General features: G+C 43.0%; 31 protein-coding genes across 31 annotated transcripts; 14 read left to right on the forward strand and 17 right to left on the reverse strand.

The window, feature by feature from the left end:
- Positions 1 to 3,335: 3,335 nt before the first annotated feature.
- On the forward strand, positions 3,336 to 4,936 carry EAF02_001276 (uncharacterized protein; the record flags this gene model as incomplete). The annotated part of the gene is made up of 3 exons (XM_038897324.1): positions 3,336 to 3,606; positions 3,656 to 3,874; positions 4,020 to 4,936. 3 exons carry the CDS (start codon positions 3,336 to 3,338, stop codon positions 4,934 to 4,936), a joined length of 1,407 nt encoding a protein of 468 aa, XP_038762299.1.
- Positions 4,937 to 6,912: 1,976 nt separating this feature from the next.
- Positions 6,913 to 9,039, forward strand: EAF02_001277 (uncharacterized protein). Its single transcript, XM_038897325.1, has 2 exons — positions 6,913 to 7,565; positions 7,640 to 9,039. Exons 1-2 carry the CDS (start codon positions 7,213 to 7,215, stop codon positions 8,841 to 8,843), a joined length of 1,557 nt encoding a protein of 518 aa, XP_038762300.1. The 5' UTR covers positions 6,913 to 7,212; the 3' UTR covers positions 8,844 to 9,039.
- A 252-nt stretch (positions 9,040 to 9,291) lies between these two features.
- On the reverse strand, positions 9,292 to 11,648 carry EAF02_001278 (uncharacterized protein; the record flags this gene model as incomplete). The annotated part of the gene is made up of 2 exons (XM_038897326.1): positions 9,292 to 10,958; positions 11,033 to 11,648. The coding sequence occupies 2 exons, from the start codon at positions 11,646 to 11,648 to the stop codon at positions 9,292 to 9,294; spliced, it is 2,283 nt and encodes a 760-aa protein (XP_038762301.1).
- Positions 11,649 to 12,488: 840 nt separating this feature from the next.
- EAF02_001279 (uncharacterized protein) lies at positions 12,489 to 13,446 on the reverse strand (the record flags this gene model as incomplete). Its single annotated transcript, XM_038897327.1, has 3 exons — positions 12,489 to 12,655; positions 12,738 to 12,895; positions 13,001 to 13,446. 3 exons carry the CDS (start codon positions 13,444 to 13,446, stop codon positions 12,489 to 12,491), a joined length of 771 nt encoding a protein of 256 aa, XP_038762302.1.
- A 1,699-nt stretch (positions 13,447 to 15,145) lies between these two features.
- Positions 15,146 to 17,990, reverse strand: EAF02_001280 (uncharacterized protein; the record flags this gene model as incomplete). Its single annotated transcript, XM_038897328.1, has 3 exons — positions 15,146 to 17,343; positions 17,390 to 17,799; positions 17,848 to 17,990. 3 exons carry the CDS (start codon positions 17,988 to 17,990, stop codon positions 15,146 to 15,148), a joined length of 2,751 nt encoding a protein of 916 aa, XP_038762303.1.
- A 779-nt stretch (positions 17,991 to 18,769) lies between these two features.
- On the reverse strand, positions 18,770 to 19,789 carry EAF02_001281 (uncharacterized protein; the record flags this gene model as incomplete). Its single annotated transcript, XM_038897329.1, has 1 exon — positions 18,770 to 19,789. The coding sequence occupies one exon, from the start codon at positions 19,787 to 19,789 to the stop codon at positions 18,770 to 18,772; it is 1,020 nt and encodes a 339-aa protein (XP_038762304.1).
- A 1,063-nt stretch (positions 19,790 to 20,852) lies between these two features.
- EAF02_001282 (uncharacterized protein) lies at positions 20,853 to 22,268 on the reverse strand (the record flags this gene model as incomplete). The annotated part of the gene is made up of 3 exons (XM_038897330.1): positions 20,853 to 21,057; positions 21,159 to 21,570; positions 21,650 to 22,268. 3 exons carry the CDS (start codon positions 22,266 to 22,268, stop codon positions 20,853 to 20,855), a joined length of 1,236 nt encoding a protein of 411 aa, XP_038762305.1.
- Positions 22,269 to 23,738: 1,470 nt separating this feature from the next.
- EAF02_001283 (uncharacterized protein) lies at positions 23,739 to 25,632 on the reverse strand (the record flags this gene model as incomplete). The annotated part of the gene is made up of 7 exons (XM_038897331.1): positions 23,739 to 24,319; positions 24,377 to 24,474; positions 24,530 to 24,640; positions 24,708 to 24,800; positions 24,860 to 25,233; positions 25,288 to 25,528; positions 25,589 to 25,632. 7 exons carry the CDS (start codon positions 25,630 to 25,632, stop codon positions 23,739 to 23,741), a joined length of 1,542 nt encoding a protein of 513 aa, XP_038762306.1.
- Positions 25,633 to 27,473: 1,841 nt separating this feature from the next.
- Positions 27,474 to 29,651, forward strand: EAF02_001284 (uncharacterized protein; the record flags this gene model as incomplete). Its single annotated transcript, XM_038897332.1, has 1 exon — positions 27,474 to 29,651. The coding sequence occupies one exon, from the start codon at positions 27,474 to 27,476 to the stop codon at positions 29,649 to 29,651; it is 2,178 nt and encodes a 725-aa protein (XP_038762307.1).
- A 1,756-nt stretch (positions 29,652 to 31,407) lies between these two features.
- Positions 31,408 to 31,905, forward strand: EAF02_001285 (uncharacterized protein; the record flags this gene model as incomplete). The annotated part of the gene is made up of 1 exon (XM_038897333.1): positions 31,408 to 31,905. The coding sequence occupies one exon, from the start codon at positions 31,408 to 31,410 to the stop codon at positions 31,903 to 31,905; it is 498 nt and encodes a 165-aa protein (XP_038762308.1).
- Positions 31,906 to 32,769: 864 nt separating this feature from the next.
- Positions 32,770 to 33,300, forward strand: EAF02_001286 (uncharacterized protein; the record flags this gene model as incomplete). Its single annotated transcript, XM_038897334.1, has 1 exon — positions 32,770 to 33,300. The coding sequence occupies one exon, from the start codon at positions 32,770 to 32,772 to the stop codon at positions 33,298 to 33,300; it is 531 nt and encodes a 176-aa protein (XP_038762309.1).
- Positions 33,301 to 34,017: 717 nt separating this feature from the next.
- EAF02_001287 (uncharacterized protein) lies at positions 34,018 to 34,485 on the forward strand (the record flags this gene model as incomplete). Its single annotated transcript, XM_038897335.1, has 1 exon — positions 34,018 to 34,485. The coding sequence occupies one exon, from the start codon at positions 34,018 to 34,020 to the stop codon at positions 34,483 to 34,485; it is 468 nt and encodes a 155-aa protein (XP_038762310.1).
- Positions 34,486 to 38,376: 3,891 nt separating this feature from the next.
- On the forward strand, positions 38,377 to 40,113 carry EAF02_001288 (uncharacterized protein; the record flags this gene model as incomplete). The annotated part of the gene is made up of 4 exons (XM_038897336.1): positions 38,377 to 38,728; positions 38,788 to 38,913; positions 38,978 to 39,036; positions 39,190 to 40,113. The coding sequence occupies 4 exons, from the start codon at positions 38,377 to 38,379 to the stop codon at positions 40,111 to 40,113; spliced, it is 1,461 nt and encodes a 486-aa protein (XP_038762311.1).
- A 492-nt stretch (positions 40,114 to 40,605) lies between these two features.
- EAF02_001289 (uncharacterized protein) lies at positions 40,606 to 42,507 on the reverse strand (the record flags this gene model as incomplete). The annotated part of the gene is made up of 2 exons (XM_038897337.1): positions 40,606 to 41,866; positions 42,068 to 42,507. The coding sequence occupies 2 exons, from the start codon at positions 42,505 to 42,507 to the stop codon at positions 40,606 to 40,608; spliced, it is 1,701 nt and encodes a 566-aa protein (XP_038762312.1).
- A 1,464-nt stretch (positions 42,508 to 43,971) lies between these two features.
- Positions 43,972 to 44,825, forward strand: EAF02_001290 (uncharacterized protein; the record flags this gene model as incomplete). The annotated part of the gene is made up of 3 exons (XM_038897338.1): positions 43,972 to 43,987; positions 44,064 to 44,218; positions 44,289 to 44,825. 3 exons carry the CDS (start codon positions 43,972 to 43,974, stop codon positions 44,823 to 44,825), a joined length of 708 nt encoding a protein of 235 aa, XP_038762313.1.
- Positions 44,826 to 45,747: 922 nt separating this feature from the next.
- On the reverse strand, positions 45,748 to 46,692 carry EAF02_001291 (uncharacterized protein; the record flags this gene model as incomplete). The annotated part of the gene is made up of 3 exons (XM_038897339.1): positions 45,748 to 45,921; positions 46,104 to 46,230; positions 46,574 to 46,692. 3 exons carry the CDS (start codon positions 46,690 to 46,692, stop codon positions 45,748 to 45,750), a joined length of 420 nt encoding a protein of 139 aa, XP_038762314.1.
- Positions 46,693 to 47,683: 991 nt separating this feature from the next.
- EAF02_001292 (uncharacterized protein) lies at positions 47,684 to 48,851 on the reverse strand (the record flags this gene model as incomplete). Its single annotated transcript, XM_038897340.1, has 7 exons — positions 47,684 to 48,029; positions 48,085 to 48,222; positions 48,269 to 48,321; positions 48,378 to 48,467; positions 48,531 to 48,646; positions 48,719 to 48,737; positions 48,795 to 48,851. The coding sequence occupies 7 exons, from the start codon at positions 48,849 to 48,851 to the stop codon at positions 47,684 to 47,686; spliced, it is 819 nt and encodes a 272-aa protein (XP_038762315.1).
- A 2,143-nt stretch (positions 48,852 to 50,994) lies between these two features.
- Positions 50,995 to 51,612, forward strand: EAF02_001293 (uncharacterized protein; the record flags this gene model as incomplete). The annotated part of the gene is made up of 1 exon (XM_038897341.1): positions 50,995 to 51,612. The coding sequence occupies one exon, from the start codon at positions 50,995 to 50,997 to the stop codon at positions 51,610 to 51,612; it is 618 nt and encodes a 205-aa protein (XP_038762316.1).
- An 850-nt stretch (positions 51,613 to 52,462) lies between these two features.
- Positions 52,463 to 53,677, reverse strand: EAF02_001294 (uncharacterized protein; the record flags this gene model as incomplete). The annotated part of the gene is made up of 1 exon (XM_038897342.1): positions 52,463 to 53,677. One exon carries the CDS (start codon positions 53,675 to 53,677, stop codon positions 52,463 to 52,465), a length of 1,215 nt encoding a protein of 404 aa, XP_038762317.1.
- Positions 53,678 to 55,014: 1,337 nt separating this feature from the next.
- On the reverse strand, positions 55,015 to 56,407 carry EAF02_001295 (uncharacterized protein; the record flags this gene model as incomplete). Its single annotated transcript, XM_038897343.1, has 2 exons — positions 55,015 to 55,289; positions 55,384 to 56,407. The coding sequence occupies 2 exons, from the start codon at positions 56,405 to 56,407 to the stop codon at positions 55,015 to 55,017; spliced, it is 1,299 nt and encodes a 432-aa protein (XP_038762318.1).
- Positions 56,408 to 57,153: 746 nt separating this feature from the next.
- On the reverse strand, positions 57,154 to 57,563 carry EAF02_001296 (uncharacterized protein; the record flags this gene model as incomplete). The annotated part of the gene is made up of 4 exons (XM_038897344.1): positions 57,154 to 57,235; positions 57,284 to 57,302; positions 57,364 to 57,475; positions 57,525 to 57,563. The coding sequence occupies 4 exons, from the start codon at positions 57,561 to 57,563 to the stop codon at positions 57,154 to 57,156; spliced, it is 252 nt and encodes an 83-aa protein (XP_038762319.1).
- A 5,454-nt stretch (positions 57,564 to 63,017) lies between these two features.
- On the forward strand, positions 63,018 to 64,235 carry EAF02_001297 (uncharacterized protein; the record flags this gene model as incomplete). The annotated part of the gene is made up of 3 exons (XM_038897345.1): positions 63,018 to 63,072; positions 63,162 to 63,385; positions 63,459 to 64,235. The coding sequence occupies 3 exons, from the start codon at positions 63,018 to 63,020 to the stop codon at positions 64,233 to 64,235; spliced, it is 1,056 nt and encodes a 351-aa protein (XP_038762320.1).
- A 2,581-nt stretch (positions 64,236 to 66,816) lies between these two features.
- EAF02_001298 (uncharacterized protein) lies at positions 66,817 to 69,630 on the forward strand (the record flags this gene model as incomplete). Its single annotated transcript, XM_038897346.1, has 1 exon — positions 66,817 to 69,630. The coding sequence occupies one exon, from the start codon at positions 66,817 to 66,819 to the stop codon at positions 69,628 to 69,630; it is 2,814 nt and encodes a 937-aa protein (XP_038762321.1).
- Positions 69,631 to 71,100: 1,470 nt separating this feature from the next.
- Positions 71,101 to 73,355, reverse strand: EAF02_001299 (uncharacterized protein; the record flags this gene model as incomplete). The annotated part of the gene is made up of 2 exons (XM_038897347.1): positions 71,101 to 72,465; positions 72,567 to 73,355. The coding sequence occupies 2 exons, from the start codon at positions 73,353 to 73,355 to the stop codon at positions 71,101 to 71,103; spliced, it is 2,154 nt and encodes a 717-aa protein (XP_038762322.1).
- A 460-nt stretch (positions 73,356 to 73,815) lies between these two features.
- Positions 73,816 to 75,010, forward strand: EAF02_001300 (uncharacterized protein; the record flags this gene model as incomplete). Its single annotated transcript, XM_038897348.1, has 3 exons — positions 73,816 to 73,861; positions 73,915 to 74,763; positions 74,835 to 75,010. 3 exons carry the CDS (start codon positions 73,816 to 73,818, stop codon positions 75,008 to 75,010), a joined length of 1,071 nt encoding a protein of 356 aa, XP_038762323.1.
- Positions 75,011 to 75,955: 945 nt separating this feature from the next.
- Positions 75,956 to 78,075, reverse strand: EAF02_001301 (uncharacterized protein; the record flags this gene model as incomplete). The annotated part of the gene is made up of 3 exons (XM_038897349.1): positions 75,956 to 77,331; positions 77,387 to 77,586; positions 77,663 to 78,075. 3 exons carry the CDS (start codon positions 78,073 to 78,075, stop codon positions 75,956 to 75,958), a joined length of 1,989 nt encoding a protein of 662 aa, XP_038762324.1.
- A 1,231-nt stretch (positions 78,076 to 79,306) lies between these two features.
- On the forward strand, positions 79,307 to 80,995 carry EAF02_001302 (uncharacterized protein; the record flags this gene model as incomplete). Its single annotated transcript, XM_038897350.1, has 7 exons — positions 79,307 to 79,341; positions 79,436 to 79,458; positions 79,515 to 79,742; positions 79,796 to 79,842; positions 79,897 to 79,983; positions 80,039 to 80,870; positions 80,928 to 80,995. The coding sequence occupies 7 exons, from the start codon at positions 79,307 to 79,309 to the stop codon at positions 80,993 to 80,995; spliced, it is 1,320 nt and encodes a 439-aa protein (XP_038762325.1).
- Positions 80,996 to 81,566: 571 nt separating this feature from the next.
- Positions 81,567 to 81,990, forward strand: EAF02_001303 (uncharacterized protein; the record flags this gene model as incomplete). The annotated part of the gene is made up of 2 exons (XM_038897351.1): positions 81,567 to 81,674; positions 81,790 to 81,990. 2 exons carry the CDS (start codon positions 81,567 to 81,569, stop codon positions 81,988 to 81,990), a joined length of 309 nt encoding a protein of 102 aa, XP_038762326.1.
- A 664-nt stretch (positions 81,991 to 82,654) lies between these two features.
- On the reverse strand, positions 82,655 to 83,979 carry EAF02_001304 (uncharacterized protein; the record flags this gene model as incomplete). Its single annotated transcript, XM_038897352.1, has 2 exons — positions 82,655 to 82,872; positions 82,962 to 83,979. The coding sequence occupies 2 exons, from the start codon at positions 83,977 to 83,979 to the stop codon at positions 82,655 to 82,657; spliced, it is 1,236 nt and encodes a 411-aa protein (XP_038762327.1).
- Positions 83,980 to 85,672: 1,693 nt separating this feature from the next.
- Positions 85,673 to 91,248, reverse strand: EAF02_001305 (uncharacterized protein; the record flags this gene model as incomplete). The annotated part of the gene is made up of 4 exons (XM_038897353.1): positions 85,673 to 90,191; positions 90,290 to 90,601; positions 90,657 to 90,783; positions 90,840 to 91,248. 4 exons carry the CDS (start codon positions 91,246 to 91,248, stop codon positions 85,673 to 85,675), a joined length of 5,367 nt encoding a protein of 1,788 aa, XP_038762328.1.
- Positions 91,249 to 98,781: 7,533 nt separating this feature from the next.
- Positions 98,782 to 99,285, reverse strand: EAF02_001306 (uncharacterized protein; the record flags this gene model as incomplete). Its single annotated transcript, XM_038897354.1, has 1 exon — positions 98,782 to 99,285. The coding sequence occupies one exon, from the start codon at positions 99,283 to 99,285 to the stop codon at positions 98,782 to 98,784; it is 504 nt and encodes a 167-aa protein (XP_038762329.1).
- Between the last annotated feature and the right edge of the window lie 7,743 nt (positions 99,286 to 107,028).

Below are 107,028 nucleotides of genomic sequence, written 5' to 3' on the forward strand. Positions count from 1 at the left end.
GCTCATCATGACGTCTCCGTCCACTTTGTTCCAAGAAAAAGCATCAGCTTCACACATTCGTTGAAAGCCCACTCTTGCTCGAGACTACGCTTGGTCTTGTGTTTTATTGGATCCCATACTATTTCGTCTAATAGACACCTTTAGTCTGATTCATTTCTAGACCATCTGCAACTATAAAAAACGAAGAAATACTTACTCCCTAGAGAAAATTCATGTTTAACATAAGCATATTGCTTTGGCCACCTGTGTTGTATGAATGACAATTCCATGCTTGATTCCATTGTATGGCAATTAAATATCTCATCAGAGTTACCTGTGACTCTATTAATTAGCAAACAGTTTTGTTTGAGCGATTTTCACTTCTTTGCCAATCCACGCAAGACATACTTTTAAGGGGGGACTTAACTCCGGAAACACTCGTTTCTGGTCGCTATATCTAAGACGTACATCAAGAGAAACATATCAACCAAGCTACCGGCAAAGACTATCTCAGAGACGCCGGCGCAGAAATAGGCATTTTATCAACGTTTGCGACCAAAATATGAAAACGAAATATTTGCGAGATTGTGCAGAAACCCTAACTTCAGGAAATCACTCATTATGGCTTTTGTTCAATTCGCTGTCCAGAGGAGGAAACTCTTCTGCATCTTGAATCGATTTCACCGGTGATATGCAACTCAACCTCATGACTGTCGAAGCAATTCTCAAGCAAACTGGATAAATACATGCAATAATATTTTCCTTCCCAGCAGACATACTTACTACGTGTTCGGATATAGGTATTAAATTTTCCAGAGAGCTGTAAATATTAAGATCATTGAGTAAACGAATGCTGCATTGATGTCCCGACGTCTCATCCTTCTGTCCGTTATCTGCAATATCGCCTTTCAAAGAAGGCGGCGATGGAAGCGCAGTTCAAGCATACTTGTAAGCCGCCTTGGACAACAGCATTCGCCCTTAAGAAACAGGAGTCAACATCTTACCCATCAACGTAATCTTCTGTAAGTATTACACTTTGTTCAGCGTTCGAGTAACTCGACGTACCAGTATATTCTCATCATCGTGGGCTCTCATCAAGCAAGTAGATGTCGCTAGTTGCTTATACACTACTGAGATGGCTACATCTTCTGGCGGATTTGGGTAATAGCGACTTTGGCGTACGATCCCATCGTCGTTGAGTCGCTGATGTTTTTGGGAATTATGCTCGCCTTGAACCTATTCTTGGTCAATTTGGAGGAACAGTTTCAAATTATTCTGAGTTTTAGTCCAAACTCTCTCAGATCTTTCAATGCAGTCATTACTTAGACTAGATCCAAGAACATTTGAGCAACCGCAAGTTGGGTCTTAAGTTTTGTATTCATTCGCGACAACTTGGAGAACGACGACAAAAAAGCATGTTATGGCAGATAAATACATCATTTGTCACAGATTTTTACTCATACGATTGAACGAATCTTACCGCAGAATAATCTAATACCCCATCGATTATCCTCAATAAATGATGAAAATGTTCAATTGAGATGATGAATTTGTCTTTCAACACTGTTTTCTCCTCTCCTTTCCTCTCCTGACCACTGCCACGAATATCTGTCATGAACTTGAGCTTAATCTTTTTCTTAAATAAGTCTTGTTCTTATGTCTCATCAGTGCAATTCAAGATTCTCTTCTCTTATTTTTGATCGGCTACTTCGACACAAAGCCGAATATCCTTGCTTCATGATTTTTTGTAGTTATGATACCAAAAGAAGTTCAACCACAAAAATTCCTCTTGGGTTTGACAGTCTTTTGCAACCCGATGTGTATGATCATTGAGTTTCTTCGCTCTGCCAAGAATGTTGTAGGATGGCATTAGAACGAAAGCTAGACCCTCTAGCACCACTAATAGGTTAACTAATGACACCAGGAAGCCACACTTTTAAATTTTCGTCAATTATATATAGAAACCATCATCACACTGAGAACCTCGTTCATTTCAAAAGTAACATATTATCATATAGCCAGAAACCAAGTTCATCATCTTTCATACAAAACTTCAAGACCAAATATCAGCTTCATCACCATTATCCACACAAACTTTCAACGATGATTTCCACAATTCTTTCCAAAGATGAGACACTATGGATCTCTATAGTATTGTACATTTTCGTATCGATGGTAATTGGATTGTTATCTGGTGGGGTGCGTGCTCTCGACGTTCAAGACGTAATGAAATCATTGATGAAGAACAAGCCGTCGTTTCCGAAGGTACTGTCGACAGTTCTGGGGTCATGACTGAGAGGTGATTAAGGGAATGACTGTGGTACATCAAAGAATGAAGCCCAAATCAAATGACGATGCTAAGGTCATATATCGGGGAGTTACCTATGTCCTTGAAATCTCATACTCGGGTTCTAGAAGCGGAGTGTCAAAGTCCAAGTGCCGACACTAAAAAGAGGCTCTGCGAGTGAGGGAACGCAGATCAGTGACCGCGTCATCGATAGTATCTGGGAACAATTTCTGTTACCTATTGGAAAGTCTATTTCTCAAGAGCTCTGAGCCTTTGCTACAGCAAAGTGTATATATAACGACCAATTATCTTACGAGAATCATCGACAGATAGGTTATATAATCAATTTTCATGAAAAGTTCATATCACGCAATTCAATTAGGTATGTAAAAATCTTCAATTACGGTTCTCTCCAGCGGCACTATTGTTTACCCCTGAGTGATTTTCTTTATCGCTTTCGTTTCTGACATTTTCATTCACAGACATACATTCATTAAATGCAACTTATTATATGCAATGCGTATAATAAGCGGGCACTGGTCCCCAACATTTGTTTTCACTTCCCTAAATCGAATATATCCATCTTTGTAGAATAAAAAGTTACCTGCTAGAGCCTCTAGAGGCCTAGCCGTCCTATATAGTCTTAGACTGAACGTGGACGTAAATGAAATCAATCAATCAATCAATCAATCATTAAATGCAATACTCCGGCTTTGAGAGACTACATTTAAATGAATCATGATTCCGAACTTCTACTACAGCACCTGCTGGCAAATCTACATTGAGCTTATATCTTGTTAGATCGCCAGAGCGGCCCTGCTGTACAATTCAATAGATAATCATCAATTCACAACAGGCAATCCAACATGGAGAGATCAATCCTTAACCGAAGAACTGAAATTGCTTGTGCAAAAGTATTCTTAAGGTGCGTCTTCTCGTGCTTTGTTTTATGATACACAACACTTAATTTCAAAAAAGCATCGATAACCTCCTTCTCAACCAAAATTTACAACTATCCTCCACGTTGTCTTACTTCATCAGACATCTTCTCGGTAAAATCAAAGAGATCATGGCACCTTCACAGCAACCAAGATCTGTTTCCAGCATGGGGAACTGGGAGTCATCTCACCTCGACAGGATGTGGGTTAACGATCTTATGGAACTTCATCGACAGGACCTAAAACAACGAGAAGTGATGTCAATGATCCGGCGACAGGCATTCAGCATGGAGAATTACCCTGACATTGATAAAGAGAAGCTTCTCGCAGAACATGTCACCGAACGCTGGATTAAGAATGTCATCTTCGTTAGGGATGGACAGAAGTGTATCATCGCGAAAGGTAAACAACAAAACATTTTTACATTTTAATAATCTCTAACATCATGCAGACATTGGTCAGCGCAAAGACTTTTGGTTCCCATGGTTTGAGGAGCACTTCGACAATAAACACCGAAAGTATTGCGTCGATCAGCGTGGCCGAACACTCAGCGAAGTTGACCATACAAGCAAGAACCGCAGAGCTTTCATGGAGGACACCCAACACAAGAGCGAGAAAGGATGGCACTTACCTCAAAGCCATGATCGCCATATCTTCAAATTTCCTCGTGGTAAGTCGGAGTTTGACGTGATTTCTTTCTTGACTTTTCAAGCCAGACTCAGTGCAATGAATCGGGAAATATTTCTGGCATTTTTCGCTTCCAACACCCCATAGAAATATATCGATCACTAAAGCTAATTTTCCACGTGCTGCAGAGATCTTCGACAATGTAATGGGTCATCTAGTGCAAGTTATGGATGCCGCACTTGTGCCTCAAATCGCGACGACGAATTGGAAAAGAGAGTTTTCTGGCTCACCCCACTACATGCCTGGTCAAGACTGTAATCCATATACAACGACTGAGGTCGGTGTACTCACCACAACTGTACATGGCAGACTATTGGTATTGCGCAGACTTCACCAAAGTCAAATAGACGCTACTTGTCTACGAGTGTGTAAAGCCTGGAACCAGACGGGAGGTAGATTATTATACCATTTCAACTGCTACGATTTCAAGACCAACAATCCGAGTAGCGAATCAAGTCCTGGAAGTTGGATTGACGGCGATTTTTGGCGACCATCTCCGCGCAAACCCTTTGTCACAGCTAGCGACGATTCATCTAGAATCTTTAATGCCAAAATCCAGAAGGGCATTAGAGACATTCAGAGGCGAGTGACGATCAAGAAATTAGTAGGATGGGTATACCACGATCCATTTCTACGCTTCTTGTATATGATTGGCGTCAAGAATGCAGCCCTTCTTCGCACCCTGTCATTTTCTGGTGAGGTTCGCTGTCACCAATGCGAGCAGGGTCACTTTTGCGATGACTGTCTTTTGGATAGCTTTCGGGTTTACATTCCCGTTATGAATGCGCTTTGTCCCAATGTACAGAAATTGATTTTGAATATCAAAACAGACAGCCAAGCACAGCTGGAGGCTGCAAACATATTCGAAAGGAAGGTCCGTGAGTTTTTCGAGGGCGAACTTCGAAATTTGAGATTTCTTACGGAACTGGTGGTAGTCGATTTGATAGTAGATGGCTACGAACTACCAGATGGTGATATTGGAAGTATTTCAACCGCTCAGCTCGCAAAGCCAACGGTCAGTTATTTCCGAAAAAGAGCTTCTTAATCGGTCAATGGTTAGAGGTCATACATCTACCAGAGATTGATTTAGAGGTATGGTTTTTGGAGCCTGATCTTGGGGTCTTTAGAAGATACGTGTAGCTTTTGAGTCGGGTTTAAAATGTCAATTTGGAGGGTGGACTCATAGGGATGTCAATGGCCAACTTTTGGGGTGTATGTTCGGAATCATAGTTGAGGGTTGAGATGAGGGGTAATAACTACGTAGATAGTGGTATAATAAGTACCTAGTTATTTATGAATTTGATTACACACACATGAATCATGACATCCTTATATGATCCGAAATTTCAAAGACATTGACATCGACTTTAAAGTGATAGATAATGATTATTGATACTTGAGAATCATCTGACGATTGGTATTATTTGAATTGTATTCTTGTTGAAGATTGTATTATGTGGTCCCATCAAAACCAGACTTAATACTCGAAGAGGCAGCAGAATGCCTGGGAACCTCTTTTTCGTGTTCACATCGCAATTCAACAATCCATTGTTCTCTAATGGCAAAACTGATACGGGCTGGTCAAATTCACGGACGAAACAAGTTGACTAACTACTGCCAGTGCTTTTGAGGGAGATGAAAAGACGTAATTGAAGTTGGTACGGCTAGAATATGGCAATCGAATTGCAGCAAAGCAAATGAATTCAAAGGGTTATGGAAATTCGTCTATTTATTGATCACTTGACGACCGGCAGATTTTGTCTCATCAACTAGATGGATGTGTGTATTAGGCTCATGGGAATAAAGCTTTCACGACAGCATGGCCGTTGTATATGAATAAAACATAGGTTGGAGATTTGGAAGCTTTCAAGTCGATAAGCCCACGGACTGCCGGAGACCCCGATGTTACCAATAATTCTCAAAATATACTTTTTTAAGAATCAATTTCGAACATTTGAGGTAAGATACGTAAGTAAATATTTACTAATGGATTTTAAGCACACACATTTGGTGGTGGATTGGAATCGACATGCTCACCACGGCTGTATGTTGGTTGATCAATTTGTACCTGCATTGCCAAGACAATTGATCAATTGATCAATCAATCAATCAATCTTCATTAGATTGATGAGATGTCTGTCAAATTGTCAATCAGGGGTCTCTATTTGAGAACCTAGTATTGACCGCTGTCTGTTGAACTGTCTGTTGAACTGTCTGTTGAACTGTCTGTTGGAACTCGAATGCTCCACAAGCTTGAAGGAACTGAGATAGAGGTAGTTGGTAGTTGCAGGCCCTTGAACCCGATCCTTGCTGTTTGATCTTACTGCTGAATTTCCACTTCATCGCCGTTCCTTCATCGCCGTTCCTTCATCGCCGTTCCTTCATCGCCGTTCCTTCATCGCCGTTCCTTCATCGCCGTTCCTTCATCGCCGTTCCTTCATCGCATATGCAAGCACCACTCACTGTCTTAACGGTCTACCACAGTCTTTTGTATGAGGCTTCGATGGGATATGTATTCGCTACCTCAATCTTATTCCCTTTACACTTCTTCCCATCTTTCCTTTCCTTTTCTGCCCTCTTCACTTCTTCCCTTTCATTCAAATTCCGTCTCAATCAATGACAAACCAACACATGGGAGACATAAAACCTTGGAATACTTACGTAGATGAAGCACGGCTGCATGGGGTGGCTGGTGCTTATCGAGGTACTTTATTTTGTGGGTAAATTTATTCATGTGCCGCATTTCTTGCCATCCACAACCAATTGGAATTCTGGATAACTTCATGTTTCAAATTTCAATCTCGTATATCCAAGTCATTGATGTATAATGACGTCCATGTTGAAAATATCAAAGATCGATCTATCTGATTCTAGCCAAACACATTCAGATTCATGCCGCCTCTTTTCTCCTTCAATGCCTTGGAACCCCCCCTCCCCTAAAAGCCATGACCTTTTCACGACCTTTTCGACCAATGATGGTTCGGAAGAATGATGAGGTTCAGATCCTTCCACCTTTAAATCCTGCAGCCGCGACCGATTTATAAATTGTTTTTTTGTTGTTGCTGTTGTCGTTGCTGTTCCTACTGTTATTTGAAGATCTTTCCTTCTTCATCTTCATCTTCATCTTCTTGTCGTCGTTTGATCCGATCTATACGCATTTTCGAATTGTGTATATATCTCTTCTCTCTTAGGATCTCATTCGATTGAAGTGGTTGGTGAGGCGAATTATCCATAACATCACCCGCCATTGAAAATCTATCAAATATTTACACCTCCAGACCAGCAGTTCACACTCAAATAACACACATTTGTACAACAACCATGGTTACAACTCTCCCTCAAGTGCTTCTTGCACTTATCCCAGTGGCTTTGGCATTTCCAGCGCCACATCCAGTAGCTCAACCCGTTCCTCATCCTATGATAACTCCACGAGCCTCTTTGACGGATAGAACACCATCGCTAGTGGAAGAAAGAGGAGTGATTAGCTCCGTCGAATCATCCATCAAAGGTCTAGAAAGTTATATTACCAGCGTTCTCGGCACTTATCCTTCATACATTGCTAGCGGGGTACCCAATTTCTTCCAGGATTTTCCAACCGGAAGTGCGGTCCAAAGTAGTTTGGGAATTGGTGATAGTGACTTGGCAGCAACTCCTACACAAGTCTTGAATATCCCGTAAGTTCAACCTTCTCCCTCGTTGTAATTTTATTTCAAGAAGAATAAAAGACAACTAATTAATCATCAAACAGAGGATATGCGAACTGGACTGATCAAGGCTGGAACCTTCGTGTCCATGGAAATGTCTTCAAACAACCAAACATTTCCGAATCCAAGCTGGACGATTTAGCAAACATCTTCCTGGTTGGTACCTCAATCGAAGATCTTCCCGCGGCCCAACAAAGTCAAGCCCGAAATCTTACTGCCGAAATTTTCGTCGTACAACAAGCACATGTTAATGTTTCATTCAGCTTGGAGCCTGCTGCGTCTCAAGGTGGAGATGGAGAGAGTGGCGGTGGTGGAGCGGTAACCGCAGGTGGAGGAGCCCAAAATATTACACTTGTGGGACAAACAACCGTGGAGGGTGATTATGATCAATTTATCCAAATCGCCAACGTTTCTGGACCTGGTGGATATCTTGCTCCTGGTAACGACACAACCGACATTCAAAGAATAAATGTTTACACCGATGGCACACTGACCGGAAATGCAACATCCTACCTCGTCCCTGAGTCTGGTATTACCATTATCTCCGATATTGATGACATTCTTCGTGTTACAAAAATTTACGAACCAAAAGAAGGTCTTCTTAACTCTTTTGCCAGACCATTCACTCAATGGATGAACATGCCCGATATTTACGCCAATTGGTCTCGCACCATCCCTAACTTCCACTTCCATTACTTAACCACTACCCCGGAGCAAGTTACAAGGAACTACATGCAATTCATCTACGACACCTATCCAGGAGGATCTTTTGATACTCGTCCCCTCAACTTCTCCGATGTATCTGCAACACTCTCTATCCGAAAGTATCTTCTCACCAAGATCTTTGAGACCTATCCCAACCGCAAATTTATTTTAATGGCCGATACTTCTAACTCTGATGTTATGAAGGATTATCCTGAGATGGCTACCGATTTCCCTGGACAAGTCCAATGTATCTTCCTCCGCAACACATCTGCGACGGACAGTGGAGACAAATTCCCATACGAGACATCCGGTTTCCAAAATTTGAATCAGTCACAATACATGTTCTTTAAAGTGCCAGATGATCTCACGAACCTCGATATTGTCAATGGACAATGTTACAACAGCACTATTCCACAAAACCTCACATTCAGCCTGCAAGGACTACCTTTCGGATTGAGCAAGAGTGGTGCTGGAAAGAGCATGGCTATTGGACGGAGTTTGGTTTGGGCAGCCATGGTTGGAGCTTTTATGCTTGCCTTGTAAGAATGACATGAGTTAGATGAGATAATGCATTGGATACGATTCGGCGTTCAGAGTGTCGGACTTTTATTGGGGATTTCAAGACTCACAAAATACCTTTATAATGTGTAGATGATTCATTCTTGCTCCATTGTGCTTTCAGTGCTGCGAATTCGTGAATTTTAATGTCCATGTTTGATATGATGCATATCGAAATATATGCACGAGAGCGAAACGTTTTTCTTTTGCATTTTTATATATTCTGCTTTCACAATGCCATCGAGCGGCATGGGCCGTCATCGCATGTAATCTTTCAGGTCCCTATACAAAGATCCAGCCAAGTGTTATCAACTCAGCTGTGTGCCATTCTATGCACATTTAGATCCCTGTGTTCAACGATAGAACAAACCCCTAACTCCCGACTAACCATACCCGGCCATTCGTTCATTTCATCCATCAAATATAAATCCCATTATGGATTCCAATTACTTCCCAGCCCTTTACCTCCTAATTCCAAAGCGAGTAAAGCAAAATGACCACCAACAGTGGGTCTAGCCCTCAACGCTTCTTCAATCCCTTCCTCTGTATTTCCATCCACTCTAACCGTCCATCTATCACTAAAGGGCCAACTATTCTTCCCGTTGCTAATGAATACCCAAAGATCATCAACGAACGATTGTCTCACATCCCCTGTCGTTGTACCTGCAGTCCAAATATTCCAGTCGGATTTCGCCCATGCCTGACGAGAGTCAAGAGCTACTCCGCCATCTGAGCGAATGGTTGGATAATAAATCTCTTGCATGGCATATGCTGCGTCTGGGAAGGTTGATAAATCGAGTAAAACGTCTGGGTAGAGATTGAAGGGGATTTTCCAGGAATCGTCATTATTTGGGTAATTGAGTACGAAATGTGTTTGATCCGCATCAGTTCCTAGTTTATTCGTGTAAATTTGAGTAGCATGCGCATCTCCAATGGTTGAATAATTCGAATAGGTTTCACCGGCTAGAGAAGCAAAAGCTTTCAAACCAACTGCTGCTTTGATTGCGAGGTTGGTTTCATTCGCGAGAAGACCGGCAGCATCGTTGGTAGAGAGTTGGAGAGTTATAATGAGGGAAGTTGATGGGAGATATGACGCGTACTTGTTGAGAAGTGTGTAGTATTTCTCTGCCCAAGCTGTATTATTAGTCGCTTTTTGGTAAGCGAGAGCGAGTATGAGTAAATTGCCGGTTTCTTCTATTGGCATTACCTCTGCGACGCCATCATCATGGCCGGTGGCATTGGGATAGGCGGAACCTATATCATGAATTACGTAAGGTAGAGTCCAACGACCGGAAGCGAGATATTGGAGTATTGGTTCCAGGAGGAGACGTAAATATTCTGGGTTTGTAACATACAGAACCGGAAACAGGGGCATGATGACATCTACGGTATTAACGTTCCCATCACTTGAAACTTCCTTGACGAATGCGAGGACATCGCTGGTATTCAGTGTAGCATTTGGAATTACCAAATCGATTCCTCCGTATACTTGTCGTAATGACAAGGTCGTGATATCTGAGTAATTTGTACCAGCGACCTGAGTTGCGGCTGCAGACAATTCAGAATCGATGGTTTGAGACTCGGCCAATGCATCGTCATAATCTTCAAAGAAATGTTCCAAGGCATCGATAGTTTTTGGATATGTCGCACGATAATACCCAGTGTATGGTATTCCTAGATAATTGACTGCAGCTTCTCTCACATATCCAACGGCATAAGTAACAGAGGATGTTTCTGTTACACTTCCGAGATCGTGGGAAATTCCCGTGACTCCATCTGCTGACCAGGTACCCAGAATTCCGGAGAGGGCACCTGTGTCTGAAAAGACTTTGCGGACAGCAGTCCTATCACCTGATTCAGTAGTGAGAGTAGAAGTGGATGAAGGTTGAGATGAATAGATGGCTTCACCCCATAGTGCTTGATCTGAAGCCTCTGAGTATGTGGCTCGATTGTTGGCTCTGATTGAAAATGCTGAGGTGGTGTTTTGTTTCGTGAATGTCCAGGATGAGGATTCAGTCTGACCAGTCCAAGTGCCACTGATGTCTGAATATATCTGAACATCGGTCGCAGCAGTAGTCCCAGCAGATATAGTCAAGTAACCTGCCTGAACATCAATGAAATTTTCTAGGTTAACGTTTTTGGAGAATGTGAAGGTCATGTTTAATAGAACTTACTAAAGGGGAGGGATTGTCTCAGATAATTCCCAGTGCTAACGGGAGAAAAGAAGTCCAAGCTGAAGGTCACATTTCCAGCCGTAACATTAAAAATCGAATGTGTAGAGGTATATTTCGCCGATGTTGTAGTCCCATATCTTGTTCCAGTTCCTGGGGAAGCTACCCCGAAAATATTCCATGTAACATTATCCACGCGTGCAATTACGCTCCATATCAAATTTTGGCCTGTCCAGAATTGTGCATTTCCAGAACTAACGTTCTTGGCGAGGGAACTCGGGATCCAGGCGGAAAGATAAGGATTCCTCACTGCAAGAGGATATGAAGGAGGTTGAATAGGTTCATAGATAACAGTTGCGGATGTATCTCGGTGGTGATGTTGTTGTTGAGCCTTAGTGACCGGGATGAAAACAGCCAGGAAAATGAACAAAGCACCTATCACAACTAGAACTCCCCTCCGACAATACATAGATAACATGGCTTTCCGATTCGAATCCAGTAACTCCTTCTTTTGAGATTCTGACAAAGTATCAGAGGAAGTGATTGAATCGTCAGATATAGCACGTCCAAGAGGAGGAGGTCGACTCCCGGCGAAGGTTTTGTAGTTTATTCTGCCCATGATGAACGTCTGGGATGATGTTGTATCACGCTGGTATTGCGAATGTGATTATCTGCAGAAGAGTGACTTGCTAATCTGCAGGAGTACGTCGCCTACCAGATATAGGTATGTGCAGATGAATCAATGAATCAGAAATGCAGAAGATCTGAAATTGGATTGCAAACACACTCCTGTGACATATTTTAGAAGAATGTTGTGGCACAGTGCTAGTGCATCCCGCTCAGGGATCTGTGGGGTTCATCGACACCAAAAACAGGAGGCAATGTTCTTAAGACCCCAGTCATTCAAGATCTACTCACTTTATTTTGATTGTAAAATGCTAAATTTATCATCAACCCAGAAATTGTGCAATGAAAGGTCTTCGAGAAGCCTATAGTGATTCATGAAGATCTGATTGTGGGTATGTTTTATGCATAAGCGTGGTTAGTTAAGTGAGCTTACTACATAAATACAGGGGCTTCAAATCCGCTTGCTAGATGCGCAGCGGCCTAGAGAAGCTTTCACGAGATCAGATGCTGGGTATGCTGGGTAATCTAGGTTAAAACCAACAGTTGGTCTGCAGGTGTAAATTCATTCATTATTATGCGCGACTATACCAATAAACGCACCGTGTCCAAGCTTTTTAGGCTATCAAACGCCATGAACACCAAAAGGGTTACCAAAATGCATCGCTGACACCAGGAGCATTTCCAACCCAAATTCAAACATTTGGTAGGACTTCAGATCATATTGAGCTAAAATCATATCGCAAATCCTGGTACTCGGGGTATCTTTTAATCACCGTCATCACTCTCATCATATGTCGTCAAAATTGCGTGATGTGATTTAACACTCCACAGTTCATGCAGAAGCGTGGGCAACAACAAATGCCGCAGCAGCTGCTGCATTTTCCCCATAAGTTAAGTGAGCTGGAAGAATTATATCCCCAGCTTCACAGATGTTATCACCAGTGTGGCAGATCGTGTTCACTTTCGATGCGTCCATGTTTGGAATGGCTTGACCATTATCTATTCGTCGATCTATTAGCATCCTCTCCACATTATATATTAAGGAAGAAGGATCTCTAAAGAATCTAAAGAATTCACATACCTGGATCGCCGAAGATCACGACAGAGCTAATCCATTTCACGGTTGCTGCAGGAAGTAACGCAAGTGCGTTGTGTACAACTTGACCTCCTTGAGAATAGCCAGATGCCACAAGATTTGTGTTTGGGCATGCTGCGTACGCGGCCTCAATTTCTGATGCCCTATATAAAAGTCAGATACCCGATGACGAAATTTCTTCACATATTACAAAATATTGGATTGTTCATATCATGTTTGTTCATATAGGTAGCCAAAGGGAGACATACATCGAAGCACTTCCAACAGGATCACCGCCAGCGAGGAATGTTGCTACGCTTGCTGCATAATTATTCACACCTTGAACGGTGACCTTAGAAGACCCTACAAGAGCTTCCAATGCCATGAAGAATGGCGGACCGGTGATGACTCCTGTATTTCCTGGATCATCTGTTCCTCGGGCGTAAATGACAGTGTAGTCAGTGCAAGCACCGCCTAATTCATTATAAGTATCACTAATGCCAGTGAGCTCCGAGATGAGGTTCTGGAAGTCAGTGATGACACTTTCAACCACTTCGATTGCGCCATTGACTGCTGGAAGATGGTTTAGGATTATGGTGAGTATAGTGTTGAGAGGGGTGTTTCTCTTCTCGTTGTGAGCGACAGGTCGAGGGGAAATGGGCGCAGCCGCAGCCAGACTGGCAGACAGAACGGTGAGGAGAAGATTAAGCTTCATGGTGAAATCGAAACACCTCAAAGGGGATGATGAGCCTGTCGAAGGGCTGGAGACAAAGGGACCACGAACGAAGGGGAAGGAGAATGAGAATGAGAGAAACACGAGCTGGGCTGGGGAAGGAAGACATGATGGAGATACAATTCACCCTTTATAATGGCTTGAAATGAGGATAAATCGACGATTCACTGAATCTTTTTCTTCTCTCCCATTTCTACTACGGAGTAATCTAATCATGGGTCTGTAAACGCGGGGAAACGGCGAGGATACCACTGCGAAGATTTACTCCATCATTCTACTCGTGTACAGGCACAGATGAGTTTGGATTGGTGCGGTACGAACGGGACAATGTCAATCAGGAACCATCTCCGACGATGATCGGCAGTAAGCAAGCTGTCACACCAAGGAAGTACTTACGAAGAACAGCACTCGGGGTAACGCAAGGTGTAGGATTTCATGGCACATACCAATTAGGCTTCGATGCAACCAAAGGGTAAGGGATCGACGTAGATTCGTTGAGGAAAACTGTTCTCATGACCATGTTTGGCGCAAATGGATCTTTTTTGAAGGATGGGGTTAAATTGATTCGGTGTAACTCTATGGATACCTTATGGAGTCGATCAATTAAGAAATTAAAAAGCGGTGTTGATTGGCAGCTGTGACCAATTGAAGTTACGAAATCAATTATTGTGCCTTGTGGCTGATATCTTTATTTGGCTCAGGTACCGGATCGTGCCGTTCATCTATCTGTCCTACATTGGCAATCGAGCACACTTTCAGAACTTTTTCTAGGACCAAATACCAGGTATTTTAACACGAACTGAACAACTGCCGTATGTCCCACAGCAACGGTGTTGTGGAGAAATCTGGGGAAGACTTCGGGGATAGAATCTGCAGCTGCAAGAAAAAAACAACACAACCAACACCACGCGACCTAATTCGCGGGGCGTAATATTTCCGAACCTTCCATAGGAATGAGATTTATCGGAGCAAGATAACAAGCCGAGAGTAGCATGTGAATCCACTTACTTCTTTCGCTTCTACAGAACACGGTAATGGCAGCTTGGGGACCGCGTGGGGCTACATTCTAACAGCCACTATTGCGAATTAGGTTATGTGTCCGCGCCCGGCGGCCAACCAATGATATGAAAACTAATTTCTTGGCAAGGCTGGATTGTAGATTTGGTCAGGATAGCATCAAAGAGATGCAAGTGAACGAGAATGGAACTCGTTTGATCATAAAGAACAGCATTTATCCAGAAATCAGTTAATCAGGTAGAGGAAAAATCCGGAAAGCCCACATTTAAGCAGCTTACAAATGTACCGCGGAGTGACTCTCACATGTAATACCGGTAGTTGTTTAGCAAGTCGAAGGGCAGCAACGAACTGTATGTACGCTTCTACTGACAATGAATTCATCGAATGGCTCCCAGGGAAATTGGCACCCGGGAAGTTCTTCTCTATCCCTTTCTCATTTCTATGTGATAAGAATCAAATCCATCAAATCCACTTTATCGCTTGAAGAACAAAGGCCTGTGGGGCGTGGAAATTCTGCTGGGCGTGAGGACCACAGGATGGCCCTCCCATTATCTCAACAACGGAATTTTGCGAGATTGAAAGTATCCTGTCGTCCCAACAAGTAAATTACAATAATGCAATTTCTCTGTGCGCCGTAGAATACCGATATCATATCGGTCCCGGCCTACTCAATTTCCTCAATTCTCGGTTTCGTAACATTTGCATTCCTACTGACTGGGGTAATATTCAAACCAGCCAAGTTCTCGATCCCGCGGGCACTCAAATTCTCGATACCACCACCACCTGCTAAATTTCCAACCGGGATTAGTGAGTTCATCTGCCATGACTCGATCCCCTTGACGACATCCTTTGCATGCTGCCTAACCAGGCCATCATTATCCGTACCCTGAACATATCTCAATATTCTTGTCATGTCATCCAGACTCTGGCCTACGAATCCAAATCCTAACTGTCTACCTTCAGATCTTGCCTTGTCCAATGCGCGTACAAAACTCATAACGAGAAGAATGGCAGATCTACGAAGAATACCCTTCTCAACCTCCGGCTCCAATGTGAGTATATGAATGCTGAGATCAACAGACATAGAGATTGGATTATGTCCGATTCCTGATACATTGCATTCTATGGCCTCACCGAGAATCGCCAAAGCAGACGAGCGTATCCGTATATCTTCCGTTCCGCGCTTGCTTTCCCAGCCTGAAACTATTTGAGAAAGTAATTCGTATTCGGGATGGTTGGCATCCGGTTCGAGAATTTCGTCCAATTGTGGCACTGGGCCATCCCATGCCTCTTCTGCTTCAGCTGTCTTCTGTTTCTTAAGTTTATCGCGTTTGATTTGTTCAGCCTCGCTTTTAGGTCGATGGCCTCTCCGGCCAGCAATTGAAAGCAGGCCTTCACTGACGGTTTGTGCAATACCACCTGTAAAGTTTGTCGGCGAGGATTGAATGACTTGGAGTAAGGCTTCCCCAAGTCTCAAACGGGCGTCGAGATCATAATCCTCATTGCCATCTGCATAACGTTCGATAAGATCTTTTAATACAGCCCTAGGGTGAATCTTGGAAAGGTCGATGAAGCACCTGATGGCACGAAGATAAACGTATTCTTCAGAATCTTGAAGTAGTGATGCGAAGAGAATGAGAAGCGCAGGTATGTCCAAGATTGAACTACGGGCGCTAATAAGACTCTGGATCAACTCAATTCCCTGAACTCTTACTGGAGGAGGAGATTCAACAGAGGTTAGATATGACATAGCAAGATTATAGATCTTTCGGTCTTCTACTGCCCGACTAGGAATATTTTCGGATAGTGACTCGCTTGGCTCATTAAGTGCATGGCGAAACTGTAGAATGACGAGAAGATTTTGTGCGGTTTGGGTTACTTCTGTAACTGTTCGGCGCCCATAAATTCGGAGAGAAGATTCGATTCTTTCTAGGAAAGGCTCTATTATAGGGGTTGGCCTAAAGTTTGGCGATGTAAGAATAATGTTTAATAAACTTAAAGCAATAGAGACAATTCCCTCCTGATCTTCGGAATCTAAATCTTCGCCGCCAATTGCGTCGGTCAGCACCCCATCAATCAATTCCACTATCTGCTTAGAATCTCGAACGAGCTTCTCTGGCATCACGTTAATCATTTCTTGTAACAACTTTGCTTCGATGAGCTTTAGCTTTGCATCTTCTCCGCCACTGATCAATGAAGATTGAATTAAAATAGACGGAGTTGTGGAAGTCCTTGCTTGTGAGAGCCATTTCTGACATAGCATTAAGAACATTTGAGGCACCTGTGAGTCAGAGTCGGGAAACTCATTCAACAGGACAATAAACTTTTCTACTGCTGTATTGATTTGGCCGATATCAAGTTGTTGTTGATTCATCTTGTTAGTTTCTGAAATTTTCTCAATCTGAATGTCCTTACCGTCCTTTGATGAACGGTATATCCAACTCGTCTTACCAGGCTCTGATCTTCCTTGAAACAGGATATCATTAGAGATCTTGGAAAGTGCGCCTTCACTAGGTTTAGACGTCGTTGACGCTAAAAGCTGTAGCAGAATCTTCAACAGCTTTCCTGCACAAGCACTAGATTCCGTACCATTGTCTTTGTTTTCGACGCAAAATAAAGCCCACAGTGGCAAGAGAATTGGATTAAGAAGTCGTTTCGTCAGTGATGGGTGGGGATGTGATGTTACTATAGTAAGCAATCTTCGTAGACTTTTCCTGAGATCCTCCGCTGTGACAAGAACTTCTGGCATTCCAAGTACTACTATCTCTTCAACTTGTGATTTTTCTTTTGTGGGTGGAGGAATAAGGGCTGGGTCAATTGATCCAATAATTGGCTCGACCAGAGATTTCCATCCCGGTGCACCTGAACCATTTAGCATACGTTGAGACAAACAAGTCATTCACCTTACCTGGGGCCCCATAAAGCTTTCGACCTAATATACCAAATCCAATTATGTAGGAAGCAGCTTTATCCATTTCTCTCTCTCCTTTCCCATCGAGAAGATCAAATAATTGAGGAGCAATACCACTGAACCATTCCTCTGCTGACATTCCCTGTGGGGGTGAAGATAAGAGTCTTGATGCCGAGCTCATGGCTTCATGAGAAATATTCACGGAACGACTACCAACAGAATCCGATGCCTTCATACTAGCATTGCTCGGATGAATTGAGAAGACAAATTCAATGGTGTCTTGTACGCCGCGTGGTCTCAGGGGAAGACGGGCTAAAGTTTGAATTAAAGGCACTCGTAACCAAGTTTGTACTCGTTCTGGTTGAACAAGAAGATTTAAAACGGGCATAAGTTTCAAAGTAGAATTACTATTGAATAATTAGAACTTCCGTTGAGAAAGATTGAAGACCTTCTACCTTTCAATCAAGTTGTTAAATTCATGTTGCGACTGAATTCTTGTGGTTTCCGGAACCTCTGGATCAAAAGCTGCCTTTCCGATCTGTAGAAATTGATCAACCAAAGGTGGTTGTGCAGTCCTATTGTTATATTTCTCTGACATGATTATAGCACAATGGGCAGTTGATTACTCGCAAGTAAATGTACCAGAATTCATTTGGTGGATGCCGTTGATGAAAAGAAGAATCTCAGATCCAGTGATTTCGATTTTTGGCGATGCAGTTGTGGCTGATGTAACCTTATTGTGGCAAAAGTGGCGTAATCCTATATTGACCGTCCCCGCCACTGGTTCACCTGATCTTATCCTCCGACAAAGATTCTGTGTGTCTTTTCAATGTCTCGAGACAAGTTTTACAATCAAAATACTTTTCAAACTCCGAGCGTACTTTTGGTTATCAAACGCCCTCTTTTGCATTGTTTGGTGGTGCTCAAAGTATCGTGAGTAGTATGAGAGTTGTGAGTAGCATTCACAGAAGATGGGACATCTCTGTATTGATATCTGACATCCGAGGGCAATAAAGTAATAAAATGTCTGTAGACTTTCCAATCTGCCCCTCATCAAATCTCTGCAAGTTACTGATTACTTACATCTCTTTCATCGTTCAATTCCATTAAAGCGTAGAGTTCTCCTTTGTTTACCATCTAATTGTTGCATTGAAGTACACATATTTTTCATTTTTCAACGGTAGCAACCAATTGTTAAATTAACTATCTTTTTTCATTCATTGATACGCTTTGATATAATAACAATCGCTACCTAGCTGTGGCTACACCGTTTCTCTAGGATGTCAACACATTATCTCGTGATGTTTTGAGCCGTCTTTCCAGCCCTTTTCAACGCATCTGTCGGATGACTGTTCATCATGCCATCTTTCTCGGTCTCTATTCTCCAGTGATCGCTGCCTGCTGGTGTTTCCTGACCAAGTCAACCTTAACATTTCCGTATCTCAGCATTTCATATTTCGCCAAATGCTCTATGACCAAGGCCATATCTTTTGACAATGTCTTATGGGTGGTGGTGGGATCATCCTTAGTAACTATTTGTTCTTCCTCCTCAATCTGAGACATAATGCTCTGAGTTTCCGAAAACGATTTGCTTTGTGGTGGAATATCTCCCACAACTATCGTCAGCTCCTCTATTCCAGCAAGCAATGGCTTCTCCTGCACATGTTCTATTTCGACACAATCATTCTTCTCATACCAGCCCTCAAAGAGTTGTTTGCTCAACAAATAATGCCCAATACAAAATATGTCGATGGCGACTTTCCTCACTCTTTCAAGGCTAACCATACTGGACCTCATATTCTGCAAAGCTCTCATGGTTCCATAGTCCGTCTTAAAGTATATTTTGTCTTGATCTCTCAAGAACTTAATTCCTCTTCTGAAATTGGCACCCAACCTTTCCTCAACAACTTTCCTGTCCACGTATATTGGATCCTCCATCCCATCGTCTCCTATGTACTCTTCGATGAAGTTAAGATCCTTCGGGTGCTTGTCGTGAAGACAGTAATCCCAGACGCTTTCCACGACGTCTCTGCTTTCACGGGATACCATTTCGATCGTGCATTGACTTCGCGGATTAACTTCGGTCCATCTCAGAACAGAGGATCCTGTTGGCTCAGGGAAGATCGTTTTTTCGCAGTCTAAGTTCCAGTGCAGACTTTCTACGATTTCGGCACGAACTTCGATTACGCGAGGGGTTTGAGTTTCGAGGAAAGCGTGACGCCAGATTATGCTGCGAATATGGTCAGGAAGATGGGAAAATTTGAGGAAAGTGTTTTGACTTTCAGGCAGAAGAGATCGTTCTGGAGTTCGTGTGGCATGTAAAGATGAAAAGGGTGGGATGAGTGAGAGAATAGAATGTTCATCTGACTCGGACAAGGTTTGGGTTAAGGATGCCATCTTTGTTGTATGGATAAACGTAATGGATTATGATGGGATTTTAATGATTTGTTGTTTAAGTGAATGTAATAAAACAACAAGACAGGTTGTCTTGCAAAGAAAAGAAACAATAAATTTGACTTGTGTAGTTCCTGCCCTGACACACTCTAGAAAAGAAAGCGGCACACACAATTATTCAAATCGTATGTATAGATAGATACTCGAAACCACCTTTTCGACATATAATTTGATTGACAATAATGGCTTGAATGTGATGAATAAAGCAAATTTCGACCTTTGACTCTTTATTTTCAAGGTAAGTAAACGAAGGAAAGTAGAGAATGATCGAACAAGCCATGAACAACTGAAGGGAAGCAAAGATGTAAACTTCATTCATCACAATTTAAGTCTCTAGGGCTGTTGGATGACAGGGAGGTAAATGCCAGCACTGTAGTGGGATTCTGCTGGTCAAATTAGGCTATGCCACACGCTACAGGGTATTGAATCACCCTCTAACCCTCCAACCCCTCTACCCCCTCCAAAATCCAACAAGTTGAGCGTTTAACCTTCAAAGTTTTGATTACACCTTGTAATCCCAAGTTAGGATTATACCAAGATCAGAGATGCCACATAGATTCTTACCGAGGTCAAACACCATCGAAATGCTGAGCCTCCAAAAGCGGATGTTCTAGGCGGTCCGATGATTTTGCCGGGCGGCTGCCCATCTGGATAGGATGCAAACCCCGGATCAGAACCACTTCACCAACAACATCCCAGATCAAACATTGAATGATTGTGGTACAAAATATGAAAAAATTGTTTCAAAAATCCTGTTATTGCGTAAGTAAAATAAGATAACCTTATCCGCTCGTAAAACCTTCATGTACAACATATATTCCTGCTAATCATTTGCCGCGATTCCTTCGGTCCTAATTCAAGGCATATCCGCCCACCAGGCTTTGTGTGTTCCCATGCTGATAACCAAATTTCCCGAGACTCAAGTATTGCAAACCTTTTTCATAACCAATTGATAATGCCGAAAACTTAGGTTCCAGTAAGGATAAATTTAGACATCCGCAGACTATCAGGTAGGTGTAGCTTTTATCAGTTCATCCACTATTTTATAGCACTCCTCTGGACTCTCGAACACTCTCCAGACATCCTTTGATACACCGTCAAACGCTTTCTCAAATCGTTCGGGCTCGTTTTTCTGGACAATACCGATGGAGGCTATGTCCGTTACTTTGCGTATGAGTACTAATTTGACCCAGCCTGGGTTTTTGCGACATCTTAGTGGTTCGTTAGCAAGGTGAAAGACCAATTTGCGAGGAAACTAAATTTCATGATTGGACGAGAAGGGACATCGAAAGTTAGTCAAACGAGAACTCACATCTCCCCATAAGCCTCTGGGTCACTCTGCGTGCTATCGCCCACAAAAATCATCTTCCTCTTCGGCAACCATTTATGAATCTTTTCCATCTCATTGATCTTGTACTCTTGTGTGCCCTCTGTCAATGTCTCTAACAATCCAGATAAACTCAAGAAGTTGGCATCCCTCAGTATCATAGTTCCTTGAGGATAATATGCCCGACGGAATTCGCTGAGAAATGAGTAGAGAGTGTAGGGCGAGGCAGATAGATAGAACCAAGGAGCTACAGATGCGTGTTTAGGTGTAATGATGGACTGTATGTGTTTGTATAGTTCTGGCATTCCTTCCACGGGCATCGGTTCAGATAAGAAGGTAGAGCGTAAAATGTCAATTGGAGAACTTGTTTGGGTTATTTTTATTGAGTCGTCAATATCTGTACAAAGTTATTAGAGGCCCTTTGGGATCCCCTCATCGTCCAGGATATTGAGTTGATCTGGAATTCTCAAACTCACCAGAAATGACTGCCCATCCTTCAGGTTCGGCATAGACTGTTTTCATTTGCAATATTCCTTCAACTTCTAGAGGCACTTTTGCATTCCATTTCACGATTTCGCCGTCTTTGCCATCCCGCAATGTCCGGATATCACTGCTAATACCATTTCGACCACACGGTCCAAGTTTTAAATTTGCGACCCCTTGATGACCTGAAGACGCAATATTGACAACCCTTCCAGCTCGTACATCCATCAAGAATGGTCTCAATCTTTCTTCCACAATTTCATCTTCCCCTCTATCCCCGTCACCCCCAATTCTTCCCACGATATCCCCAATGATTTCTGGTACATGTCTTGCACTTTCCGTCTCCCATACTGCAGCTACAAATTCTGCTTCCCATTTCCCGGTTACGTGGTTTCTATATGCCGTATTATCCAATAACCAAACTGTATCGTCCTTGGTTACTGCTTTGGGAAATGGATTACGTGGCCCAAGATACGAGAGAAGGTTGTCGATGAGTGAGTTCGTGGATGCGCGAGGGAGATTTGGAAGGCTTGATTCGGTTTCGGGGAAGTGGTTGCTGTTGCGAGCTTGGACTTGGAGGGACGTTGTGCTTCGACGGGAGATCGTCATCATGGCGTTAGTGGGTTTAGCTCTAGTTTGATTCTCTTTGTCGTTATCAATGTGATGCTACGCGCTTGGTTGTTGCTATCGCTTGAATTTTTAATGAGCAAAATATCATCGAAATGACAGATAGCAGAAACGTTCGAATCCACAAGGAAAATGCGAGTGAATATGAGAAAAATAGATCAAAAAATAAAGGAACCCATGAAAGCAGTATAGGGCTGGTATTTAACCCACAGCTCTGCCTTATTGTGCCCCGTCATTCTTATTTACGCCTTGAGGCTGATGATCACCCGCTTCCTACTTGACGAAATTGTCTTTAGTTTCTGGGGCATAACGTTAAAATTAGCGCTGCGCCCAGCACCCTGAATCTGTGCAGCCATGAAACTATGAGGGAGGCTGATGTAATATGAGGTGTGATGAGGTCAGGGGACATTGATGAAATGTCAGGCACGCGATGAATTGATTCGACCATTTGGTGATACGGATATATCTTGGCTGATGGTGGCGTTCGGTATGACTGTACCAGTTCTTAGGTGACAGTGGTAGCAGGTAGGGCTATGAGTAAGGGGATTTCTTGTACTCTGGGCACTTCGTATTTCACCGAATGTGTGGTTGATGATGGTTGATGATCGACGTTATTCACAATAGTTTGTGTTCAGCTTATTACTCTAAGCCCGGAAGTGGTGGGGCATTTTTGCGCAATGGTGCTGGTGATGAAGGGGTTGCCTATAATTACCGAATTTATCAATGTCTAACGACAATATAAATCCATCTGCACACTTTCTTCGAGACAGCATTTTATTTCAAGATGGGAATGTGATTGTTATATTAACCTTGAGATCGAAGCAAAAATTTAGTTACATTTGTTATTGCTACTGGAGTTTTGCGGCGCAACCATCATCTAGAGGTGACCTGATGTCGTTCATACTGAAGCACGGAATCATAGTCTTGCGGAGTACATTTACCTAATATCAGTTACTGCTATACTGAGCACATGATATTGCATATCAAAATTCAAAGAATGAATCGCAATATTTACGTCATCGCTACAAACATTGGCAGCTGTCCACGATGAAATGCAACCACTCACATTTTAATAAGTGATAATCCCGTGGTTTCGTGAATTTTTGTTGCACGTCTGGCACCAATCCTTGCAGCGTTTTGATCAGCTGGGCAGCTTGGACAATCAACCCCGGGGTCACTTCCAAGCTCAACGCACACTTGCCATATAATAATTAGTAAAAGGTAAAGATGTTACAAAATTCATGTAGGTAAAATTTAATGTTTAAATCTTATTGATCGACTACCCAAAATAAATCACATTCCAAACGAAAGACATATTAATATGTTGAATTAAGACTTGACGACAAATTGCTCATATTTCCTTCAATTTACCAAAAGACGCCATGCCGTGTAAACACATTATCTAGAAATGCAAATCGCTCAGAATTACACCATGGAAACCCCATCCGGATTCATTCATGGAGCCATAAGTGCAGGCGGATAATCAGAAGGATCCGTCAAATATCCCTCGAGTGCTTGAATTCCCGGCGAAAAGAAATATTCACCGCCCCTTTGAACCACCCATCTATCTAGTTGAACACGTGCTTCTGTAGGATCTTTACCATCTGGAAGACCGATGGAGCGAGGTGGATGGTGATCGAGTCGCTGGCCTACAATAGCATCGATTCCTGGACCATGCTCACCAACGAATTTGTCCTTGCGGTCTGGGAAGTGGTGATTGCTTGCCCAGCGAGTAGTCAAGAAATTGAAACCATTTCGAATGTCGCTTTGGTAACACACAAAAAGAAGCCCACGTTCTTTCTCATCATCGGATTTCTGTGCAGCTTTCTCTTCGGGTGTGACTTCGCCTCCATAAGAAATGCCCCGGCGTATGATGACGGCGTGGTCGTGATCCAAGTCTCCACGAGGTCGCATTTTCCGGATGTGCGCTGCAAAAGGACATTTGGCGTGTTCTTGAACGGGATGGAAGTCAAAATTGTTCGATTTGAAAAGTTTTTCATCTTTGGCATCGTGAGGACTCTCATCCACAGGTGTTCCTAATGAACGAGTCAGCATTGAGTTACATTTTGGTATGTTAAGACTCAAAAACATACCATTTTTCCATCGACCCATCAGGTATGCAGCAAGCTTCTCCTTGGGATCTTCAGAGTTTGCGGCATCCGGTGCATTGTGTTTGTTATCTTCTAACCATCTGATGATGTATGAGATTAGTTCACGAGAATATAAAACGAAGCACAGTAACCCACTTATCAAATTCAGGGACAAGCTGTTGGAGATCCCGAAAAACGAGGAAGCTCCCATCTTCCGCCCAATCTGGCTGCTTCATATCATCACCCTCGTGCCTTGCAAAAATCAATCTAAGAAATGAAACAATCTTGAGTCAGTTGAGATGATCGAGATCAATTGATAACAAGAGAATCTTACCCTGATTTTACGGACTTGGGCTCTTTATCCTTGGGTGTCACCTCATCTAAGCCTTCTATCAAGGGCTGACTGATTCCATCCTCGAAGCCGAAACTAATGATTAGATACGTTAGAACTTCCAAGCGTCTGTTGTAGGTGTACAGAATACTCACTGCTCTTTGCCTTTTTCTGGGCGGGTTCGTCCTTGCCTGGTAAAGCTGAACTCGAGTGCTGGGTCTTGACTAATCAAGTATGTATCGCCATCACCGCTTCCATGTTCCTTGAGGAAATGCTCTTTGATCCTGTTTACCTGGGAAGTCAAAGTATCCTCCTCACTGGCTGTGACTAGAAAAACTCCATCAATCAAGCGATTTGGAGATGGCTTGTACTGCTGTCGAATCTCTTGAGGATCATCCCAGCCCTCGTTTACAAGGTCATCGTACATGCCTTTTCCAAACAAGCCACCTCTGAGTTGGTTCTTTTTAAAGATCTTGGACAATTCTCTATCCTTCTTCACAGCACCCTCATTAAAAGTGAATTTCCCAAGCTAGAGATTCGTTAGACACCATTTCACGTTCTTGAGGGCATGCTTGAGACTCACAGCGGCTAAACCTGTTGAGGCAAAAGCAATATTAACACCGGGTAGTGGCTGAATCTTGGCTGGTCGACCTGACTGTTGTGCTTGAAACTTTGCTGCAAGAATTTTGTTCTTCATATCACATGCATCCTTGGCGCTAGTAATTCCGCCATCTTTGACGAAAGTTCTAAGCCGCTTTTTGAAGTCATCTGCTTTCTTGATCTTAAAGAACATGAATGTTTGAAATCTTTTTGGCAAGCCGGGCCTAAACGAAAATGGAGGTGGTAAGTAAATATCTTGAAAGCATGTGGATACAAAAGCTTACCAGATATCACCCTGGATATTAGACTTCCTAGCTATCCAACTCATGGTTGATAGTAGCAAAAAAGCTCAAGTTGGAGCGTCTGGATTAAAAATGCTTCAAATATTACAGATGTAAAGGAAGTATGGCATGCTGCGATGGATGAAGCTCTTGTTCGAGGATATCAACAGAGTTAAATAGAAAATTAGAGCACAAGATGTACTATTCTTAGATCCGCATTCGCTTGGGATATAACCATTGGGATATAACCACTGCCCATGAGCTCAGTAATGGATGATTGTGGTGTGTGGATCACTTTGGAAGAGCTGCTTGATGATCTTGTAGCAATTTTCTTCAACAGAATTTTATGATTGGCATAGATCGATTCATCCAACGTTACATCAAATAGACAACTACGAAAGGATACGCGTGAGATCACTATAAACCGGACTACTCATGAAGATCCAATCTCGAACCAAGCTATTCATCCTTTTTTGAAGCTGAAATATGGATATATGTGATGGGCGAGGTATAATGTGATAGTTCTCCCGGGACGATAGTCGATCTTTGGAGTGCATATTCTTGTAATTCCATAAATCTTCACCAAACATCATCGGATTACTCGATACGGACAAAGAAGTTCCGTCGGTATCGAGCATCACATCATCAAATGTCTGTGCGTTGGTGACAATGACAAGCGCGCCATCCCCACGAAAAATATGATTCTTGTGTCCTTACGTGATACTGCGGCTGAAAGATCAGCAATTTCAATTTCCAATCTTGAAGTGGGGTAGCGATAATGGCCAAAAGAATGTCAACCCGTATTGATACAGCGTATCTGTCTTTGATCCCCTCAACCCGTGTGAAGTCTGCTGAATAAACTCAATTGACTCAGCTGAAACCTAGCCCCTTCTGAGAAATGGGTCTCTCGTTCAAACGAAGGTAAGATAATTGAGAGTGTATCATTGGATGATTTGTGAATGTAAATAGTTTTTCTCCTCAATCTGTGCTTCTGTTCCTAATTCCCCCTATTAAGTCAGGTGAATTTGTACGGCATCATAATATCGTGAGGTGTGAACAATGGCTCTAAGATTGAATCGAATGCATTGCAAATATGAAATTGGTAAATACTCGATTGCTAAAGAATTACTACAGCGTGAGAAATTAGCACGCATCTTTCGAGTGCTCTTTGATAAAACTTCAGACGATGAATACCGGTAGTTACGGAACGGTCAACGCGAAGCTCCACCACACTAACTTCATTCATCTGAAAAGACGGCATACGATACAGCTGAGTTGTGGGGAACAGGCTAGTCGGAATCCAAATTTACCTTGCCGGACCCACAGATCTTCGACGTGATCTGTTCATCCTTAAAAGATTCCTTGCTATGGTCATCATAAAGCCGTTAAATTACAGAGAATCTGCCAATGAATATTTCGGCATAACTCATCTCTGAAGCAGAAGAAGAAAATCAACTAAGCCTGGTAATCTGCAAGCTGAAATTATCCTGGTATGAACCGATCAACTTCCCGAATAAGTCGGAGCGTTGTGTTGACCAACAGAGGTTGAATTGACTGTACATCTTGTCAACACAGGTCAGTAAAAGCTATTAAACTTTGTATTCGCATGCGAGGGACCCACTTCGATGACATGTTGATTGCATCATAACACTGGAAGTTTGAAGCTCAGTTAGACCATTGACCTCCTCTTCACCCACGTAGCGAAGATCACTCGGAACATTAATCGTGAGCCTTGAGAGTCCAAATCCTAAACGAGAAGTCACAATGGAAGCTAAGCAAATCACTATCTGACTACTTATATACACATTCTCTACCTCATGTATGCTCAACAACTACGAACTGTTCGCAGTATTATACCCCTTTTCTTGACATTATTTCAGTACCGAAAATGAAGCTACAGTGGAGTGAACTGCTCCTTGGAGCTTCCTTGGGCGGAGTTCATGCTGTCAGTAACTTCATGACAGAGGCGATAAATTCAGAGCGTATCTCTGGCTATGGACCAGTCGACGAGCCCTCATGGGAACCGACATTCACGGATGAATCACGTCCCTATCAAGGGATCCGAATTTCTCGCGAAGGGTGGAAGTTGGAATGCAGCAGTTCTGATACAAAATATCCGTGTCAAAATGCGATTGATGGAAGTAACAAAACTTCCTGGCGTAGTGACTTGAGCTCCAACGGACACAGCATCATAATAGACTTGGAGAAGGACTACTCTGTCAGTGGGCTTGTCGTCCTTCCTCCTATTGATACTGGAGATGACGGCCTCATTACTCAACATGAAATATACGTCAGTAACGACAAGGAAAACTGGGAAGAGCCCATTGCGTATGGAATGTGGCCAAACACAAACAGGCAGCGACTATCCGCATTCGAGCCTACATCCGCTCGGTACGTGAAGCTCAATGTAAGCGCCGAGGCAGATATCTCATCCTGGATAGGTATTTCCGAGCTCAATATCTATGCGACACAATACCTCCTTCCTCGAGATCCCAAACTAGGTCTCTGGGGTCCGACCCTTGATTTTCCAGTCGTTCCAGTTGCCGGGGCTCAAGAGGCGTCTGGCAATATTGTTTTGTGGTCATCATGGGCTTCGGATACGTTTCATTCTACACCTGGTGGTCAGACGGCAATGACTCGTTGGAGCCCGTCAACAAATGTAGTCTCAAAGCGAATCGTTACCAATACTGCGCATGATATGTTCTGCCCCGGAATTTCAATCGATGGTACCGGCATGATGGTTGTCACTGGCGGCAATGATGCCTCGGAGACTAGTCTATATGATTCCTCCTCCGATCAATGGGTCAAGGCACCTCCAATGAGATTACGTCGTGGGTATCAAGCATCCACGACTCTCTCTGATGGACGTGTCTTTGTTATTGGTGGCTCTTGGGCTGGAGGCTCGAATATTGCAAAAAACGGAGAAGTTTACGACCCCATCGTCGGAAACTGGTCTATGCTTCCTAATGCCACTGTTAAAGAAATGTTGACTGATGATATGGAAGGTCCATGGAGAGCGGACAACCACGGCTGGCTCTTTGGATGGCAGAATGGAAGTGTTTTTCAAGCCGGTCCTAGCCGAGCTATGAATTGGTACTTTACAGACGGAAATGGCAGTGTTGAAGCAGCTGGGAATCGTTTAGATGATGAAGATTCAATGTCTGGTAATGCAGTAATGTTTGATGCAGTGGCAGGAAAGATTCTTACCATCGGGGGGTCTCCTGACTATGACAAATCTTGGGCCACCAGTAATGCTCATGTCATTACTCTGAATGGACCAGGAGAATATCCAGATGTTAAACCGGCTGGAACTAATGGTATGATGCATTCAGAGCGAGTTTTCCACACATCCGTCGTTCTGCCCGATGGAACAGTTTTCATTGCTGGTGGTCAGACATTTGGCGTTGCTTTCAATGAAGAAAACGTACAGTTTGTACCTGAGCTGTATGACCCGGTAACCAACACTTTTACCGAACTATCGGGAAATAATGTCGTTCGTGTTTACCACACACTATCAATTTTGTTACCTGATGGAAGGGTTTTGAATGCAGGTGGTGGCCTGTGCGGTAACTGCTCTGCCAATCACTATGACGGCCAGATATTTACACCGCCTTATCTCTTGACAGACGATGGGAAACTGCGCTCTCGTCCAAAGATCACCACACGAGTCCCAGATCAAATGAACATAGGCGATACGCTGGAATTGACCACAAGTGTTGCAATCCGTTCGGCCTCCTTGATTCGCATCGGTAGTGCAACTCACACAGTCAACACTGACCAGCGCCGCGTACCACTGCCTTTGGAAAAGGCTTCTTTCCACGGAAACCAATATTTGGCAAAAGCTCCAGCCGATCCTGGTATTCTCATTCCCGGGTTCTGGATGTTGTTCGTCATAGATGAGCATGGAACGCCTAGTATTGCGCAGACTATCTTTATTACCACAGAGAAAACAACCAGTTCAAGAAAAGAAACGCAGAGCCAATGGGGATTTCTTGAATCCTACTGGCGAGGTTGGAAACCAGCACTGATCGCCCAATTTTCTCGTCCTGGTCGAGAATTGGTCTAAAATGCCATTGGGAATTTGAATGGTTATATCAAATTGAAAAATGAAAGCTGTAACAATATAATACAATGGTTAGCATGAATAAAATTGTTACTTTACCGGTGTATATAGTCAATTTATTAATCGAGAGTTCTGAAGACAAAATGTAACCGTTCACGTAGAGAGTGAATTAAAGATGTAACAAAGTCTTTTCAAGGGCGTGTGTCGACATTTTTTGATTCAAATTTGGCTTGAGAGGAAGGGTTTGGTATAGACTTGTGATATTGTACCATGCAAGTAAACAAACAAATCTATATTTGCACTACTGGAATTGAAGAAGTCTATTCACTTCAACGATCGATGTGGTTGGTTCCAATTTATCACCGGTGTGGTGAAAATGAAAAAATGAGGAAGGCGAATCTCCACAATTACCAACTGAATTACCGCGTCAAAGGCGCGTGCGGCTAATCTCACCGGGTAATGTTAGGCCTTGCAGGTGCAAATTACCTCTGGCTTTGAGCCCAGGATACCAAAACCAAACTTATGAACCAGCCAAATCGCAAAATTCATGGGTCAAGATGATCTTACCATAGATGAGAGCTGAGAGAGGGGAAAAAAGATTACAATCATGTAGGAGTTACTAGTGGTCAAGACACATCATTGAAACTATCAATGTTTGCCACCAATGACGATCGCAATATGTTTACTATTGGTGTAGCATATTCAACATTAGCAGATTTTCTATGGGAGATTTCCGTCGCTCGTTATATCAAAGGGGTTGTTCGATGGCGTCGGCTGGGTTCATTTTACGTGTAGGTTAGTTGAATTCTTCTTACCAAGCTTCTCGAGGACTGTTGCCGCCGGAGAACCCAGCGTTCGCCATTCAAGGATCCGTACATGGCTCAAAGGCTTGCTGTACCCACCAACCGCAGACTCAAAAATTACAATGGTTAAAGGAAAATGATTTAGCAATGGTGGGGAGGACGACTTCAAGTACAGGCATATCCGTCGTTGATATGATTGTTGTGAGAAGTCATTTTCAGGATTTACATGTCTGCTTCAAAGATGAAGTAGCTCGGAAGTAGTGACGTGTTGTTGTTGTATGGTTAGCAAGGGCATCAGATAAAAATTCTCCAAGTTTTGCTACGACACGCTTACCCCGAGTACTACGGTTCTTTAGCATTTTCCAGCGCAAGCTACTCAATTTGATGACATTCCCTCTCAAGCGGGGGATTGTATCATTTTCAGACAAAGCCTTCAAACATCTAGTGACCGGAGTATCTTCCTTTCAGTATTTTCTAATTCCTTTCCATCAATATTTATGCCTTTTTCCCACGTGCCATTCTCGTTGCGTCTATTCATCGTTCACAACAAATGTAGTTCACACTCAATTCTGAGTCAGGCCTAGCAGGCATGATGACTGGAAGCAAGGTTCTTCATCGTGTCATTATCTGCCTTTCATGCTCAAGATGCAATTATTTTATCTTTCAAATACAAAGATCAACAACTTCAAAAACACAAATCAGCTATCGACCAACACTAACATTCAACTCACATTTACAAACTTCCTATCCACTCAAGAAAGTCTCACCCAGAAACCATTTACTCGTCCTATCTCACTTACATCTCATCGCACTTCACAGAGTTATCTTCAACTTCATACATCACCTTAGCTTACAAAGCTCGCCTTAAGTGTTCCAAACAAGACCACGTGGGTACTTCTTCCTTCCTGAATTTTCGCCTCTGCTCACACTTGAGAATACCTATCAGTTCCATCGCTATGCAGCTGAACTATCACGCCACTCTTCGGGTTTTCGCAGCAGTCATTTTGGTTGTTCCAACCGCCTTGTCCCTTCCTGGCTTATCAGATAAACCTCAGCAGCTAACATCCAAGTTTAGTTGCGATCAACTCTCTGAAAATTCATGCCTCTACACCTTCTATGCCGATCATAAATCTGCTATCACTACAATGGCAGATAGCAATTGTACCGACTATGGTCAAGACCATGTTGTTTTCAACAGGACTAAAGTGATTTTCGGCTTGGATGGTGGACCAAAGCCTCTGAAAGATCGTGTCTGGGTGTTGTCAAATTTCACTCGGTTGAATGCACCCAAAGCAGTGATTAGCTTTACATCACCGATATCACCAGAACTTCAGTGGTTGGACAAAAGTTACAGTGTCTTAAAACTCTTGGACGCAAACTTCAAGCCTCCAACTGTTCCTTTGGGTATAGATCCGAGGACTCCAGATGTTTATGCGCTGGAGATCCCATGTTAAACAACAGAAGACTTGTTCATTTTTGGTGGTAAATACGTACCAAGTTGTATGAAGTTTAACCAGATTTGTATCCTCGTTCTCGTTTTCGCTTTAAAGAGTGGTAATGTAATTCGGGGGTAGAGAGTAGGGTGAATACAATTTGTATGTAAATAGAGGTCTGCCGTCGCCCTGCGGCACATTCGTAATAGGCAAAACGTGTTTTTTTACAAGACTTTCCTGTAAACTGCGTTGCATATTTCTGTGAATGCATTTCAAAAGTTCGTGAATATGGTCTCATTCAGTCTATCACCGGGGCCAAGACAGCCATAATAAATAGAATCGAGTAGCCAATGTTCTTTGTTACACGCACAAAATCGGCATGCGAACTGTAAAATGAAAATTCACATTACACATGGAAACCTTAGTCGATGTGTAACAATACGGAGCACTATAGTCATACAATATCTACAAGTAAACATTTAACTCACAGAAATCCTTCGGACCCCGTTAAGTACTCCGATCTTATGATACCACCAACATTCACCACTCAGCTTGATATAAACATTCTAAATGACAGTTATGCTGCAGAATTCTCCGTACTCTGGGTTGCCAATACTCAGTATTGTTTCGCAGACTATCAATGACTCATCTGCCTTTTATTAATGATTCATTGTCACTACTCCATACGTCAATAATTTTGATTGAGTACCTATGCTTTGATTCCTTCATTGATGGAAGTTCATACTATCTTTGTCTTTCCCGACGTAATTACCACAACTCAATTTTCTCAAAGTCACTTCGGCATTCAACAACACTTTCTTATGAGTATTTCTCATCAGATCTCAGACCTCTGTCATAGTCAAAATCTGCTGCAAACCCGTCAACATGCATCTACATCTTTTTGTTCTTCTGTGGTCATTATTGTTTCAAGGAGCCATCTCTATTCCTGTCATTGTCTCCTTGACGTCCAGAGCAAACAAGTGCTACGAAGACTCTTCAAAGGTTCTCAAACCCGATATGACCTGCGATCAGCTGCCTGAAAATACCTGTTTCTACACCGTCACCACCTTCTTAAAGCCCGAGTCAGCAACCACCTCGATCACGGATTGGAATTGTATTTCATATGGCGAGGATCATTTTGTCTTCAACAGGAAAAAAGCTTTGTTCGGTATGGACGCTGGTCCCATAGAAGTCAAGGGTCGTATTTGGGTTGTCTCAAATCTCACTCGTTTGAATGCACCAGAGTCGAATATCGGTATTAGTAGTTGGTACACTGGGACTTGTAGCTTCCCGCAACTGAAGTGGCAGGGAAAGAAATATCTAGTGTACTTGTCAGAGAGTGTTGAAGATGCCTTGTTGAGTCTCATACCTCTCGCAGTCAAAAGCCATGTTTATCGGATCCAAATACCATGCTGATACCAAGCATGCCTCGATATATTGGTATTAGCTGTTTTCACCTAGTCACCGAGGGGTTGCATTTAGGCATTATCTGGGCACTCATGTACAGTCTTTTACAGAAATTTATTCGTTGATATTTAATTCCTTCCAATGTAATCTGCAGCTTGCTTGTGCACGGTGATCTTTAATATATAAAAAAGGGTTTCAGCCGGCTTGAGTTCGTAATAGTTATCGAGAAAGTCTTGTGAGCTCCGACTATCAGATCTTAAATACCTCCACGTGTTTTTTCTCATATTCACTACATACCTTGTCATATCACAATTCAACGATGACTCTTTCTCGACAACACGCGATATTGAACGCTATGACTCCGTCAGCTGGAACAGTCATCCACATCGTTGTTCTCGAGCAGCTTATAACCTCTCTACTCCTGTTAATGTGCTACATGCAATCTGAACTACAATCACAACTAAAAATCAAACCGAGTCTACTGCATCTCGCAGTTTACCACACCCAACTGCAACTGCAGCCACAAGCTAAAACAAAGAACCACTTCGCCTCTCCATAGTCCATCGTCAATAGAACGTTAACGTCGAAGTCATAAATACAAGCTATCAGTATTGAAAAACGCCATTCGTAGGGCCAAGCCAAGGAATCTATCACATCATGTAAGTTTAAAGGCACTTTGATCTTATCGGAGGCTTCATGGCTAATGTTTTGTGTGAAAAGATCAACATGAAACACATCATCTTTTCCCAAGTCTTTCTAGGCATAATTTCCCTTATCCTTGGATCTCCCCTGTCTACACCATGGGTTCGCTCGCCATCAAAATGTGGCAATTCTGATCTCAACACCTGCACTGTCGAAGTTTACGTCCCCGTCAACAAACCCAACCAAAACAAATTTGATTTTATAGTCAAGCTTTTCGATTCAAATTGCGATACAATGTGCGGTGATAGGTTTGTCCATCGTAACACCAGGATCACATGGGTACCACCCTGTCTCAAAGGCGGAAACATGACAGTTCAAGTCCAGGGGGACGGAGAGCTGCAGCCAATTTATCATAACGGCTCTCCTATATATATCGGAATTGTGCCCGATGGAAACCCTACAATAGTAACACACCGCGATACATTCCAGTGTCCAAAAGCGAACGCTGCTCTTGCAGTAAGATCGGTTTCTGATTCTGGAGAAAATTTGTGAAGAGGCTGAACACCCCCCACCCCTCTACGACTCATTTTTTCAAGCGTGGAGACTTTCACATACTCCCGTAGTCGTAACCGGTCATACGGATGATTAGTGAACGGCAATTCGTAGCCAGCTAGAGATGACGGTTGAGAATGGATTTTGGCCTTCAAAGGAATGGGTTGACTATTTACCCGACAGTAATTGACATCACTGGATTTCAGATACTTAATGATACTTTGATTTTCACACGCTCCTATTCTTACTTACATGAGTGATATTGACGGAACGTTGTGAAAACTCATGAATTTAATCGACTGTATCAGAGTGTCCCAGTCATATCTTATTGCCTTGCTCTTTTTAATTCACTCCATGTTTGAGTCATCGATGACTGGTTTGTACCCTTCATTGTTGTCAATTATGTATATGAGTCTTCAAATATCTTCTGACTCGATAACAAAATCAATTATATGGATAATAATACCCACGAAAGCACTTGCTCCCTCTCACATCACTGCAACACAGCTTCAATTACAACCACAAAGAACACAAGAAACTCCAAACAAGTACCCTTTATTCGCAATAGATTTCAATCAACTTCTCTAACTTGATCCTCCTGAAAGAACTCCTTTAAACATCGCAAAGTACCCGAACAAACGGAACAACAAACGTACGCCGGTCAATTCAAATTCCAAGCGAGTTGAGGTCCTCCCATAGACAGGTCATCGATATTTCCTGTGTACTTCCAATTCTAGACCTTCAATTTTCTTCACTCATTGTTCAAAGTATGTATCAAAATGAAGCTTTCTTTGTTTGTGATAACTAATTGCAGATATCTCTAGCCGATATCCTCCTATTCCAAACCGGCGTCATCATCAATATGAACTTTCTTCCGCTCTTCGCAACCACGATTCTGGCCTCATGCGTTATTCTGGTTGTATCTGCAATTCCTCAGCATGCCTTCTTCCCTCGAAGCTTTTCTCATGAGTTTTGCCCCACCAACCCAGATGATGCTTCAAAGTGCAACATGCGCCTCACCGTAACGGTCTACGATACTAATAAAGGTATGGTGGATCTCAAAATCACGGGTCCTGAAGGTTGTCCTGATTGCGGCGTCTACACCAGTAGCAACGGTATTCCATGGGCAGCTATGGGTAACAAGCCTCGATGCTTTTACGACAAGGGAACTTGGGACCTTACCGTAAGTAGAGACGGTCAAGTCCCAGATGTTGTCACTTGGGGTGGTGTGAAATATACTGTCAACAAGGTTGATGGAGGAAATAAGAATAGCGGGGCAACTCGAATTACAACTTACAATATGCCGTTCAAGTGCACATTGTGATCGGAGAGAGATGGAAAGCTTAGAGACTGGATAATGCATTGAGACACAGATACCATGTCTCCCACTTTCTAAACAGATAATATTACGTTGATATTCAAACAATATCGAAGTTTCGTGTATGATTACCGTGAAAACAGCGTAGAAACCTTTGAAGAGGATGGATTTTAGATGATTAAGAAAGGGTAGTTGTCAAAATTCTGGGTTGCTTGAGATAAGTGGTTTCTGGGAGTAGATCTAAATGCACTAAGTGATCAGATCTTGAATAAAGAAATACCGACTGTGAAAATCTAACTCACACCATCCCAAAAGGAATGAACCTCGCTTTATAATACAGACATATAAGTAGAAAAGACAAGTAACCTTGGATACTGGATAGAAGTGCCCTTGGAAACTGTCAAAATCTCAACTTTGAGATTGGTCCCCAGTTTGATATAAAAAAAGAACGTCACTGTGCACAGCAATAATGTCTTTACTGGGACATTGTTGGAACAGTGCCACAACAACAAGCCCAGAATAGTTGAACAGCCAGAACTGTATTTAACTGACGGAAGAAACGAAGGATTTATCTTCTTTTTGATAGAATAATGATGTTGTTACTTAGGACAAAGGGTACGGTCACCATAGCTTGTCTTTCACAATTGTTCTTGCTTTGTTCGTAAATCATTTGTCTTTAAATACAGACTAAGAACATATACATTGACTTTAGTATATATAGTTTCTCCACATTCTTATGTCCAAAAAATTGTAAAGCACCATTCAAACAATCTACTTCGTCTAACACACAACACAACACTTCAACATAGAGATTTATCATTCATAGCAAAAATCATGAACACTATGGATCCCAACTGTTGTGTCGTTACAGAAACTCTTTCCAGTATCTGTGGACATGTGACAACGGTAATTAAACATCACCAAAGTTGTGAACTCATTGAGTTTGATCCGTATCGTGCAGGAGGATACGACCTTAAGTTTCTGTTAGATTGTCATCCTTGGACAAAAACTCGAATGGCTAGTGCTAGCATCACGGAATGCAAGTGCATTTCTTGTGACGCAATCGAGAAAGGAGCTTCATTTCAATCTTTTCGCCCACCTCCAAACACTTGGATTTCTGACGGTATTTACAGACAGATCTCCTTCGCACTTTCTTCAAATTTGATAGCAGATAGAAGAAAATTATGGGAATCCTATATTTCTGACCAAAATATCCTGTTTGAAAGACAGAAACGTTTTGACGATGACCTTGAAACTGTACAGCAAGATCTAATAGCCTATAATGAAATCTCTGTGGATGCAGGAGATGAAGTATTTTTTCATTTATATTCAAACATAGAAAAAGCAGAGATAATCAGGAACTTCTATGATCATCACCAAAATGAATATTTATTACAATTCAGAGGGCTTAAAAACATGTCGATGAGATTTCTTTTTGATCCTGTGAATCCAACACATCTCACTTTTGGTCTTCTCCGTCTTGTCAAACCCGAAGAAATCCCAGCCAGAGAGGTCTGCGGGATATGTAGAGAGGTTATGGATGGTGAGAACCATAAAGTTGTCATGCGACTGTTTTGCGATCGGCATCTATTTCATGAAAGCTGTATAATTCCATGGTTCGAGACGACTAATAACAACACGGTAACATGCCTCATGTGCCGAACTACTCGAGAGATGTACAAACTTCCGACTTTACCTCATCGGGAGTTTTTTTAGATTGTGTTCTCAAATTCCCCTTTCATTCACACTTTCTTGTCTGGTAATCTTCCATTTTAATCCGTTTCTTTTCTCGGTAAGTATGAATCTATGGATCTCAATTTCATTTCTTTTCAATATTTTATTTCGCTCTCTATGTGACCTATATAATCCCATTTTCCTCGTGCTCGTATCCCTCGTGTTCTTTCTGTGTCTGAGCGAGAATGATTCCTCTGTTTTAGACTTGGCCCTACAGTTTTCGGAGATAGAACTTTACAATTCTCTCGTCAAGTTTGTAATTGAGGTCAAGCATACCTCCTAAAGTCCTTCATCCACCAATTTAGTAGTGAGTTCGACCATCTCTATCGTCACCCCTCAGAAATCCAGCTTTTCAACCATTGTTGATAGGGCTGATTTCCTGGACTCATGCCAACCTCTGAGGACAATGACAGTGCCATGCTTCAAACTCTGTTGTAATATTGTTCCACTAACATTTTAAAAATTGTGATTAAGGATAGTATTGAAAATTTGCGGTCACATTGTTGAAGTAATTAGGTATTGTAGTGTTACTTTGAAGTCTCCGAGGATTTGTCGGTAACACTTACCTCCAATCTAGGGGTATCAATAGCTCTACGATTTCGCCCTGTCATGACGATGAAAATAACCCACCTGGTACAGAATCAGACTCATCAGATCTACTCCGCTTTGTTTTTAGCGAGTATTTTGAGTCTAATTACCTACCTAGGCCTGGCTACGTTGAGGATATACAATTCTCACTCATTGCAACAAATCTTGGTATAAGTGGAAAGCTATCTGTTCATATGCCAATCTCTTCCCTTGTTAGCCTATACGGTACATAACTTGGACTTACAGTTGCCATGGCGAATTCTATCGAGAGATCGAAATCAAGACGGGATCATCAAGAAGCACCTATACATAGCGCCGGACCATTGGAAGAAGACGGCGGTTCTATCCATACAGATAAGTTCACATCAGAAGGTGGACTTATTCGATCCTGGCCAAGCGGCAGGGACCCATATTACCCAAACCCATCATCAGTATTCCACGGTTGTCTGCGTCATGAATATGTGATACACACTTGGAACAAGCAAGCTGTGGATCTAAGTCGTGATGACACTTATGAGATAGCTGTACAGAAACACGTCTACAACAAGTGGTTCGAGGGTATAGAATTTATCAAAGATGGAAAGGTCTACATAATTGGCGCTGGTAAGTGACTCATCAAAGAGGTAGCAGAAGAGTAACATCGGCTTATGTGCCGAGTACAGACATTCCACTTTCTAGCGATAAATATGGTCGTGGTACCACAGAATATACATATATTGTTAAAATTGATGGGTATACATTCATTGTAGGGCAGCCTTTGAAAGATTCAGAACGTCGCCTTCAAATGGGTAATGCAAATCAGATGTGTCTCGGCATAAAATGTAATCGACAAAAATTAGAAATTCATCCCAGCGAAAACTTCTGGAACCTACCGAAATCGCACCGTCGTCACATTCTCAGGTTTCCACAAGGTATGATTCAGCCCGTTTTGAAATTTGGAACTTTATTTAAACGTTATAGAAATTCTTGATATAATATTCAACTACTTGTTATGGATCCCAAAGGCATCTTTGGATCCAGATGTTATCATCACTAACGTGGGACGTTCAATTATGAATAACTAGAAACCCAGCTACAACGCTACTCTTTTGGATGAGACTCATCCAATGTACGACTGTGATGCAAAATATGAGCCCTGGAGAGGACCCGCAATGATCAAAGAAAAGAAGATATGTCATGGAGGAAGGGAGATCATACAATTAAATAGGATTTTGCGCCGAGTGATTGATATTACTTGTCTCCGAACTTGCAAGAAATTCTTCAAATTCGGATCTGAAATTCTTTACCGGAAAAACATCTTCAAGTTTCCTGTAGAGACTATCGGGCCCTACAGACATGAAACATGTTGGATCGAAGGAGAGTTTTACAAACCTGATCGTGAAAAGCCGGAACTTGGTCAACTGTATGATTGGCCACAAGCAATTCCCTATGTCATGGAGCAGATTCGGCAAGACGTTCCACTAAGAGAATTAGCTGGCTGGGCGTATCACGATTTATTCCTCCGCTTTCTCTACGTCATTCATCCAAGAAATGTAGACCTGATAAAGCATTTATACTTCTGGGGAACAGCACCACTGCACAGCTGCAATTCAAAGTTTCGCGATGGCAGATGTCCCAATTGCCCCGACAATTTATTTCCCGAGATGTGCATATATATCCAATTCATCAACGAACTGTGTCCAAGTGTGGAGAGTGTAACATTGGAAATTGATGCACCGGCGTGTTCCGATGCATACGATAGTGATTTCTCTCTATCAAAGGAGAGAGACTATGAGCATTCGATTACACCATTCTTGATGAATCAGATTCGGGAGCTCAAATATGTTAAGTCGTTGACTCTTCGTTCTTGGGACACGGGTGGGTTAAAATATGCCTATGATAATCCTGATCGGGTTCATGGCGCTCAAGATTTGGACTTTCCAATTGCAAAGGAAACAATTAAATGGTTCAAAGACAGGGCGATAAGCTGGGCGAAGGAAGAGCAGTAGAACACATTGAGATAAATAACTGTTAATCGATGATTTACACATCTATATCTCCATCCTTGCATTTCAAATCGATCAGTCCGTGAACTAGAGCTTGCAATTCTTCCCGCACGGGGTTTGTTTGTTCTAATAGTACCCATCAAGCGAAAACTCAATTCCTTACCTTCGTGATTGAACTAATCATCCGCGAGTTTGGGGCGCTGAATTGTCACTAGTCTGGAAATTCGATCTCGTAAAAGTCAGGTAACATAGCAACGAATGCATCATCGACCATATATATCAAAGAGTAGGTAGTCGTAGATTGTGGTATTCGTTATCTATATCATTATCTCATGTCTGAATTAGTCTAGTCTAGTCTCGTGTGTCTATGTTCTAATCGTCAAAGAGTCGCCTTTTCCACTTTCCAATGCCTAATCGGGGTATACAACTCCTTTATTTTGACCAACCCAAAAAAGCATGCAAATAATTTTTTTCTTCCACAACTGCAGGCTCGTCTCAATGTTTCTCCGGCCCCACGACCTTCTCGCCCTCCCCACTCTCCAAATCCCTCTCCCTACCAGCCTCGCGCTGCACGACAATCTCACTCCCGGTCACACTCCCACTCTCCTCCTCCTCCTGCTGTTCTTCTCTAACAATCGGTTTCTCGTCCGGTCTCTGCAATCCCTTATCTTTAATCAACACACAAAGACACAGACAAACCCCAATAATTGGTACCCAAAGTAAGAACACACTTCTACTCGCTCCCATGTACGCATCTAACACTTCGTTTTTCTGTCCCGTTGTCAATTCATTCAAATTCGGAACGCTCAATATCGATGCTAAGATTGTGTCTTTGAATCCTGCCGGTAAAGGAGTTGCTAGCGTATTTAAACGAGACTTTATGGAATTCGAGAAAATAGCCGAGGAAATCGCTAGACCAATTGCACCACCCAGAGCACGTAGAAAATTCCTAGTAGAGATAACGACTGCTCGATCGCGCTTGGTACAATGGGCTTGTGCTGCTACAAGGGTAGGTTGAAAGACGAATCCTACTCCTGCACCTTCGGTTAAAAGAATCAAGACTATCTTCCACTTCGGTATCTCCCGAGAGAACAATAGAACGAGGCCTGATCCCAGAGTCCAAAGCATGAACCCAATCCAGATGATCTCGCCATAGCGTTTAGTCCTGGAGATGTATTGCCCGGATACGATACTGAAGCTGGATTGAGCGGCGACAAATGGAATGGTGAGTGCGGCGGACATGAGAGGTGAGTATTGGCGTGCATTCTGATAATAGATTGGTAGGTAGTAGAGGTGCGAGTAATAGACTATGCCAAAGAGGAAGCTTTGGGTGAGAATGGCGAAGACAGCAGGGTTCTTGAAAAGGTTCAAAGGCATCATCGGCATAACGGCAAACTTCCATTCCACAATGAGAAAAGCAACTAAACAGATGCCACCCAGTGTGAGCATGGAAATTACCATGGGACTGGACCATTCAAAATAAGTACCGCCGCCCGAGACAGGAATCAGAATGAGCATAATGGCTGCGGTCACGAGAACGATTCCTGGGTAATCGATGACTCGAATTTTGGTCGCTGTAGAGCCATGAACTTTACTTGGAGGAAGTGTGAATGCTACCATAATACCTGATAGCACTGCTAGCGGACATATACACCAAAATAGGCCTCTCCACGTCGAATTCTGAACAAAAGCGGCTGCCAAGAATGGTCCAATGGTATTACCCAAACCGATACATGATCCTAAGATCCCTTGATACCTAAAGTTCGTTAGTTCATGACCTACGGAATTAAAATTTCCAGCAATCTGAATCACGATCCGACAATCATGGACTTTGAATTTTGAAATGCACCAAAACATTTATAGTCTGAAATACTAATTTCAATCATTATAAGCGTCTCGTTGTCGGGCTGCAGTCCAGTGTTGGATAATCTGAATGTAACAGCTAGGATAAACTTACTTTCCACGATTCTCCAGAGTAACCACATCTGATACGATCATCGTAGCCAATGCCATGATCCCACCGCTCCCCACACCAGAAATGCCCCTAAAAACATAAAGTTGAGGACCCGTCTGAGCGAACCCACAAAGTAAATCTCCTAGCGCCAATAATCCCACAGCAGTGAGGAATACCACTTTTCTTCCTAAAATGTCTGATATTCTTCCATAAAGAACCTGGAAAACTGTATTGGCAATCAAACTTGAAGTGCCTGCCCAAGAAATTGTAGTTGCAGCATTAAGATCAGCTCCGATTGTTGGTAATGCTATACCAATGGAGTTTTGATCTATAAAAGTGATGAGGAGAGCAAATGCTAATCCACAGAAAACTACTATTAGTTTTCTTTGGGGAAGAATATTTGTTTCAATGCGGACCAATTCATGGCCATTAGCTCCTGCCATCGCAACCAATGAAATATGATAGTTTCAAAGTAATATTATGATGATTATTGGTGAAAGAAAAATGTAGGGGAAAGAGAAACGACGCAAAAAAAAAATCGAGATATTAGACCTCGACTTAAAGAACCATTGAGTTCGCTATCAAGAAAACTTACAGGGGAAGAATTCTAACGGATAATCGGCACTTATCCGCGTTTGTTGTAGATCTGAATCAAGCTTTTCACAAGCGCCCCTTCATCTTGCTGGTCTTTTTTCGTTTAGATACATCCTTTTTGATGTTTGACAGGCGTCAACGATTTGACATTCTTGATACGAGGGGCGGTGACATACATCTCGGAGGCAAAATCCACGTCTGCTTGCATAATCAAGCTGTATCAAATCCCGAGAGTGACCATATCGCACGCTTGCTAGGCCAATTTTCAAGATTTTGCGAAAAGCGGTGTTGCGAATCCGATTATCGGATGAAGGATTACCCCCATAGCCTTCATGGTCTGGATTTGTTGATAGGAAAAGACTTGTCGTTGATTTGTGGGGAGTGAAATTCTCCTAGCCACAATATAGACAGATATGTGGGGATGTCTTTGCGGGACCGAAACTTTGACTTCGATCCTATTCAAGAGGAATGCCATATGTGATATAAGGTCCAAGAAATTCTTTTGGAGATGGTGTGATAGGACCAATGACATGGAAATACTAACAGGCTAAGAAGATATGAAATAGGACCCTTCGCTCTGCTTTACTTGCCATCACTCCCACAACAATTCAGTGATATAATGGAGATTTGCTGAACTTCATGGACAACGTACCGCTCAACAATGTACCCTTGAAACCACAACCTTGAAGTTGCATGCTCAACAGCCGTACAAACAATCCAAGGCCGAATCTGGCAGAATTTAATTTCCATGGTACGGAAGCAAGACCGCGCCTGGTAACATCAACTTTGGAGGGAATAGAAGTGATGGGATCCAACTAGAAGTGACAGTGCGAGATTTAATTCAAAGAGGGGCTCGAAAGGTAGCCCTGATCGTCGAGCTCCAAATGGCACCATTGCATGTTATTTCCCGGACTGGGACTTGGAACGCGATTTGCTTTGAGCAGAAATGGAGTTGCTCGATGGTTGGTTGGAAGCACATAACATGAATTGCAACCGAAAGAGTATTGTTTAACACAATCAGAGATCTTGATCCATCTGAGGATGCCTGACGTCGTCTGGATAAAAATCGGAACACGAAAATGTCTTGTCCTCGTACAGGGATCTCATGATACCAAGATTCACACCACAGCCTTGCATGCCAGCCTCGGCTTTAAGCGAAAAGGCTTGCGTCTCGTCCTCTGCCTACCTTTCCTCGTAACATATCTACTTTCTTGTCTACCCTCATCCTTATATAAATATATTGTCTTATTTCCATCTCAAAATATATTCAAAACATTTGCATTATACGGTGAAGTTTGAAACCCAACTCCAAGATGAATCCCTATGAAGGTAAGCTTCCCAACCCTCTTTGCCCCGCCATTCAGTTCCTTCGCTATATTGATGAGCTGCTGTTAACATATAATAGTCGAACATAACATAAAAGCGTCTCCGCAGTCGTCTCGACCTCGTCGCCGTCCTTCTATGTCCTCCTTCTTCAACCAATTATCACAGTGTGAAACCTCGACTTCTACTACTGATCCAAACTGGCATCACAATAATCCGCATGCTGTCCCTACTCCCGTGTGTTCTGGTCTTCCTCAAATCAAGATCATGTCCTTCAGTCAATTTGAAAGCTAATCTATATGAACAGGTTGACGTAGCAGCCTCCTACCGCCTTCTCCAAGACCAATTTCTAACCCTCCGCACCAATGACCCCTCCTCGACCACAGCCCCTCTTCTCGACCTTCTTATCTCCTCCATCACATCTCAAATAGACTCTCCGCCCACCACCATCTCCGGATGTTCTCAAGCCTACCTCGATACCATCGATCGCATTCCTCGTTCCTCCCTAAAGGCGGACGAAACATGCCCGATCTGCGGCGAGAAGTTTCTGGACGACCAATATTGCTTAGTCGTTGTGTTACCATGTCATGAAACTCATAAATTTGATTTGGATTGTGTGGGCCCGTGGTTGAGATTGAATGGGACATGTCCTTTGGATAGGAAGAAGGTTGGAGACGGGGAGGAGAGGGGAAAGGAGGCGGAGAGGGAGAGAGAGAGGATGAGGAGGGGCGTGGAAAGCTTGGGATTTGGGGCTGATGGAGAGGAAAAGAGGAAGGAGGAGGAGGAAAGAAGAAAGAGGGACGAGGACGAAGAAAGCGATGGCGATGATGGGATGTACGCTTAAGGTCCTGTGAAGGCACAGATGGCGAAAGGGAAATGTACGGGTTCATTGCAGGCAAGAATGGATGATAGCACGAGCCGAGGCCGAGAAAAGTGCGGAATCTGGAATCAATGCAGATGCGCACTTGGCCCATAGAAGAGCGGCAGCGAGAATCAAGGACTTGTAGGGAGACGTCATCTTCTGTCACGAAGTGGCGAGAGACGGACATCAGAGATCTGGGATACCCCCTTGCAAATAGTAAACAAGCGACGATATAATATTCAATCATATACCATTGTATACTTGAAGCTCATACATGTCCAAATTTACATACAATGGGATACTTTGTATATCATTCCGGTTCGAAGTCTCTTTCTCCTCATATGCATGTACCACCATGTGTTGGGCTTAACCGACTAATGAGTGGTCTGATTCAATGAGATAGAGAAGGGGAACCTTAGTTCAATAGCACAACCTATAGTTGAATTCACGGAATGTATATGTCCATACACATCTTCTCAGTATCACGTACAATAGTCTACATTGAACATCATGTCAAACAAAAACATCAATATCAGTCTTCGTATCTCACTCCAATCTCCCCCTCGTTGCCAGACTTAAAAGTGAAAGAGCATCTCAGATGAAGGTAAAATAAACGATCTATTATGAACTATCCATTCCTATGAATCTCATGCTGAATCAAACGCAAGAGAACAATACGGTCTGTCTTGAATCTTCGCAATCCCCATCTCTACATCCGAAGAACGAAGAATAAATTTCAATATGTTGAATACGCCACGCCAAAGACTCTGTATGCATGCACGTTCTTCATATCAAATTACACATCCCCGCCCATCACTCTAGTATTCTCAAAACTTCACATTTGTGTATATCCACTCTATGCTCCTTGCACCCAACTCCCAATCTTCGAGCTTACAAAGGGTATCTAAGCTTGAACTGGAACGGCACTTTGTTGGGCCAACATGTACTTGTAAGCACCGAAAGCTGCAAGTCCACCAATGAGAATGATAGCGTAAAGACCGACACCCATACCGGCTTCGCCTTGGGGGGAAGATGTATAAGCGGTTGCTGCTTGGGCTTTTGGGACTGGGTCGCCTGGCTAGAGGGATGTCAGTTTCTGTGATATACCAAGCCGAGGGTTCATGTGATTGAGGGGACTCGGAATTGAAAATCGGGGGGTTATCTGAGAAAGTGAGGGGATATGAGGGGAAGATAGTGGCGGAGGTGGAGAAAGGTGGAAGAAATGGGTGATGGAAATGGCGGAAAACAGGGAAAACATACCATGCGCTTCAAGGTACCAACAAGTAAACCATCAAGGATTTCTCTTGCCTCGTCACTGTGTCCAACATCCTCGAATGCTTCAGTTGCATCCTGTCCGCCAACATCAAGGAGGACTTCTTCTCCACCACTATAGGAACATGCGAATTAGCAATCTGGCCTGACGTAATATAGAACTGAGTTTTGCAAAGACAATGGGATAACCAAAGACAGGAAGACCGCAGGCGGATGCGGAGCCAGAGGTTGATGAACTGATTTCGAAAACATAAAATGAGATAACGAGACGTAAACCATAATACCCAACAATATAGCATTCGGTTTCCGATACAGTTCTCCAGTCTCAATTCATCTGCCATGAAGCATAGCATCCCACTGAAATTCCCTCTCCATCCTCTCATATCCGAATCCTCCTGCACCTCTTCATCCCACCTTCTGCAGAGGATAATTCTCAACAAGACAAATAGTAAACTTACGGATGTTCATCAACAAAAGCCGAAGCGTCGTAAACCTTATCATCAATAACCATAAACAAATCCTTCTTAGTCTTATGTTCTGCTGCCTCAGCATATGTGTATTCCTTCGATTCCGACATCTTTTTCTGTTGTGTGTAAAGTATGAAATCCTTCTATATTGCTTCCTTTTCTGTGTCCTCGAAAGTGTTGTCGTGTTCGTAAATCGTTCCTGATTGAATTCCCTCGTCTGCGAGTAATACTTGGTAGACTTTTTGTATAAAAAAGGACAAATAAATCTTTTCCGAAATCCGAAGCACAAGAAAATAGGTTAAGGGTAGTACGATGAAATATTGGCAGTTCGCAATTCACAAAAAGTGAGACAACAACTAATCCAATAAATCACTGCACAGGCTCCATTTACTATCTGGACTAATAACTTTAAAGCTCGGAGACCGATCTGACTACGCCAACAACCGCTAATCAATATTCGGTTAAGAATTGCTCAGCACGTATTTGCTTATCGCTAATTGGTTGATTAAAATGTACTCCGCGGGATGAGGGGTGCTTTGAGTTGATTACGACTTTGCGAGCCGTTACGGTGCGAGAGAACGGTAGATGAAGGATCGAAGTAGACATGATTGGTGATTACCAGGTAAGTGAGAATGAGAGTGACATGATGGAAGGGGTGACATTTGTGAGATTTGGGGCAGTGGATTATTCTGGAAAGTATATTTGGAAAGGAAGAGGACAACTTCCGAGTTTCCGTGGAAATCCTTGGGCACAGAGTGGATGAGTGTAAACTTGATATTCAATTCTTTCCCTTGTCGCCCGAGTAACATCTATGGACGGTTTTCTTGATATCCGATCCGCGAATCCTCATGTTGAAGGTTTGTGAAAAGAAGAGAAGAGAAGAGAAGAGTGGGCGATGAACACGTAAAGTATCAAAAAGACCTCGAGAGACCATGGTCCCAAATTCCACTCCACATGACCATAATCCACTCTACAATTTTATATCCCAATTCGGAAAACTCTCCATTCAACTTGTCATCGCATTCTCCTTTGCTAACAATCAGATCACATCAGTCTCCACCTCGCCTGCCTTATTATCTGCTCCCAAATCATATCTCACATCTATCTTCTAGAACTTCCGCCACCAATATCTTGTCCTAATCTATAACCTGCAATCTTATCCCATTCAATCTTTTGTCTGGTAATGGGCAATTGTCTTCTTAATCCTTTGAATGCCCCTTCGCTCAAATTATTGAATCCTTTGTTGATCTCTTCCTGGTATTTCTTTTCAGCGCCGGCAATTTCTCGTACAATGCTGCTAGCCGACGATAATGCTGTTGCTGAGATAGGCTTGGTAGTAAGAAGTCGAACATTTCCATCTTCGTAGTAGTGAACATCGACCTTAATGCTGCCAGTGAGAGAGGAGTTTAAGGTTTCATAGATATACAACGAGCGCCAGCGACCGTTCCTACCCGATGTTAAATACCGATATGTTTATTAGAATGACGTATATAGAGACTTACCAGAAGTTGTTTGGGCTGTATTTATTAGCAACAACAAGTATTGCGATCTTCGAATCGTTTTCAATGGGAAAAACGCCGTATGATGCATTTGGAAAATGCTCTGCTACATGCGGACCCAAGCTCTTGAGGATCGACTTACTACCTTGTGTCAGAACATAAACTGTGTACCGCTAGGGGTACTTACACAAGATCTGCTTGACTTCCCTCTAGGACATAACTTTGCACCGCACTCGCTTTCTTTATTCCATTATCAGTCTGTATTTCGCACACGAAGGAGTCAATGGAACACATACCTGCGTAGTGTGATCGAAAACAAAACTAGATGAACTCTCGACATCATAGTATCTTCCATCCCCCAGAGAATTATAGGAACTGATTATAACCTTCATGAAACCGTCAGTCCTCCTTCACAGTGTGCTGATTTGATCTGCCATCGAGAAACTAACATTTTGACTGCTTCCGGGAAGTTTGACTGTAGCAAATTGTTCCTCGTTATATCTCTCGAATGCAGGACCGAGTTCCGAGACAAGATTCGGTGTGTCGATGGTCAAAGCCTTGATATCTGTAGATGTCCCGTACTTAGTTTAATGATGGGCAATGTGCGAAGAAGAAAGGAATGCGTGAAAGTTCGTACCAGCTATGACATCTGCGAGCTTTCCAAGAATGTTAGTTGTTGAAGAGCTTGGGTTCGTACAAAGGATAGATCATACCTCTCCTGGTGGAGCTCCTTCCACAAAGGCAGAGATGGTTTCTATTTGTGAGGACATTTTCAAAGAATCTGATGGATGAAAATAACGGTTAACGCCAAGTATCTCATGTAAATATAAATCCGTATCAAATAATCGTCCTTGCTGGCTCGAATGGATGCGCTGGGGTTTTGAAACATAAAGTTGAATCAATTGGGCAAGCACGCGAGGCTGAAGCTCAACCCCTCAAGCCCCTCAATTCGTGGCGGTGTGTTGGCTCGTGCAACAAGGGGACAACTTCACATTTTCTTCTGGTTCTTTCATTTCTATACCTCGCTTTGCCTTCATTCCAATCATGTTGACAAGTGTGTCTTCTAATGGCTAGGATGAAGGAATCTCCATCAATGGGGAAGAATTACCGAGTTCGTGTTGCACTCTCTTCTCTTGGGAGCATTCAATTCCTAATAATCACCAATGGAAGTTTGCACCAACATCGATACATTGATGACGTTACTAGGTATCACGTTACTAGGTGTCTTCCCAATCTGCGAAGGCCGCTGAGATGAGGCTTCAGTGGTCCAAAGCTTCAAAATTCTCTTAAAGTCTTCTAGGAACCTAGTTCTTGGTTCTAGATTCTTCAGCTTGTACAAGCTGGGTATGGCTACTGGATAAAGTTTACTCTTAATCACCCCGCGCTGAATTTAGATATGGCCACATTTCTGTTTTATCCCTCCCAATTTTGTTCTACTACATACTGTCGCGTAATCGAGTTGTAATCTACCAATCCCAAGACGATACTGTTGCAGATCCTGATTTTTTTTTTCAAAAGGTAACCTTGTGCTGGCAAGAATTATTCTTCGCTCAGTGTCGCTAAAAGTTACAACTTTATCTCCTTGGATATCTTTTCTCCAAACTATTTATTCGTTACTAGACGTAACGAATGCATACTTTAGAGGCCTGAAGAATGTTTAATACTGAGTTTGTTTCAGTCAATCCCAATCCGTGAAGAACTCGCCGCCCCCTCTCAAATATGAATATTTGTGATAAATGTTTTCATATGCATACTTGCTGTTCTAGCTACTGACAGCACCAACGTCACTTGCTTTTGAGACTGTAACTGGAAAAAAAATGATAATTTCAAGTCACAAGAATTTGTCGAGCAGCAATGAAGGTGCTTATATGGTGCCGCTCCCACTCATATAATATACGTATGATCATATGAAAATGAGACCTGACATCAGGATCGTCTACCCCGGCAAAGAGTATCGAGAGCGAGATGTTGTTTCTTCCGAGTTTCAACCAGGTAAGTGAAGAGAAATCACTGCATCATAGAGGTATCCATTGATCCAATCGATGTCAATGAAGGTTTTGCAGTTCCATCATCTGCCCCACGCATAAAGCTCAAGAATTTTCCGGGATGGAGAAGTACAAAACCTTTCACGAATTCCGGTTCGAAATTGGAACAATCATAGTTAGAAACAGTGTTAAGATAAATCCTTACTTCTAGTCATGACATTATTAAGTCTACATCCAGTAGCTGTGAATCGTGCATCATCTCCAAAGCTTTCGGTTATCGATTATCAAAAATGGCGTCTTATGTACCGTTGTTGGGTATCGACTTGGTTGATAAGTGTAAAGTACTTTAGTCTATTATGGTTGTATTCGTTCTTGATCATTATTATCTATGGGAAGCTAGTACTAAATATAGGGAAGCGCTAGCGCCACGCTAGCTAATACAGTGCCCTCTTTGATCACATGATCGATATCCCGACAACCGTATATAGGCATTGATATAGTTCATGATTCCAACGGAGACATTGCGTTATTTTGGTGACCTGTGGTTCATTCGAATGTAGTGTCATCTTGGTGCAGATCAATTGTTTAACTGATTTGGCTTGTGTCAACTGTCAAGTAGCTTAGCAAGACCCGCTTTTATTTAGCCAAACGAACTAAGTATATGATGCGTTGTGATTCTCCTCAAGTATTCATTGTATTCTAACTCTTCTGCTTTTCACTCAATTCCATTGTATACACACCTTCAATATACCAATCCAAGGGAATCCATCTGCATTTGAGCAGCAGATTTGGCAGCCGTAGCCCACTACACGATCTTGTCGACTACAACTTAACGTCCTTATAAGACTCTCCTAAATCCAACTACTTGAACAATCAACTGCATGAGCTTTAGAAAATAGTCCACAGATTACAATTGATCACTAGAATCATGGCGGCGGTAACTACAGCGGCTCCTCAGGAAATCTGCACGGTCTGTGGCGATGTCTCCAGCAATGCCACTCAAGTCCCATGCGGTCACTACTATTGTCTCGCTTGTCTCGGACAATTCTTCGAATTGGCATTAACGGATCAATCAATTTTCCCTCCACGGTGCTGCAACAGAGCGATCCCTATTGTCAGTGTCAGCTCCTCTCTCAAATCTATCGTTGTGCAAACATTCGAGAAAAAGAAGTTCGAGTTCGAAACGCGGTATAAGGTCTACTGCTCGTCCAAGCGTTGTTCAACTTTTATTCCTCCCTCAAATATCGTCAAGGATATAGGTACATGTCCCAAGTGCAATGTCAAAACACATACGTTGTGTAAGTCGAAGGTACATGCTGGGAAATGTCGGAAGGATGAGTCAATAGAAGAGATTCTTGATCTTGCGAGAGAAAACTATTGGCAAAGATGTTACAGGTGCTGGGCCTTGGTAGATTTAACTGATGGCTGTTATTTCATGACGTATGCCCCCATCCCTGGCTTTGTGTATTATAACCAATCACTAATACTGCAGAAATTAGGTGCGGCTGTGGAGCTTATTTTTGCTACTACTGTGGAAAGGGATTGAGATTATGGAGCAGACATTCTTGTGATCACAGTAAACGTCAGCTCCTCGCTCATCCTGAAAATAGGTCTAGGTCATGGTCGCGTTTATTTACACGGATTTTCCGTTCAAGCGAATCTTGAACTTGGGATATGGGATCTTTGTCGGGGGGGGGAGGGGTTAATATCTACGACTATCGCGCATACGATGTCCCATCATGCATACATGCAATACTAGATGTTCGAATCAATGTATGGGGATATGGAACAGCTTCATTGGAAGGTCAATAATTTTTAATACTAGCTCTTCTATCTCATGATGGGTCTACTAATGACATGAAATTTGATGCTTGGATTTGGGAGCGGGCGCATGTGCATACATCTATCATTTCCATCACTAAAAGGGATTATGGAGTCTGTGGAAATTGGGTGGATGTACGTAATTAGTTGAGAGATTCGCTGATCAAAATCAAATCACGGTTCAGATCGGTTCATTTAATCTCGTGATAGGGTACTGAATACGTGAAGATATAACCAAAGATCATCTTTTTTGTGACATGTCGTTGAAACCCATCAATTTTGAGCTAGCAATGATTTTGGTTTTGCATCATAGTCACCGCTGGAACTATTCTCTGTGCATAATTCTGTCCACAGCACAACGCTGAATAGGGTAAGGGAATTCAATTGTAACTTCCTCTCCCAATCAATAAGAAATAGCACAACTGCAATTATTATATACTAATCCGCATATCCACTACGCCGTTTTTCTGATCGATAACATCCCTTCGTTCCCCGAAAATGAAATTCCTATCGCCAACCAAAAGAACCACCTCACATCCACCCAGCCAACAGACAGTCTGACAGCGAACCTACCCCTAATAATACTTACTACCTAGCCTCTCCCTAATTGCCCATTCCGCCGCCTCCAATCGCTTGATTGATTCATCAAATTTCCCTAACAATGACTCTAGACGTCCTTTACTAAATGCACTCTTTTTCTTCGTGTCCCCCTTCTTCAAAGTTTCAATCGCATGCCAGAACACCTTATAGATTCCATCCGCCTGCCCCAAGAGACTGATCGCCTTTTTAGCTACCTCCTCGAGCTCATATACTGGTGCGGTTTTAAATCTCTTAGGCGCCGAATCCTTCGCCGGCCAACTATCCTTGACTTCTTTTACTAATCCCGGCAGTCCGCCGGTCCTATCCCCCCGGCAGGAGGTAAGTTTATATCTCAGCTCCGGTATTCTTTTGTTTCGCCAGACGTCAATGTAGTTTTCCATTTCAATCGTAACATTCATCCAATTGCTTTCCATAAAATGCACTCTTGATTCCCAGGGATCGCGCAACAAAATTCTTTTCGCCCATTGTTTCCCAAATCCAACCAACCAATCTCTATTTGCTCCCCCCAATCTCTCATATTCCGCCTGAAATATCGCACGCGAAGCTTGCAGCTCTTCTTTGACGCTCGTTACCGCTTTGTCCCTACTATTCTCAAATGACTTCCAATGGTAATCTATCCCATTTAATTCAGACAACAAGTTGCTCACCGCTCGCGTATGAAGTCTTGAATTGCGACTTGACTCCGCATATAAATCATGATATGCTCTTAAATCAGCGCCCGCACCTCGAAACTCAACGGGGATACTTTCGAACAAATATCCATTGTCAATCGTTTCTGAGAATAGGCCAGCGACACCAATTGTATTGGATAGGAGATTGAAATTTCTTTGCGAATTTTCTATGTTGGAAGATGCTACCAGAACGAAAAGAAGCGAATACGCAATTAATACATAACCGAGTTGACCACCATCGGTTTGATACCATAGTTTGACCTTAATCCAAAACTCCAGAACCAAAGCCCCAGTCTCCGAAGCCCAGAAATCTTCGAGCCAAGAATTGGAAGAACTTCGAGAGACTGGGAAATCAAAGGGCTTTCGCTTGATTCGCTCAGAGGCTTCCTTATAGGGTGATGTTGGGGCAGATGCTGATTTTCTCAGTGAGGCAGCTTTATTGGCTATATAGGAGGCTTTCCGGGCCGAGTAGTCAATAAAATCGCGATCGAGACCAGATGCTGATGCTTGAGCTGCCATGCTGAATGCTTTGCTTGGCAAGTGAAGAGTGTGCTCAAATGTTTGCGAATTCCTGAGATATTGCGCTTCTTTGTGGGTATGTCGCTTGATCAGACGATTTTGCAGGCTTTAGTGTCATGGAACTGATTTATGATACTATATCAATTGGTGCAATCTGAATTAATGCTGAAGCAATTCAAAAATTGAATCTTCATGTAGGTAAAAGGTATTTATTCCACTTGATATAAATGGATTAAGATTGAGAATGCGCTAAGCAACTGGCATAAATGAAAGGAAACGACAAAGGCAAACAAAGAATCTCACTCTATATTCTGCTTCCAGATCACATTTTCAAGGCCTTTCAAAGAATTTTAAGTACGAAGAACAAAGAAAACATTGACAGGTAGGTAACCAAAGTGAAATGGCATCATCATCATAGCGGGTGAGCTTTAGCTGTATTGATTGAGTGACATACTAGCTATTGTTAGCTCGATTGGGGGTGTAGAGGTTATTCGAAATTTGAAATGGCCAGCAAACGGGCCATGAGATGGTCGAATAGCTCGCATGTCGAACGTAGGTACCCTAACGTCGTGAAATTTCTTGTTATCTCAATTTGATTTGGGAATTGAACTTGGTTAAATTAAGTTCAGGTGTCGAAAATACATCACATCTCAAACTCAAAGCACCTTCAATAAGTAGTTTTCAGCAATTTTCAATTTTCCAACACAAATTTTGATACTCGAATACTTAAAAATTCGTTTTGTTCGCCTCATTTCCATTCATCGTTTAAAGAAAAGGATACGTCAAATATCTAATTCCCAGACACTCCATCGATACCACTTGGAATCAAAGGCTAGGATTTCTCCTTAGAACCAGCTCAATGATATTGCCAAACTATTTGGTGTAATATAAACAGAATTTCGCGGTCATTTATAAATATGGCTCTTCTTTGGTCCACAAAAGCACTCAGCTTAAGCGTTTCCCTTCTCGTAGCAAATATAACATATATACACCCGTAAATAAAATGGAATGTCCTCCTCTTCTACAACAACTGTATCAAACCAGTCGTTAAGACTCAACATAGATGTGAAAATTAAAAGAATTTTGCTAATCGCTCACGATAGCCAAGGCGACTGAGTCGCTCGCTGTGAATTAAGTATCTACACGCCAGAATAATCCAAATTGATCAAACAGCCGAATAACCCGTCCCAGATGGTTTATGGCATCTTGAAAATCGAGAAATACATTTCCCTGAACTAACAACCAACGGAGAGCGCTCATCTCCAGTTCCCCCCTCCCCGACAAAATGACTAAAAATCTGGTCTAATGTCCTCCTTATCCGTCTCATCTCCATCTTCTTAAAATTTTTCATCCTCTTTCTCATTATGAACTTCGCTGTTCTCATCATGAACCTCGTCTTCTCCAGGTTTAGTTGGCGACGTAAAATTTGAGGTATAAATTGGCTTTAAGACAAAATCAAGACCACTTATAACTCGCTTGAACCTCTTTTTGCTATTCTGCTTGGGATCTCCATCCTCAATCTGTTGGTCATCAACTGACGGAGTGACTTGCTTGCCATTTTTATCAAACAGATATGACGGGACTGTTGGAGATTCTGATTCCTGGAGGCCATCTAGTGGAAAATTATTAGAATTGACGTTCATTATCTTATACAGATTCAGAGCTAATCATCGTGTGTTGCATTAAAATCACGAAATGCATCTTACCTAATGAATTCGTAGGTCCGTCACCCATGTGCCAAGCATAGCGGATTATGTGCTTTTTCTCAACATGCCTTTTCCACTTGTCTTCGTTTTCAAACTCTCGTGGTTTCCTAATTGCCGGTTCTGATGCCAAAGAATGTCCACTTTCAGTATTTTCTGCAGCAGCAGTGCACCCCTTCCATAAGCATCGAAACTTGTCGTTCTCCCTCTTACCGTGAACTTTAAAGAGGTGCATCTTCAACGTAGCCAAGTTGTGTAATTCAGCAGGACACTTATCCCACTCACAGTCATAAACAAGGAAGTTTGGATTCGGGGGTTCAAGATCTACTTCAGGGGAAGGTTGCTTTGGTGGGCGACCTCGTTTCTTTGGTGGATTGTCATCTGATTGGGGATTTTGATTTTTGAGGGATTTGAGCTTTTGGTCTTTTGCCGTGAATGAATCCGAGCCATTACTGCCGATTAATGCCGTGTGATCTTTAGGTGGTCTGCCTCGTCGTTTTGGTATAGTCGACTTTTGAGGTTTTTGATGTGAAGGATCGGAAAGATTCTTTGGTGGACGTCCCCGCCGAGGTGCGGTTGGGGATCTGATCACCACCTGGGCCAAATTTCCAGCAATAGCTCGTGACGGTAAATTTCCTGCTAGCTGTTCAGAATTCGTCCGAGCGGAATGTTCCATACTTGGTGGCCCTGGAGTAAATGGCCGATATTCTGATGGGCTCTGATTTTGGAGATACCCTGGGTGTTGTGGCGCAGGGCTTCTGTTATCGTTGCTCATGTAATAAGGGACTTGATTTTGATTGTAGGGGTAGTTATGAAAATAAGGAGGCGGTAGTGGTGGTTGGTTTTGATACGCTTGCACGTGTTGTCGGTTCTGCTCGAATTTCTGCTGCTGGAGATTTCGTTGTTGAGGGTTTTGCACGTGCATTTGTGGTTGGGTTTGATGATAATGGCGCTGCTCTGGATCTTCTCCAGCCATCCAATATTGATAAGGGGCTCTATTCAAGGATGAATTATTTGTCGGTAGCATTGATGTCGATTTCTGAAATTTTCTGGTCGTATTTATATTGCTAGGAGTGAATCTTGAAGTGTTGCTTGTGCGACCAGTGCTTACGTAATCACACAACCACCCAAAAGAATGAAGGACAAAATGGGTTGTTGTGAAAAGACACAACTATCTTGTCCTAGACACTGGCAGATTCAAAGTTTTGGATCGTTCTTTCTGCTGATATGGCAGAGAAACAATTCTTTCCTTGTCCTTGATCGGATTTTGTTGCTCTTGAGTTATCTTTCTCTAACCCCCTGACGCTTCTGGTTTGGAAGGAGCAATTAAGACTCAATGCTGCAAAAACTAGATTCTCAAGATGCTTCTCACACAAAGCTGATATCTGAAAATCTCAGTGTTCGTTTTCTTAGTGGAATATATACAATTTGCTCATTGGGGCGTGAGAATACACGCATAGTTTTAGAGCTCTTATGTCTGGCAGTGGGGATTTGAAGAGTAATTGTGAAATGCACACAGACCAAACATTCTTTGAATCTAATATCTGAAGATCTAGAGTAATCACAGATACACATCAATAGGTGCCTACACAGTAGCTAATTACTATCATTATTCTATTACAAAAATCTCCTAATTGAAGGAGCCGGAGTCGGAGTTTTCAGCACCCATGCGTGCCCTCGAATTTGAAGGCGAGTACTACTTAAAGCAGATGATGTTCTGGCTTGCGACGTTCCGCCACTTGTCAATATTCAGGCAGTCCATGACCCTCTGGACTAATTTTTTACATTGCCAGGGTCCTCATCGTCATTGTTAGAGACTTCTGGATCAATCTCAACAACCTCAGCCTTCCTAGCTCTGGGTTTTGCCACCTTTCTAGGAGGCATTCAAATGTTCCTTCTGGACAAGTCTTCGATGATAGATACTAGAAATTGTTAGTATAAGTTCATTGTTTGATTTCGTCTGATAGTTTTGACCAAACTTACACGTGGTGGGGTATTCCGACGAACGCAAGCCAGTCTCCGCTGAGTTGGGTGGATCTGTAGACAGAAGCTTTCCTTCAATGACCCTGTTGTATATATCGGTGATTCGGGCACACTTTACTGCTCAGTTAGTTTTGGTTTCTATGTTCGATTAGAAAACTCACTCTTGGCTTTGATACCTTGACAGGAACCTCAACTAGCATCCCTAGCAGCACCAATGTACAAATTAACCGCAAGAATTGATTTGATCTGAACCATACACAGAAGAAGAGAAAGTCGAGAAGAAAGGCTCTGCCAAGAATTGAAGATATACTATCAGATATCGCATGTGAACAGATAACCAACTGGAAATCTTCATTCTTTTGGATATCCGATAGAACTTCTTCAATTCTTGGCATGGCCTTTCTCCCCGGCTTTCTCTTCTTCTTTGTATGGTTCAGATAAAAACAGGTTGCCAGGCTCAGATTTCAACGACCAACAGCGGCGGATCTTGATTCAAATCAAGAAATGTCTGCATTGTTCCGTGTTAATGACCAATATCTTCCGAAAATGTATGACGCTTCAGAGTATTGCCCATACCTCAAAGCCAGCTGTTAAAAGGTACCATGTTGGTAGGTAGATTGAGTAATGGGAGGATAAGCCGACAGATAGTTTCCTGGTTTCTAGCATGCTTTGCTGTGACTTATACTCCGCCACAGGGCTCGTTGATCTAAACACCGCGTGGGCCCAGAAATTGATGGTTAAGACTTGGTCCAGCGAGCTCCAGTCAATAGATAGGCCAAGTTCTCAGCTCTTGAACTAGTTACTAATCCTGCAGACTATGTCAGCTACCACGAACAACCATACGAGAGAAAGAATAAATACCTCAGAAGAGCTTGTTGATGGTGCTGATGCACGATACTCGACGGCCGCAGCTCTTGTTGAAGGTGGTGCGAAGGTGAGGGGCCGAGACCCCTACAGCCTTCAGCAACGCACCTGGCACAATCTTGGGATATGTTATCCTTTTGACTCGTTCGGCACCTCACGAGAAATCAAAGACCTCTTGTAATCGAAGAAGGCTTTGACTTTTGTTTGTGTTGATATAGTTGATCTGCGATGCGACGTGTTAGCATTGTTGTAACCTTCAATGTCTGTTGCATAAGGAGTCGGTCTTTGATCATTACTTCTCTTGAAAGGGATTGAACCTTATCAATATGGGAGAAAATCAATGGACCAGAGATTAGAAGACAACAACGATCAAGGATTTGGACAGTTGAAGAGGTAAGTTGTTCATAGAGTAGTTCTCTTTCATCCATATCATCGGTGTGCTGTTGTGGATGGTTGGTTGTATTTTGATATGCAACTTGTAAGGCACTCAATCTATGAAAGTTGTTGCGACATTCCTAGAGACTTTTGAGGAGATAGTAAGAGATCATCAACTTACCAGAACAAAATTGACACCTTGCAGGATAAATGCAGTTGTTAATGTGCAACGAAAAAAGTTGAAGTTGGAAGAATAAGTTTATGTAGCAACAAGCAACTGGAACTTGCAAGAAGTTATATTCGAGGAAAATATCAAGATTTGTGAGAAAAATCCAAGAGGGCAGACAAAGACTCGGCTATTCTTCCCAAAGAAATCTTTTTAACTGTTTATGGTCAATGAAAGTCGGGCAGTTCGGCCCGACTTTGTGCAATATTGGTATTAAAGCGAAGGTTCAAGTTTGCTAGACCTCTTGTCTTCACTTCATCAAACGGTAATCTCTCACTGGATCAAACGAATCTGGAATAAACTACATTATTTTTAACACTCAATCCCGTGAACCATCTGTGTATGTGTTTATTTAGGTCCTTTCTTTTGCAAACAATACTACATTGCTTATCTGTCTATTTTATACATTCAAAGGCTCTCTCTCAAGCTTCGAATATGGTGATTTTTATTTCATCTTGAACTTTTTGACCAGATAAATAATGATCCAAAATACTTCACGTTTCTAAGAGGCCTTGAAAGAGTCCAGTTAAATATCAACGCTACTCCGAGCCATGGGTAATGGGGCCGCTCATGGAACATCAAGAGTTACAGGCTCTTTTCATTTTTAATGAAAACAGTCCCAGACTTACTATTTTCAGACTGGAAAAGTAAATATCTACTGTTGGTTTTGATCTCTTGATTCTATATCTTTAATATGCTTAAAGTTTTTTGCCTTGAAAATCAAAGAAGGTCCCAAATCTCTGTACGAGACTTGTTGAAGCATTTATATATACATGAGTCTCCAGTTGGAGAAAAAAGCCGCTACGAGCCGGTTGTGAAGTCTTTCATCTCCGCCTGCAAGAAACATACAAAAAGTTTCAAATATCAAACTCGTGTTGCTCGAGAGGACGATCCCACAAAGGTGACTGTAGCATTCGTATATTGATTGTCTCTTCCATAGAGCACAATTCGCTGAGTGGTTGTTTCTGAAAGAAGCTCGCAACTATTAGTCTTGATTATTTGACTGTGCATGAGAGGGAACTCTACAGAACTTTTCAATTCCATGGGACAACCCTTAAGCTCGTTAGACCACTGCGTTCTCTCCTATATGGTTATGATTCTGAGAGTTGACCGGAATTATTTTGCAACATGTGAAGCTTCTATGAACGTGGAGTTATGAATCTGGACAAGTCAAGACTCGGAATGTCTCTGCAGTGGATCCCTGGAGAAGATGGGGACATTGGGGTAGAACCTAGAATCGCTGAATAAGGCTTGCCGTCTTTTTCTTCCAAGAACTGCTCGGTCCATCATTGTACTTCGGATATGAAATTGCAAGTATCCATGGAGTGATATGTTACTAAAGGAGGAGAGTCGCGTTGAGATGATCTAAATTTCGAAATATACCACACAAGCCGGAATGGCTTTGTGACCTCAACAAAGTCATTTAGACTATAGTAGCAAGAGATGATAGATACCAGTGATTTTGGAAGAAAAAAAATCCCAGGGTGGTGAGATTATCATTTAAAAGTGGTGATTGGGTTACAAAGCCAAAATATTGCCATATAGCCAGTCTTTTCCTTAGCATAATGGCTTTAGAGAACTTCGAAGCTACTGTATTTGAGTATATCTTCTCCCCTGATACAAAGAGTACTCGATACACCTTTGCGGTTCTCGTCAAGCGTGATGTTCGATGCAATCCACCAATTAGCATATCCTGAGGTCTCAACCTTAACCTTGGCCTGTTGTACTATGCCCATTTCGTAGTACACTGCTCTTAACAATGCGGCGCGGAGATTGTACTAACATCCAAATCTCGTCATATCACACTCGCTCTATGGTAAGAACATTTCTTCAAGCTCTGAAAGAAGCTAAGAAGATCTCCATCTCCGCATCTTACGCCACATGTTGCAACCCTTAGAGCAGGAGACACCGGAAACACTTATTTAATAGTTTGAGGGACTACATATTACCTTAGCACTTGAGCTGGAAAGGCTGGCAAAAAGCAAAGTGCATCGTGATTGGGAACCCATCACGACGTCACAAAAAAATACAACAAACTGTCGTTGCAAGAATATCCACTTGGGTTTGATGGAATTTTTCGACTATTTATCCGCTTAACCTTATTGGCATATGCATCGTCTATCATGCGGAATCATTGTGTTCTTCTATGCGCAGATCTCACATAAGTCAATTCTCTCTTTTGGATGGATCTCTCGTTTTTGAACAGTCAATATGTATTGGATTGCTCTCAAGGGAGGACTTCTGTACTTCAATCAATCTTTCTCTCTGAGTAGCATCGACATCTCGAAAACAACAGATTGAGGGTTTGCTTTTCATTGGAAGCATCCTTCCGGATGTGTTTTCGCCATTGGGCCATGTTTCGAATTGGACAAATTGTTGTTGTGGACGAATTGCAACGAGATGTTCTTTGGTCCTACAAGTAGGCAAGGAGTACATCTCACCCTGGCCCCTTGAACCGCATTTTGTTTCGCGAGCATTCATCGTTTAGCCTCACTGTATCGCCTCGTTGATGAAAGGTATGTGATCAGAATCCCACAATGCATGTAACAAAATTACTCGAATAGATGAATATTTCAATCAAATTGTTTGTACATGATGATATACAATTTCCATTGCGAAATCCTTCAATAGACCAATTGTTCAAGTTCAATCGAGAGAATTAGGAATTCAAATAATATTATAACTAGTAATATCTAAAGATTTGTTTTAATGCTATTAATTCTTACAAAGTTATTTGTAATTGGTTTATTATTGACGTTATAAAATTTATTAGAGTAATCTACATATGCTGGCCTCCTTTTTCTCCGACGTATATCCCCCTCAAACCCCACCTCTAAGCTAGTCCAACAGCGTCCTAGGCAAAAATCGTGCATTCCTTCGCCCAACCACCAAGCATGGATTGGGCTATCTTTCAACCGTCTCAGCCTCTAAAATAAACCCGAGAAATCAGACCACCTTCAAACAGCTCACTTAATAAAACGTCGTATCACATCAAATAATCACCCACGTATTACTTAGTAGATGAAATGAAAGACTCCCTAGGGAAAGAATATAACAGGATGATTGTGGTGTCACAATATCTATCGCGACCGGCCTAATTACAGAGATTCCAAGACGAAAGACCCTCGTGGACGATGGCGTGGAATAATCAGAAATCTTACTTTTGATAATCCTGTTCCCGGAGACCGTAGGTACCGTGTAGCTCTCGGATCAAAGGTAAATTCTACTAGGTAATTACCTAGGTTCGTAGGGCGAGAGACATTCATTTACTCGTAACCAAATCAATACCTAGGTAGCTATGTGACCCCGCATCCTGATTGATGTGACACGCGTAGCTGGAAGCTAGAGAATACGTGGTGGATTGTCAAAACACCTTTCCCCGCATTCATGCGGAGACGACCTCAAACCTTGTTCTGACCGAGAACGGAAAGCTTCCATAGCATACCTACCTACATAGCATATTCCAAAATCACGGTATTGGTAGCTCCCATACGACACGTTTGGCAGGGATTTCTATGATCAATGACATAGTGGCTCATCCACAAAGTGACACAAAGTGAATTGAGTAGCAAAACCACGCCATTTCTGAACCTCCCGAGCAAATTCTTGTATATTTCCCCTCTCTGGCGGGAGGAGGGGCAATGCACAATGCGTCTATTCTGTGGATAACAATAGTCCTTAGCCCCTCGCCGGTGTTTTTCCACACGTCCGCCGCCGTGAATCCCGGCCTCTAGGGTATCGCCGTTTCCAACAAGAACAGGTACCTCGATGATCTGACCAATTAGCAGGTGAATTACACCTAGGTATGCTGATTAGTTCCTTCCATGAATCCGAGCTGTAAACTCAATTTTAGAATGATCCAATAGCATGAAGTGAACGAACAAAGAAACGCAAGCTTCCAAATGCGCGACTGTAGATCAGGACTAGACATCCGAGACATTACACCTTCGTAGGAGTGGGGTTATCTTTGTTGGAGGGGCTAGAGCTTGGATAACTACCATCGTATAATTGTTCCATTACTATATATTCACTGATTCCCGAGCGTCTAAAAGAAGATTCTTTATTTAGTATTCAATTATTGTCATACCATCAGTATATCATTCAACAATTACACCTACATATCTTACCTATCCAGAACAATCTCAACAAACTCTCAGTAAAAACATCCACATCATCCCAAATATCAAAAATGGAGAATCTTCCCAAGGAACAATGGGCGCAAGTAGTCGAAGAAACTGGCAAACGTATGTTTATTCCTTCCTTTATCATCACTGTCTCGTCTCCCTTCTCCACATTCCTCGTTTCCGACCTCAAAACTAACCTACAACTCTAGCCGTCGTCTACAAGAAAATCCCCGTCCAGAAGCCCGGTCCTGACGAAGTCCTCGTAAACATAAAATTTTCCGGTGTATGTCACACTGATTTACACGCTGTAAATGGTGATTGGCCATTAGATACAAAGCTTCCACTTGTGGGAGGACATGAGGGAGCTGGTATTGTCGTTGCCGTTGGTAGTCTTGTTGAGGATGTGAAGGTTGGTGATCATGCTGGTGTCAAGGTAAGCTGCGTCCGTCCTTCTGTTCCCATGGAAAATTTGGGAAATTGGAAGTCAAGTGTTGATTGAAGTATAGTGGTTAAATGGAAGTTGCCTCGCCTGTGGTTTCTGTCAACAATCCGACGAACCACTCTGCGCCAAAGCCCTCCTCTCAGGATACACAGTCGATGGAACATTTCAAGAATATTGCATTGCAAAAGCCGCACACATTGCGCGTATTCCAAAGGAATGCGACCTCGAAGCCATTGCTCCCGTTCTTTGCGCTGGTATAACCGTTTACAAGGGTCTTAAAGAATCTGGAGTTCGCCCAGGTCAAACTGTAGCTATTGTTGGTGCTGGAGGCGGTTTAGGCTCGCTTGCATGTCAGTATGCTAAAGCTATGGGATTAGATATTATTGCAATTGACGGAGGTGCTGAAAAGAAGAAAATGACACAAGAGCTGGGAGCGCAGCATTATGTTGACTTCATGTCAAGCACCAATTTGGTCAACGATGTCAAGGCTTGCACACGCGATGGATTGGGACCTCATGCTGTGATTTTGGTTGCGGTCAATGAGAAGCCATTCCAGCAAGCTGCGGAGTATGTTCGACCCCGCGGTACTGTCGTTGCTATCGGTCTCCCAGCTGGTGCTTATCTTCGTGCGCCTGTTTTCGAGTCAGTTGTCAAGATGATTACCATCAAGGGATCGTACGTTGGCAACCGTCAAGATTCTGCTGAGGCTATTGAGTTCTTCAGACGTGGTCTTATTAAGGCTCCATATAAGACATGCGGTTTGAGCGAGTTGCAGAAAGTCTACGACTTGATGCACGAGGGCAAGATTGCTGGAAGATATGTAGTTGATACCAGCAAATAATTGGGTTGATTTTCTTGGGAAATGGAATGGAAAGGTTAACGGCGTGAAGCTAGGGATCAATAGGCTTTATGAGTGGATTCGCAGGATCTTTACTTAAGTATTAAATTACCAATTTGGTGTTTTAGCGTGCATTGTAGCAATGAGAACGAAGAAATGAAATTTCAAGCTCTACAATGGAAGCGTGTGAGACTGTAGTCCTATGGTGACACACGAGTGTTGTGATATTGAATTAGAATTGCTCTGATCACTAGAAGCAAAGATACTGATAATCTGGCCAGCGTGAACCTAACATTTTAGATAGATTGGAACTTAATCCGATCCAGAGAAGAATCATTATTGTCTTTTCACGCCGCCACATGTGTTCAAAATCATACTTTCCATATCCATGGACTCGGGTGAATGAATTTGCTCTCTTGTTGCATGTCTCAGTCCTACCAACACTGGTAGGACTGATGCAGCCACGGGATGGAAAGATGACTGTCGTCTTTTGTTGCACTTCTCAGTCCACCAGATGTAACACAGGACAGGTCTCTGTAATTCGGATCATCTCAGTGACACGTATACTAATAACCTAGTGTCTCTTTGCACCACCAGTGCTGAATACTGGCCGTACGCCACGCTATATGCCCCCGAATTGTGTAATATTTTAGCACATTTTGTTGCACATCTGACTTCAAGAACCACAGGTAATACAATAAATATACTTTGTGCTCGCCGTAGAAAGTTAGCATTGGTTCGGGAAACGTTTGAGGTAAGCACCCCTTAGCGGCTCTTGAGTCTGATGGATAAATCATTATTCTTCTGTTACAGAATCAAAAGAAAGAACTACAAGCAACATAATTGTTCCGAACATAGCAGGTGGTACTGACATCCACTAATATGATTCTGGAAGTATGTATGTGTATCACTGCATGCCTCGATTGCTAGCCCTTGGCCAGTTAGGCGTATACCATGGTCTGCTGCATGTTTTGTTGCGCATCTCAGTCAAAACAACACATGTAACACAAGTTTCTTGAGCATAAGGCCCATGAATACACATCTAGGATTGGTACAGACAAGAGTGTCATGCGGCACCAATAGAGATGAGAGTGAAGTCGTGCAGATTTCTGAGGAAGATTTGCGTTTTGTTGCATATCTCATCCAAATCAACACAGGTAACACAAGTGCCAGCACCTACTGCTCATATGGCATCTGTTCGAATGATACAGCCCTGTATATGAGCTCACAGAGCATTAGGGTAGGTGTGTTGGAAAAGCACATAGCAAATCCTTGCTGAAATCAGCGTACAGAGCTGACGATTTCTTTGTAGCCCGTTCGTAGATAAGTCATATATCTCGGCTACTAAGGGGACAAGAATGTATGTACTAGTAAAGGAGGAAGTGTTACGATCATTGCCTATCCCATCTAGATGAAAATGTCAGTGACGCATATGCTTAGGCCCAGTGCACCCCCATATTATATAGCATTGGTTTAGGAGAGCAGGTCATGCGTGTCAAACTGTGACAAACATGATCATTCATGCGTATATGAATATCGTGAAAGAATGCACAAGGTGTATAGATAGATTTAAAAACATAGAGTAGTCTTGGGGGTTCTGGTCAAAGTGGGGTGAATGATGGGGCAATGATATATCATATCAAGGGTTCGTGAGATCGTGAACCTCAGTACCACACGGGCGAGAATCGGAGAAAACTAACTGGGATAAGGTTTCAAACTTAAGACAGCAAAAACTTCTTGGGTGATATGATACCCGCAGGAAAGAAAGAAGGAAGCGGACCTTCCGCACTTAAGGAAGGTGATTCGTCAAATATTATGGCCAAACATATCAAAACGCATTTCAATCCGTAGAAGAAAGAGAGAGGACAACTAGAACTACTTCCTCGCTCGGATAAATTCTGACGATCGCTACTGAAAAGTGATATCGAAAGCGTCGGAGTTCGATCGGTGATAGTGCGTGGTCCAGGAGACGTCTCCGCTACGCTGTGGGAAAGATCAATGTCCGCGGCCACTTCTGCATACCATGTCGTTGCGAGTGTAACCTTATATGCGCTGGCAGCTGCATCACATGAAAGCCACCATAGTCTTTGAATGTCACTGGATGTCACTGTTGACGATTACCCGGACAAATTGGTATTGGATGAGTCCTAGTCAACTCATGAAAATGTCACCGTAGCACAACGTTTCCCAAGCTCGCGATTCATAGGTTTACCCACAGCTGTCCGACATATCACGGGTACGAAAATCTTCGGATCAATCTTGTCTCCATCTTGTCAATATGATACCGTAATGAGAACGATGAGGCTCAATGATGAATGATCTCGACGTGGGGGAACCGTCTGAAGAGTACCTATATTATCTATGCACAATGAATGTTCCACCTGGTGTTCATAAGAGTGTGCTTACTTAATCGGCGGATTTTTCAATTAATGGCAGATCACGTGCGAAATGTCGCGTCCGATAACAGATAACAGATAAGGAACGCGAGCGCGAATTGACGTGTTGAGGCAACCATGGCCTGCCTATCTTCAATATAACAAAATACATTATAATCCAGTCAACGACGATACAAACTTCAAGAAAAATGCCTCCAAAGCAGAAGTCCAGACCAAAAGGTAGTGCGCCTGCAAATCGAACATACAAAGCAGTCGAACCATTATATCAAACTACATTTCCAGAAACGAAGAAGCGTGTAACTAGGAACTATGGCAAGAAATCTAAGCTGAAGCTCGAGGATCAGGACACACTTACGCAGATGGATTGGATAAAAATGCATGAAAGAGAAGAACTGGAAAAACAAATGGAGGATGATATTGAGGATAGTGAAGGAGATTATATGCAAGAAGAATCGAAACGAAGAACGAAACGACGGAGGACTATGGGCGATGAACAGGAGGCAAAGAAGAAGAAAGGATCGAAAAACAGACGGAAGACTCTAGGAGAGGAAGGCAAGACACCAAGTTTCTCGACGCAGACGATTACCCAGCTTGATTATTGGCCACTTTCCGGAGCACGAGAACCAGAAGAACCAGAAGACGATCCATCAATCTATGATGTCCCAGTATCCAGCTCTCCAGCATTTCAACCACTTCGACGAAGTCCGCGAAAGTTTTCCAAACCTGTTACTTCTGATCCAGCTCAGTTAATGCCTCCACCACAAACGCCAAGACATAGGAAGATTCTTGAAATTCCATCATCACAATCACCGGCTACTCCAACGTCAAGTCAATTTGGAGGTTCCTCACGGAAGCGGTCGCCACTCAAAGAGCAATCTATAAATGTCATAGTACCCTTCTCCCTACGATCAAATACAATCACGAGTGCCGAAAAGATACCAAAATTGAAAATTGAGGATACTTTTGAGACTGGGACAGATGAAAGTCAAGTTCTTCGAACCCCCTCAAAGCATTCGAGTCCGGCCAAAACGGTACGCTTTGCTATACCAGATTCTAGTCAGGAATCTTTTGCGGAGGAGACTCCCATAAAAGAAGAGCATGACACTCAGCGTGACTTCTCGCCATCGCCTACCCGCCGGTTGGGGACCCCTGCCCCCAAGAATATAAAATTCGAAATCTTGGATTCGGATGCGGAGGACGAAGAAGATGAGGAATCCCAAGTTGTGGCGGACACCCCGCCAGGAACTATCCCTGGCTATGAAGGTCTCACGAATGAAGGAGACACGGTTGAAAACACAGCTAGGACGACAGAGCAGGACGATGATCGCTCAACGGATGATACTACTAGACAAACAGAAGGGGACGCTGAGGAGGAGTCCGAACTTCCGGAAACATTTTATGGGGATATAGGAGCGGACACACAATTCCAGGCTGAGCGGATCATGACTTCGTCGAGTTTAAGTGAATTCCAAGAGAACGTTCCATTCGGTGACGACGCGGCGGGAACTGTATCTTACGGTAGTACCCAGTTACCACAAACCCAATATGCCATTACCCAGCACACACAAACTCAATATTCTCAAATCCACCGCACTGGAACTCAATACACCCAAAAGCAGACCCAATTTGGTAAAAGTCAATATCCTGAGAGCCAACGCCTCTCCACACAACATCTGGATGCCATGGCACCGCGATCGGATTCTTCTGATGTGTTCGTCTCTATATATCCAACCCACGTGGAAAACATAATCTCCCGTGAGAAGAACCACGAGTTTCGTTCTTATAGTTTTCCAGCTACTGTGTCCCGTATTTGGATTTACCAAATCAGACCTCTATCGACTCTTACTCATATGGCCGTTATTGGCCCGCCCAAAGCACCTGGAGAGATAACGAATCTTGATGGGCTTGGTAACAGTGAGTTCAATAAGGGTGAGAAACGTTCCAAGTTTGCGTATGAAATCCTAGAACTATATGCGCTCGCAAATCCGATGACCTTGGAAGAATTGAAGAGTCGACAATGGTTCAAGGCTGCTCCACAGAAATATAATAAGGTCCCACCCGCAGTCTTAGGAGAACTGATTGCGAATTTATTACCACCTCTTTTCACACAATCTTCTTCGGCTGTCGATAATATACATCCCGCATCCACACTGCACAAGAAATCAAGCACGAGCACTGAATCTCAAGAGGTACATGATCAGATCACGAATAACATTCAACAATTCTCACACACGCAAGTGCCCTCTTCCTCGCCCCCTTCGTCGCCACCTTCTTCACCCCCAATCGCAACGCAAACTCCTGTGATTCACGTACCATCTTCACAACGTCAGTTGGTGAGGCTATCACAAGCTTCGACGGTTGATTATACACAAACCCAAACACCTGCTACTCCACATCGTCTACGAAATCGACGAAAGGAAACTCCTATTCCAGAGATAATTCCGGAGTCACCGGCAAAATCTATTCCTTCTTCCTCGCGTGGTAGTAGTCCGGTGCAGATATTGACACCTATTGTGCCGAGAAGAGGGGAGAGAAGGGTTATTGAGATTGAAAGTCAGAGTGATGATGAGGATGACTTGGACGAGGATAGTTTGCCTGTTGTAGCGACGAGGAGAGAGCGTGTGGTTATTGAGATTGAGAGCCAGATCGAGGATGAGAATGAAAATGAATGTGAAAAAAACAATGAAAGAAAAGACGGCCACGATATAGGAGATGAAGAAAACGAAGACGAACGCATTCCAGATAACGACCCAATAGAAGAAGAGGGTGAACAAGAGTCACACCACCCCTCTTCAACGCCCGCCCCTTACTCTCTGATTCGTTCGTCACAACTCATGTCCCGAAGCCAAATGATGCGCGAACAAGATAGTTTGATAGATTGGGAGATTGTGGGACCGCCACCGCCACCAACAGATGTTGCTCCGAAAGCTGCTGTGCGATGGGTAGAAATGGAGTCATCTTGTATGCCAGTGCCTCCGGATCCGGATGATGATGAATTGTGAGTCAAGAAGATGGCACACGGTCTGGGATGAGACGGAGAGCTGAACAAGGAGTTTATTTTGGCGGATTATCAATATCAAGAGGGTGTTTATCATGAGAGCATGGAATTTCCGGTAGAGCGAGAGTGATTCATGTTAATTAGAGTTGTACTTCTTAATGCCCACTATATATGCAATGTCTCCTAAATGTTTTGTATGACAAGGTGCAACAAGTGAACTCGAGCGATTTCATTGAGAGGAATAATTCAATTGCACTATGATATAAACAAGCTGAAGTGCAACCGATATCATGACTGTGTTTTCTTTTCTAAGTAGAGTCAGTGATGGTCACCTTTCACAATTGCTGATCAAGTATATCAATGTGATGATTGTGACACGTCCGGTGAGGAAAGAGAGAATATGATGTGTGGCCGAAAGATTGCATAATAACGATCAAATACAATATGTGTACGAATTTAATCGTCTATCTAATAAGTTGCGAATTGCAATCTGTATGTATCGCTTAGGGAAGAAGCTTCACATGGGCCAAAACATAAAAGTGGGCCGATCTCGCGATAGCTTCAAATATTCCTAAAATGACATGAGCAAATCAATCCATTGTGAATTCCTGTACATTAGTTAACACTCCCGAAAAATCCCAAAAACCAAAGAGAACGATAAAAAGGCAAAAGTTGAAACTCAATCCTCTTCCACACTCCAAACCACACAACGAATGTAATCCTGCACCGCCACCCCACGGTGAAGAGCTCTCTGCAGAGTGAGACCTCCCTCAAGAAATCATCTTCATTGCTTAGGACAACCGCAGCATCGTGTGTTTCCTGCACGAGTGGGTTGCCACCGTGGTGTTCGGACTGGGCACTGTTGGTGGCCTTCAATCGTTAGATTGAAGAATTTGGAGAGAAGGAAGAGGGAACGTGAGCTCGCCTTAACCTTATGACCATTACAGTCGAGAAAAAATCGCAAGTTTTAATTAGATATATGGTGTAAGAATTATCGACAGTGTGATTGGTAGTTTGTGTGGAGCGAGTCCGGGTCATCCTCGGAGTAGACATCAGATAAGAAGATAAGGTATGAAAGCATGATTTCGTGATTGGGAATCGCGTTTTCTATTTTGGAAGGACAACTACCATATCAGCTAGTAGATGTTTTATGTATGCATATCTAGTATCTTGGGACCGTGTTGTCTTCCGTGGCATATGAGTTGGGATTGAGATTGAGTTCAGCATACAACTCCTCCTTGTGCGATGAAAAATTGGAAGTTCAGGAATGGAATGAAATCTCAGAGACGATTAAAAGACCTAGGTATTTATGATGAGTAAATGTGTGTGATTTTGGAAGTATTTACGTTTTAGAAAATCTTCAGGACTTTCACAAATGACCAATCATGAATGCAATCTATTCCAGGTATATGGATGTTTAGAGATTGTTTGATATTCTGCTATCGTATGATACTACCCGCAAATACCTACGTACTCAGCCCTCCAACAGCTTCGCCTCTTCCCCATCACCTATGAGTTTCTTCAACGCCTCCACGGTTATTTCTAGAACCTGCTGACTCCTCGACTTCTTCAAACATTCTTTCAGACATTCCAATCCCGCATTCTCCTTCACCATTTCCCTTCCCTTTTCTCCAGCTTTATTCGGTGCCGTCAGTATATTAAGAATGCAAACTGCGCCTCTATGTCTAATTTCCTCTTCTTCTTCTGTGCACAGAGCTAGAAGAAGGTTGACTCCTCTTTCTCTGTCAAGGATAGCTGTTACGGCAGTATCCCATTCCGTGAGACTTGCTAATGCTCCACCTGCTGCTCTTCGGGTGGCGAAATCATCGGCATCCGTTAAGGCCAAGAGGATATGTGTACGCTGTGAAGCTTGTTTACTGCCGTCTGCGAATTTGGCAACGCCTTCTGGCGATTGCATGAGGTTACAGATAAGCTCTACTGTTGCACGAGTTACCATAGTATTATTGGAAAGAAGCAATTCTTCAATTTGAGACCAAGCAAGTCGAATGATAGGGTTACGAGCTGAATCATCCGTAGAAGCGAGATTTGTTAAGGCCAGGAGAGCTTCGAAGACAGGTAGGAGATCGCGGTGTTCAACTGTTGGGTCATCCTCCAGAAGAAGAAGAAGAGGGTTAATAGCTGAGACAAGTGATAAAGGATTGGTGCCGCCAAATACATGTTGTGGATTGTTGGATATGAGAATGCGGGCAAGGGCATGAGCTGTGGTTCTTCGAGCCGGTATATTATCCGAGGGAAAAACAGAATCCGCGTGTAATAAGAGCTTGATTGCACCTTGTTGGGCCATTTGTCCTCGAATTTTAGTTATCTTGGAAAGTGAGAAAATGATTGCTGTGACGAGTGTGAGAGATGCTATCGATCCATGCTGACTATGGGTGACGAGAACAGGTATAACACCAGCGTCGAATACATTTTGACATCTCTTCGTAACGTGATCATCGTCGTTGAGAGGATCTGGTTTGAGGGAGGATTTTGATGCATTAGCATAAGCTTTCAATTGGCCTAGCTTTTTTTGTTCTTCTGTCAAGGGAGGTTGGTATGCTGTAAGATTGGCCAAAATAGTGAGAGATCCATAAGTTGCCGGTGATTTGGGCGGAGCGTCCTTCATAGTTTTGACAAGATTGGCCAGAAACTTCTTATCTGAAGCAAGCTTCTCCTTAACTTTTGATTGCAGCGACGCATAAGCGAGACCTTCAATCGAACTTTGTTGAGATGTGTCTGTAGAAAGCATGTTTTTAAACATGTCTGAAAGGTCTTCAATAGTTGTACTTCCAGAAATTTCTCCTTCCCCAGATTCAGCAGTTGGTGCTGAAGGGATAGCCTTCACTTCTGCGGTCAGTCAGAACAATTGGTTGAAGAGGGAATACGTTAGATATGAAAGTATGTAAATGGATAATGCAGGTAAAATCATAAGAAGCGTACCTGAATCTTGGCCAAGACAACAGCTGCGAGATTCCTCACTTGCTCGGAATGTATTCGCTGTTGTATAGAGCCGTCTTCTGCATTGCTATCGATAGGTGTTGTAGAAATTTCAGAAATTGTGGGTGGAGTATTATTGACGATCTCTTCGAGCCATTTCGTACAATGCTTCTGGATGGCTTCTCGGCAAGGGGTGTTCATACAAGCAGCACTAAGCAACTCTAGAGCAGCCTGTTCAACCTTTCGACTTTTCCATTTCCTCTTCATTAAGGTACCAAGGCTAGGAATGAAACCTTCACTTAGGAAAAATGAGGAAATGACTTCTGGAACCACAGGAAATATCGATGCTGCAACAGAGAAGGCAAGAATCAGATCGTCATATGTGCCTTTGCCAACTCGATCGTAGAAGAAATGAGAAAGATAGTCAACACCTTGTTGTTCCGAAACTTTGAGGTATGCAGAAGTGGTCAAAGTCGCGTGACCTCGGACCGAAGGAGACTGTCTCATATCAAGATAACCCAAGATAGTTTCTAGGATATCTTGATCGATCAATTGGAAAAGAGGTTTGTGTGGCTCCTTCGATCTTGTTTCTTCGTTGGAATCATCAGTAAGAATTTTGGTGAGAGTGTTCAATTCCTTGCAAGTATCCTCATCTTCTTGTCCACCTTCTGTCAAACGGGCAAGTAAGAGAAGTGTTTGGTCTTCAAGGGAATCGTTTGCGGCGGTTGTAGCATGAGGAACACTTGGATCAGTGCCTCTTCTTTCGAAGGATTGATCAAATGAGTTCGACATGATGAAGAAGTATCAAATATAATTAAAGTCTGATGGAAACGAAATCATGAATGGGAAGATCAAGATGAAGATGAGGGGAAAGCTCCAAATTATACGAAGTACGAGCAAATGCCCCTCCCTCCCTTGTGAAACCACAAGCTTAACAGCCCCACATTTCTGAGTAAGTACCGAAGATAAACGGTCGCGTCACATGATCAGGCGACAGCAAGGGTGACCGTACCCGCATTCCGCATTATACCCTGGATGAAGATCATCTAGCCTTGCTCATAATTCCATCAATTCTCTCAGCCTTTAGGGAAATTAATATCAATCGCGATCATACGGACTTTCTGAGCATCTAGGAAAGGGAATTAACCTCTTGGGCTGTAGTAGAAACGCAAGTCACATATAAAGTCGGAAAAACGGATAGATCCTTTGAACTTCGAACCTATCAGGCTGTCATGCCTGCAAGGCTTTCACCATGGATGGTATAGATGGTACAGATCATTTCACAGGAGGCGTCAAAGGTATGATCAAATAATCATTGCGGCAATTGCATGTCATCTTAATACAGAAACAGGTCCTTCTCCTTCATGCCTCGTCATCATCCTAGATACCAATCCGCACGCGTGGGAAATTCTCTCATCGACTCTTCCTCTCTCGAAAGCGATAGCCAATCTCCTCGTTTTCGTAAACGCACATCTCGCTGTCAACAATGCCAATCAAGTAGCCATAATAGCTAGCCATTGTCATCGTGCAGTATGGCTTTACCCAGCGCCGCCTTCTGCGTCCGAAGATACAGAAATGGGAGGCTCGACTACCCACGGCCCGCCAGATGACGCAAATAAATACAGACAATTCGCACTCATCGAGAATACCCTCCTAAACTCTGTACGAAATTTGATAGATAGTACAACCGAGCAAGAAGTATCTACTACAACCACCACCCAAATGGCCGGTGCCCTCACCCTCGCCCTCTCATATATAAATAAACAACTATCAGCCTACAGCGATGTCTCAGCTGCTGACTCTAAACCCACTACCTCCGATGTCACCCCCTCCGATTCTACCACCGGGTTGCAATCGCGAATTCTCGTTCTCTCAGTGTCTGGTGATCTCGCACATCAATATATCCCAATCATGAACACCACATTCGCTGCACAGCGCATGCGGATTCCAATCGATATATTGAAACTCGCGGGTGACACTGTATTTCTACAACAAGCTAGTGATACTACTAGGGGGATATATATGCATTTGAAAAATCCACAAGGATTATTACAATATCTAATGATGGCGTTCTTGCCCGATCAAACAAGTCGAAAAGATTTAATAGCGCCAACGCAGGAAGTGGTAGATTTCAGAGCTGCGTGCTTTTGTCATAGGAAGGTGGTGGATGTGGGTTTCGTATGCAGTATATGTTTGAGCAGTATATCTCCCCCTCCCTTCTCCCTTTTATCAATACAAAGAATCCGACTAATCTCTCTCTCTCCAATTTAGTCTTCTGCTCGCCCCCCGAAGGCGCCATCTGTCTAACATGTTCCACGCACCTCTCCCTCGGAAATTATGGTGCTAAACCTGCCGTTGTTCCACGCAAAAAGAAGAAGAAGCGCAAGATTAATGGTACGGGTGTTGAAACGGGTAGTGCCAGGGGTACTCCTGCGCCAGGGGAGTAAATATTTGAGCTACCTAGCGGTGTGATCATCAATCAAATAGACGGGCACTTACATGAACAGGACGGCCGTGGAGATTCTCCACTTTGGTCACTCGGTCGAATCTAGGATCGTTGTTCCAGGGAATCTGAGAGAGTAGGGGCTGGAAATTGCACATAGTGGCACGGGGACGGCAAGCCTGAAGTTTTGGGGATATCAGCGTAAGGAAGATAAAAGATGATCATCCTGGATTTTTGCATCAAATGTGTGCCCAAGGAACACAACATGAAGTTTAAATTGATGGAACAACGGCGTGGGAAAACGGTGGTGTGATATATTGTCCAATAGTTCCCAGAATACTGTTTAAAGTTGCAGTTAAGTGAGGAGGATGAAAAGATTCAGAGAATGAACTGTATTTGTGGTTTATAAAATAATGTCATATCACATGAGCAAAAGCATGAGCGAGCTCATTTATAAAATTATCAAAATTTACACACAAATATCCAGAACACCATCACACTTGAATTTTATTGCAGCATATCTCACTTAAAGTCAAGAGTAACTTTAGGTTCTATTAGGTTATCAAATATCGCCTGTTGACGGCGTAGCAATAAAGCATAAGCAATACTATCATCTCTATCCATCTTTCCCATTCCCTCCTATCACAACCCATCTGATTTCCAAGCGGAAAGTGCTTCTAGGTTAACGGTAATATGATGTTTCGTTCATTTTAGCAATGGTTCCTCCCCATCCTGTTCCTTCGATTCCATTCTTCAACGCTACCTATTTTGTTGGTCATAATCATAAAAATCATAAGGCCCCTTTCTCCGTAAGCAATAATGCATCCTCTCCAAAACAACGCCAGTAAAAATGATAAGGGATCGATGAACCAAGTAGCCACACGCATGTACCAAACTCGACACCTTAGAGTAGAAGGTTGGTAATTCGCGCGAGGCGTGCCGCTGGAAGTCATTCTTTGTCGATCTTAACCTTTCGACCTCCTCTAACAACATTTCCATGATCTCCAAGACGAGACATAACACACTTGGCATCTTTTTCGTTTGAAGCATAAGATGCCAAGGCAAATGAGTCGGTGTTATGAGCGAAGTGAAGGAAATATCCATACTGTGTCTTTTTGACCGCCATAACACCGATTGCGCCTGCTGAGTTACTTCCACTGACACCAGGATGGCCCATAAAATCTGCTTGAACAAATGACTCCATGGCTTCGTCTTCATTAGCTTCCATATCCTGGCCACCACGAGCTCGTCTGGTGTTGTGGTAGAGTCTGTCTGCACATTTTTGCGAAGCCATGGTAGTCGCCATATGCTCTCCTGTGCCACTGGTAACTGCGGCAACTGATACTTGATCTTCATCTCTCTCGTCGCAAGGAACCACGGCTGTACCAATACCTACAAGAGCTGCAGGTCCAACCCGGCCACGATGTTTCATCCCAATTCCGCCAGATGAAGATGCTGCAGCAATACGGCCATACATATCGATGGCGATAGCTCCAACGGTATCAGTAATTAAGTCCACGTCAGCCTTCTTGGGAGTAAGAGGTTCTGGAGTAGACTCATGTGGGCACTCGATTGTTCCTTCTTGGGCTAGATCCAGTGAAGCAGAATGCATTTCAATAACCTTTTCCTGGTCTGTTGGAGAGAGATGACCATCTGTACTAGATGGCCTATCGATTGTGGATGGAGCAGTACTTGCAGATATACCTGGCTCGCTGGACACACCACTGGTAGTAACACTTGGAGATAGAAGAGATTGAACACGCCCCGGACTGCCATCACTGAGTGCTGCTAGTCGTGCTCGTTTCGCGGGAGTTGTTCCTACTGGAGAGCGAGAAGCTCCTCGGCCTGGCGCATTCATCTGAAAATATCCGCGGCTCGGAGGAGTACCAGGACGTGGAGAGTATGGACCAGATTCCTGAGGGCATGCTCGACCTGGGGATGTTGTTGAAGGAGAATCAGGTTGCCCTTCATTCCATGTACCATTCATAAGCGCGTTGGTGTGGTCCCGACGCTGTTTTGCTCTTACACGTTCTTCGTATTCCCGAGCGGCAGCCTCGTCATCAGCAGCTTGACTGCTGTTAGTACTTGATGGTGTCATACGACCTTGTCCCTCGGCACGACGTAAATCATCACGCCAACGAATATATCTTTCGCGCGCATTCTTAGAGCACATCATATCATGTGGTACAACTGGTATTCCATGCTCCCATGCAAAATCCGTCGCTCCTTGCCCGACAAGAAGGTTGGGTGGGACTCTTCGTAAAGATAATGGTCTACTTGAAGCTTCTAAAATCAATCTTGCCAAACTGACAGGGTTCTTGATTTCTGGGAGCAAGGTGTTGGTCAATGGATTGACGTGGCAAAATGGCAATTGACTTACGAGCAGTTGCACCACAGGCACCACTTCTACCCAAATGATCTACCACTGTTGCGTCACACTCAACTATACCTTCGATTGATAAGTTACTACCGTATCCGGCGTTGGTGATTTCCTTATCTTCAAGAACCTTGATCGCAGCTTCGACTGCATCAACGGCTGAACCACCGGCTTTGAGGATTCGCATTGCTGCGCGAGCAGCACTAAATCAGAGTCAGCAAAGTTTCACACGCCTCAAGTAAACTTTCGAGGCTTCAATTCTTGGTTCAGTCAGCCTACTCATTACAAGCTCCCAAATGAATGTGTTCATTCGTAGTGCTGTGATAACCTGCACCAGCGTGTACGAATATCGCAGATACACAGGGTTGAGGTTGTGCTAGACGAGGTCTTCTGGTGTCCGCTGATCCATCCATTATTGGATCAAAACTCATGGCAGGCATCCTATTGGTCTGCATGTTTTGGTAAAGAGGAGTTGGGGCCAGTAATGGTGGGGATCCTGACCATGGACCTTCACGATCTAAGAATGGGGACGGGATAATTTCGATGTTATATCTTTGAAACTTGCGAAGTGGATTGGAAAGATTAGAGAGTTCGCGACGAAGTTGACAAAAACGCTCTCGCGCAATGTCAATTTTGTTAGCGAATAGAGATTGCTGAGGTAGAGGAGTGGATCGTTGCGCGAGTTCAGACATGAAGTCTCTCAAGTGAGGGGTAAAGGTGAAACGTTTATATTCAAGTGAATATGAGTATATTGATACTCGAAGGTTGTGTCAGGGAGGACGGGACACTAGCAGGAACTTGCAGTTGAGAGAACCGATACGTGAGTAACAACGTGTTCCTATGGTTTTCGCAATGATATCTAGTTTCCAGTTGACGAACTTGAAGGATAGGACAGGATGGCGAGAACGATATTTGATGAGGGCCGTCTAAGATGGTGTTTTCTCCAACTCTGTTTCTGTCGAGGTGGCAATTTATATCAAAAACAATTTGGCTATTGGAACTATACATCAGTCAGCCATTAATTGTCATAGATACAGCTCATTATGGGATATACCATAGAAATATCTCTGATTGCAATGACTGCCCTTGACTATACAGGAACCGAAAGCTTTTCTGTCACAGGAGACTTCGGTTAACCTCGAAGATATATTCGGACAGTAGACTCAATATCAGAGATACAAGAGAACGGCTGAGACGTTTGAGATTCAAACAATAATTTAGGTAAAGCTTTACAAAGTATGCTTAGAAAACGAGTGTATGTGAATGCGTGCGTGAAAGAGATTGACTGTGCGATTCCGTAAAAGAAAGAAATGATGGACGCGGTGGTAATGTTTAGAGTTGAGGAGGAAGAAATCTTAGGATGTAGAGTAGAGAAATATGTCTTGTTGACATTGAGATGTGTACCTAGTACACTATTACATAGTAAGATTGAACAGGCAGTGAGGTTGGAGATGAAAAGGGAAAGAGCTGTTCACTTATAAAGTTAAAGGATAATGATAATGATAATGAAAATGATCTCATTTACTCAAAAGATCCTCAATTCACCGGACAAAATCTCTTCCTTCTCCCAAGAGAATTTAATTCATATTTCTTTCCCCATCCTCCTTGGTTATTCAATTATCTTCTCATACCATGAGGAAGAGCAATGTGACCAGAGTGAAGTCAGGAATATCAATTTTATACTGCGTGCACGTGATCCGCATTTTGACCGTACTTGACTGGCTGTCGCTGGCACTGGTGGGGTTAGTTCGTTTAGGTCCGCACCGCCTACACTAGGTATGGGTCGTCATCTTGAAGCTTAGATTCAAACGCCAACGGTCAATACAAGCTGTTAATTATCAGCACAAGTTATTTACAATCTCTGAAGCTGTCGCATAACTTTCTCATCACTTCTGGGTCTGCATTGCGCAGCTTTATTTCAATATGGCTTCTCACACTCCGGCCGTTGTCATGGACAAGTACGTTCGAGATCCCCACAAGGCATTCTATATCCCCGTGTCCCGAGGAAAGGGATGTTATCTATTTGTACAATTACTGATACTTTAACGATAGCGGTACCGGTTACTCCAAGCTTGGTTTGTTCTCTTCTTCTGAGAAGATAGGCACACAACTAATAATGCCTCAATTATAGGTTTCGCTGGAAACGATTCTCCCTCCTTCGTCTTCCCTACCGCCATAGCGACCAAAAATGCCGCAGGAGCTAGTGCAGGCTCTGGATCTGGACGTCCTGCAGTTGCCAACAAGCCTTCATATCTTACAGGTGGTGCTGGGCCAGGAGGTCATCTATCAATGAAACGTGGAACTGAAGATTTGGACTTCTTTATCGGAGACGAGGCATTAGCAGCCGCAAGTGGACCAGGTGCGAATAAACTATAGAATATATGGAATTGAAACACGTTCTGATCATTGCAGGTTATGGCATAAACTATCCGATTCGTCACGGACAAATTGACAACTGGGTAAGGAGGTCAAAGGCTATGGTTAAGGCGAGGTGGCTAACATTAAATCTGCAGGATCACATGGAAAGATTCTGGTCCAATTCGATATTCAAATATCTCCGCGTTGAGCCAGAAGATCATTACTTTCTGTTAACGGAACCTGTATGTGCTCGTTTCTCAAGTCCGTATGAAATTTCCACTTACCGATATTTCCCAGCCACTCAATCCACCCGAGAACCGCGAGAATACTGCCGAAATTATGTTCGAATCCTTTAATTGTGCTGGTCTATACATTGCCGTCCAAGCTGTACTCGCATTGGCTGCGTCGTGGACTTCATCCAAAGTTTCTGATCGATCCTTGACTGGAACCGTAATTGATTCTGGAGACGGTGTAACACACGTAATTCCTGTTGCGGAAGGATACGTTATTGGATCATCAATTAAATCAATTCCTATCGCTGGTCGAGACATTACATATTTCATTCAATCCTTACTTCGAGATAGAGGCGAACCGGACTCCTCATTGAAGACTGCCGGCGAAATTAAAGAAAAATATTGTTACGTCTGCCCAGATATTGTCAAGGAATTTGGTCGTTTCGACCGCGACCCTACGAGATTCGAGAAGCATACCGTTACACAGCCCGGCGGGCGTCAAGTAACTGTTGATGTTGGTTACGAAAGGTTCCTTGCACCAGAAATCTTCTTCAACCCAGAAATTCACTCCTCCGATTTCTTGACTCCACTTCCAACAGTGGTCGACGGCGTCATTCAATCTTCGCCTATTGATGTTCGTCGTGGACTGTACAAGAATATTGTCTTGTCTGGAGGAAGTACATTATACAAAGATTTTGGTCGCAGGTTGCAACGTGATATCAAACATTTAGTAGATGACAGAATTAGAGCCAGCGAAGCACGAAGTGGTGGCGCAAGAAGTGGAGGTTTGGAAGTTCAAGTCATTTCCCATAAGAGACAACGACATGGTCCATGGTTCGGTGGTAGTCTTTTGGGTCAGACCCCTGAGTTCAGATCTTATTGTCACACCAAAGCAGGTAAGTTATACTTTTTGTTCTCCTGTCTGTTGAGTATGTTATGCTAATATCAAACAGAGTATGATGAGATAGGTCCAAGCATTGTCCGAAGATTCGCTTTGTTGGGAGGACCAGGAGGATCGTAGGGAGTTAGACAAGTGGTTGAAAAGATAGAGCTTTTGAAGGAGTGAAAACTATACATATATTGAAGAGCAAGTGGAGTTTTGGGAGAATGAATGAAGCGATCATTGCGAAACAAGACGTCTCAAGTTACGTAGATTGAGATGTAGTCGATGAAAATTGATTAAATTGTTGCACAATTGACCGTTGTTGTGTGATATTCTCTGATCTAACAAGTAATGCGACGTCAACTCCATGTCGCTAATTCTTGGTCAAGATACATGAAGGCCATGAAGGGATGTATCACAGTGCACATCTCCCGGTGAGCCTAGGTGCCTTCGAGCTGTTCCTTACCCAACGCGCGGTCTGAGTCTCTTCTTCACGTGACCGTTGTAATTGCGGGGTTGACAATCGTTGAACTTTACGACGCGACATCAACTCAAAACGTGATCATTTCCCAAACCACATCCATTTACGAAAGTTTTAGCCTGCACATCTGTTAGATATCGCCAAATCGATTGTAACTCTCACAACCAAAGATTGCTAAACACAGGTTACAATCGCAACTGAATTACAATTGAAAAGACAGTCGCAACCATGGAGACAGACGCATCCAATATCCCTCTTCCTACAAATGAGGATCTTTCACCTACAGAGCAAGATTTATTGGATGAGTATGAGCGCTTGGCAGAGAATATGAAGACTGTTTGTTTCTCCTCCTCTCCCCTATTCGCTCTTCATCTTTCCCCTTTCCCCTCCTTCCCTCTCTCAATCACAATTCTACAACAAGGTTCACAAAGCTTACCAGCGCCCTGAACAGCTTGCGCACACTCTCGAAACTATGTCTAATAATCCCACGGCCTATATTCTCGATAATCTGCGCCAGTTGGAGCGGAAAACAAGTTTGGTTTTTACGTTGTTGAAAGCGAGTGTTTATAGTATTGTGCTGCAGCAGCAGATTAGTGAGGAGAGGAATGATGATGGTGGAGTGGAGGGGAGTGAGGAGGGAGATTATGAATAAAGTGTTAGGAATGGTGGATATCGCTTGGAGGGAGTTGCTTTCTGTACGACTGCATGATTTAGAGGCCGGATATTCACACTCATTTGATAAGGGAGTGGGAAGTATTTCTCTTGACCACTGTGGAATTTCGACTAGGACACACCAACTTAAGCTCCGATACTTTCAAGAAATGTGTTGAGGCGGCTCGATTTGTGGGAAATGGGATGTGTCATGGAGAGGTAGAATAGGACATGACAGAGGGTAGGTGGGCATGATTGGAGTTTCAGATCAGCCTATGGCGGCAAGGTTTACACCGTTGATGGCATGGCAGAGTCTATCATTACGAGATATCACGAATTACAGTTGTCAGATAGAAACTCGAAAGGGAGGAATTGCTTCATCTGTTGTTTAGGAGTTCTGGACTAAGATACCCACACATAACATGTGTAATGCAACTTGCATATCAAAATCTTTTCTTATCTAAGATCTTTTCCCCAATGCAATATCATGAATTCATGCCATGTTTGCTTTTCCATATGCTTTTGTGCTCATTCCCAGCATTACGCCAGTCCATGCAAATGCACATTCATTTTCCGCATCCATCTTGTAGTACTCATACAATATGTAATATACATGTACATATTTCCTCTCTTTTGTTTCAATGTATCCGCCCATCGTATACCCCTTATACCTTTCCTCCATAGTATACCTTCCTCACATCCACAAGTTTCTTTCCTCTTCCCCTGGCAATCTCATCCGGTATCCGTTGTTTCATTAATGCTTGGTAGGTGGCTTTGACAGTATTCATCTTGTTTCTCGAGCGTGGTACTTTCGCTGCCAGGTCATGAATCCCTACTGCCTTTGCCATATCAAAGATAAGTTTTTGACATCGGAGACCGAATCCTATAAGTTAAGAATGAATTAGCTCCTCTTCTTGCCCCGCATTGCCAGAAACTCGATGTGAGCAGAGCGATATAATATTTGAAACATACCTGGAGGTCTTGCCATAAGCTTAACTTCGACCGCACTAACCTTCCCTTCGACATCTCCATAAATCGTTCGTTCCTCATATCTCGGAACTGGTTGCATATTCTTAATAGCCGCAATCTTTGCATTATTATTCGTATCTTCCGGTTCCTGACCCTTTGCCTCTCCTATACCTAATCTACCTCTTCCATTTCCTGCAATTGCCAATACGTACATACTGTCGATTTTACCCAGACGAGTTTGATTGACAACTCGGTGACTGACCAGGATTTTGGTGTCAAGTTCGAAGATTTCGTTCATGGTGAGTCCAGTCTGGTGGCGCAGTTTCGTGTAAATTCCATCGGGATCCCTAGGATCAAGATTGTCCTCATCTTCCTCATCCACCTCCCTCGCTATCTCCGCAGCCTGACCCGGGTCCTTTGTAAAATCTCCAGGAACCTGCGGGGCAATCGCAAAAGTGCTTGGATCGCCCATTTCCTTCTGCAGCGCCTTCAGCGAATCCAATCTATTCGGCCTGTGTTTCTTTTCCCACTCTGGATCCTCAGGATCTATATCCTCAGTATTCTCCTCCATAACTTTATCCATGTACGCCACGAATTCGTCTCCGATCTTATCCTGATCCAGCGTCCAATTTGGGTCAATTCGATAATCCATGATCTTCTTGTCGATTACCGGCTGCGTCATACTCAAATCATCCATATATTTCAACCTCCCCAAATCAGTCCGTATCACTCCATGACTTTTCAGATCATCTGCATCGACCGATTCCTCCGCAGCCTCAATAGCAGCAATTTGCTCTGGGGTATATCGTTTCCCTAACAAAGCTTTCTCTTTATCGCTATATCCAGGGTAAAGTTCCTTCGCGGGAGCAGCATCGAGCTCCGACTGTTTTATGCTAGCAAAACGGGCACGACGTCGTGCGGGGAGGGGAGTCGAGGCGTGGAAATTTTGTCGTCGGGTGAGTGGTCGGAGGGAGGGGAGAGGCGCGTTGAAGAGACATCGCGCTGGGCGGGAGACACTCATTGTGAGGTGCTTTGGGTGTTGCAGGTTCACTGCACGTCTTTTCGGAGCCCAATTCCTGGATTTCGAGATTCAGTTCGAGATTCATTTGGTGAGAAAATTAATCGCTCGGACACTTTTTTGAGAGTCACGTGATCGATCCTGCAGGGGTCTTGGAGGGGGGTTTCGTTGACTTCATCCTGGAAAGTTTATACACAATCTTTATTAGCATGCCGTTCTAATTAATATTCAAAGTTGAATACTACACAGCCATCTGATGATACTGGTAGTCAGGCCATACGGAATTTTGTTCTTCTTTGAATTGGAAATACTGTTCTATATATAACCTCTAGTACTCAGATATTCATCGGCGCACGTAGTTTCGTGCGCGGGGCCACGAGTGATCTCAAGTGGTAGAAACGTACTCTGTCAAAACTTCTCTCAAGAAGTCGATTGTCCACATATCGTCTCGTAACCCGTTGAAATCAGAAAAGATTAACTACATAAATACTTCAAGGCTCCCTCCAGTATACCTCACGAAGTTATCGCAGCACATACGTCTCAGTCGTCAACATCACCACCACCACATTAAGCCACTTTCCATCACGTCGCAAAGAACATTACAGGTGAAAGTAATATTCATCATTAAATTGCCAATTCATGTCCCATATCCCAATCGCTACTTTCAAGTTCAAATCTAGCAAATCTAAATAAAGCCTCGAATCAAAGATTATCTCCTACTCAGCCTCAGAGAAAAGACAAAAACAAACGATGAACCAGCCGTGAGGCAAGAAGTATAAGAAAGACACGCCCATTTGTTTAACCGCATTCTCTTCCTCCTGTAATCTTCGTTTTCCACTTCCAAGCTTATGCTTATACTTATATCTTATCCTTTTCTTGCCTCGTATCAAGCTACTTTAGGTATTGTGCTTTCAAATTCTTGTCCTTATTCCTCAATGTTTCATCTTTTTTTTTGCCCTGGTGTCTATGCTGTCTTGCCTTCATTTTACTCTTCTTCAAGCCCCGTATCATTTCTTTGAACTCTCCTCAATCTGTTCATTGTGCCCTCTCAATTCCTCGATTCCAAATCAATGGAACAGTGTGGTACTTAGCCCTCCACTCCTGGCAGAAAAAAGACTGAATATAATTTCAAGTGCCAAAAGGGGGGGCTAGGAAGCATCATACCATGCCAGCACCAAACAACTGCAAAAAAAACGCAAATGAAGAAATCATAAGTTTGCAAAAGTAAATATGTATTCAAGGATAGTTCAGAAGTAGATATACAATATTATGAACAAATTTCTCTTTCTCATCAACAAAAAAGCACCACGAATATCCATCAAATCAGTAGAGCCTGTCGCATCTACTATAAAGACTCATAATATCATCATAAGCCTGAGCCAATTTTTGTCTTTCTGCTTCTTATGTAATCTTGTTTTTCTTGTTTGTAAATGACAGTCAAGAATGTTATGTGAATAATTTTCCAATCCAGCCCACCTTTTCGTTCATCAAATTAATGTTATGAGAATGTTAAATAGAGGCCGTTATGCGTTTGTTTGCGTTTGAAATCAGAAGGAATGAAAGTCGTCGTTGAAGAAATAATAGAAAGGGTATCGAGATTCGAAGATGAAAAAATTGAAGCAATTTCAACATCCGAGGAAGAATATAAACGAAAGCAGAATAAAAACGCCACACGATGCGAAAGAAATAGAGATGATCAAATCATTCCACCTTCCATAGTCCCTTGATACGCAGCTCGCACTTCCATAGGATGTCTCTCCATCTGCATACCACTCGAAGGAGTAGTTGTAACACTCCTACTAAGTGGGGGTGGTACAGACCAAGTTGGAGGAGGAATACTTTCATATGGACTCCCACCGTTCTCGGTTGGACTTTTTGTAACTCCCTTATCAACAATAGGACTCGAATTATTCCTACCACGGCTAGCGCTTCTCAAACGTTCTGCGGCTCGTGAAAATCGGTTCGACAGTGAGTTGTCCGTCTCTGAACGACCGCGATTATGTGTGTATATGTGGGAGACAGATGATGTGCGGCGACGTTCGAGGGTGGGTGGAATCGGAGGTGGTTCCATTATGGAACCAGAGTTCATTGTTGATGAGGATAAGATGGTGGGAGTTTTGCTCTTGGGAATCATGGGAATTGGTTCGTCGTCCATTACTATTTCGATGACGCCGGAACCGGAAGAGACGCCAGAGATACCAGAGCCTGATGATACACCCGACACCATGGAGTTGGTGTTTGCATTTGGTCTATACAATGGAGCGGGTGGTGGTGGTGGGGGCAGAGCCAAATGCTGTAGTTGCGGAAGAAGAGGAGGAGCTGGTGGGGGTGGGGGTGGTGGAGGAATCAGATCATGGTTTGGATGGCGCATAGGCATTGCTTGATTGGCCTCGATAGTTTCGTCGATTCCAGTCAACACATTCACAGGTCCACTTGCGTAAACCGGACTTCCACTTCTACTTCCGCTCTCACCATGGGGATCTCCGGAGACTTGTCTACGAGAAGATTGAGTGGGTGACATTCTTTCTCTGGTATCGGGTGTACGTCTTGAAGAACTGGATGGAATTGCGGCTTGAAATGCGGGATGTAGTGGTAGACCTGCTGGGATCACATTTGGCTTGTAGAAATTTTCTTCTGGGATCGGAGCTGAGGCAGATCGAGGTGGCATACGGCGAGGTGGTTGAGATGCCTGGTAAACAGTTTTCGGAAGAGGTCCAAAGGTATCATGCAGGCTATCAGATGAACTGTTGAAAACTGCTGCGCTCAATGTTGCTGCTGCTTGTGATGGACCCGTATCATATCTGTTCGGAATTTGAGGAACTTGTGGAATACGATCTGCACCATTACCTTCGGGATCATACTTAGGATGACGCATAGCCCTTGGGGTTGCTGGTAAACCAATCTGCACGGATGACTCTGGAGCTGAACCAAAACCGCTGTTTGGAGAAGTATTGTTTGGTGTAGTCTGTTGGCTTCTAGGGGCTTGAGGACTTGCTTTGGGGGGCGAATACGACGCCGCTGATCCTTGTTCGGAGAAATTGGTAGAAGGACGATAAGCTAGTGGTGACAAGCCGCTTAATTCTCCTGGGTGAATGATGGGTGGCGCCAATGGCCTTTGAGCTAAAGATTTACGTCTTTCTTCAAGCTCTCGTGCAGCCAGTTCTCGCTTTAATGCTCGCTCATCTTTGGGATCCATCTTTTGCTGTCCAGAGGCCTTTTGTACTGACTCTGATTGTGTTCGTAAGTGAGATTGAGACTCAGTACCATCTCGAGTTAGGTATGGCGATCTTTGACCTTCCAAGGGTCTTCGACTTGTAGATCTCTCACGACGTCTTCCATTTGGTGAAGACCCTCGAACAGCACTTGTACCACGCTCTCTGATACGGCTACTGCTCCTCAATCTGAATGCAAGTTGAGCTGCCTTTGCCGCCCTCAAGTCCTCAAAATCAGCAACCTCATCTTCCTGGTAGAATTTTGCTTGAGGAGAAAATGGCAACGGAGAAGAAGGGGAGCGAACTGCTGATCCAGAACGTCCTGCGCTTCGGCCTCGGGCATCTCGACCGCTTAGTCTAGTATCAGGACTGGCTGGTCGGCGACTGGAGTTGCGACTTGTTTGACGGCTAGATGTTTTGCGTGGCTCAGGAGATTGTTTTCGGACTCGGCTTGCTTGTCTTGATGATTTGAATCCGGTTCGACTGTCCGTTCTGAACTGCTTGTCCTGGATCATGACTTCACTATCTGAGATTGCGGCGCCAAGATCTCTCAGATCTTCAGGCGACATTGGAATGGGCGAGGTTGGCGAACGCTTTGCAGGTTTGATGTATTGGACGATATTTCTTCCTCTGTCTTCCGAAGTTTCCCGAGCCTTTGGCCTTCGGCTACTGCTGCGAGCTCTTCCGCTTCGATCTCGGCTAGCTTGCCGACTCCCTTGTTGTTTCTTATGATACGTGGCTGTATCCAAGCTATTGATGTATTGGTCAATGCTTCTGCCGTGCAACACTGGGCTTGTTGTTCTAAAACTTCTTTCGCTGTTTAAAGGGCTTCTGGCATTACTTGAGGCCGAAACGGAAGCGGCTGATGATAGAGCAGCAGAGCTCAAAGGGTCGCCAATTGAGCGGTTAGTCCGATGATCGTGGCGGGATGACACAGTTGGTTCTGGAGATGACATGTAATCGCCTGTGATTATGGATTCCATCGGTGGCCACTGGATCTGTAGTCCATCTGGCTTACGATGTCGTGATCCATTCCTCGTACGATCGTCTTGCTTCTTTAAAGTAAATGTATCTGGCGATGGTGATGGCAATGGATTGGCAATCTTCTTTTGGGTCATGGGTGTCGTAGGTCTGTTCTTTGTAATGGGAGTATATGTTGCCGAGCTTAGTTGTAATGGTTCCGCCTCAGCATCACGAGCGTATTGGCCAACTCGCTCCCGGTCTGAACCAGAATCACCAGGCGTTGACGGATTCAATGGCTCTAACCTGACACGAGGTATGACATCGTTAGGTGTTTCACCAATGGATGGAAGACGTCGACGTGAGAAACCACCAGGTGTTGCCGTTCGTGCAGAGGCTGGTGTATGATATGCGCTACGATTACCTGGTCTCAAGAAAGCAGTATGTGCTGTATCACCACCTGGAGAAATAGCAGATTCCTCGATTGGTGTTGGGCCAGGACCAATTGGTGTCTTATCATTATCAACACCAAAGAACTTTGACTTCTGTTGTTTATCTCCGAACGCAGTGATTAGTTTCAATGCCGATGTCTTCGCAATACTGCGCTGTGGACCTCTATGGCTAGGAGGCGACAAAGGAGGGCTTAATAATTCGGGAATACTTTGGCTATGAATATTGGTGAAAGTTGCAGCTCGAGCAGATGGTGATGTCCAAGGCTCTGACGACTCAGATGCTGTACAGGAAAAGCATCGAATAGCCAATTGCTGTTGACCGTGCTGAACAGCCCACTCACCCCATTTTCGGATCAATGCTGCTTGTCGAGACCAGTCCGATGGAAAAACATGACTCGTCAAAATTAATGCTTCCATAAAACGTTTGTGGGAGACGTATATCTCGATTGCATCATTTTGATCACCCATACCGATCATGATTGTAGCAGCAGTGTGAACATCTCCCTTTTCTAGAAGTCGTTGAACATAAGCTCTAGCGACTTTGGTTTGCGAAGCTTGTCCTCCAATTCCACTTAGAGCGAGAAGCATCCAGTCTGAAGAAGTCATTGATTCGGAGGTTGTAGCCATGATATCCAGCTCAAGATCGCCAATCCATTTAGCAAGAAGAACTCTATGAGTTGATCCCATTGGTGCTCTGTTCATCTCATCACGAATCAACCCTTCGACTTCTCCATCCCATCCAAATATTGTACTGAGCATTTGGATTCGAAGATCATCGTTTGTTAGATGTGCACTTTCTGAGACTTGTGGCTGACGGTAGGGAATATCACTTAACCTATATTTGGTATACTTGAATAGCTCCACGACATGACTTCCTGACTCATCGGGACTACGGAGTACTTCTTGTCTTAGCCGAGATCCACGTTGTCGAGAACGATATGATCGTGCTGAGCTGGTATTACTATGAGCATACGAGTCTCTACTTGATAGAACAGAAGGTTCTCGAGCAGTACCAGTGTGGATCGACGAGCCAAATGACATGGTTGTTGCTTCACTCATGCCTCCACGTGATATAGCCGATAAGCCTGAAGAATGTTTTCCATGATGCCGAGTATTATGTGGCCTTGAATCTGCGGATGACCTAGTAGAATTTGACGTGCGACTTCTTGATGACACAGGCGATAATGTTTCGGAGCGGTCAGGCTCCATGGCCTCTACACGTAATTGCTGTTCGATTTCATCACCACGTCTAGCAATTCTAGCCAGCGGTGACATCCGATCGGAGTCACTTTCGGAGATGTCGATATTTATTGGTACAGCTGAAACTTCAGCTGCGACCGCTTGAGCGGCCTGTTGTTTCTGCTCTTCGATAGAAACAGGGGGAGAAGGTGGCAACAAATTGGCTGGATGTTGAACGTTTGCCACCATTTGCGGTGGAGAATTAAGATCAAATTGCTGTGCCGTATTATTCGGTCCCAGTGTGAAGAGGGTTGCTCCAGGTCCATAAACAGCTAGACCTTTCACAATGTCCAATGTCGGAACTTTCTCGAAAGTGACCTGTTTCGTTCGAACGTCCCATGACGATGTTTCCCTGTATCACACCTTGTGTAAGTGGTTGTTGCTAAGCGCGCGCCCATGGCCTTATGCAATGTGGGGGACAAATAAGGGGAGAGCACTAGGTTTACTTACCCTTCGGAAAACTGAATGATACGACCATTTTTTGACCAGCCCAGCCAATTAGGACCGGTTTGAAAATTATCGGATCGTTTCAATACCCGGACTACTTTGGCTGTGTCATTGCTAGTGGGTGATTTTGCAATACTCCAAACCCGTAGATCGCCGTCATTCGTTTGAGATGCTAACATGTCCGACTTCTGGCGTGACGATGATGCATGCCACGATAGTGTGACGATCGGAGATGGCCCTCTTGAGGTTGTCAAGTTGTGAAGAATTATGAATCTTGGTTGCAATGCTGCAATCAATAGAGATCCATTTGAAAATCTGTGACTGAATCAGCGAAAATGCCCCAAAAATGTATCGCTGGAATTTTACATACCCAATAGCATATGTCCTACAATCTGCTGCTGGTGCCAAAGCTGTAATTGGAATTTGATCTAAAGTTCTTGAGGATATATGCTCTGATGTGGTCGGTTCAAAAAGAATAACATTTCCTTGAGCATTTCCTGTATGAAATTCATCAGCAACAAAGCCCAGACCTCCATTACCCCGCCATACGCACCAAATGCAACATTTCCGTTGCGCATCCAAGCTGCCACTGTAAGATTTTCGTAACTCGCGAATCGGGCAATTTCGTCTCCCGTCATGCAATCCCATACAATTGCAGTTTGGCCAGCATCGTAACTCACTACTAATCTTCCAGCTCCTCTTTCACTAATATTATCCACCGCTAACAATTGTATTTCTTCTGTGTGTCTCGAAAACCGTCTTTCGATCTTAAGGGTATCGTGATGAGCGCAAACAACCGAATTTCCTTGCACATATAAGAACATCGATGCTGTCGCAGCACACGGCTCAAAATCGCGAGGTACGGCGATTGGAGGCATACTGACTTCGGCCAATGTGGCTCCAGTACCTTTGGATGAGTGGCTGGATCTCATTGATATCGACCGGGTCCTTGCGACAGACATGGTGGTGATAACTTCAATACCTGTGGATGGAGCATCGGAATAGTTAGTCGGACCGCTGCATGAGGATTTTTCTGTCCAAAGGTTGACTACATGAACACATGAAGACTCGACAAACTTGGGAGTCCAATGCTTCTTCTACTTTTAATAATAGGGAATGTCACTTACAGATATATCAGCTGGAACTCAGGCCTCTTGCCGTTCTTCCTCGCTGTTGTGCTTTCTGCAGTACAGAGGGCTGATCACTATCCACGCCCGATTCTATATCGGTTGTCCCATGGGATATTCTGTATGGCGGGCGGTAAAGAATAGCAGTGGGTAACTCTGGCTACCGAATCAATGGATGCGTTCTGCAGTGTCGCCGTGAACAACTGTGATGCGTGGTTGTGTTCCGGGGATTCGTTCTAATATTCTTTGTGCAATGGTCGAGAAGGAAAAGGTCAAGAACGTTGAATGTACAACTGGAATGAGGAGAATATGTTCCAAAGTAAGTTGAAGTGAGTTGAAGTGGTACGAAAGCAGACTACAAGACATCAATAGCACTAAAAAGATCCTCGTCTCATGCCTGGAGCCAACCGAATCGCAAGACGGCAGATATGGCGCTTGTATGGGTACCAGAGAAAGCAGCAAAAGATCACTACACGCTATATGAAAAGATAAAAAAGACTGGAGACAAATTGAACCTGGAAAATGAGCACAATAACCGTATATGGCTTTTTTGGTGGTTAATAGCTTTCGTTACTAAGTCCGAGAGCGTTGTAAGGTTTATAGGGCACGATGGGACAGAGCGGCTAATCAAAGATTCTTTGAGCTATCAGTGGATAATGCGGAGACCAAATTAGAAATTGGCACCTGCGAATTTGTTCGATACGCATGTCCAGCCGAACCATGGGATACAGAATGTGGTGTGGAAAGTGATGCGGTCGCGGTCCGGCTCATGTGTCTAGCACCAAGTAAGAAGTCAAGATAGACAAGCCACTATACCGTCTACATACCGCTTAAAGCAAACCCTAGTAAATAAGCTTCTAGCATGCTATTCAAGGGTTGACGCCCCCTTCAATGGATGGATGGTGCTCGGGCTTGTATTTCAATCCATTTATACCCTGTCAAATCGTTATGCATTCTGTCAGGGCTTTTGCGACCCTTTTCGAGGCTGCTGACATGCGTTACTTGATTTACCTTTCTGGGAAACGTATTGATAGAGGGGGGCAAGATGTGATGATTGTGATGGTGACCACATACTGTATTCTTGGTCACAGCAAGTGGGTCATGTATTTTGCATTCATTCAGATGTCAGAAATTCAGACTAGAAAAAGAATTAGGTTTGATATGAAGGACCCGGAATAGAGATAGTACGAGATTTGATGACTGGGAACAGTATACCGTCTTTTGAAGATGATTGGAAGTAATTGGTAACCTTACAATGGGGTAATCAAAAGAGAGGGGAAGATTCAACGTTAACATGCCTGGTCGATCATTAATTGGATACTCGGGTTGACATTTTGGTGCAATGTACCCTCACCTGACTCTTCGAGTTGCGTTGAAAATGGAATATCTCGGCATAGTAACAATACCTGGTACACGCCGTATACATCTATTGGAAAGCAGTAAGACGAATCATGATTAGTATATAGTGTATAGTACCTCTATTCCAAGAGAGGCTGTGAGAAAGAGACATGAAAGGGCCTTGTACTAGATAAGTACTAGGCAGTCACGTATCAAAGTTATTCTTAGGTGTACATGATTCTTGAATATGTACTGGACGAGATGATATCTACGGGTGGATATTCTTAATTTCTGTGATATGTACCCAACATCGAATAGGTACCCTATGAAAGAAAGATCTTCCGAGATAGTTAGACACAGATTCATGTTGCTCATGTTGTGTTGTACAAGGTGATGAGATGAGGAATGGTTGAACTCATGTCTTGATTCGAGTGATTGCCCTGATGAGAAGTGATATTGGTGATTTTGGTGATATTAGATTTTGAAAGATTCAAGGTTGATTGGTTAAATTGGTGAAAATAGTTGAATCTGATGATTCTATTCGTTCAATTAGTTTCATTCTACAATTCCACCATTCCACTAACACCATTAGCATCGGATGGGCCCTTGTATCTGATCCTTGTGTTTTTGCTCCACGATGCTCCACGCTTCTCTCATCTCAAGGCACGTAAGCGCCATTACTGGTCAAAGCAGTACGGGATTATTCTTAGCGATATGTACGAGATGCAAGATGAATGCCATTCATCACCCAGAGTTGATCCTATCAGAGAAGGTAATCGCCATATCAATGGGCAACGGTACATGGTTGGCACGGCGTTTTTTTGACCATCGAGTCGTTGAGATGATATGGATGGTTGAATGGCGGCTTTGTATAACTTTTAAATGACTACTCGTACCTTGGTATTGTACATGAATTGAGTAACTAATGACTAGAAAAAAGATTTAAAGAAGACAATTGAAAGAGAATTGAAAAGATGAGAGGATCAGACGAGTCCCACTAAATTCCACATGTCTAAATATGAACAATTCATTGTTATCAATTCCGATTTCCGTCAGGTCATATCTATCTACTCGAGGCGCCAACAAAGGTATTGTTCCCATGGCATGTTTCGTACAACCACGAAAGAACTTAAAGAAGAAATTTTATTGAAGAATTCAATAACAGTTCGCTGTATTCGTTATACTCCTCGGCGACATATCGTCTCTCAATGATTTTCATTCCGACTTTACATTTGAGCCTATGTACGATTATATCCCAGGTAGCTCGGTAGGTAGGTAGTATCTGAAGTCTATTCACTCAAGCTACTCACACGGAATATCATCCAATTCTCGTTACTTGCAGTTTGCATCGTGTCAATCTTCCGAATTCGATCAAAGCTATACATACCGGCTCTCCAGGTATTTTTCATCCGTCCGTCCATCCTTACGTCCATCCATTCACCATCCTCATCTCTGATCTATCTATCTATGGTCAATCTCTGGTCCAAACTCAGTAGGAGCCGAAATAAAACCAACGGAAAGATCATCGTCCGTGGCCAGATTTTGATTGCAATTGCGCGAACGAACATGGATTCAGCACCTTCCGAGTTTCCCATTCCCCTGCTTTGAAGAATCCTTCCTGTATTTGGGGGGGGGAAATAAAGGATTTGGAGAAAATCTAACTCGGGTAAGAGGGTAGCTCGGGTAGGTAGTACGTGAGAACTGTAAAAGATCTCTCCTAAATCCGTGCAAACCTAGCGATGTTGTTGCTTGCTGCTGGTTAATCTAGAGGAAGGAAACTCTGAGCATATCCGAGTCCGATAACAGATCCACCCCCGTCCCTATCCCATCCCATATCACACACAAATGAAATGAGTATCCAAGGGAAAAGGTGATGGCTTGAAAGTATAACAGCTTGCATCCTTCCGTCTGGATGAAAGTCTTTTATCATGTCGTATTCATTCCACGAATAATGGTTGCATGAGGAGTGACGGGATTGTGCTTGATTTCGTATATGATTTGCTATGTCCATATTAAGACATTTGTGATGTGAAAACTTTTCCTCCGAATATTTATAGGTTCTTTTACATTTTAAAGAGTCTAGCTAATCTAACTATCGGGGAAGTATGCGATATCATTTTCTACCTCTTAGAATGCTGTTGAGACATTTCACGCGGGTGCCCAAGTGTGATTGAAGAACCATCTCTACATGTTCCCCTAATTTTCCATGAAATGCCCTCCTATCATTATCGCTACTCCTGTACCATCCCCTTCCTCACTACTCTCGCCAAGTCGATATCGAGAATTCCTATTATCAAATTATCGTCAATGAGGACCACAAAAATCAATCTTTCAATGTAATGTATACATCCTATCCTACCTTACCTACTGTGTAATGTAATTCTTACAAGAGCTCAACATGCACTGTATAATATAGATGTCCTTCGCCGCAGAAAAAGGCACAGTACATTTTCCTGCACTACACTGCGGCTACTGTACTGTTATGTATATATGTACGATAGGACCACATATCTGACCTACATTTACTGCGGAGAGAGGATTTTCCGTATTGCATGCACCGTATCATATCTAATTCTAGCCCCCACTGGTCGAAGAACAGGTCGAAACGGTACGAAACGATATGTACCGCCTCTTCTGATGTATGATGATATATTTGTACAGTATGAAACATGTAGGAATAGCAATTAGGAATCTTAACCATGTCATATCTCTATAAAGAAGCGTACACGCATAAATTGTAAGCCTAGGTTTTCAATTAATAGTTACCTAGGTAGTTACTCGAAAGCGATTTCGGATCAAGTTCAAAGTACCGGTCAACAGGTCTGATCAAATCAAGCCTTCGCCCTGCCCAGCATTCAACTGCATACTCAACCTAAGGCACTGCTTCCTACTGGTAAGTATTTGGTGATAGAATCACAGAAGTGATGGATATATGTATTTGAGCCAGACCACGTCGAATTCCGATTCATCCATTGATATCGGGGACAGTCCGATACTTGGCATCGTTTGTGTTATCCCAGCTTGTCAAGACTCAATATCATTGCTTAGTCTACGGGGAAAGATACCCGCGGGAGTGGAGAAGGTCTAGTTCCTTAACGACTCCCGAGATTCTTTCTAAGCTGCTCCGTCATTTTCCTTATGGTGACACCGATTTTGGTGACGCAGCTAACCTTACTTATAACCAGTCCTACTCACCAATTCTTGCCAGCAATAGGTTGCACAGGCTTTCGTATCAGAATCCTCAAGAATCAAAGCTTACAATAGAACAGCACGTACGAAACGAACTGTACAATTGAGGCACATATACAGCTCATAATCTTCAACGCTTCGGATGGGATCCGACTAAGAACGCTAATTCTCGGTATAGAAAAGCGCAAGAATTAACTAACACTGCCACCAACTCGTGTATCGCCAAATCCTTATATTTCTAAAGTATCATGCGGCACGGCAAGTAAGAATAAGACTCATTTCTTCATCTCGATATTCATCCCTTCATCCTTCATTTCATTTAAGTTGACAACCCGCCCCCAAGATCTTCAAATCCAAAACCTTCAGCAACGTTGCAGCCACACCTTGTTTTCCTCGTTCCTAATAATTCATCACACCCTCTTTTCTTCCCCTGTCTCGTTCAATTCCAAATTCATCGCACACTGCATTTCATCCAGGCTAAATTTACCAATCCGTCGGTTCGATCCATTAAGTATGTTTTATCCAGTGAATGAAGCTACTTAAAGTAAAAGATGCAGTAGTGCAAGCGTTGTTCTCCACACACACAAGTAATCGTACCTGAATAGTAGTTCTCCACACCACCCTCGGGAAATGGATTGGTACTAAGTCTCTCCTATTCGCATGATTTCCAGTTCCAGAAATCCATCTTTCATTCCTTTGGCGCGTTGAGATCTGAAGATGTGATTTGATACTATACATTCCAACATTCCGTCAAAATTATAGATCTAAAGTAGGAAATTATATCTCGATCCTCTTCTGGTTCTCATTTGCTCCTCCATCTTATTTTCATCTTGCGTAACACAAGTCCGACATTTGTCCTCCAGCCATTACCACATAAGATCCTGAGTAGATCATGCGTGGTTTCATGTCTTGCCGTTGCGACAGTAAGGGGTGCGTGCTTGTTTGTATCATAGAACGCGACAGTGAGACATCAAAGTCTAAACAATATTCCACTAGTAAATGATTGCTCAAGTGTTCAAGAAGAGATCTCGGTGTCGAGATTTCGCTAATCAGTAAGTCTACTTACAATTTCAGATTCTCATTTATGCTATCTTGAGACTTGAGGAGATCAATTTGGATTATAACCACCTAGAATAAAGAGAAAAATGTTACCTCTATATTGATACAGGAGAATGTAAGAGAAGTAAGAGAACGGCGCAAGAAACCTACCTATCTAGATATCGAACAATTAAAATTCAATTTGAAATGACCATGTTCCATCGCAATTCCTAATAGCAAAATACCTACTTCGTGGCTTTCGGCCCGAGAAGATTACTCAAGACTTCAACTTTTAATGCATTTAAAAGCAAGACAGCATGTAAATCATACATAACTTGGGTGTTGAACAGATTCCTTTCCTATATCTAGAGAGTTCCTCCAACTGTTCCATCAGTATCCACCACCTCAGAGACATGGCATCACGTTTTTTTACTCGCACACACAAGCCAATACACACACATATATATATATACCTAGAATTAAATAATAACAACCAACTTGATATCGAAGATCTGAAAGCCTGCTCAGTGTATTAAACTAGAGCGAAGCGAAAAGGCCTCCACGGCAGTGGCCTAGCGGAGCGTCACTTCAATTCTGAAAAGTTGATCTCTTCCTTCGAAAGGTAGGATTGGAAGCAAGATTTGCAACTTCTACTCTTTTGTGATAGATGTTAGAGATTGGATTGAACAAGCAGTTGCTAGCTGAATAGGGTGGCGGATCAACAGCTGTGTTTTGATGTATACGATACCTGTTCAGCTTCGAAGTGATTTCAGCTATTTGGTCTAGCTGATCTGTGTTGGTATCTCTTGATATCTCGTGCTACTTTCAGTAGAACAGTGGAGTAACACGATGAATCTTGACGTAAACACTTCAGATATACATGACTTCTCATCACATCCCTCACGTAAAAGACTCTACCAACACCAAGCTATCAACTCAACATCATATATGTATGACAAGTAATACCACAAGCATCGCAAAAATTCAAAGCACGAGATAGAAAAAGTAAATTCAAGTTTTGAGAGTAGAATTCAATTCATTCCAACAAGAGATCATAGTGATCTACAACTAAACTAACTAGCATCCCCAATACACTAACAACTTAAGCGAATGCTTAACGACTTCTCCCTCCTTTCCTATCCTTCGACTCTTCCTGGGGTATATTCATCATCAATCATCAATCATCAATAAACAAAAGAAATCCATCCTATCCATGCGTTCCATATCATTCCAAGAATGCACACACGTGCCGTCCCAAAATCAGAGTCCATCCAAGCCAGTCCCGCCGACAATCCCATGCCATGTCTGTTTCATAAGCAAGTCCAATGCATGCTTGAGGTGTCTGATTTCACCATCATCGCTATGCGCCCTATCCCTGATTCCATCATCGATCTTCCCGGTGAAGAGATGCCCTATCCTATCCTATCCATGCATATTTGCTATATCCCAAGCGAACACCCATCAGGGTATCGCATCATATTCCAATCCATTTCCTATCCAATCTCCATCGCATCCAAATCTCGATAGTCGTTTGAGTTGACGAGATGAGCAGCGCGCAAGTTGCAGCTCAGTAGTGATGACATGGAGTTGCCTCTATCGTTCCTTCTATAATCTGTTCGTTTCGAAAGTCGCCTGTTGAAACTGATGATATCTATCTAGTGTATCTATCTATTGGGTATAAAGTATTCTGATCTATTCATACTGGTTAGTTACTGTATTCTAAACTTTTGATATCAAAGGTTGGCAGATAGGGAACTTACCAAAAAAGAGATCCTATCCTAAGAACATATTCAAACAAGTCTTTCATTCACCAACTTCGGAGATGGGTGTCATGTGTTTGCTTGAGTGTGCACCAGAGCTGTGTCTTGACTTTCTGGAAGAAGATCCATGCTTCTTCTTGCTCTTCTCAGCTGCCTTTTCTCTCTTCTTTGCCTTCTCAGCAGCGTGTTGTGCGATTAACTCTCTCATGAGTGCTGCGTTGTCGACAACTACGTATTGAGGTTCGCACATCGATCCAGATGGAGAACGAACATTGGGTGTGGCGAGCGGTGAACAATCTTCTTCTTCAAAGACAGAAGTGTAGAGACCACATGAGAGTTCTTCGTCGGAGAATGCAGAGGAGGTGTATGAGTAGTTTTGGGTTTGGGCATCGATGGAATCGCTGGAGTTCATGGAGGAGCGTCGAGGCCAGGATGGGTAGGCACATGAAGGAGATTGTGGACGCGAGCTGGAGGAGGAGGGAATTTCCATTGCGGAGGAGGTGCTGTAGCTTGTTGAGGGTGGAGATGGTGTGTATGAGAAATACATTTTGAGTTGTTTGTATTTGTATTTATGTATTCGTATAGTTGTGTGTATTTGAATAACTTGATCGTTTCAGAGTTAAGTCTGAAGTATCAAAAAAATTCGGGGTCGATTCGAGATATAAATATGAATCACTCTAAGTACTCCTCACGGAAATATTCCTTAGATATTCTCAGACCGAGTCAGTTCGGAGCCTAAACACCTGAAAGCCCGTTCGTAATTTGCACCAAAGGAATCTCGGTATCGAGTTACACTGTTGGTGTGCAATGACTCGTTTTGGAAGTGTAACGATAAGTCTAGCGTCAGCCCTGCAAAGTACCGTATCGATATGCGATAATGAATGTCAAAGTCGTAGAGAATTCGCCAACTCGGTAGTTTACTCAGCCCCAGTATTTATAAGAAGGGATGATGGATCGAACGGGCAAACTCCGCTTATATATAAATATAGTCCGGAGTATCTCGGGGTCTGGAGAAATAGGCTTGAGGGATGGTAAACGTGGTAGTAGATGGTAATCGAGGGATGATGAGTGAGCTTCGGATGTAACGATATGAGATTTGATGAGGTCAGAATGAGTAAGTAGTTGTTATTGTTGGTAGTGGAGGTACTGAAGTTTGTATTCTGAAAATAGTTGGTTTGAGGGAGGCGGATATCAGCAAGTAATATAACTTTTTGAATCTGGATTCGAGAATGATGATGGATGAAACGAGAATTCCGTTGTTATATTAATATCAAATTTTGTTTGTTCGTTTTGTTTTTTTGTTGTGTATGCAGGATATAGCTCAGGTAGGTTTGCTTTATTCCTTTCCGTTGTGCTGTGGTGCATGCGTTGGGATATGTCGAAAATAATAATAATTATATGTAGGTACCAAAGTACAGCGTAGCGTTGCCATATAAAATTATATGTAGTCAAACACGAAAAAAAAAAAAAAAAAGTATGTACGTCCTTTGGAATGAATCATATATGATAGACCCCTTCCGGAAGCAGGCCTGAGTCGCGAACGAACATTTTACTTGCATTTGGGGAGCGGTGGGCTGCCATGTTTTCATTCTAATCCTTGTTTACTTTTTTACAACACTTGCGCATAATTTTTGCAACATGGAGAAAAATTGAAAGAAACCTAGTTCCCCACGCGCGGTGTAGGGGCAAAATGGATCTGTGGCTTTTAGTAATTCCGGAAGGCAGAAACACGTTGCAACAAACAAGGAGATTACCTGTTTAGTTCGCCAGTGTCATGTATTCTTCCCGTCTGAAAATAAGAGTTTTCAAGGCGGTGACTGAGAAATGATGGATGGATGGGGCACGACTGGGCTGGACTACTGACTCTGACAATCTTCTGGACATGGACAGACGGGGACGGGGAGATATGCAATGGGGAATTAGATTTAGGCTTAGCAGGATATCCATAATTTTACCGGTTTCGTTGGTGCGCACACATATTCGGTTCGCCTTACCAGGTGTATAAGATTACTTTGATAATTATGGCTACTGATCACAGATCACGAACTAGAAACTCGATGGAAGGAAGCATGTGCGCGGGGCATATGAAGGAAGAAACTTCAAGAAAGGGCCTTTTGGTGGGCACTATGGGGCATTTCATGGGCATTCTCATTACCATGTATATGTCAAAGAAAAAAAGCAAGGGAAAATGTCAAAATGGATGAGGACTAGAACTTTGGCCATGAGTTTGGGCAACGAGAAGCCTAAACTAAAAAACCACGGAGTAATAATTGAAAGTTTGAAACATTTTAAATTTTTCCTTATTCATGTTACGAACTAAACTACAAGGGTACTTGATTCTTATGGTAACGGTAGTACTCAACGGGGCCTTTATGTTGAGGGCACAGATATATCCACCAACCATTCTCGCTTCTCATAAGTACCCCTTCATCACGAATATTTCCATCACACATCGTCTAGACAAGAATATATAACCCAATCGGTGATAATCAACTGGGTCTTATGTACTTCAGAAATTTAATTGACCTGACCGCCAAATCCTCCTACCGGAACAAAAGTGAATAATTTGCCTAGATCGTTCATCTCCATTCGGTCAACAGTTCAGAGGTAACACGGTGAAGCATTTCAGCGTAGCTACCCCACGCCAAAGAGTACAAGACCTATCGGAAGTGCTCTATTCGTCTTGCTCGCGTCAAGCAACGTCTTTCACCGCTCTGTTTTTTATTGATCTACCTTGCATAAAACTTTGATTACCGTTCACAAATTCCTATTTGGTATCTTTACTGCAACCTTATTTCTCGAATCTGCGGTTTCGCTCCGTCAGCCTTCCGCTTTAGTATTCGAGTATTGATAGTGTTGATAGTGTTGATAGTGTTGATAGTGTTGATAGTGTTGATAGTGTTGATAGTGTTGATAGTGTTGATAGTGTTGATATGTATCGATAGATGACTATTTTCGTTGATCGCGGATTTTCAGGGTCTTAGAGTTCGATATTTGACGTGACAGTTCAATGCCGGAGAATCATCTTCCAGCTGACTTGGGTTAAGATCAGTCAAGAACTGACAAGACTCAAAATACAACTCAAAGCATGGATGTCGTCAACGCTTTCAGCATGAAATCTCAACTCAGCCGGAAACAAGGTAAATGAAGTCGGTGAGATTTGAATTCATTATATTTCCTGCACTTTCCCATTTTCATATATCACCCGGGTTCCGTCTCGACTCCTCAATATCCTCGTTTCGTCTCTTTCATCATACATATGCCAGATACCGTAGGGTGTTCGGTGCCTCGCCTCCGCAAATTGAACGGTCCGGCCGGTTACGGGTATGTGCTTTGACGAGTGCGAACGAGCGTCTTTTTTTCTATTTCTTTTTTTTTTTTTTCTTTTGCTAAGTTTTGAATATGACTCGTATTTCCGCAAATATACCCTACTTTGACAGCATCAAATATTTTTGATACACAGATCTTGATTTCAAGTTTTACCTCGTCGGAAGCTTTTCGGGGAATTGTCAAGTTCTAAAGGATTAGATTTTTTCTTGTTCCGCGGTGCATTCCCTGATTTTGGTCCAAGTTTTTAAGGGTCCATACGCACATTAGCCACAAAACGGTCGGATCAAGAAATAGTATGTATCTGTGTACAATAGGCTTGGTTTGATATGCGTAGAGGTCTGCTGGCTGAATCAAAAGAAAACAACACATGCCTTTGAATATGTCGTTTCAGATTCGTTCGAGGAGTGTTCCCCCATATCTACCCCGTATATCGCGGGGCCAGAACAGATCAACCACATGAAAGCAGATCTTGTGATAATCTTTGACCTCGAGACTCGAGTCTATTTGTTTCATTTGTCTACTCTCGAGTCCTAAGCAAGCCCGAGTTCAAGTCAACATCACCAACGGAAACACATGTGTACTAATGTATGTTATGTAAGTAGATCTTACCTAGGTTTACCCGATGATGTGAATGTGATCTCCCGCGCCAATGACGGAAAGGAAGGATAGGAAGGATAGGAAGGATAACGAGGACAATGGGGATAACAACGATAAGAGGTCAAGGACATGGATAAGAAATACGGATAAGAAACGGATAAGGATTTATCAGCTCGAGTCAGCTTAACATAACCCACATTTCTTCGCTTCATCCATTCCATCCACTTCTTCTAGAACGAATTTCCAACTTTTGGAAGTAAGACATTTCGTAAAGAAACCCCACGAACAAGAAACCCGCGATAAAACTCAGGTCTTCCCTATCGAATCCTTTTTCCAAGCTTGGAATGTAGAATGAACTCAAAAAACTCAAAACCTTGTATTACAATACCGAAATGCTCCCGAAGACGAATACCTCCTGCTCCTCTGCGACGAGTTGGCGAGCTGGCGAGTTGGCGAGCTGGAAGACAAAAATAGGAGGGAGTACAACACATTACAGTTCTGCCTAGTAAACTAATAGTAATCATTCTCAATCTCATCAATCAGCAAATCGTATACATGGCTTTTACGAGAATTGCCCCCAGTAGGATTCTTTACTGTGCAAAGTCATCAGCGCCCAAGAACCAAATGTAACGTTATTAACTTGATGCTGAGTCGATGTCGGGTTAATAAGTGACGGTGAAGAAAAGTCTTGGGATTATTTCCAATGTTCGTATGTGTGAATGGAATGGATGGTGGGAATTTGGGATATCGAATTTTCTTATTCGTCGGCGATGTACCGAGTAGGAATTCTGGGGTTACATGTTACTGTACATATCGATGGGATAGGTGAAATTCCAACATGTACGAGATAAGTAAGTGGTTTTGATTTGATAGGGAGTTTTAGGGTGATCTATGGGTGATCTATGGGAATGTGTGAATAAAATGATTGGTTCGTATGGTTGGATCTCATCTCATCTTATCTAAAGCCCTATCACATATTGGACTTCATCACCGTCGCATCGCCCGCTTGGTCTCACGAATAGTACGTTGTTATACTGTCGCTATCACAATGATAGGTTTCCAAGGTTCGAATTAGAATTCCCAAATTCCCCAGTTGTCATCACACAAATCCCGGAGCGTCCATTCCACTCCGTCTAAAGATTGCCTAGGTAAGGCAAATTGGGGTTGTACAACTAATCGTCATCTCATCTCATCACCATCACCAGTCCTCAGTCCTCAGTATCCAATACTATTTTGATACTTGTGACATCTTCACCTATCACCTCTGAGGTGACACATTCTGGCACACCTCCATCAACAAACTCCGTGTGGCTAAGCTCAATAACCTACAGACTGTAACGACAACTAATGACTCACATTCATATCACACAACACAACGGATGAATTTGTTTCGCCAAATATGAATTCGTCAACGTCGGCGAGTTGACCTTGACTCCCACAACATCAACGTATGTGATTACCACAAAATCACAACGTCTGGGTTGGGTTTGGAACGTTGAGGCATGAGGCAATTTCAATTCCAATCTCAACTTCAAATCAAAAGATATCTATCTACTCGAGTAATCGCCTCAACTATCCTCGCCGAGAGAGAGTTGGCAAATGTTGTAGCTCAACAGGCGTAATGTAGCGAAACCACACTTATCATCTTCCCAAACCCTAACCCACAAATCAGAACAATCTATTTTGAGTATAACAGTTGAATGAGCGATATTCCATTCCTGTGGTGTATAAATAATTTAATATGTTGTACCAATGTAATAAATTGAAATTCACAGTCAGCTTTTTTTTACCCCTCTACTCCACTCTTCCCTCCCTGCACGAATTCTGCCATTTTTTTATCTACTGTTTTTTCTTATCCACTTGCATTGCAACCTATTCCTTCCTCCCCGACCTCATATTTTCAAGTTGTTCGGACGAAATTTCTTAGTCTCGACCCTTCATACATTAAACCTGCATAAAAGTATTATTCAGAAGTATTCGTAACATGAGTAGTACTTCGTTCATGCGCTTTTATTGTCCAGATACTAAGGAAAATAACAAAATCACAAGCTTTCTCTTACAAAATTACAAGTAGACTGGGCAAAATTGAGCCGCGTTGGCTTCTCTACATAAGTAGTGTGTTTTGAGAAGTAAGCTTTTAGAACTACTGCAAGATATGTTGTACATCCAACCTTTCATCCCACTAATCTACCATCGTTCTCATTGCCTTGAATGGAACTTTTGTGCTTTTTTTCCTGCCGTTTGGTAAGAGGAATGAGGGGCATGTATCATGTCGTAGCTACCTACCTTCCAGTACCAGCTTATTCATTATTCCCGTGGGTGTGAGCTACAAAGTTGTTATCCACTCTCGAGCCTGAGAGGTATATGTACAATATATGTACAGTATCACGCGCTTGCCCCTCCAAGCAACTCCACAATGTACCGACCACTTTCCAAACTTGCACAAATTTTTCAAGAAAACCCCTCTCCTTTTGACAGAACTACCTAATCTCCACATGCTTCTCGAAGCTGACGGTTGAGGACCCAGCAGGAGCGGGCAGACAGGCGAAAAGTTTTCTTCTTTGCATATTCATATCAAGTACTTGGAAGTTGAAGTTTGATCATGTATATATATGTATGTAGGTGTGTTCTCGAGCCAAGCTGCTAGTATTGTAGACTGGTATTATGTATAGAGTACCAATGATCCACAGTGTGGATACCTTGAGTGCAGGAACTAGGCCCTTCGTACATCTGTGTTTCACCATGAATGCGAACCATTTGGGGAGGTAACTTTAACCTTAGTTTTAGTTACTTGGGAGGAATGTCGTGTGCCAATTTCTTCCCGCGTAAGAGTACATGATACATACATGTGTTTAGGCGATACGTGAATATGCACATGTCATAAGTACATACTTCGGAGTTTGTACTGTACGTTAAAGTACATACATGAATATTGTCCCGAGAGTTTGAAAGCTCCTAAAGTTGCTGTTGGGAAAGTAATAGATGAAGAAGAGGCATTGCACAAGGTGAGGGGCTATGTGGTTTTGCGGGTTCAAAGGAAGGGCCAGGGTGTAGCTCTTTAGGTACAGAGGATGGAAAAGAGAAACATTTGAGAAAGTTTGCATGCTGAGCTGAGTGTATTGATGGGTGGTTGGTAGGCAGAGGAAAGCTAGGAGGTAAGACTGGTACTAGATGCTTCAAATTGTACGCTACATGCTATTGTAAATGTCCAAATCCAACGCATGCAGCGTAACTTAAAGACTCGACCTTCCTTCTCATAGCTATCATCAAAATTCATGACTCAATACAACAATGATCACCATTGAAGGAGTGAGTACGCGACTTCTAGCCTTCCAAAGATCTTCCAGTTTCACATCCATTCCAGCTAGTTCAATCTCCCCTAAAAGAGCCAAGCTTCCATCCAGTGATCAATTCTCGCCACCCCCATTATGATCGCCATGCTCACTATGATCTTCCTCCCCATCATCTTCATCCGCACCGCACACAATTCAAGAATAGCACGCAAAGGTTACAAACGGATATTTCTGGGTCTACACTGCATTTTCTCTCTTGTATATATGTATTCCTCCACTTCACTCCACTATTCCACTGCGTGCTGCATGCACCGCGCATTCGCATTTGTATTCAAGTCACCAGGTAAACACAGAGTACAGTAAGTATTCCCTCCGAGTGAGTCCCACGAGTATTTGCCCGTAAAATACCCATCCGCATACTTTATGTAATGTACATATGTGAATTCTACGAGTTGAATGCGAAGTATTGCAAGTAGGTGCTACGAGACTAGGAGTTTACGACTATTGTAAGTACATGCTACATAAACATCCTTCCTTTCTGCCCGTACGTTGCGAGGCTCACGACATGTATATCACGGCATGTTACGGGATGCATACTACATATTATACAGTGTATAGTATGTAGTACACTCACTCATTCATTCTTTCATCTATATAAGCGGAAGGAAAAGGATAGAAAGAGGGAGAAAGGAGGACGTGCGCAATGCATTACTTTTGCATGTCTGCATTGCATGTCGGGTTGTGTGTGTATTTGTACGAGACGAGGATGTACTGGGGTAGGTAGAGAGTATTCAATGTAGTGGATAGGGAGGGGGAATATGGCAGAATGGCAGAAAAGATGTGTTTCATGGGAGTTTGAGATTTAGGGTTTAGGGTTTGAATTGAATTTGGAGGTTCATGTTTGAGGTTTGATGATGGGAATGGAGATTGATGAGTAAGTAAATATGTAATCTTGAAATGATCTCACTGTGTGAGAAAGAGATCAGAGGGTTAGGGTTTAGTAGAGGGGTTTTGACGAGGTAGAGCGACGGAAAAGAAGGGAAATCATGATTGCCATTTTGTTGTCTGGT

Source organism: Botrytis sinoallii (genome assembly GCF_014898435.1).
Source record: "Botrytis sinoallii strain Bc 23 chromosome Unknown BSIN_002, whole genome shotgun sequence".
Taxonomy (NCBI): domain Eukaryota; kingdom Fungi; phylum Ascomycota; class Leotiomycetes; order Helotiales; family Sclerotiniaceae; genus Botrytis; species Botrytis sinoallii.

Bases quoted from the DNA above. Each gene is read 5' to 3' on its own strand.
- EAF02_001277 (XM_038897325.1), top strand. From the start codon at position 7,213: ATGGTTACAACTCTCCCTCAAGTGCTTCTTGCACTTATCCCAGTGGCT. The intron at 7,566-7,639 runs GTAAGTTCAACC...ATCATCAAACAG, and splicing joins ACACAAGTCTTGAATATCCC to AGGATATGCGAACTGGACTG.